We start from the raw sequence: 121,896 nt of genomic DNA, 5'->3' as shown, positions 1-121,896 counted from the left end.
TAAATAATTAGACCAATGTTGAACATGTACCTATTCTGAACACAGTCCCTTCCAGTTGCACCTTGCAAAGTTTAAAAGCCTGGCGAAGAATCCCCAGAGAAGCAGCTGTCTATCCCTGATCTCACCACACATAGAAGGATCTACAGTGCAAAGGAGGAACTTGTTGGGGGCCACAGAGCCTGAGCATGGCCAAGCCAGAAGCACGGGGCAATTCTGCTCAGTCTGCATGTTTCCATCAGCACAGACAGCACAGATATTCCAGTAATTTCAGAGAACAGAGGGCTCTCTGAGCTGCTGTGTACTCCCATGTGTTTCCCTGCTGTCAGTGATTATCCATGGAATTCCCAACAAGGACCTACAGTCACTCACAACATTTGCTGCAAAGTTTCTAAAGGGGCCTGAGGACAAGCTAGTTTTAGTCTCTTGTTTATTTGAACAAATTCATCGCTTGCCAGAAAAGTTCCCCTCCAAACCCCCACACTCTCCTGAGCCAGAAGGCAAGGCCCTTCCATCCCACACAGGCTGCTCTGTCCAGCCAGCTCGTTGGGAGGCGGTTCCTCCCTTCTCCCAGCTGCTAAAAGCAGCACTGAGCTTAGACAAGAGATTTCCCCCACCATCTGGGCTGGGGAACACCAGGGGGGCTGTCTAGAAGCCTGGCAAACCCAGCATCCTGCTCCTGGCAGGATCCACTTGCCTGTGGCGTATCAGAGGGATGCCACATCCCCTTCCACAGATGGATATTGCTGGCTGCACAAGGCCTGATACAGTACATGGATAAAAGTTTCTTTTCCATGCAGCCAACTGAGTTCCTGCTGTCCATTTGTGTCCCAAAACTCCCAGATACTGGTTTCAGATGGAGCCAAGGTCATGTGCTCAGAGTTGAATGAGCTCTGGAGATTCCACATGGACCAAAGAGAGCAAAGACCTGAATTCAAAGATGTTGCAGGATGTTGGAAAAGGCCCAGAACAAGGATCTGCTCAAAGGGTGGATGTTCAATATGGATCACAGAGGAGCTGTTCTGTCCTGAACTGTGGGATCACTGTTGTCACTCAGAGGCACTTCCAGGGCAGGATGGGGTAGTGTACTGGGTGGCCAGCCCTGTTCAGAGTCTGTGACAAGATCCAGCTCTCCTTCCACAGGGTAGTGTACGATAAGGCTGAGGTAGAAATCAAGGAGAGCATACAACACTGAGTCTTTTTCACTCTGCTCCAAAGCTGCTCTGGTGCTCTTTGGTCTTCATTGCTGCAGTTACCAGCAAAGAAATTAGTTAAATAGCAATGGAAAAAATGTAGCTCTGTGAAAAAACCCAAATGGTCATTTCATGGGTCTCAAGGAAACTCAAGAACTTTCCCTCTCATCTGCTCACCAGTTTAAAGGGGATCCTTTCACCCCCACAACTAAACTTTTCTAATTCAGAGGTTTAGCTACAAGAACAGCCTATTTTGGAGATTTAGGGATGTCTTGAGGTGCTGTAGTTGACATCCAAATGTCTCCAACTCACTGAGCAAACATATGCAGTATTTATGCAGTAATCCATAATTAGGGAGCACTGCTTTGCCCACACTCCGTATGAGAAGGCTGGCTGCTGTTACATGTATTCCAGGAATATTTACAGTTCCAAGCCTTGTTACATTGGGTGGGACCTTAACTGCTATCAGCACTTAACTGGGGATAAGCAACCAACAGATGGATCCAAAATCTGACCCCATAGGATCATGTGCCAGAGGTTTTGATGCTGCCAGTTCATTTCCAGTGACTTCCCAGTCAGTCTCAGTGGCTACGGCATCAAGGCTGCCAGGCCAGGACAGGCTCCAGGGCTGTCAGGTTGACCCAGCTGTTGAGAGTGAAGTCAAAGGTCAGCAGCAATGTCAGGGGAAAGGAAACCTTGTTAGGGGTTGAGGGAGGTAAAGTTGCTTTCTCAGGCATTATGAAATCAACAAAAAGAGGGATCCAGCCTGATCATGAGGAAAAAATGTCTCTGATCTCCCCTTCCCAAGTGCTATGACCCCACAGAGAGAGAGGGAGGGTGAGCAAAGCCAGAGCACAGCCTAGGCGCCCCATCGAGAGAACTGGGGGTTCCCAGACCAAGAGAGCAGCCCCAGGTTTGTTCACATATTTCAGGGATACCTGACTCTGCACTGGAAACCAGAGTACTTTGTTTTCAGGGTGGCCATTCAGAGCTTGTACTCTGCTGTGGCTGTTCTGCATGACAAACACAAAGCCTACAGTAAATGAAATTACATGTTGGGCTTGTTTTTAAAAGCATTAACATTTACGGAAAACTAGGAACTCATACCAGTTCAGGCTAAATCTGAACAACAGAGAAAATAAATCAGACTGGGCTTCGTCCACATACTTTTCTATGAAGAAAGATGTTTACAATACATACAACACTCCAGAATAAATCTGGGATAAACAAAGCTGAACAAATCTTCTCAGTCCTTCTTCCTGTGAAAAAAAAATATAAACCTTTTCAAGAGAGAAGCAGCCCACCATCTATTCACTCCATCTAGTTTTAACTCTTTGTGAGGATCAGTGCAGACATCGTGGAGGACAGACTGCTCCCCAGCTTGTGCATTACTTGGCTGCATGGATGTTTCTCGAAACTCCTTCCCTTTCTTTGCTAGGCAAAATAACACCTTTCTCCAAAGGCATCAGAACAGCTTACCTGTGTGCCAGCTCCAAATCCCTTCTTGTAGGCACCAAGCACCAGCAACTCCAGCAACTCCAGCAACTCCAGCAGGAAGCAAGAGAAGATGGAATCATTAGTTTGCACGAAGGGCTTAGCACTTTTAAAACCAGAACTTCTGTTCCCTGTGTCTGAATCCTTGTACTGCAGAGGTTTTATGAGAAGACCTTTTTAAGGTCCCCAGTGGCCACCAAAACATTACTCTGATATTTCAGGGCGGAATATCAGATACATCTGATATTCCACCCTGGATAATGACTGGTTCCTTTCCTAAATTAGCATACAGAGAGGTGCCATTTAAAGAATGAAAAGTCACACACTAATTTTTGAACTTGCAGGACTTGGAAAGTCATGCTCCTGAAATGTAGGGAACCTAGTATTTTCCAATTCCTACATCACCTTTTTTTTGCCTGCAAACCCAGAGCCAGCCTGGGAGATTGCTGGCCATGGCAGAGCTTTATACCCAACAAACACCAGCACTTTTACCCAGTGACCAAACACCAAAGACACAAACTGTCTCCTTTGACACAAACACCAAACCACACACATGTGCCTTGCAGCCAAGAATCACTTTGAGGACCTTGTGTCTCAAAGAGGAGCACAAAGGAGCTCATTTTGGTCTGGTTGAGCCTCCAGTCACACAAACTCCTATATTTCCTCTCCTTGTCACCTTCTCACTGTCTACACAACTGCTTTTCTGCAGCTGAAATATGGATTAGGGAACTGACCTGAAATAAAAATAACCTAACAGGATGAAAAATCAAAAAGAAAGAAAGGGGATTTTGTCCTGGTTTTCTTTTGGAATTGAGATAATTCCGAAAGCTAGGCCATTGCATAGCCACTCAAATGGTTCAACAAGATGAGAGAGAGGAACAGTGGTGGTGCAGAAGGGATCAGTCACAGAAAGGAGAATTTGACTGGCTTCTGGAACAATCAGCCATAGCAAGGAGAATATAGCTGGGTTCTGGAAAAATCAGCTGTAACAAGGAGAACGTGACTGGGGTTCTGGAAATGCACTGCTGCTGTAAAGAAATATTTGTGAAACCAAATCCTGCCCCAGTTTGGAGCTATCTGTTTTTCACTGGAGACTTGAGAGCCTGTCTACTGCTGACTGAGAGCCTGCCACACAGACAAATCCCACTTGGCTGTCCATTAGCAACAAAGAATCATTTTCCTGCAGGACCACAACATTCTTGGGTCGGTCTCTGATACTTTGAATAAAAACAACTCAAAAATCTCACTTTAATAGCTTGGTTGACAGAAGAAGAAAAACACAAACCTGTTATGCAACCTGTGCTATTAATAATATTTAAAAACCCAGGCTGAGAACTGGGTAAGGCCCACAGGAAGGTGAGAGATGAGCTCCAGGTCTTTGTGGTTCAGGAGAATTTCCTGTCTTGTGAGCGCGCATTTCCTCTGATCCAGGGAGGGAGGGATGGTGTCCAAGGCCATTCCTTTCACTCACCAGCCATGACATCAGCTGGAGCAAGGGGTGGGTGAGCAGTTTTAATGCTAATACATGGTGACTTGGAATTGAATGACTGGGAGAGATGAGGCAAGCTGGATTTGGGGCCTTGGAGATACAGAGATAAGTAGGATGTATTATTTCAGCTGCAGATAAGTAGCAGTGAGGATGTGCAGATTAACTCTGCTCCTTTCCTGAGGGAGCTGTTCCAGCAGGACCTGTCTGCACCCATCAGGGTCCATCCGTTGCATGAATGACCTGGGCTGACCATTCCCCACCTGCTTCTGGAGAGCCACAGCAGAGACTGCAGGGGTCACACATAACTGCTGGGAGTGGGGAAATCCTGTGGAATGGGCCAAGGCAAATGCCAGGATTCCAGTGCGGGGGGGGGAAATCCTGTGATCCTTCTGTTTTCATGGCCCAGGGAGAAACCACTCCCTATGATGTTCTTTTCACTAGCAGAAGGGCCTCTGGAAATCAGATGGCCACACGTGGATTTAGGAGGCTGGGCAATCAGGTTGGTAAATGTTTAGTGCAGGGTTTTTCAAAAGCAGATAAAGCATGTTCTTGTTGAAAATCCCACCTCCAGCAGTAACAAAAGCAAGGTACTGTGGCAATGTTCCTTAATTAGTGCATACACTTTGTGAGGTGGGATTCTTTTCTTAGCCTTCTTTTATGGCTGGGAAAGCCAAGGTGTGAACGAGGCAGCATTTACCAAGGCTCCATTGTGTGCTAGTGCCCAAACCAGAAACAGATCGTACTGCTTCTGACTCCCAGTTCCTGCTCTCATTACCGGAAAATTCCGCTCCTCAATGGCACAGCCAGCTGGTTCCAATAATAAATCCAACCTGTTGCAAAGATCAAGTCCATTTTTTCACTCCTTAGCCCAAAAAAAATTTAATTTTCAAAACACAGGTTTGGCTTTTCACTAGAAAAAGGATTTGTTTTTCATGATTCATCTGGTTTTTGATTTTTTTTTTTCTCTCTCTCTCTTTTTAAAAGCCAAACATTCAATCACTCTGTTCAATATAGGTTTCTTAGGCCAGGAGCGCTGCAACTATCGTTACCCTATAAATCTTCATTATTCTTCCTATAAATACACTTCTGTATTTTTCATTTTGTTATTTTTATGACTAAAAATGGCACCTTTAGTAAGCTTCAAAATGCTTTCCAGAATTAAGAACTCTGAATCAAATCCTGTAGTCCTGACTTCTGAGAAGAAACACTTTTTTAAAAAATTTGTAGTATTCCTTGGCTTATGTCCAAAGCAATAACATTTAACTATAGCTTTCCAACATGGCTTTAATTATGCCAGTCTGGTGGTAAAGATAATATTTTTTTACTTAGACACAGTCAGATTGTCATAATGGTATGTTACCTATTCCTATATGGGAATATGCTAAATCAGGAGAAAATCCCCATATTTTTAAACTGTGCCCACTCAAGTTATGTCAGAACAAAAGATTTGTGAACAAGCTTTAATGTTAACAGGTACTTCTAGCACATACAGTAATCACTGCTGGGCTAAAAATGAATTCAAATGCACACAAAAATTACATTTGTCCTTTTATAAAAGTAGCAGGATATTATTTCTAGCTTTTCTTTTTACATACTTGGTTTCTTAACCTGGAAATTCAGATTCTGTGGAGGTTGGAAGATTTTCAGGCAAGTAGAAAGTAACTGAAAAAAGGTTTATCACCAAGTTTATGAGTGTAAAGACTGATCTGTTGAAAGGAGAAGCAAATGTTAATTAGATCCTTAAATTATGTTTTTCATTCCTCTTTCAGCACAGATGAGTAAATAATTTTGCAGAGAAAGGATGCTTTTGTTGAAGAATCACACCAGACTCCCATTAAATCCCATCTTGTCCAAGAATCAGTAACTCACTATAACTAGGAGAACGGGGGGTTAAAATTCCTGAATCCATCTGGGATGGCTCTTTTATCTCTGCTCTCCTCTTGAACTTCATCCCATCAGATGGGGTTGGACACAATTTTTCAGTACAACAACAGGCAACAAGGGAGGTAGGAACATTAAACTAGGTGCTTTCATGGGTGTTTTTGTAGTGTTTCCTCAGGTCCAGAGCCCTGTGCTGAGCAGGCAGGGGTAATCCTAAAAGCAACACCACTCCATGGAAAACCCAGGAGCTTTGGGGCTTCCAAACAATCAAAACCAGTCAGGGAGATCAAAGTTCTTCCCCATGGGCCAGCTTCAGCATTGGTGGCCCCATTTATAACCCTGCCACACAAAAGAAGCAAATTATTAATTTTTCTGGGTGCCTTTGATATGGACACTTATTCTCTTCCATCAAAGCCAAAGAATACCTGGAAAACCACTTCAGAGGATTTGAAATTATCTCAATATATCTTCATTGCAAAGAACACTGCAATAGGAGAAAACAGGTTGAAATTTAAAAATCAGAAATCCCACACAAACCTTTGTTAAAAAGCCCAAGCCTCTGAAAACTTGTTGAGCTTTTAGCCTGAAAAAAGAGGGTAATTCTGCCCTCCATTCAGTTTTTCAGCATTCACTAAGACAACAGCGAGATCAAGAAAAATTGTCCCACTGTATTTCTCTCCCAAAGCCTGATGGAAACCTTGCGAGCAGAAATAAGTAAACTACAATTTGCTTCTGGAACCTCCAGCCAAAGAGTTCAGACAGCAAGGCTTCACCCCTTTAAACTTCAGAGAAAAGTTTTCAAGATTCCCACCCTGATTTCCTGATCCATGTTTGTTGGAATCAAAGAAGCGATGTAAATGTTAGACTGATTTCTCTGGGGTTTTTTTTCAGTGACAAACCACCTCTAAGAAAGCAGCTCTTGGTGAACTGGACTGTTGGCAATCAAGAAAATATTCAAGTGTCTCTCTGTTGACTGAAGTAATCCATTCAGCTGGCCTCTTTGGAGCAGAACATTCCCCCACGGGCCCCCAATATGGGTACTGCTCCATCAAATCCAGAGAATTTCAGGGATTTATTGCATTTTCTCTGCCCAGATAATCTTAGATCAGCCTTACAGACTTTATATACCCTGCAGTGTGCAAAACCCACAGGTATTCCATCCTGGAAGAGGCGTGGGTATCATCTCCCCTCCCTTCCTCATTCCTTAGGACTGATTGGGGTTTTTTAAATATAAGGGTTAAATCCTTAGAAAATTCCCTTGAGATAATCTATCCAGTAATTGTAACTGTGATGGTCTCATTCACAGAAGTGGTCAATTTGGGAATTTATTCTGGTTTATTCTGTGTAGTCAGTTCCAGTGTTATATTGTAAATGTGAAATCCCCTGAGTCCATGGGAGATTTGCAGATGGCACTGGACATTACTTCAAGCCAGATCCTTGTGCACAGTTATACCATTCCCACCCATTCAAATTCCCTGCTTCCCAATGCCACTGAGTCTCATCCCAAGCCCAGAGAAGCAATCTTTCCTCCCTCAAAGACATGATACAGTTTCCACATGTATTACCTATTCCAGTTTTCCCATGTATTACATGGACACCATTTGCAGGGGGTCTGCTATGATAAAAAAAAACCACAAAGACCCCCATGTGAAGCCTCCTGTCTAATAAGGGAAAACCTAGAAAAGCTTTCTTGAAATGTGTTTTGCTAGAAGTTCAGCACCTCCCCATCCTTTCTACAGCAGTGAGAGAACAGATTCAGCCTCTTACCTTTCACCACTGGAAGACTGTCCTTAGCAAATCCTACCCTTAATCTTTGATTTCTAGATTAAATAAATCTGGTTTAAAAGCTTCATCCATAGCACCAGTTTTAGACCTCTGGTTGTTCTTTTGGGTCTCCTTTGTTCTCCAGTGTGTCTTTCTCTCTGTCAGTGCACCAAAGACTCCCAGAGTGGCACAATTAATCACCCTGTGCCTCACATGACTTTCCTGCTAATATATGCTAGAATAAAAAGGTGTGGTTTTTTGTGTTGTTTTGGTTTTTTTGTTTTGTTTTGTTTTGTTTTGTGGTTTTGGTTTTTTGTTTTTTTTTTTTTTTACAAAGACCCAACTGTTAAATTGTGATCCCCTAAAAACTCCACATCAATCTCGGCTGTGTTACCACTGAGCAAATTCCCATTCCTACAAATCCACTCTGGTTTTCCTTGCTTGTCCAGGAGAACCTGATCTACCTGTTCCAGACTTACAGGAAGAAATGAACCAAAAATATATATTAATTCAACTGCACAAGCTTCTGGAGAGAAAAAAAGAGATGAGGGATAGTTCTCTGAGGAGCTTCTTTCTTGGCACATCTCCAGCCCCGTCTGGGCAAGGATAGATGTGTAACTGCTCCAGAAATTCAGCCCTGAGTCCCTCTAGTGTAATTTTTCTGATCAGTGACCATTTGTGGGGTCGTGAAAGACTTTCCAGCCATCTCCACTTGATGCTGTGTTTCCAGCTCACTTTTAAGGCTGCAGATAGAGCCAAATGTCACGTAACTGGTACCAGACCATCACATGCTTCTGCTCTGCCACCCCATGCTCAGCTTTGCTATGGCCTCATGACATGGGTGCCACACTCTACACAAGCCCAGATTTTAACTTACAGAGTGCAAAATACACACAGTCAGTGAAGAAAAAACTGAACACTCCACACACTGCTTGGAGCTTGGTTAAACTGGAACACAGAGAAAGTGCTTTTAACTGCATTTTACAGAAGGGATTAAGAGAAAAGAGGCCTGATTTAGCTCCTTAACTCCAGGTATTTTTTGATGTGCTTCAATTAGATGTCTAAAGTGAAGAGCAGCCCTTCTCCACAAATCCTGCACTGCTACACACTTACATGCACAGACACATGCACACAGGTGCCTACCTGAGTGTAGAGGGTGCAGCAGAGACTTGTGCCAGCTCCTGCAGTGAAAACTGATTGCCTGGTACTGCCATCTTCCATCTATGCTGTTTTCAGCACAGATGCCCTGATGAATCCACTGTCTCAGCCTCCAGCTCTCCCTCTTTCTCTGCCAGCCTTGCACTGTGCCCTTCCCTGTGCTGGCTCCATTCAAACAAGTCCCTTGCATAACTTTCTGTGTTTCCTGTTGCCTTAGAATCAATTTGAACAGACTGGGGCTTGTTTTCAGCAACATCAGAACTGTTGTACTGGGCCACTAGCTGAACACTTTGGGATGTTCACTGGTGGGCTGGAAAAGCTCATTTATGTACTTTATCTTAAAACATCATTATCATAAGATCCCACAGCTGACTGCATATGGACTACAAACATTCCAACAGATATCCCAAGAGCTACTCACAATCAAATATCCGACCCAGGATTAAATTTGTTCCATGGGATCCTTATGGAGTATGTAAACAAACGAGTCCTGCCAGTTAGTAACTTATTCCTGTGAACACCCAGAACACTCTTATTTGACCAACTGTTCTGGATTGCAAGGCAGGATGTATTCTATTACCATCTGTATGGCAGTTGTCTAGGTGTTAAGTGGGCAATTTCCCCTTATCTCTCTCCCTGAGAGATCACAATCACTCCTCCCTCAGCAGGGGGCATCCCGTGATAAGAGGCTATTGAATGTCACTGCATGGCTGATAAGAACTGTAACATCCCATTGTGAGATGCTCCGCCCAGAGGGAGGAGCCGAGCATTGCTATCCAGATATAATCAGGAGATTCTGACACACCAGCACAGCTTCTCCACTGGATTCACCAGAGGAACAGCAGCTGCTTCTACTTCCACGGATCTGCGGAGGAAGAATCACCCTTCTTCTACAGGGCCCCCTGCTCCAACAGAACCACACCTGGCACCTCAGGAGGACTGCAGCCACTTTTCCAACTGGACTGCTGCCAACACCCTGACCAACAGGGTGTCAGGTTGAGTTCTGACTCTGTCATTTTAGTGTACTGCATTGTTTTTATTTTATCATTTTATGTTTTTTCCCCCCTTCCCTATTAAAGGACTGTTATTTCCTGCTCCTGTATTTTTTTTTTTTTTTTGTTGCCTGAGAGCCCCTTAATTTAAAATTCATAGCAATTTGGAGGGGTGGGGAGGGTTTGCATTCTCCATTTCAGGGGAAGCTCCTGCCTTCTTTAGCAGGCACCTGTCTTATCCAAACCGAGACACCAACTGACCTCTCCATAAATTCTCTGAGGGTGAATTCCCTGTATTATCACGGAAGAAAACACAAAACAGCCCTCTTTTTGACTCTACTCCTGGTGAATTACATCCACAATCTGAGATGGTCCTTGCTGAATCCTGGTGAGACACAGCAGACTATGATTTCATCCCTGTGGAGGATAGATGTGGTCTCCAAAGAATTCCCGCTGAGGAGTGAGTAAGGACATCCCTCAGTGAAGATATGAAGAGGATAAAAACTACAGAGGAATGGGGATTGACTGATGGTGTGAGAATAGGAATGCAAAGCCAGCAACGGGAGCACATTTGCTCCTAGACAGGAAAACTGACAGCCCTGGGAATAAATTCCTCTGGCCCCACTTACTCATGGATGTGCTCAGCTACTCCCCACACTGAACTCCTTGTGTTGTTGCTCACAGTCATCCCACTCAGGAGCCACTGAAGCTGGAAATACATTCCTTTAAAGCAAAAAGAATGGACTGTCCTTGTCCTTCGATCTTGACTTTGCAGGGGATCTCACAAAACCCACAGACAAATATGAGCATAGGACTTCACAAAAATGACTGTACTTTTTCTTAAATAGAATCCAAGACAGAACATCAAATTTCTCCCACTGCACCTTGATTATATACAAGAGACTGGGTCCAGATAAGAAAGCTAGCAGGCACAAACACATCAGCGAGCTTTTACTAGAACATCTTTCAAAAATACTACTGACAGCTAGAAATCAGTCAGAAATTATTTTTGCTTGCTGTGAGATCATGACAGGAACAGCGAATCATCAATAAATAAATAAACAAATGAGAACCCTAACCCTACAATAAATTGTTATTCTACAGTGAGAAAGACCCAGATCTCTACATCACTTTAAGCAGCATTATCTTCATGTCTTGGTTTGGATAAGACAGGTGCCTGCTAAAGAAGGCAGGAGCTTCCCCTGAAATGGAGAATGCAAACCCTCCCCACCCCTCCAAATTGCTATGAATTTTAAATTAAGGGGCTCTCAGGCAACAAAAAAAAAAAAAATACAGGAGCAGGAAATAACAGTCCTTTAATAGGGAAGGGGGGAAAAACATAAAATGATAAAATAAAAACAATGCAGTACACTAAAATGACAGAGTCAGAACTCAACCTGACACCCTGTTGGTCAGGGTGTTGGCAGCAGTCCAGTTGGAAAAGTGGCTGCAGTCCTCCTGAGGTGCCAGGTGTGGTTCTGTTGGAGCAGGGGGCCCTGTAGAAGAAGGGTGATTCTTCCTCCGCAGATCCGTGGAAGTAGAAGCAGCTGCTGTTCCTCTGGTGAATCCAGTGGAGAAGCTGTGCTGGTGTGTCAGAATCTCCTGATTATATCTGGATAGCAATGCTCGGCTCCTCCCTCTGGGCGGAGCATCTCACAATGGGATATTACAGTTCTTATCAGCCATGCAGTGACATTCAATAGCCTCTTATCACGGGATGCCCCCTGCTGAGGGAGGAGTGATTGTGATCTCTCAGGGAGAGAGATAAGGGGAAATTGCCCACTTAACACCTAGACAACTGCCATACAGATGGTAATAGAATACATCCTGCCTTGCAATCCAGAACACTTCATCATGAAAAAATGGATTTGATCAAATTTTAAGACATACCATCTCATGCAATAATGGAAAACAGATTTCATGGCATATTTTCTTCTGGGTTACTTCAATTACTCTCAGAATCTCAGAAGCTATTCCAAACTCAAAGTTTTGCTTTATGTTTTGCTTTGGTTTGGTTTATTTTATTTATTATTTCAATTATCCCTGGCCAAAATAATCCCTGATCTCAGTCCACTGCATACAGTTGCCTAAGAAAAAGGACTGACTTCCACCTGCAAGACCAACAAAGGGAAGGTTCTAACACAGTAACATCCAGTACTGAAGGCACAAAACCCATTCAAGTCAGTTTCAAGATCAAGCTAAAACCAGCAAATTCAAATTAAAATCTCCCAGGCCAGATTCTCAAGATCAAAACCATTAATTTTAAAAGTTGAAAGCAGTCAGGGCCTCCTCCCATGAGGTACTGAGTGACCCTTAACACCAGTCAAAGTTACCAAGAATTGAAAGAGGTATGAAGCCTCCAGGACTGGGGCCTCCAACAGGATACAGCTCCCAGAGATCAGTTAAATGTGGGCTCAGGGATCACTCCTCTAGTGGATTCCAGTAAACACTAGTTGGAATTTACTCAGCAGTTTTCAGGACCAGGTTCCTAGATCCAGAAATACCTGCTGTCCTAGCAAAGAGAACAAGGGACACATATGCTTTGGCTGCTAACTGCTGACACTCACACTCAGGACAGAGGAAGACCCACATCTTCCTTTCATAGCCTCTTTGCCATTTCATAAATTTTTAAAGGGGAATAAACACTTTTTCACATAATAACATGCTCCTGGCACTGTTTTTACTCTGTCACAAGGTTAAGTGCATAAACAGCAGTCACTTCAGATATAACACTGAATTTAAACTTGTCTTCTCCTGGTCCAACACAATCACATCCTTCTGCATTTTCATTGCCCAATATCCACGTCTTGGATTATCCTAGGAAAAGCAAGTTTCATGTTACTCAGCTGGAAGGAAAAAGCCAGAAAAGGATTATTAAAGACACTGAACTCACTTCATTAAATGACAAAGAACTACTGGCTTTTTAAAGTAATAACAGAGAATGAGGGACAGCTTTGTGGGCTCTGCAGAGCAGAGCTCCAAGTTAACCAGTGGATAAATTGCCATGTTGGGAACATAAAACCATTCTGGAAGCCGACATCTGAAAGGCAGACATAGCAGGGGCTTCAAAGGGGGTGAATTTGCAAGAGACCAGGTTGCCAGTGACACCAAGGCACAAAAAGTGCAACTTGACAACCCAAGGTCTTTGTTCAGCTGAGTTATCAACTGTGGGTCTTGCTGCCTTTCTGATTTCATGATAGATTTTAGACTTTAGGGAGGAACTTGGAGAAAAATGATCTGAGGGTGCTCTAAGGACTCAGAAGTCAGAAAACACATAAACTGTTCATCTCATGTCTTGCACGCCCCAAGACTTGATATTCTAGAGCAGCCAATACTGGCCATGTTTCAGCATGATGAGAGATGCAGATCCTGCTCAGAATGAGGACAAAGGATTCTCACTGTCTCCTGCAGGAATGTCGGAAGGATCAAATGTGCCCTGCTCTGTCTGCAGGGAAAAGCAGAGCAAGGAATTCTCCGCTCCCCTCCCGGTGGGTTTCTGCCCTTAGTCATGGAAGAGGGATGTTGTGGGGCAAGATTTGAGTGAACGCTAACACATCACTTCGGAAGGAGTTCTAGAATTGGTTCCATCACACGAAGCTGCCCAATGCCAATACCAGAAAACCTCCACCCGACACCGGCGGGCTCTTGCTGCCCTCTCCCGGGATACGACCGGCGGAGGCACCGCCCGGTTCGCCCGGAGCCCGAGCCACCGCGGCAAAAATAGCGCGGAGGCTTTGAAGTGTCCCTGTCGCCAGGAGCTGGATTTACGGCGTGCAGCAGCGCCTGCCCAACCACAGCCAGGGATTCAGCCCATGGGTGGTATTCCCTAACAGAGCAAAGGGCTTACCCGTGACGGAGGATGCCGAAATTCCAACCGGCTCTCGGGATGCCGAAAATACCAACCACTTCTCAGGCTCACTCGTCTCTGCTCTGTCGGTATGAGGGGGTTCATCTTCTCCAGGAATCGCCACCCTCGCTGTCGAAGGCCTGCGGAAGTAAACAAGAGAAGAGGATCACACCGTACCCAATCCAACCCCGCGTCTCGGGCTGATGATCCCAAGGATGGATCTTCTATCTGTATGAAGAGGCAGTTTGGCTGGGATTAGAAGCTTCTGATGCAGCTGCTGCCCCATTGAGTGGAGGGGAGCCATGATGTCTCATGAACCTTTTTTTTTTTTTTTTGTCTACAACAAAAAAAAACCCACAAGTTTTTGGCCTTTCAGCATTGTCAAAAACTGTCCAACTTTGTAAACCCTGTGCCATCTCTGACAGCAGTGGTGCCTTGAAGAGATGACCAAAGTGCTTGTCACAGGATGGAGCTGTGTCAGGGGAGCGTTAGGTTGGATAGCAGAAAAAGGTTCTTCCCCCAGATGGTGCTGGGACACTGAGCAGGCTCCCCAGGCAATGGTCATAACTGCAAGGCTGCCAGAGCTCCAGGAGCGTTTGGACAATGCTCTCAGGCACAGGGTAGAATTGTTCGAATGTCCTGTGCAGGGCTAAGTGTTGATCTCGATGATCCCGATGTGTCCCTCCCAATGCAGCATATTCTATGACATTTTTCGTGATATCTGAATCTCCTGTCTCAGCTTAAGGCCATTTCCTCTTGCCCTCTCACTGCAGGCATTGTAGAAGAGACCGCTCCCCACCTCACTCCAGTCTCCCCTCAGGCAGCTGCAGTTGCCCCAAAGGCTCCCTAGGTTGCCTCAAACCCCCCCTACCCCCGGCTCCCTCCCGCGGCTGTCGCTCCTCCTGCCGCCAGGGGGCGATGCGGCGGCAGGGGCGCCGCTCTCTCCGCCCGCCGGGGCCGCGGAGGAGGCGGCGGGGCCAGCCCGGGCGGCGGCGGGAGGGACCGGGGGAGGGACCGAGGGAGCGGGTCACCGGGGGTGGGACGGAAGGAGGGGCGGCGGCGGGGCCGGGCCGGGCCGGGCCGGGCCGAGCCGGGCCGGGCCGGGCCGGGAAGTGGAACGTGCGGCCCCGCTGAAGCCGCTGCGGGGCCTCCGGGAACAGCATGGCCGCCAGCCTGTGGATGGGGGACGTGAGTGTCCGGCCGGGACCGCGCGGCTTTGTGCGGGGGGCGGCGGGGTTACGGGAGCACGCGGCCGGGCCGGGGGGGCGCGGGAGGCACTGACCGGCTGATACCGTCACTGACCTGCACCCGCACAATGACTGACACTCTCCCACCGACCGACTGACACCCTCTCATTGACGGACACTCTCGCATTCACTGACGCTCTCACACCAATGGATGTCGTCACTCTGGCACCGTCACACTGACTGTCTGACACCATTACAGCAACTGACAGCCTTACTCTGACTGACTAACACTCTCACTCTAACACCCACACAACAACCGACAGACTGATATCCTCACAGTTCTGACACCCTCACTCTGACACCTCACACCAGCTGACCCCTCTCCCTGACCGACTGACCCCTTCACACCACTGACACAACCTCACAGCCCCTCACACATTCAGACACACCTGAACTCCCCAAGTGACCCTCACGTCATACACTCCTGTGCATGCTGACATGCTCACACAGGCTGGCGCACACACTCACACATAAACCCCAGCTTGACAGGCACATTTGTGAGCAGTTACACACACACACCCCAGAGTAACCCTCATTGCCTGACTGCAGCCAGGTCACAGTGAGACTTACATCGGTGTCCCTGGTGGTCAGACACATACATGGGCACCAAAAAGTCTCACACTTCCATACTCTTAAGAGGCAGTTACTCCCATACTCACAGCGTGTACACTTGCATGCTTCGAGGATTTGTCTGCTGTTTTACCTGCTCAGCTGCTATAGGCACTTACATGCTTACACTGTGCAAGGCATTTACACACAGACATGGCTTTGCTGCTAATTGTGCTCACTCTTGTAGGCACATTTGTATGCACCTTTCCAAGATTATCCCTCACAACCTGCCCCTTACATGCACACCCATGGGTGCACTTACACCCTCATAGGGATTTTGACTCTCCTACATGCATGCCCATCTTTCTTCAGCCCCTTTCTTGCAGCTCACACCAGCACAGTCCTGCTTGCATGTAGTGTTCCTCATCTCTCACATGTGTGTGTACACACAGCTCAACACATCTCTGAGAATCCCACTGGGTACTTCTCTCCCACTCGCACACTCAGCACACCCAGTTTGCCACGGTATCAGGGTGTCATCCTCTACCTGCCTCTGCTCATGCATGGAGACTCTGTGGAGTCTGTTCTCCCTTTTCCCCAAAGAGAGGGTTGTCTGCCACCTCTCTATGATAAAGCCCATCTTGTTTTTCATCACTACTCTCACAAGCAGGCTGTGGCTCTTTGAGCCATACATATCCAAGCAACTGGTTGTGTTTACAAATACAGCTTTCCTGTACACACGCACACCCAGGATCACTCATGGCACATCTGTGCAGAGTGGTGCTGCCTCTGCTCCTGCAACAAGTCAGTTCTGCTTCACACTCACCTCCATAGGGCATTTGCTGCCTTTGACATGTGCAAGTGCAGTATGGTCACCTTCTTTCACATACTGCACAATCTGTCACACACACAAGTGGTGGAGCCACCTGGTACCTGACAGATATGCAAATACTTGAGGGCTGTAGGTTACCGTGAGCCACCTGTCTTACACAGGTAAATACATGGAGCTATATATATTATATACATATATTTTTCAGCTCCATGTTACTTGTCACACACACTGCCCCCCATTCTAATTTTGGTTAGTTCCCTCCTCAAGTTTCTGTTATACACAGAGGTGCCCTGTTCACTCAGGCTCTTTGTAGTATATTTGATCCAAATTCCCACACCATTTCCTACTTGTCAGTACCTTACACCATGCAGACACTTGCTCTCCAGCATGTTTACATGCACTCTTACCTGCACAGTGCTGTCCTTCCCTGTGACATGAACAGGGTCAGTGCTCCCATGGGCAGGACAAAGCATAGAGCTGCTGTGGGATGTGATTCCAGGGCTTCCCCTGAGTGTTGCCCTGGTATAACAGGGGTTGTGCGAGGCAGACACAGCTCTGCAGACCCCTACCGCAGCTCCACAGGGCAGTGTCACCTGCCATATGCCACCCGGGGTTGTGCCACACTGTCTATCCACAGTGCTGGCCCAGCCTTCGCTTGTACCTGGAGAAGTAGCCTGCCACCTTCTCCCCTGCTCCCTGTAGCAAATGCTCAGTTTGTTGCTGTATGTTTTTGAGTGGCTTTTGTCCTTCTGTGAAGCTCCCTTGTTCTCTGAAATTCATACTGTCTCTTGGGTTCCACTTTGCAGACTGTTGAGCCTGGTTCATGCATGCCTGCTGGTTTTGAGTGGCATCGACCCTCTTAAATGAGTCTTCTTTTTGAAGTGTAAGGGTAAAATCCTTCTCAATAATGTTTTAATGCTTAGAGGGACATTGACACATATATTCTCTTTTTTGTAGATGCCCTAATCTAACTTTCTTTCTTCTTTTGCTTTTCTAGCTGGAGCCCTATATGGATGAAAACTTTGTTTCAAGAGCATTTGCCACAATGGGAGAGCTTGTACTGAGTGTAAAAATCATTCGAAACAGGTTGACAGGGTAACTGTTTCTGTTTGTTCTCCAAGTGCATTTGGACTGAAGCCTCGCTGTGGTCTTTCCATATCAGAGTGAATTTTCCCTTTGAGTTTCTCACCATTGCTGCCACCAATATGTGAATATTGATGGGAGCAATGGAGAGGGCACTGCTGGCTCTTCAGCCTCCCCTCAACAAACACAGTTTGGCCCGCATTCTGCAGTGCTCTGGCACTCAGTCAGAGCAGTGTATGTATCATTCCATCCCTCTGAGAATTACACCTCCCCAGGCTACTCTGTAGTGCAGCTATGTGATGCTGCCAGAGGTGGGAAGTCGGACTTAGAGCAATAAAAGAACCGTTAGAGTGCATTTGAAATAAAATGAATGATTTATGCAGAATAAAGTAGTTTCATTCTTATTCATTATTCTTTCAAGCGTTGTAATTTCAGTTTTCAGTAGTTTAAACTTGGGCAGGCAAATTGATGGTCAATGAAAGTAGGAAGTAAACTGTAAGCTAAACCGTTTTCTATGTGCTTATGTTGACCTGACTTATGGTAAGTAGGGGCTATCCAGCTTCTTCTTCCAGCTTGAGATCCAGCTTCTCTTTGGTAGCTAATATTTATACAGAAAGTAGCTCTTCTGTTTACTGCAACTATAGCAAATTTCTTACCAGTTATCTAAAATACAGCTTTCTTCATCAAATGTGTTTTAAGTTTATAACTTTTGTCTCTTCTCTTCTGTGTTGTATGTTCAGAATTCCCGCAGGCTATTGCTTTGTAGAATTTGCAGATCTAGCTACTGCAGAGAAATGCTTACACAAAATCAATGGAAAACCACTTCCTGGTGCTACACCGGTAAGTAAATGGGATCAGCCAGTTGAGAACCAAAACTTGGAAGGGACAGATAGTGTAGAATGTGTATTTTTAATGATTACAGATAATTCAATTGTTAGCAAACTGGGATTCATCTTTGCTCTAGAATTGAAGTTATGACTATAAAACTGCTAATGTTCTTGCTCAGAAAATTGTTGAGAAAAACCACCAATTTCTTTGTGACTGTCTGGATAAAATTCAGGTGTAGAAGTGTTGTGGGGTGTGATGATTTTTGTAACCATTGCTGCTGTTACCAAAGTTAGACTAATCAGAAACCTGAGAAGAACAAGGAAGAAATTAGACTGAGTATAGTGTATGTCTGCCACAATTCTTCCATGTCTCTCCTTTTGTATAATCATGGAGTCACAAAGTGTTTTGGGTTGGAAGGGACATTAAAGCTTATCACGTTTCATCCCCTGTCATGGGTAGGGACACCTTCCACTAGACCAAGTTGCTCTAAACCCCATCCAACCAGGCTTTGAACACTTTGGGGGATGAGGCAACCTGAGAATTTAGCTGTGTGTGTAGTGTAGATGATGAACTTGCAGGTTTACACTGTCTTTTGAGTAACGTTGATTGGCAAGAGAAACATGACTTTTAATCTTGCATTGTTCTTGGCCCTTAGCAAACAGAAGTTACTCAAACCTCTTTACAGTGGAGAACAAGACAGAGTATTGAATAATTGCAGTGCATAACTAACATGTCTTCTACATAAAAGCTGGGTAGTTAGGGAGAAGAGGAGGAATAGGCAGAGAGGCTAATTTTAGGACGTTGACTCAAATATGTGGTAGATTAAAATATGACGGCTGACACAGCTGTCTGTTGTACCCACAGGAGTTGGCTGCAGTAAGCTGGGGTGACTGATCCATAAAGCAGCTCTAGAATCACCTCACTTATGGTGTGATATACAAAATAAATGGATTCCTATTTCAGAGTAGTTAATACCCGGAGTAGGAGACTGGGAAGTTCAGATTGAGCTATTTAATCAACATTCCTGAGAGGGTGACGTGCCCTGTTAAAAGAAGTCGATGAGAGGCCTGGAGATATCTGTTTCACATGTTTGCTCATGATTAAGGCAAGCTGATCTTCCTGGATGCCTTCTATAGTCACTGGAGAGACAAAGAGAGCAAGGAGTAAGATAATAATGGAAGTTTAATTTTGGGAATACCCATCTTTATTCACAGTTTTGTTCAGAACACAGTGTTGTGTGGAGGGATGATTTGCATAACACATGGAGAGAACTACAGATGTCAGGCAGAGATCCAAAGCAGCTCAAATCAATCCACTCAGCAGGCAACTGCCCAGCTCATCCTTTGCATTTAGAGAATTTTGTTTACAGAAAACTTGAGTGTGGCTCATGCTTTTATTTATTTTTAAATACTGAATCAGTCAAAGGAATAACAGAGAGCCATGATGCTGGTGGTGTTTCTCTTTTCCAATTGGTGTTCCCAGTTCCCATCTGAGTGGAAGTACGCTCAGGTGTCTTGTTGATTTTATACCCAGAATATTGCAGTGAAGAGCAAGATCCTCCCCCCAAAAAGATCTAAGTGCTTCAAAGTGGAATCTAAATTTTGTGTTAGCTTGTAAATAATCCACAGAAAGTTGTTTAGTACTGTGCTCCAGAGAATGCAAGCGTGCAAGGAACACAATTATAGCCTAGAGTTAAGCCTGTGTTCTATTTCCCAATACGTATTTACCTGTTTTTAAGGGAAGGAAATCCATCATACAAGGGCTCTTCACTGTACTGAACAAGTACCCTGATCTCTAGGGCATTTCTGATTGTGATCCGAAATCCTGATTTTAGGATCTGAAATCCTGATCCTGAGATTAGCCCCTGATCTCTAAGAGCTGATTCAAAGATCTTGGTCTCCTTAGATCTTGGTCTAAACTTAGATGTAAGTTGGGTAAAAGTTGCTAAAAGTCTGGTAGGTGGGGGACAGAGAGTTCCAGATGTGCCAGAGGGCACAAATCTGGGCTGCTGGGAAAATTGTTTCAAAAATAAATTCAGATGCAAAATTTAAAGAGGGCTTCAATGTCCAGTGTAGTTCTTTCAGAAACCTTTAATTTTGAATCTTACTAAATGTCCAGAGCCAAGTATTTTGCCACACTTCCAGACTCAGGTTGATTCCATTTTCTAGTGTGTTGGATTCTGGTCTGCCAGTGTTTGTGTTAAATCACAAAAGTCCAGTAATGGTACTGTCATTTCATTTTAAGACCTTAAAATTGGAAGAAATTTAACATTTGCTATTACTACCTCTGTTTACATTTTTATTTTCATTATTATATGTGTACTGATGCTAAATAAAAATGTTCTTGTTACCTTAACTGGCTGACATGAAGGCACTGAACATGTGTCAGCATTAAGTTCTATGAAATAAGCTTATTGTATTTTTCCCTAATTGCTTGAATTCACATGACAACATTTGAATGTATGGATTCATTTTTGCCTTGTTTCAGGCGAAGCGATTTAAATTGAATTATGCAACATATGGCAAACAGCCTGATAACAGGTAACTGCTCAATATTTAAACATTAAGTTTTCCTGCTTAATGTCTCTCTATTAATTGCCTTGCAAAAAGTATTCAAAATATGTAAACCCAAAGTTCATTACTGCCGGTCTTTAGTAGAAGAAGAGAGCTTAGACTGCCAGTTTTGTGTTTTCCCCTGTGTGTGGCACAGCAAATTTATCCAGTGTCCTTTAAGGTATTTAAACTTTGTAGCATCAAAGTATGAAATATATATGTTATAATTTAAGATCTATGTATTATAATTTAATTTCTATGTATTGCAAATAGCATATCTATAAATGAGATATTTTTTCTTGCCGTTTTAGAAATCAGAAATTTCCTGTGAATAAAAAGCATGGAAATAATCTTTAAATAAAAAGCAGTATTAATTTGGTTGGTTGTGCTGCTTCAATTAACTTGAAAAAGCAGTGTCAATCAAAATTTTAGTTAAGCAGCTTAACTAGTGGCACTTTAAATTCTCCATTAAATGGTCTTTTAGTATCACCCTTCTCTGAGTTCAAATATTTAGGCTAAATGGTAACTGTCACTACTGCACTACTCACTCAGCATGTCCCTTTTTTATTTTCTTTTTTTTTTTTTTTTTTTTTGTATGATTGTATTTAAGATGTTTTCTTTTGATTTCTTTAGTCCAGAGTATTCCCTTTTTGTGGGAGACCTGACTCCTGACGTGGATGATGGGATGCTATATGAATTTTTTGTTAAAGTTTATCCGTCATGTAGAGGTGGAAAAGTTGTTTTGGACCAGGCAGGAGTATCCAAGTAAGTTGTCTTTTATTCACTTTTTTTTTTTACTTCATATGTGGCAACAGGAAAAATAGAATACAGCAAGGGGAAAAAAAATTCTTTTGGCTTAGATTTTAGTAATCTTAAAACATAATGGGTTTGGCCATTTAGTCTGCAGTTTGCTTGAGTTTTGATAGTCACCATGGGTATTGTCACTCCTCTGTCAGTGTGAGGCCCTTTGTGTGTTATTGCACTTCTTAAAATGCTGAAAAATATCTTAAGTAATCTTAAGTAACACTCTCTTCCTAGACTATTGGGTGGAATTGTGCTTTACAAACGTTAGGCTATTGAGTGTATATTCCTGTGAGAGCTGTATGGGTTTTCTTTCAAATAGGGTAGGGCACACAAAGCTATGATTCACTGTTAGGTTCTCAGTCGCTGCCTTGTATGTCTTTCCTGAAAATATCTTGCTAAAAACAGGTATCAAAAGGTTGGATTTCTTAATGTAATTAAAACATTTTCTAAATAGCATCAAAATAAGCTGTATTTTCCAGAGAAGGAGCAGTTGGTGAGCATCCTTGTTTTCAAAGCAGAGCATGGCTTCAGTAAAGCAAAATTTTGTGATATAACACCTCTGAGAATGTTGGAATAAGATATAGGCTATGGCTATAAGTCCCTCCACCTTCTCATACGTGGTTTCTTAGTCTTAGACAGGTTGGTTTGAAAGAATCTCTGGAGGTCTCTGGTCCAGCTCCTAACAGGACTGCAGCCAGCGCTAGATCGTATCATCCATGGATTGTGTAGCTTGGAAAACCTCCCAGGATGGAGTTAATTCAATCTAGCTGGGCAGTGTCTTCCAGAGCTGCACTCAGCCCCAGTCATGAAGTTCCTCTTCATGTGCATCTTGAACCTCCTGCAGAGCTGCTCAGTCTCTCTGGCTGTTGGGTCCTCATGCTGTCATTGCCACCTCCCCTGGGTGGTGGCAAACCCTCCACTGCTGGGTTTGGCTCTGTGTGCCTTCTGCTCCTCCTCAGTGTAAACCCCAGAGTTCCTATTGTGCTGCACCTGCTTCAGTCTCTGTCTATAGAACAGGTGTTGGTGCTGCAGGTTGGGCTATTAGTTGGGTTTTGGGAACTATGCATAGGTGCAGACCTCAAGGAAAGGTAGCTGCTGGGTAGCGTCCCAAGATGTGGTAGCTTGGGAAGTGGGGGAGGAGCAGGGACTTGGAGTCCTGTTTCTGGGAAGAGCAAAGTTGTCTCCCCTGGCAGTGCCTGAGTGTTGTTGCCAGGGGCTTTGTTGGGACTTGTGCAATTGCTCAAAGCTGAGGCATCTGCAGGTGTCAGTGTGATGTGAGAGAGGAGCTTAGGGCTTGTGGACATGCCCAGTGAAGCCCTGGCCCTTCCGGGCCCTTCCGGCCAGGGCTGGTGTATCAGGAAGGCCTCCTCCCAGCACCTCTTGTCCAGACAGGAGAGGAGCTTGGAGCATGGTGCTGTGGTGCTGTGCCTACTTCTCTGCTTTCTGCTGAGGGTACAGGTGCTGGGGCTTTTCCAGACTTCAGGCGCAGGACAGAAGGTCTCCAGGGAGGTCCTGGCCAGGAAGAAATTATTTCTTTCCTCACCAGTGGTTTAGCCATTGGTGTGGAAAAGCTAAATGTATGGAAGAGTTGGAAGAATCAGTGTCTGGAAGCCTTGGAAGAATCACTGTCTCCCTTGCAGCACCCAGCATCTATTCCTGTACACTGCATCCATCTCTATCTGCCTCTATTTTGGAACTGCCAGTCTTCCCAGTTTCTCTTACACACTCCTGGTCCCATCTGAAAAGCTGGAGGAGTCTTTTGGCAGGTTAGAAACTTAGTTGGGTTTGTGTGTGAACACCTTAAACGGATTTAGAAGTTGACTTGCCCTGGATTAATTTGCCATAGTCCTTTGGCAGAGGGCAAGTTAAATGAACATGGGTCGGTGTAGAGTTTTGCTTGTGTTTAATAATCTAGTTTATATGTAGATAAGTCTAAGCTTTGATCTGGTCTTTTTGTGAGGAGGATCCATCCATACTTGTGTATATATATATATATATATATATCTTGTGTGTGGAGCTTGTTGTGCAAGGTACTGCATTTTCTGGGGCGTGAACTGCTCTGAAATAGCTGCCAGTGGGGACCTCCCATGAGTAGTAGGTGATGCTGCTTTCAAAATAGGACATAACCTGGTGTTTAGCAGTTCCCACAGAATAGATAATGTACTGTAAATTTACACCCTTGGTTACGGCTTGTTCTTTTCCCCAGGTAGACAAGCCCTTCCCTCCCAAACTTCTTCCTTTGCTTAGATGGATTCCTCTTACCCTCCCACATCTGTCTTTGATCTTTCTGCTGCATTAGGCAGCCCATCCCATGATGGGATCCTGGCACTGCCCTCTTGGATGCTGTTGCATTGCTTCTGACCCACTACAGCATCAAAATCCCACACAAAGGACTGTTGGGGTTGGAGGGAGTTGGAGTTTTCTGTCTGGCTGATGTGCAATGCTGCCACATCAGAGTATAGGCTTGTTGCAGAGTCCAGGGGTTCTGGATTGATGTAACAGTCTTTTCCAGACAGGTCTTAAAAGCTCTTGGAGATCTATATCACACCCGAGATAGATCAGCCACCTCAGATGGCATAAAATTAGCAGGATGGCTTCTGTGGCAGTGTTGGAAACAGAAAAGTTTTAATAAAAGGCAAAATAACAAAGCTCTTTACAGAGAAAATCCAAACCAGGTGCAAGAGGCTCTTGCTCCTGGTAAAACACCCCACAAAAGCGATTAGTTCCTTTGTTGTCTTCTTTTTCTAGTGAATTGCTTAGGCGGGACTTTTTGGCTTCTGTCCAATTGGCTATCCTTGAGTTTGAGGTGAAGTCCCCCAGGTCCTATGAGGTGTATTTTTACCTAATTGAGAATTGGGCTTTTTTCTTTTTCAAGGAGACAAAGGATAATTTTGTCACTCTGTCAACACGGGACACATTCCTACACTGGATGGGCTGTCCCCGTTCCAGCTGTGCTTTTGAGATTATCAGTATCCTCACAGCAGAGATTTGGGGCTTCACCATGTGTCAGTTTACACATTTCACCATGGCTTGTGTCAGCTTACTTCCAGTTCCCCAGAATCCACTGGCACAAGAACTACTTTACATTGACAAGCCCTTGAAAGTACTGCCAGAGCTTGGACGTGTGGCTTCAGGAATTCTGGAAAAGCAACTGGAAGGCAGAATAATTTCATCTTTCCAAAGAGCAGGGACAACGACCCTAATGAACCTTTTTGTTCACTGTGTTTCCCAAACCAAATCAGACTTCACTGTAACTAATTTTAATAATGTGGCATTTCTCTTTGGGGCTGGTTTTATGTGAGTTTTTCTGTGTCTCTGCAGAGGTTACGGATTTGTGAAATTCACGGATGAACTGGAACAGAAGAGAGCACTGACAGAGTGTCAGGGAGCTGTGGGGTTGGGGTCTAAACCTGTACGCTTGAGTGTGGCTATACCAAAAGCGTGAGTAGAAAAACAGCTGGGCATTTATATGAAAAATCACAACTGATTTTAAATGCCTTTTAGTGCTTTGGATACATGTCCTGGGTGTCTCCATCACAAAATGAAAGAATACCCATGAATATGGGGAGTATCAGAATGCCCAGGGGTTCAAAGCAATTATAACATTAGCTCAAGACTAAGCAGTTTATACTGTTTTGAATTGTATATATTATTAAATCCATACACATCTGCACACACTGTAGTTAAATATGATTGTTTTTAAAATGTATGTTGCTTTGCATTAAATTGAAATAGTTTAAATCTTCTTAATGATGTCTGGATAGCAAAGCTCAGCTACCTTGCTAATTCTATTATGATGTCTACTACATATAAGAATTTTGGGGCAGGGATTAACTTTTTTTTCTGTGTTTGTTCAGAACCTGATACAATGAGATCCTGGTCTGACTTGGGGCTCGTAGCACTAGGGTAATACAAATCATAGTAATTGCTCCCTATTTGAATAATATTTAGATTTTCAGTGACCTCATAAGGCTTGGGGGGGAAAAGGAAGAGAAAAGCAGAAAAAATGGGTGCATTGTGGTGAGAAGATTGATGTTTCCTTCTTCCTGCTTCTCACTAATTTCATATGTGTGACATATTTTCATTTCCAAACAATATTTGTCATCTCATTATTTCAAATCTTGATAGTTAGGTGGAGTGGTGTTCCTTGGGAATGCTGCCACTTCATAAAGTGACAAGGAATAGGAATTTTAGTCAGTTCTCGGTGTATTTAAGTTTTTTTTTTTGATAACTAGTAGTTTGTCTTTCATGAACTTTCTCAAGTCTGTGCATTGAAGATCACCCAGTTCATAGAGAAAGGGGACGAGTCCTTACTTAGGTTTTTGTATGACAGTGGCAGAAGGGAAAGTTTTTTCCATTCTTACAAAAGAAAACTTTTTTCCATGCTTTTTCCAGGTTTTTTCCAGGCTTTAAGTCTATAACTCTTCATGTAAATCAGGACTCAGTACTTTCTCTCAGAAAGCTGCAGATCACTTAACTTCATCCTCTTTACCAGACAGAAGAAGGGACTCCAGTATCTGGATTGTGGTTCAGGATTGTTCTAAACTGAAGCTCATAGTCCTGAACTCTTCCCTTCCCAAAGCCAGGAAGTGATATCCAATTAGCTCATAAAGAGTGAAAGTCATGTTTATTAATGAAGAGGAATATGAATACAGGAAAGGGTATTACATTTAAACCACTTCTTTATGCAAATAATAAATATTGCTGCAGTAAATAGTGAATATATTTTAAAGATTGAAATTTGCATGTTAGACTAAGCCTTGTCTGTTTACCACATTGTATCTTAAGCTATTTCACTGCTTTTTTCATACTTGTTCTGCACTATTTTATTGTAATTTTAAAAAATGGTTTATTGCTATTATATTGCTATTTTATCCTGCTTTATTTTTTCAAGTAATCGTGTGAAACCAATGGAGTACAATCAGATGTACAACTATAATTACAACCAGTATTATCAACAGTATCACAACTACTACGCTCAGTGGGGGTACGACCAGAACACGGGCAGTTACAGCTACAGCTACCCCCAGTATGGCTACACGCAGAGCACCATGCAGGTAGGGCAGCACAGAAACACCACAGAGCTTGAAAGGTGGGATGGGAACATCTCATCTTCAGCTCTGAGAATCACAGAATGTCCTGAGCTGGAAAGGACCCACAGGAATCATTGAGTCCAGCTCCTGGCCCTGCCCGGGACACCCCAACAATCCCACCCTGTGCCTGAGAGCATTGTTCAAATGCTCCCAGAGCTGAGGCAGCCTTGGGACCATGACCATTCCCTGGAGAGTCTGTTCAATGCCCAAGCTCCTTCTGGGGGAAGAATCTTTTCCGGATATCCAGCCTGACCTCCCCTGACACAGCTTCAGCCATTCCCTCAGGTCCATGGTCATGGAGAGCAGAAATTGGAGCTGTCCCTCAGGAGGAGCTGCAGACCCTAATGAGCTCTGTCCTCAGTCTGCTCTGCTCCAAACTGAACACACCAAGAGATCTTAGTATATGCCTCATAATAATGAAGTCTTAATATTGCTACTATTTAGTGTTTAGCCCCTGGTGTGTCCTGTTGCCTTATGGAGAGTATATTGCTGAGGTAAAAAAAAAGTCTGGAGGACACAAAGGGTGTCTCAGTACAGTTGTAATCATAGAAGAGTACAGGTACAGGCAGTGCTCAGAGTGCCTTTGGGATCCTTCATAAACTTTGTTATAAAGGATAGAACACATCAGAACAGTCACCCCACTTCAACCCTGGGATTTCAAAAACTGCTTCTGATAGAAGTTTAGTGTAGGATCTTGCCCATGGAGTGCTAGGAATGGAATACAGGCTTATGTGTGAAGAATTCTGTTGTAATAGCTCTAGTAGAAAAGTCAGTCTCTGACAGTACTAATCAACAAGCGATGCTTACAAAAGAAAAGATAATTATCCACTGTCCTAAGGGCTTTGTTTTTCCTTGTAGACATATGAAGAAGTTGGTGAGGATGCATTGGAAGGTATGTTTCTCAATTTGAAGTTGTCTGTATGTTCTGCACTGCTTGGAGATAGACTTTCTCATATTGGCCCTAATTTCAATTTATAATATACCTATATCTTCAAGTAAATCTGAGAAAATTTGTGGGTCACTATCGCCTAGAACAGTTGCATCCTGGTTTTACTGTTGCTCGTCCTGTTCTGAACCTGGTGAGGACTGAAACTGTTTGACTTTCCCAGCACTGAGATTTTAATCTTCTGTAGTACTGAAATTGTTATCCTTTTTTACTAGGGTTTCTTTTCTGATATGCTACCAAGAAAAAAGTAGATATTCTAGTTTTCTATAAAATCCTGACATTTAGAGCCCAGAATACTTCATTGTGCTTTTAGTTTACAAGTAAAAGGGAGTAATATTAGTCACACTGATAAAATATTTCAAGCAGTTGTTGCTTGAAATGAGTCACTTAACCAGATTGGGGGTTTAGATACCTGTACAAGTAGCTTTTATTTATTGATGCAAGAAACTATCATTTCATGCCAGCCATTCCAGATTTCTGTCTTGAGTGCAATATGCACTATGCAGTTACTCTATTCTTAAAAAAACCAAAATATTAAAAATTACATAGTAACAGATCTTCAGGATCCACAGGTATGCGTGATGATGTGTGTGGAAGCTGTTAAAAGCATTCTAGGAGAGCTTTCCTTTTGCTGAACCAAACATACCAGGACTAGAATTGGGATATCTTGGGATATTTCTTTTCCTGGTTGATTAAATGAAAGATTCCTACCTTTGTAGGAAACTGAATTAATGTATTGTCACTGTATCATTCCTTTTCCTTAAATCTCTTCTCCTGTAATGTGTTACAACATAATGTAGCTGAAACCAAACATAGAGTCCTGAAATGGTTTGAGTGGGAAGGAACTTTTAAAGCCATCTTTATCCACCCACTGCCATGGCCTGCGACACCTTTCACTTGACCAGGTCACTCCAAGCCCTGTCCAACCTGGCCTTGGACACTTAAAGAAATGGGTCAACCACAGCTTCCCTGGGCAACCTGTGCCAGGGCCTCACCTCCCTCACAGAGAAGTTACATGTTTACAAACATTTTGTTCCTGATGTGTTTTAGAGTCTTTCCAATCATTCAGCTTTGTACTGAGAGTCATTCACTGACCTTTGTGATTGTGCTACTCTGATAACCTGAGCTTTGGGTTGCTGGTGTTGTCAGGTGAACTTTACACCCTACAGGGGTTTGGGGAGTCCATTACTGTGCATTCGGAGCAGCAGGATTGGACCTGCACGCTTGTTGTCCAGCTCCAAAATGCTTTCCGAACATTTGTTCCACATGTCAAATAGGGCTATGCTCACCATGATGCTGTGGTGCCACTGACACTCCCTTCATTCCTAACCGTGACTCCAGCTTTGAACTGCTGGAGGCTTTGTCATATGAGCTCTGATGACTGCTTGCAGCAGCACAGGATGCTTCCTTCCTTCCTTCCATCCATCCATCCATCCATCCATCCATCCATCCATCCATCCATCCATCCATCCATCCATCATTTGTGACCTCACAGTGGAGGGAGCAGAAGGGAATGTGTGCCCTGCCTCTGTTTCTGCCCTTTCCATCAGGGCAAGCCCCTTCTGGCAATGCAGGTGGCTACACTGGGCTGTGAGGTGCAGGTGTGTGTTCCCTCCACTGGCTGTCCTGTGGGGCAATCACTGTTGTCAAAAGGGACATGTTTGGATGTAGTTATTCCTTATCTCATTGCAGAGAAATTGAGTAGGACTGATCGGGTCAGTTTATGATTGGGCAAGTGCTGGGAATGTTTGGTGACTGACAGAATCACAGAATACTTGGGGTTGGAAGGACCTCTGGAGATCATCCAGTCCAATTCCCTACTAATGCAGGCATACCTAGAGTATGAGACACAGGAACACATCCAGGTGGGTTTGGAAAGTCTCAAGAGGGAGACTCCACACACTCCTGGGAAGCTGTTCCAGTGCTCTGCCACCCTCCATGAAAGGAATTTCTTCTTCATGTTGAAATGGTTGCTCCTTGTCCTGTCACTGGGCACCACTGAACAGAGTCTGGCACTATCCTCTGACACCTGCCCTGGAGATATTGAGACTCCTCCCATGTTTGTTTTAATATACCAACTTGTTTACAGGGTGGTTTTTATTCTGAACACCTTTGATGTGTGACATATTTGTCTGTCTTTCCATCCATAGATCCCACACCTCAGTTAGATGTCTGTGAAGCAAACAAGCAGTTTATGGAACAGAGTGAAGAGCTCTATGATGCCTTGATGGACTGTCATTGGCAGCCTTTGGACACTGTCTCATCAGAGATCCCAGCCATGTTATAGCCTCATTGCTGAGGTGTGGTGTCTGTGAGACATCCTCCCAGTGCGCTCCAGACTGTTGCAGTGCCCCTGGATCCTGCAGTTGTGGAGGAGTGGCCCTTTCCCCACCGAGGTCAGGTACTCGGAATACAGGAGGACTGTGGCCTTTCCTGTAGAGAACAAGTATTGTAGGAGAATCACGGTAACCTTTAGTCATGGTGAAAATTAGAACTGCGACAGTTTTATTCCTTTTGTCTTGAAATGAACTCTTAATACTTACTGGGAATTGTAATTTATAAACTTTCAACAAGATGGCACAGGAGAGAGACTCTACTCCATCATACAATAAAAAAGTTGGTCTTTTAAGTAAAATTGCCCTTTGCAATTTGGTTCCTGCCCATCTTTCTGCTTTGCTTGCCCATTCAACTGTCTTAAGTCATTTGACCCAACACTCATGAATGTGTTATTTCAAAAAAGGATCATTGTTAGATACCACTAAAATGTCTCAAAATCTTTCCAGTGACTGGGTAAGGTTGCTGTAACTTGAGCATGGGATAAAAGCTTATGATATGGTTAGCTTAAGCTGTGATCTTGAGCTTGCAAGTTTGATATTCTTAAGCAATCAACCCAAAGAGCACTTTGGAGAGCAAAGGCAGAAAGGAGTGTTATAAAGCTTTTACCTGGTGGTATCTTGCACACCTGGCCTGCTTCTCCACCTGTATATGAGGAAATGATTCCCCATGAACCAGCAGTTTAAAACACTTTTTCCAGCAACCATATTTAAATGTTATTTTGTGTATCGTGCCTTTTTTTTTTTTTTTTGTGGACACACCTTGGTGGTCTCGTTGAGATTACGAGATTTTGTAGTGTCTTCCACTGTCCAGTCAGAGTGAAACTGAAGATGTTACAGCAAAAACGGGTCAGAGCAATTGCCTTGTTATATTGTGCAGCAAATGGTTGTTAACCTGGAAAGCAGTTTTCTGCTGGATGTTGTATAAGCTGGAGGGACAAGCAATATATTTAAGCTGATATGTTGCATTAGAGGTGAAAGTGAAAATAATAGCACTTATATACATGTTATAAGCCCATTTTCAGGCTTTTGTGCCTTAAACTCTTGAAGAAATAGGAACAGAGAAACTACCTGTAATAAATGTCTATCCAAGGAATAGTTTGGTAACTGAAACTGCTACTGCAGAGCATTTTGTTGCCTCCCTGCCCATGTTGATGCAGAGATTTACCATAAAATTTAAATACTTTGATAAAGTTACTTCTACTACACCGTTGTTTGTGTCCATAATTATGACCTATTTGTCAGTCTGTGGTCTTTTTTATCAACTGGAAGTGGGATGTGAGGGGAATGGTGATGTGACTGGAGTTAGGTTATTCCTAATGAGTGACTAGAGGAACTAGAGGACTGCTGGATTCCTGCCTTCTCACCTGCTGTGAATTTTCCTCTTGCTGTGCCCCTGACTGTGCTGCTGTCTCACCTTCAGCTGCTCTGAATGTAAGGAATGTTTCCTGTGTATGCCAGGAGTTTTGGAAGGAGAAGAAGTGGAAGAGAGCAGAGACTTATCCTCTGATGTGGTCACTCAGCTCAAGACACCTCTCTTCTTGGGAAGTTCAGCAGAGTGGCATTGCAGAAATTATGTAAAGAAGGGCATTTAAAACACTTCCTAGATCATTCTGTTACTGTGCTGCCCTGTGTGCCTGCCCTTCTCCTATTTTGGAGTTGTCTTTTCCTACCCCCCATGAAATTTGGCTTTTACAATGTGGCCATCCCATTTTCCTCCAGGAGGTGAAGCCACATTTATTTATCGATATAAATTTATTCTGCTGTTCTCATCTGCCCAGCATTGCTGTCTGTGGAGTATTCCCTAATGCCTGGATAAACTATATCTAAACAAGTCTGTCTCTAGAGGATAGAGGAGCAGTTTGTCAGGGATCAGACAGCAACCCTGTGGGAAAATCCTTCTGCTCTCTGCTTTTGTTTTGTGGTGGAAAGAAAAATGGTAAATATTAATCCAGCCCATACTAACCCCTAATTCCTGGGAGAGCTGGACATATACAGACCCTTGTGTGGAATAATTTGGGAGTGCAGAAGCCAGCAGAGATGACCTGCTGACTCCTGTTTACTGGTGCTGCAGAGCTTAAAATAGCTTTTGTTTCAGGAGAGAGGTTGATGCAAGGCTCTGGGCCTCATTCCCTGGAAGTATGAGCCAGGCTTTTGGGGTTGTTCGGGAGAATCTCAGCCAAGGTTGCTTGGAGCTATTAAACCTCTGCATTGTTTGGGTTTGTTTTGGTTTTTTTTTTAACATCACTTACTCATCTTAATGTTTGTTTTCAGCTCCCGGCCATTATTGCTTTGTCTTATATAGTCTTATAGATAAGGAGAGACTTATATATGGAGCTACAAAACAGCCACCTCCTGGGATTGTAAGGTTTGCCAGTTAAATAGAGTGTGGGATTTTGTTTTTGCTGGATGGCTACAGGAAAAGCCCAGATTAATTACCATTTAGTGTCACACAGGATGACAGACAAGGACTCCATGTATAAAGGTAAATTCTGCTTTTATCTCTATGTGCTAAAAGCAAGAAGTCCAAGGCAGATGATATCACAGCTCCTGAAAATTGCATCCATATCGGCAACAGAGATCAAGAAGCACTCTGCCCTTCAGCAGGCAGGGTTTATAGCAATTCCAAAAACAATTCAAATATTCTTATTGTGTTCCTTGATGAAAATAAGATCATCCAATTTAGATGAAAGTGTAGGGACTCCAATTCTCATTTGAGTTACACAGACTAGGAATGTTCAGCAGAGCTGGAGGAACATGGGTGTTTTAGGGCACAGAGGAGCGATTTCCAAAGGCTGAGCTCTGAGGCTGCAGGGAGGGCTCTTGCCATTAGTCTGTGTTTAATTAAAAGCTTGACCCACCTCCAAAGGGATGAGGAGTCTGGAAGCATTTCTTTAGCAAATGATAAGAGGGCTGAAAGGGGCTGACAGTGATTTTTTCTTTTCCATGTGAGTCTGACTAGAGAAAATTCCTGTTACTTGGATCAGTTTCTGGAGACAGGTTCGTATCCCACATACTGAGACATACACAACACCCTTAGGAATTTCTCTAAATCTTTTTTGAGGAACAGAAATAAATATTTGACTCTAATCTTCCTGTACTGGCTATCTCATTACTGCTTGTTGATCTTCAGTTTTTGCTAAACAAGATCTGAGAGAAATTTTTACATTCCTGCCTTGCTATCTCTTGGTGATCTTATAAAGCTTACTGGATACAACCATTTCTGGATTTAACTTGGGATTTGCTTAACCATCAAACTAATTCAGTGGCAGGATGGGGTGTGAATTTGAAATGCAGTAACAGGAACTGATAGAGCTGCTTCAGGAAATGTCACTGACAGAGCTCACTTTCCTTTTTTCCTGGTTAGAGCATTTTTTCAGAAAATATCTCAATTTTTTTTCTTCCTTAGGAGTTATTCCAAGTCAAAAGTTTTTTTTCCAAGCGCAGCCAGTTTTTTAAGTAGGTGTTTGGGGTCCTGCTCAGCACACACTCATTTTTCCCAGTCACATGGTGGGATTCTTGGGGTGTTCTGTGCAGTTCTGTTGGATTTGATGATCCATGTGAGTCCCTTCCAAATCAGGATGTCGCATGATTCTATCATTCAAAGATCATGCTGACTCTGCTGTAAAATTTCCAGGGAAAAAGTAATGGTGGATGACAAAGTTGGTAGAGATTGAGAGCTGACCATGGCCAAGATATGCCTCAGCCCCTTGATGTGTCCCCGGGAGCCATAGGCACAACAATCCACCTGGATCACTAACACACACCTGCTTTTCCTTACTGAGAGTTTTCACCTCTCTGTGCATTGTCTGCTCGCATCTGTCAGGTGCTGGGAACTGCAGCATCTTCCAGCATGTGCTCTCTGTCCTGTGCTGTGGAAGAGGCTGGTGTCATCAGGGCTTTGCTGACCATGGACGTGCAGTGGGATTTTTCTCTGCCCCTCTTGGATCTCCATCCATCTTGTCACAGCAGGCTGAGGTCTGCTGGGCATCCAGTACTTTTCATTGTTGCTCTTTGGAGGTTCTCCCAGTTCACCATTTGGAAGAGTCTCTTCCTAAGCAGTCTTTGCCAAGGTTTGAATTTCTGGGGAAGGTTGATGTTTTTCCTACAGTAATCTCCCAGGCTTTACTCTGCCCTAGGATTTGACATGATTTTTGGGCTCACGTTATATCAGTGGCTGTGCCAAGGAAACTCCAGGGATTGCCTTGTGACTTGGCAGAGCAGCTGTGAGATCTATGTAGGAGAAGAATGGGAGCAGCTTGTGGCTTGTCCCTGACAGTTTTGGCAAGGGCTGCCTTGGGGAGGGTTTGGCCACACAAAGTTTGGAGCTTGTTCCCAGACTTGGCCTTTGTCCTGATTTGAGAGGAAGTGAGTTTTTTGGGATGCTGTGGTCAAACTAATAGGTGCTCAGATTTGAATATTGGCACCTGATGTGGCCACTGAGGGCATGGATACTCCTCTGAGAACACAGCAGGGTTAAAAGCTGAGAACTGCCAGGGGGAAGCTCTCTTGGGTTCCGGTCTGTGAAAGAGGTCAGACATTGCCCGGGCTGGGCAGGGGAGGGCATGGCCGGGTGAGCTAGGGCCTTGGACCAAGAAGGGAGGTGAAGGCTCCTGCAGGATAGAAGGGTGGAGAAGGTGCCCGGCTGTGTGGGAGTTCTGGACAGGCAGAGCCTGAGATTTTAACCCTTTTCTTGGATGATAGAAACCTTACAAGTGCTGATCCTCCCAGAGCTGAATGAGGAGAGAGAGATGGAATAGCAGAAAATGGGCAAGTGTGATTCAAGTTTGTGCAAGTCAAAGATGTCTGAGAGAAGTTGAGAAGAATACTAGGTGGGAGGAGATGATGGAGTGGCCTTCGGCTGGACTTTTCTTGTATAGCCATGGACAGAACCATTTTTCCTGTGACACAGAGACTGCATTTAGGGGGAGGCAATGGCTTGGAGCCAAGAGAGTGCAGTGATGTGATGTGAAGAACTGACATGAACAGAGAGAACGGGTGAGGAGAGTGGTTGGTGCCCTCGATCTTCAGTAGAGAAGAAGATCTCTGTTCTTGAGACCCCTCGGCCCCAGGGGGTGAAATCTGGGGGGGACAGGTGTCCTGAAAATGAGAGACTGTGCTCTTTTTAGAACTGAGCAAAGCACCCTAGAAAAGAAAACCCTAGAAGCAGCTCTGGTCCATGTGCAGTGGTGAGAGCACTGGACATGGAAGGAAGATGTCACGATGGCAAATGTTCTCTGGGCGGTGCCACGTGTGACATGAAAACACAAGAGGTTTCAACTGTGTTTCCAGGGGAAGCCTATGGTACAAGAGAGACTCCTCTCTCCTTGATGAACTGAGAATTGATTATCTGAAGGGTAGTGATGAACTGAGAATTGGTGATCTGAAGAGTGGTAACTGAATTGAGAACCCAAGGTTTTGTTCTACTGTGATGTATTGGAAATTTAGTGGGGGGAGGAGGAATGTTAGAAAGTTTTCATTCTGAGTTTTGTGTGTGTTTCTTTTTACATATAGTTGTAGGTTAATAAAGTTTCTTTCCTTTTATTCCTAAGTTGGAGCCTGCTTTGCTCTATTTCTGATCACATCTCACAGGAGACTCCAGAGAGAATGTATTTTCATAGGGGCACTGGCATTGCCAGTGTCAAACCATGACAACCTTAAATGACTGAGGGTTTATTTTGTTGCTGATTTGCCATGTTTGATAGAATTACCAGCTCAAAAGGTCATACTGAACACTGGGAATTTTTTCATCTGTTCATTTGCTCAGAACAGATTGAAACATGACCATCCTTTTTGCCCTTTCTCCAGGACTTGGGCAGGAAGCACTCTCAGGCATTTCCAGCTGATTTCCCACTATGGCTGTGCCTTCAGCGTCAGCACCAGCAGCTGTTCCAACACTTCCTTCCGGCCCATTGACAGGTGCTGCCATTTTAGATACTTTCCACGAATTATGAATCATGAACCAGGAGCCTTACAGAGGTATTGTGCTGGCAAACAGACTTCTGTTTCCAAGAACCTTTCCTTCTATTCCCCGAGGGTGGAGTGTTCCCCCCACCCCATTCCAAAAGGGAGGAAGGAGAAGGGGAAATGCAGCTGCTGTTTTCAGCTTTTCAAAGAGTAACCCCTGGTGTGGACCTTGCATGGAGAAGGAGAGAGAAATTGTACTGCTACCACCCGAACTGGAGAGTCATTTAGGTGGGGTGGGGGTGTGCAGCTGCTCCCAGTGCTAGTGGGGGTTGTGAATCATGGGATCATGAAATAGTTTGGGTTGGGAGAGGACTGAAAGCTCATCTCATTCCACCCGCTGCCATGGGCAGGATCACCTGCCACTAGAGCAGATTGTTCGGGAGTCTCGTTTATCCTTTGGGATGGGGTGGAGTGGGAGGCCGGAAGGGGGAAAGGCAGGAACGATGGTTGGGACAGTAGGCAGCGCGACCTACAACTCCCAGAAGCCTCTGCGGGAGAGCCTGGCATCAGCAGCCAATCGGAACCCGCGCTGCCCCGGTATAAAAGATGGCCGCGGGGGCATTTCCGCCTTTTTCAGCCATGGCGGCCAGCCGGGGAGGTCTCGCGGCGGCCATCGGGGACTATCCACCGCCATCCGTCGTCTCTGGGGCTCTCCCGCCGCTCGGCTCCGCCGCATCGGCGCCCTGTGGGCATCGCGTCCGGTGGCTGCGCTTCAGCGCGCTTCGAAGGCTGCGAAGGGTAGCGCGGCCATGCCCCCGCCTTCCTCCTCAGGCCGGGGCCGGCCCCGGGTGAGTGAGAGACCTCCGAGGCTGAGCTAATGCCCTGTCCCGGGACAGGCGGCCGCGGGTGGAAGAGCCGCCCGGCCCTATCGAAGCTGCGTCTGTCGGTGCTGTGGTAGATGCGGTCAAAAAGGAGCCAAGAGCAAAGGGATTTTCCTCGACGGTCGCCGCTCAGTTAAAGCCTTCGTAACTGTCCGGCAACACTTCGGGAAAGTACATGGCCCGCCATGGGCCGGCGGGGGTTTACCAGTGCTGGAGGGAGGCGGCTACCGCAAATCCCTGCCCCTGGGGTCCAAACTGATGCCCGGCGTGGGGGGAGGGGAAGGAGTGTATCCCGTCTTACTGTAGTTTTATTTTAACTTACTTTCCTTGCAATTTAATTAAAGCCCAAGACTCTCTTCTTCCCCAGCAGCATCCTGGCGCAGAAAGTGATCCCGGGACAGCTAGTGACAGCCTCAGCTTCGGGCAAGTGAGATGGGTGATCCTGGTTCTGGAGTCCTCTTTTGAGAGGTTGAGAATTGGTTGGTTTTGTTGCCTCCCTGGACCATAGCAGGAACCATCAGCGTTTCCTGCCGCTCTGCTATTGGACAATGCCAGCATGTGCTGTTCCGAGGCTGTGCATCCTCCGCAGGGCTTGTCCTTGGGGCTGGTCCTTAGTACTTAGTGCTTGCTCCATGCAGACGATGTATGAGTGGGTTTAGGGCAATTCCTCTCTCTGCTGCCCACTAGAGGCAGAACTGCGTGTCAGCCCTGATCCCAGTGCTAGTCAGTCTGTCACAGACTTTACGGGATAAACTCTGTTAACCTGCATGTTAATCCAAGAGCTGTGGCTCCATGCAGTAGCTGCAGGTCTCCAACAGCATGCCAGAGCAATGGGAAGGTCTTTGACTGCTGGGCCTCTTCTGCCTGTGACTGTCACTCACCCCTCCAATACATTTTTGGGAATTGGGCTGTTCCTTGTTTGGGGTTCCAGGGTGGAATGAGTCAAAGGTGTGTCCACAAAAGTCTGCAGCCCACTGCTGATGTTGGGGGTATGTTGTGATGTCTTCCAGGGGTCCTGGGTGTTCCGGAGCTCACCCATCTGATGGCTAAACCCAGGTGAGAGGGTAGTACCCTTGTTGGACCTCCACAGCCCATCCCTCCAAATCCCTTTCCCATCAGATCTGAATACCGATCTTGTGGTCGAAAAAGGAGGAAGAGTAACATTCATGCTGGTCGTGGGCTCTCTGCAGGTGTGTCCTGTGCTGAGAGGGGCCACTAGGAAGACAGGCTGCACTGGCCTCACTATTTTGAGAATTCTGGTTAGGAAGGAAACTCCTGGTCTGGAGAAGGGATAAACATGGGGCACAGGGGGCAGATGTGCCATGAGGGTTGGGGCGGGGGCGGGGACTGGAAATTGTCGGGAATATCTGAGCCGTGGATTTACAGTGACCCATTGGCTTCAGGCACTAAACTCTGGCTCTGTTTTTTCAGCAATAACTCTGTGGAAAAATATTAAAACCTGTGAGCCCTGTCCAAGGGCTTCAGCTTGCTTCCTGTAGGACCTTTTGGGAAAGCTGCAGTGTGGATCATGTGAGTGTCCTCTGGGGAACTTCTGCTGTTGGCATGGGCAGTAAGTGTAAACTAGATACTGGGAAGAAATTCTTGGCTGTGAGGGTGAGGAGGCCCTGGTTTCCCAGAGAAGCTGTGGCTGCCCCATTCCTGAAGATTCCAGGGCCAGGTTGGATGTGGCTTAGGCCATCCTGGTCTGGTGGACAGTATCCCTGCCCGTGGCAGGGTGTGGAATGGGGTGAGCTTTTAAAGTGCCTTCTAACCCAAACCATTCTGGGATTGTGTGATCTGGAGTGGGGTGTGGAGGACAGGGGACAGCTCAAGCTGACTGTGCTGGAAGTGGCCGGTTTTTCACCTGAACTGTGCAGGTGGGAATGATTGACCTTGTTTCAGAGGCTTTTCATTGGGCCAGAGTTGTGCTCTGTGGTGCAGGGTGTGAGTGAGATCAGTGGCAGTGCAGCCTGGTCCATGATGATTCCTGAGTCTGGAGACTGTTGGATGAGTCCTGCGGATATGGGGCTGAGGCCAGGCGTGAACTACCCAAAACCACAGGGCAGGGAGGGGACATCCACGAGTTCTGGAATGTGGATGGAATCTGACACAGTGCTGAGCCTGACTGCTCATCACTCAACTGGATTTATATTATCCCTATTTTCCGGTCTAAGCAGAGGGTGAACCATCCCTGAGGGACTTGGTGCTGAAGTGCCAGACTGTTCTTTCCCAGCCCTCTCCTCCAGAAGTGGGAGCTCTGCAGAGCCAGATCCTTCCTCCTTCCTGAGCTATGAGCTCCACCAAGTGGGATCAGCCATTCCTGGGCTCCACTCACCTGCAGTGGAGAGAGATAGAACTGGTTTGGCTCCAGATACTGCTGAAGCTCTGGTTCAGATGCTCCAGGTGTAAGAACAGTCTGTTCCATGGAGTTTTCTCAGGAGGGGGTCTGGATATTAAATACTTGATTAGAGCAGAGAGCCAGTAATGCCAGGGTGGTGGGTTTGATCCCTGTACGGGCCATTCACTAGGGAGCTGGACTCAGTGATCCATGTGGGTCCCTTCCAGCTTGGAATATTCTGTGTGTGATACGAGTTTGAATAAATGCAATTACTTACAATCTTTGTGGTGTCTCCTGTGTTTGAGTTGCATTGGGATGGGGTGAGGGTGGGCTGGCTCTGAGCCATGGAGCCTGAGGATCCCCTTCCAGTGGAGTTCACCAGTGCTCAGAGGCAAGTTCCTGTGCTTGCTGTAGCATCCGCCAGTGGGATGTCCCCCACAGCCCTCGCAGGGTCCCTGGAATGCAGAAATAAACACTGTGGGCCTACATGGAGGGGGTAGAGCATCTCCTGGCAACCTGAGGATGTTCCAGCACCCTCAGCTGGAGCCTTGGTGATTCTGGTTGCCTGTTTTCTCACCAAGGAGAAAAATGGGTTGTAAAGAGCCACAGCCTCATGAGTTGGAGCCACTCATTTCTGTCCCTGGGTGGCTGGGCTGTGGCAAAGTCCCTGAACCTGAGGTAAATTTTTGTCCTGGAATACTGGGCTGGTGCCTCTTGACTCCTCCAGTCTCCTACCTGACGGTCTTGAGAGCCCCTTCCCTGTGGAGCATCTCCCAGGATCTTGGCTCCGGGGGACACCAGTGAGTGCACTCAGTGCCTGGCTGTCCCTGTTGTCAGGAAAGCCAGGCAGTGGAGACATGAGAGACTGCCAGTAGAGGTGGACATCCAGAGCTGGCATATGGCAAAACTAAACAACATCCTGGCCACGGCAAATGGAGACTAAATGCCAATGTGATTAGAACTGAAGCTGTGCTGCTGCTAAAGTTTGAGATGCTGGGCTGTTGCTAGGGGTTGTGTGTTGGTGTTTGATGCTTGGGAAACAGGTAAATGGATAAAAATTGTTTTAAAAACAAGGGAATTAAAAAGGCAAGTAAATAAATGCAGTGGTTTTCCTAAGTGGTTAAAAGAACTATGCAGCAGCTCCAAAGCCTTTTTTGTATGTACGCCTGGGAAAAGGAATTAAAATTCTTTCCTCAGTGTTTCCTAAGGATGAGGACAGAGCTGGCACCTGCTCCCTCCCTGGGACAGTTTGTTTGTCTGTCTGGGTGACTGCAGGGCCAGAGCCGTCCTTGTCCCCAGGTGGGGTGGCGACAAGGGTGGAGACCTGTCCTGCTGCTGCTAGCACAGCAGGAACGTGGTGGCTCGGGATCTAGTCAGCTCAGCCATGGAGACAGTGACAGATTCTCCCCAGGATCCTGACCCGAAGCGACACTTCCAGTTCTGTGTCATTGTGCTGGGAGATGCAGCCATGGGCAAGTCCTCACTGCTGCACTGCTTCACTGATGGGCCAGGTGGGGGTCCTGGTGGGGCAGCCACACCAGGCCCCACTGTTGGCGTCAAGTTCTACAGCCAGATTATCCTGATGCCACCTGCCGGCAAGGCCAAGCTGCAGCTCTGGGACACAGCTGGCCAGAAGCGGTTCAGGTGAGGTGGGTATGTGGACCCCAGCACCCTACTGACTCATCTTCCCACTCTGGGGTGTTTGTAAATCCCCAGCTGGGTGTGCAGGGACAGATAGCAATGGCTCACTGGGATGGTGATACTTTGGGGCCAGTGACGCCTTGCGCTGAGCTTGCAGTGACACTGGAGCTGTTCAGGGGAGCAGCCAAGGGAGCAGGGCCAGGTACTCGTTGCCGTGTGCTGGTGGGCTGGGGCTGGGTGGTTTCTTTCCTGATTGCATCAGGCTGGAGCCAGGAGCACCTGGGAGTGTGAGAGAGGCTCAAATGGGGAATGAAGGGCTGAAGACCAAAGGGCTGATTGCTGTGGCTGGAGCTGGGCTCCCAGGCCCTCCCCATCCCTGGGTATTTTTTGGGGACCCCAGGGTTGGCTTTGGTGGTGCCCTATTTGTAAATGCCCAAGACAGGTCTCCCTTTCCCACTTCTGAGGTCTGACCTGTCACTCAAAAAATCTCCCAAGCCCCATCCTAGGGTTGTTGGTGTCAGAGCTTCCCAGTATCCTTTGAAAACCTGCTGGGTATGCCCAGATCCATCGCCAGGTCCTTCTACCAGAGTGCGGCGGGGGTGCTGCTGGTGTTTGATCTCACCAACTGGGCATCTTTTGAACACGTTCCTGAGTGGTATCACGAGGCTGAGGGGGACCGGCTGCCTGCCTTTGTCCTAGTGGGACACAAGTGTGACCTGGTGGGTGAACGAGCCATGTCAGCAGAGGAAGCTGGACACCTCGCCGCCACTCTGGGCATGGCCTTCGTGGAGACCTCGGTCCTCAGCAACCTCAATGTGGAGTTGGCCTTCCAGGCACTGGCTGGAGGTATCCAGCAGGCACTAGGCCAGGGGATCCTTGCTCCACACCAGGCATGTGACGGCATCAGGCTCATCCCCAACCAGAGTAACCGCCAGCCTCTGGCAGGGAGGGAGCCCTGGGAGCACGGCCAGTGCTGATGGGAATAGGGGGACGTGGGACCCCCTGTTGTGGTGATGCTTCTCTCTCCACCCAGCATCTGCAGCCCTTGGGTGATTATGGAGGTTAGGTTTCCCACCTGGGCTTGGGTTTATTTCAAACCTTAATTTGGGGGCTCTGAAAAAAATAGTACTCTGCTGTAGGAGTGTTTTTAATAAACCTAAGGCTTTTCCACACTAAATAAAAGCTGTGTCAAGCACTGCATCCCAGGCAGGGGCACAACACTCAATCCATGGCATGGGGGATCGTCTGCTTTGGGGGGCATCACTGGTGGGGCAACAGGTCCCCTTGTCTGGGACACTTTTCAGGGTGTCCTGTCCATGGGAAAATGGGAGCAGGCACCCCTGAGTGCTTCCTGCTGGATGGAGCCAAAATAAAGGGACAAAGGTGCTCCAAAGGGGCCACGCAGCACCAATGGTACTGGGAACGCCTCCTGGGTGGAGAAGCTCCCTGCCTGCCTGAACATGCTCCTGGCGTGGGGGTGGCAGGTCCTGGCAGGCAGCAGAGGCACCGATGGAGCCACGGTGGCAGTACCAGTTCCGGGTAATCATGCTGGGGGACTCGACAGTGGGGAAATCCTCACTGTTGCAGCGCTACACCGAAGGTGTCTTCCTGGACACTGTCAACCAGACGGTGGGGGTGGACTTCTACGTCCAATTCGTGGAGCTGGAGCCAGGACTGCAAGTGAAGCTGCAGTTCTGGGACACAGCTGGTCAGGAGAGGTTCAGGTGGGTCCAGGGGGTCGGGAGGGGTGGTGGAGATGGGTATCTCCCTCCAGATTTGGGGTGGGGTGTTGTGATTCCAAGTCCAAGAAGGTTGTTGATGTGGCTGTGTTCCTCTTGTCCGTTTGGGTGAGGACCCACCATGTCAAAAGCCAAGGGAAAGGAGCCCTTGGGACTGCCTTGTAAGCCCTTGCTCCAGCTCTAAACGGGGTACAGTACTCCCCCAAGAACCCCCCTGCCGCACCAGCTGCAGAGGGGCTGGCGAACTGCTGGGAACCCACTGAGGGCTGGGCAAAACATCTTCCTCAGCTGCTAGGAGCCTCACACCTCACTGTGGGGCTGTCTCCACCAGCCAGGCAGCTCCTGGGAACAGGAAAGTTTGGGAGATGTGGCTGCAGGGGATGAGAGAGTGGCAGATCTGGATTTGCAGGAATAGGAAAGTTCCAGGACTGTTGCAGCAGAGATGGGAAAGTACTGGGGACATGGCAGCAGGGACAGAAGAATTCCAGGACCATGACAGCAGGGATGGTGGAGCCCTGGGGACATGGCTGCAGACACAGGTGCACTTGGGGGCTGTGGCTGCAAAAGACAGATGAGCTTTGGTGGCTGAGCAGAGACAGAGCTGCCCCTGGACCTCTTATTGACACAGCAAAAGGCTGATTCTCACTCCTCTCATGGTGCTTTGAATGCAAGGTGGGTACTGCTTGCAGGAGCAGGTCCTAGCCAGGGCCACTCTGTAGGCAGCGAACATGCTGCCCAAGGTGACACAGGAAACCCCAGGGGCCACTCACTCCCCTGCTCATGGTGTTCCCACCCCAGGTCCGTGACTCGCTCCTACTACCGCAACTCGGCCGGGGGGATGCTGCTTTTCGACATCACCAACCGCACGTCCTTTGAGAGCATCCGGCAATGGCACCAGGAGGTGACTGACACGATCCAGCCCTTCCGCATGGTCTTCCTGCTGGTGGGGCACAAGAGTGACCTGGCTGAGCAGCGCCAGGTGGGCCAGAGAGAGGCAGAGAAGTTGGCAGCCTTGCTGGGTGTCCAGTATGTGGAGACCTCAGCCAAAGATGCTTCCAATGTGGTCCAGGCCTTCCAGATGCTGACAGTGGCCATTTATCAAGCACTGCAGACGGGGCAGTTGGTGGCCACTGAGGCATGGGACGGGGTGAAGAGCAGCATCCCACTGCCAGTGCTGCCCAAGGCTCAGGCACTAGAGAAGGAGGAGAAGTGGAAGAGAAGTGGAAGATGCTCATGCTAGAGCTGAGGACACGGGCAAGGCAGGGACATGCTGGGCTCAGGAGGGGAAGTGGATATGGAGCAGCCAGGCACAGGCAGGCGTGGCATGGGAAGCACTTTGGAAGGATAAAGTCCCCAGGTGGAACCCCACAGGCCTGCAGAGGTCAATGTCACCCCTTCTCCTATTCTCTCTTGTACTGACTGAGATCCCTTACCATAAAGCCCTAAATCTTTAAGTCTTTCCAAATAGAATTAAAAGTGACAAATTTATTGTGGAACTCAGATGATGTATCTGCCACTCCAGCTGAGTACATGCCTAGTTGAGTCCAAAGCAAAAATAACCACATACCATTCTGAGGAAATGCCCACTTTCCCTTTCAGATTAATCTTCATACAATGTAATTTGAAAAAAACCCTTCTCTACAAGGCTGAAGAAAGGAACTCCCCAGGCTCCTCATCCCACAGTGACATGAGGAGTCCTAGATGGTCATGGAATCACTTCATCCACCCTGGTTTCCCCTGCAGGGACCAGGAGCCTCCAGAGAGCTGGACAAGGAGGATGAGCCCAGCTCTGCCTAGGGCTGCAGGAGCCTTCATGAGCTTTTCTGTCATGCAGGGGGTTGCAGTGCTGCCAACTCCTGCATCCCCACAACAGCCCCCGCAGCTTCCCTGAGGTCTGAGCAGAGCAGCGGGAACAGTCAGGGGCATGTGGCCTTTTCAATGTCCAGGCACAAACAGAATCAGGGGGGCCCTGACTTCCTGCTTTGTCACAACATCCTCCTCCCAACAGTCCAAATATCCCAGCAATGGGTTGGAGGTGAGGAGGGAAGTGACCTGGCCATCCTGACTGGCAGGTGAGGGACTAGCCAAATTCTTGTGGTCTAGAAGGGTCTGGAGGGAAAGAAACCTCTGAAAGAGCAGCTGAGGGCACTTGGTTTGTTCACCCTGGAGGAAACAGGGGAGACTCACCAGCATGTGCAGCTCTTCCCAAGTGACACCTCCAATCTCTGTTCCCTGTGACCAGAGACAGGACCTGAAGGAACAGCTGAAGCTGCGTCAGGGGAGGGATAGATTGCGTATTAGGAAACAGTTCTTCCCTCAGAGGGTGCTCAGGCAATGACCAGGCTCCCCCGGGAATAGGCACAGCCCCAAGGCTTAGCACAGTTTCAGAGAGCGTTGGACAGGGCTCTCAAGCATAGGGTAGGATTGGTGGGGTGTCCTGGGCAGGCCAGGAGCTGGACTCAATAATCCTTGGGGATCTTTTCCAGCTCAGGATATTCCACGATTCTGCTCCCTGTAAACTCTCAGGAGATCTCCCATAGAACAGCACCACTCACAGAGATGAGGTGACAGGGACCCTCCCCCTGCCATCCCTGTGCAATGCTGCCTGAAGAGCACAAGCCTCTACCAGCAGCTTAGAATAATTTCTTTATTCATGTAAAACAAATGCAAGTATTTATATAAACACTGACATTACAAAGTACTGGAGAAGGTAGGGGCAGGAAGGAGGAAACAAAAACCTCTACAGATGCTTCTAATACTGTCCCACACACGATCAAATGCTCTGTCCCTTGGATAATCACTTGTACAATAAACCACTTTCAAGTCACAAATAAAAGTCTGTTTGAGATATGTCACACTCCGAGGAGGAACGAGAAGAGGGCATAGAATGTTTTGGCAGGTCTCCTCATCAAGTCAAGATATTGCTGCACCATTAATAAAAAATAGATGCTTCTCTGTAAAGCATTAAAAAAATATCCCACAGGTGACATCATGGAGGCTTCAGTGGAGCGGCAGGTATCCCAAACTGCAGTGGTGTCTCTGGCTCTGTCCAGGGGCTATTTCTTGGTAGTTTTGCGGATCAGTGCCATTCTCTGCAACAAGAGAGGGAAAACCATGGGAAGCTGAGCAGCTCAGAGCAGGTAACTGCACAACCACCCACAGCAGAAACAAGGCATCCCAGGTGCTCCCAGGACGCTGTCTGACTTGCTTCCACACAGGTCTTTCAGGTCTGTTTGAATTGTAATGGGGTTCCAGGCTGAAGAGAAGGAAGTATCTGTGCTTCTCCAGCTGGCAACCTGGGGCAGTGGAATCAAAGCCCATCTCAAGGTCCCCCTCTCTGCCCAGTCAGAGCTGCAGCATCTCTCATGAATGCACTGCAGGGCAGCTCCTTCTAGGCTCCGACCACGGCTTAAAAACCAATGCAGTTTAAAAGCAAAATTAAGGGTGTTTTCAGTCCCTTTGCACAGAGATGGAGTTGCCAGGGGCAGCCAAGAAGCGCCTGTGTGCAGCTCCCAGTTGGTTTTAACTCTCCCAAGCTCCTCAGCACCAGGAGCTACTGCTTCTCTTTGGGAAAAGCCAACATAGCTGAGGAGACACAGCAACCTCAGCCTGCTAAACACACAGGTCAGGAGGCTCTGAAAGTCATTTCCAGTCTGAACAATTTGAAAGAGGCCACAAATTCACAGTGCCAGGCGGTTATGACCACCATCCTCATATCAGCCTTCCATGTAGTTCTTGGTGTTGTGAGGGCTCCTTACCTGTTTGTGAGCTTCTGTAGTGCAGGCTTTTTTGTAGGGCCTGATTTCTTCAGAACCAAAGCCCGGGATCCACATGTTCCACTGGCGCTCTGGAATTCACAGAATGGTTTCAGTTGGAAGAGACATTAAAGCTCATCCAGTTCCAACCCCTTGCCACGGGCAGGGATGCATTATCTACTCACAGGCTTCCACCACAGCACAGCAACTGTGCCCTGACTCCAGGAGGAGCTGAGAGCAGGGGGTAGAAGGGAAAAAAACAGGTAAGAGTCACTCACCAAGGTGCAACTGGACATCTTTGACTTCCAGAGTGTTGGACTTGCGGTGCCGTGCGAGCTGGCAGGCAGCTGTCACCACACTCTCAATGAAGTCATCGGCGATCTGCAGCAGCATCTGTGGTGGAACAAGGGCAACAAGCAGTCTGGTCACCACTGAGCAGTTGAAATTACGTGGGAAGATGAAAACAAGCCCTCAGAAGTTGGTATTGAGAATTACAGAATGTCCTGAATTGGGAGGGATCTTCAAGGATCATCCAGGCCAGCTCCTGGCCCTGTACAGGTTACCCCAGCAATCCCCATCCTGTGCCTGAGAGCACTGTCTAAACGCTCTTTGAGTCTGGCTGCCTGGGGAGCCTAGACAGTGCCCAGCACCCTCTGGGGGAAGAACCTTTCCCTGATCTCCAGCCTGACCCTGTTCCAGCCATTCCCTGGCTGCTGTCCCTGCCACAGGGAGCAGAGGTCAGAGGTGTATCTTGGGAGGAGCTGCAGCCCCCACTGAGCTCTACCCTCAATCTCCTCTGCACCAGCTGAACACACCAAGTGCCCTCAGCCGCTCCTCTTGTGGTCCCTCCTGATTCTTCCCCATCTTCAGAGCCTCCCTTGGGAGCCCTCTAATAGCTTTAGATCTTTCTTATATTGTGGTGTCCAAAATTCCACTCAAAGGAGTGGATTTCATAGGAGTTTGCTGCAATTGCTGTTTTAAAAGCCTTTTTGGGACTGGGATGCAGAAAACCAGGGATGGCTGAAGGCTGCATGGGAAAACAAGTGTTACATGAACCAAATGCTCCCTCCTTGGACAAAGGGCCACTGATCTGTGACAAATTACAAATTAACTCTTTCTGCAGTCCCCTCCACGGGTTGGAACCTACTTCTTCCACATCTTCATCCAGCTGCTCGTTTGGATCCACCTCACGCACCAGGTCTTGTAATTTCTTCTTGGTTAAAACCTGAGCGTGTGGGAGGAGAGGAAGGATTTACTGCCCTGCTCCAGCAAAGAAGCTGCCCGTGGAGCACAGCCACAACCACAACCACCCCCTCCCCCATGCCCCCAGGGCCAAGTTACACTGTTGACACAGTCTATCAGCTCAGGAATGGCAGAGATAAGAAATATCACGTGTTAAGGAGTCATTTTCAAGCACCAGTGGTTGCTCTGGACAGCAACTGGAGTGCAGCAGCCAGAATAAATGTTTCCGGCATGAAAATGTGGCTGACAAGGAGTGGAAAGGCAAAACTACAATTGCTAAGATGCAGACAGCAAGTGCAATCAGCGTATCAGTGACTAAAGTTGTGCCCAGGGCATGAGGGAAGCATTTCCATCGCTCTAGCACTTATCAGCTTTAGTGCTTCACATGGAAAACAGAGTTGTGGGAGTGCTGGGTTATTCCAGGGCAGTCAGACGTGGCAGGAGCAGAAACCACATTGGGCTGAACAACAAGATGCCGAGTCTTAAAAGATAAGGATGGTAGTTGTCAGCCTGGTCGGGTCAACCAGACATATGGGAAATTCCCACCCTTCCTCATTCCTTCATTGCTGTGGCTGTTTTATGCTGGGGTTTAGTGTACTTCCTAAGAGTCTGGGTGCCAGCAAAGCCATCAGGGAGCAATGCCAGGACATTCCCTGGGCAGCAGTTTGTTTTATGCGCCAGGCTGGGTTGGAAGGGACCTTAAAGCTCATCCCATTCCACCCACTGCCATGGGCAGGGAGGGACATCTTCCACTATCCCAGGCTGCTCCAAGCCTCATGCAACCTGGCCTTGGACACTCTCAGGGATGGGGCAGCCACAGCTTCTCTGGGCACCTGCACCTCACCACCCACTTCTCCCCATATTTTTCCCATCTAAACCCCACTTAAAAATAACTTCCCCTGTCACACTCCAATATACACTTTCCTAACACTGGAAAAAGCTCCACACTTACAGCATCCAAACCCCATCCAGCCAGGAAGCACCTGGGAGAGAGGAACTCTGTGAAGAAGTTTTGTTCACTCAGTAACTGAGTAAATTTAATAAACATTATATTTCTGCTAGTGATTTAAAGAAGGCGAACGAAGCCACAGGCAAATCTGTGATACATGTGATGCCCGAGCAGCATCCCTGTTGTCCCAAACTTGGGATGGAATTACCTGGTTGCTTTCAGGACTGAGCCGCCCTCCTCCACTGGGTGTTCCTGGCATCTTTGCCACAGTGGTGCTGTTGGCCATGGAGCTCTGGGGGGGGGTGCTGGCTGGTTCCGGCTTGATCGAGGAGAAGTTGGAGAGGTTGATCAAGGTAGAAGGGCCAAACTGGTTCATAATCTGTTGGGCTTTAGCTTTTAGATCACAAAGCTTGTCCAGGTCCTGCTTCTTCTTGGGGTTGTGGGATCCAAACCAATCAACTGGAAAGGGAGAGAAAAGTTATGGTTAGCAAACAGAAGGAAATCAGCAGGGTGAACAGGTCTTTGTGCAAAGAAAACTGCAGTGTTCTGACAGGGCCTGCAGTTTATAGATCAGGAATCTCTGCTCACAGCATGAAGGGAGAAGTGATGCTTAGTAGCAGAGAAAACCTTCCCTGGTGTACAGAATTCAAGTTTTCCAGCATCAGAGTGGCTGTATGCTGGTGACAGCACTAACCCACCCACCCATTCATCCCTTGAGCTGAACCCCTCCACATCCAAGCCCACACAGCCTTCCTGAACCCATTTCCCACAAAGAACAGACCACTCAGAGCAGATTTAATTGCAGGACATGGCTTGCTCCTGCTGCAGCAGCATGGAATCCCTCATCACCACAATCCAGAGCCTCAGAGAGAAAGGTGACCCAGCCCCCCTGGGGTCTTGCTTTTAACAGCATCATGCTCACAGCCTGGCCTGCAGTGACTCCTCCATGTGGGACTGACAACATTGGTTCATACTGGGTTCTGAGAACACAATCTGGTGCTCAGAGGGGGAGGAACATGTGGGTGCCCACACTGGACAACTGACAGCCACAGGAAATGGAGTGGGATTTACAGAGCTCCCAATGGTGAACTACAAGTGGATTGTGTGGTTACACAGATCCTCCAGGTGCTGAAGTTACTCAGGTTGTTGGTCATGGGGTGTACACTGACTGGCACCTCCTCTGTTTCTGCTCTAAGCCTCAGGCTCAATGAAGTTTTACTCTGTCTTCAGTGCTCCATGACAGGAAATTCATCCAAACCCTGCACCTTCCACTACCACAATCACCATGGGCAGCACTGACGGATCTGTCACAGGAAGGAGAGTTTAAGGAACAGTTTTATGGCAAAGCCTCTCATGGTGGGGCCAGAGATGGCTGAGAAGCTACAGCTGAACTCACAAGAAGAGTTTGTTTAACCAGCTTTAGGGACATTCACACACAGCGTCTGCTCCCTAATCTACAAATAGATATTTCCCTTCATCAAAGCAAGCCTAGTTAGTTTAGATTAATTAATATCAAAAAGCCACACAAGAAAGTACATGAGAGAATTCAGAAGCTTTAGTACTTCACTCCAATGCACACTCACGCACCTGCAGACATGGAGCGCTCTGAGGGGAATTTATGTCCCTGACAGCTTTCTGCAGTGCCCTTGGCACATTTCCAGCTCAATTTTAATTGAATTAACAATGGAAAATCATTTCGCTCACACCCTAAACCCCTCAGCTGGCACTTCTGGCTGAGAAGTCCAGCACAAGATTGAGAGGGACCTTCAGTCTTGGCTTTAGCTGGGGTTGATCTCAGGCTGTTCACCCCATGCCTCACTTCACAGATCCACAAAGCAGGAAGTCCTACCCACTATGCAGGGAAGGAAGCACCGAAATCCTCGAACACAAAGCCCCAGTATCCTTGGGCAGAAGCATTTTAGCAGCTTAAAGTAATTTTGTTGCTTTATTCACAGATCTTACTACACCCTTCCCATGCCACTAAGATCCCTGAACACAAAACTAATGGGAGGAGCAGATTCACAGGATAAATCCCACATAACAGTCTCATTTACTTAGGGCTATCTGAGTGTCTAAATCTTTAATTACATCAGCAACTGCTGTGAGCCCAGTGAGCGGAGAAACCATAGCCCGCATCCGTCCCAGAATGTCACCAGTCAGCATTACCTACTCTGGCATCCTCCTCTTCCACATAACTCTCATTCCTACAGAAACACCAGATATTTTTTGTATCACCAATTCTATGTAAGATGGTTAGAGGAAACAGTTTCACAAATTGTCCTCACTACAGTGCCACAGATTGCATTGTCAGAAAGGATCACACAGTCACTGCTGCAGAGAACACATCCCACAGGATTCTGAAGAAAAACATGGTCAAAATCCATTTTTCTGCCAGGAAACAGAGCATCCTGGGACCTGCTGATGTGCAGGTAAGCCCATATCCTCACAGCAGCAGTTCCCTCCAGGGCAAGAGGAGGTTTGGGTGCTGCGATCAGCACCACAAATTGTTCAGTTCTGCGACAGCACAGCATTAGAGTCATAACTAAAATCCATGTTAATGACAAACAGCACATTTACTGGAGTGCTCAGGGGGCTCCCACTTCTATTAGTCATAGTGAATTTTACCAAATATCTAAATACAATCATAGACTCTCAGAACGGTTTAGGTGGGAAGAAACTTTAACATCATCTCATTCCATCCCCTGCCATGGGCAGGGACACTTTCCATAGTCCAAAGTGGCTACAAGCCCCGTCAAACCTGGCTTTGGGCATTTCCAGGGATGAAGCAGCCACAGTCCCCCTGGGCAACCTGCCAGGGCCCCACCACCCTCACAGGGAGGAATTCCTTCTAGTATCCCATATATCCCTGCCCTCTGGCAGTGGGAAGCCATTCTCCTTGTCCTTTCCCTCCAGGTCCTTGTCCAAAGTTTCTCTTCAGCTCCACTGTAGCCCCTTCAGGCGCTGGAAGGCGCTCTAAGAATCTCCCTGGGGCCTTCTCTTCTCCAGGCTGAACTTCCCCAGCTTAAAGCGCTCACCCCACGGAGACAGTCGGGATGGGAACGAATCCCCCTCCCAGTGCAGAACGTCCCCGCCAGGAGTCGCGGGGCAGAGCGAAGGTCACCGACCGCCACCGGGACCGACTCGGCGTTCACTCTTGTGCTCCCTCCCGGATTTGCAACAGTCGATGTGGAATCCCCAGGTGGTCCGCGCAGCCCCCTTGAGCCCCCCGTACCTCCCCATGACCCGCGGACAGTCCGAAGCCCCGACGCCACCGCCGCCCGCCGACACTCGGCAGCGCTTCCGCTTCCGGCCGTCGCCGCCGCCAATGGGGAGCGAGTCCCCTGCGCGAGCGCGCATCACCGCCAATCAGGAGCGAGTTCGCCTGCGCGCGCGTGCGCGCCATAGCGCTCCCACCAAAAGCGCTCCTCCTCCCCGCCGCCTCAGGAAAGAAGTGTGCCCAGCATGCCCCGCGCGATTTGCATAACCCTGGCCGGCTAAAAAGCGGGGAAAAGGGCGCTTTTTTGAGGGAAAACCACAGAAATGGCAATAACAAATGAGTTGAGCATGGAAGAAAGAACAGACATACCGAGCATTATGTTTAGTACATGCGGCGTCTGTCGCCCTGTCCTGGCGGGCACACCGGCGCTTTCCCGTTCTGGGTGGGGGTGATGAACTGATTCAAAAAGGGCTTCTGTCGTGCGTGGCACGGGGGGGGCTGTGCGCTACCCCCGCGGAATCGACATCAAGAGATTTCGGAAGCACAATTTTTGTGAGAAGGGGATGCTGGTAACCGTCTGTTCCGGCACCCCGGAATCAGTGAATAGCAGAGAAGGGGTTGCGGGCACCTCCTATAACTGTAAGGGGTTTCTGGTGCTCTGGCGTACTGTGTCGTCTTTCTGCGTGGGTGGAGGCTATGATACTACGGACGGCGGGAAAGGTGGGACAAGGACTGTAACACTCTGGCCCGGGTGCATTGGTTGCATCCCCGGCCAGCAGGCGGTGCAGGGCACTCCACTCCATATCTGTCTTTCTATATATAAAGCATGTATTTACATACGATAACTTTAAAAAAGCCCACTGCGGGTGCGGAGAAGGTCCTCCTTTACACGCCTTACCCCCTGCCCAATACCGTGCTGCTGTACTCCCCTCCTCACAAAGCTTCATGGTACACGTGCGCAACGGGACAGTGCCTAGGCCACCCACGGGACCCCTCAGAACAGGGGCTGCCAGTCCCCTCCACCGCAGCTGGCAGCTCCCCGGGCCGCAGGGCAGGGGTCTGGTACTGCACCAGGGAGCACCTGGCAGGTCCTGTTATGATGCAAGTGCTGCGGTGCATCCCGGCGGGCTCCGGCTCACTGAATGGCATGGCGTACTCAGGCTCTGGTGGCAGTGGCTCCGCGTACTCATTGTGCTTCCCTGGGACGTCGTAGTGGTTGAGGACCAGTGGTAGAGTGTAGCCCTCTTCCAAGAGTGGCTTAAAGGTGGAGGGACCTGTCTGGCTGCTGGGGTTCACCTGCACCAGGTCTGGCTCCGTGTACTCTGAAACAGGGAGGCTGCCATGTCAGGAGGGTGGGTGGTGGTGCTGCAGCAGAGGTGGGTGAGGTGGGTTGAAAAACTGAGCATGTTTGGACTTTCAGGGATAGAAAAACTGCCAAAATCCACCACACACAGGGCACCCACCCTTGGAGACCCCACATTCCTTTGCCTCACCACAGAGAGGGGTTCCTGCTGTCCCCAGCCACCCTCCAGTGCCAACAGCTGTAATTGAGGTGGACTACTACTACTAAATAATGTGTGGTGCTATTACAATAAATGATAATAACTAATTATAATAATTAAATGTTCATGTCTAATTTATCAGGGCCTTCTTGCTGCACAGGTCCATGATGCAGGAGGGGCCAGACCAGAATGGGGAAGGAGGTACGATTGGGAAGATTCGGCTCCAGCTCTGGGCTGAGGGACCAGTTCCTGCCCTGATGTCCCTGTTACCTGGCAAATGGGTCCAGCTGAGGCCCCCTGGTGTGGGGGCCATGGGGAAGGAGGCCAGGATGGGGGCTGGCAGGCTCTGCAGGGAGCAGACCTGGCTCGACTCCAGCTTGGGGTACCCTGGGCAGGGAGAGAAAACCCTCAATTGTCACAGACTGTCACCTGGACATGCAGATGCCCCTGGGTAACGGAACAAGTCCAAGCTTGGCAGCAGCATCAGTTAAACCAGCCCCCATGACACACAGACCCCTGATTTTGGGGAGGAGCTGTGGACCCTTTTACCTTTTGTGATCCCGCAGTTCAGCTCCACTGCTGACTTCCTGCCAAGGGGAGATGCAAGATGGGGAAAGAGATCCCAGCTACCCTGTGCCCACCACCACCTATCTCCTCACACCCACTGCCTTAGGGGTTGCACCCCTTGGGACCTGGTGAGCAGCTAGATGAAGCTGCTGGAATTTGGGGAGGTGATGCTGTGTCCCCCAGGGTAAAGCAGGGGACGAGGCAGGACCAACCTCTTCCTGTAGCAGAGGAAAGCCAGGAGCAGGAGGCAGGAGCAGAGAAGCACAAAGCTGCCAATAAGCAGCATCACCAGCAGTGTGGAGCCTAGGGAGGGAGGGCAGTGTCAGTGCCCTGGGCCCCCATCCCATCCCTTTGCACCCATGAATGCCAGAAGCCCACCTGGGGCGACTAGAGGAGGAAAATGTGTACCTGCGGGGGGATGAAGCCCCAGTGTCACCTTGAACACCAAAAGACAATGCTGCACCCCAAGGACAGCCCCCCCATGGAACCCACCTGCCTTTTCTGGGTCCAGGGTGATGCCAGGGATGGGGGTGCGGCTGGCTGGCTGGCTGGTGGCTTCAAGCACCTCCTTGGGGACACTGGGCACTACAGGACAGAGCAGGGACTGTGACTGTGGAACCACCACAGGGTGCACAGGGAGGTGAAGGTCCTAGAAGGATGTTTCAGATATGGGGGTGTGAGCTCCTGTGGAGGGTCTCACCATAGGGACGGGGTATGCGGACTCGTGCCAGCTGGCAGCCCATCAGAGCCACCTTCAGGGCAACGCGCTGGTGCCAGCTCTGCGGTGTAACACGGATGTAGCGGGCGATGATGGGGGGGATAAAGGCGTTAGAGACCTCCCCCTGGCTGTCAGCATTTCCTTCAAACACCTACCGGAGAGGGTGAAGAGGCACCAGTGGCTAAATATCCCCTAGCAGGGGGTCTCAGCGCAGGGATATTCTCCTCATGCCCACCTTGTCCTCCTGACCACTGCTGCCTCTGTAGGGTCTCCAATTCTTCCCGTCGCGGCTAGAGGAGACATGGTAGGACATCACGTAGTAGTTGTGCTGCTCGGAGGAGCCCTTTGTGATGATGCCTGTGAATGCAGGAGGGAGTTCCCTGCTGTCAGTTATGGGTTGCGGGGCTGGGGAAGGGCTGCCCTCTACCCCACTGCCCTCTTCTTCCAGCTGGAATAGCCCCTGTCTCTGAGATACTCAAGACCCAGCTGGGAAAGGACTAGGAGGGCAGGACACGTCACCAGGCAGAGGGGGATCCTTCTGACCCTGGGAGGGGATTTGGGTGACAGATTCCAGTGTGGGATGCTCTGGTCTGCCCCCACGAACTGATAACCTCCAGCCCCGGCTGCTAGCCCTGCATTCCTCCTTCCTCCAGCCTCTGGCCGGACAATGTTCCCATTTTCCTCGCTGTGGTCACCAGCTGCTGGCACGCAAAGCCCCTGCTTTTGGCAGGCTCAGGCCGCACAAAAGATGCTCACTGGCACCAGATGCAAGAGCATAATATTAACTTGTTCATCCCAGAAATGGCTGCAGATGAGGGGGGCAAAGGAACAAAAGGAGGACAGGAGCAGCCAGGGGGCTGGTGTGCTCTGCATCTCTGTGCACCAGTAAACCATGGCACAATGAACTATAGTGTATCCTGGGAGGTGCAACTGCCCTGGGCAGTTTTGTGGGGATCAGGGAAGCTGGCACAGCAGGAGGACAGTGATCAGGGTACATGGGGACACAGGCAGCTATTGTCCCCCTCTGATGGCCAACTCTCACCTGTGACATTCCTTCGGGTGCCCAGGTCCAGCTCCAGCCAGGCAGTCTTGGCACTTGGTTCGGCCGCCCAGGAGTGGCCAGTGGTGCTAAGTGCTGCCCGTTCAGCCACCCAGGCTCGGTCCTGGCCCAGCACGTCCACCTCGTGCCACCAGGATGAGGCATTGAAGGTGACCACCTCCAGCACATCATCACAGTCTGGGAACAGGAGACCGCACACTGGGAACCTGGAAACCCCAGCTAGGCACAGGGGGAGTGGCAGCAAGTCTGACAGCAAAAATCCTGCCTTAATTTCAAGGGAAATGGGAAAAAAAAATACCTTTGTGGAATACAAGTCGCTTCTCGGAGAGAGATCCCCTGTGTGGAAGAAAGCAGGGAGAGCATCAAACAGGGTACAAACCCTAGGGTCTCTGAAACTGAGGGGTGGCAGTTTCCCAGTGTCAGTGTGGGTAGGTCCCGCAGCTCCATGTGGGGTGCAGCCCCAGCCATTCCTCACCCACCTTTTGGAGCGGAGCCCGTTGGCAAAGGCCGACTCATAGAGTGTGATCCCCTTCTCTCGGGACAGGGTGACCTGCCCGCCTAGCTCATCCGCAATCACCCCGGCATGCACAGCTGCCTTGCACAGCACCGATGTCTGCAGGGAGTGGGGAATAAGGGCAGCCCCCCACGGCAGGCCTGAGCACCCCGTGAGGCACCCCAAGGCCACACAAATCACCTCTGGGTTACTGAGGGTGACAAGCAGTGGCCACACATGCTGTGGGGACCATCCCTGGCAGGTGCACCATGGTGCCCACACTTACATCCCGGTAGCCCTGGCTCGGGTTGCCCCAGATGTCCCCATGGATGTCCTTGCAGCCCGCAGGGCAGTACACACTGAAATGCATGGAAAGGGGTGGGTCAGAGCTCCCTCCCATCCAAACCCCCTCTTCATAACCGCTCTGCTCCCCATCCCACCAGAGCTGTACGTCAGGAGAGGGATGGGGATGAAACCAGGACTGATGGGGACCCCTGCAGCAGGGGACACCAAAATGGGACCATTCCCCACCTCGACCACTCACCTGATGTGCTCCTGGGTGTAGTGGGTGCCTCGAACCAGGCAGGAGACCAGGTCTGCAAAGCAGGGACACCCCAGGATGAGGGACCCCCACCTGCCCCACAGCACACACCCACTTCTGCCTCAGGGCACTCCATTCCCCTTCCCAACTGAATCCTGCTCCTCATTTGGGTTCTGCTCTTCACGCCCCCATGTCTGGAGGGGCAGGGAAGGATGGCCCCTTGGTCCCTGCAGCCATTGCCCCATGGTCCCTTGGCCCCTGCAGCCACTGGCCCCACGGCACAATCTATGCTGCCTGTGGCTCTGCCTGATATTGGGGTGCCACCTGACTTGGGGGTTCAGGGTTCTCAAAGGGGTCCCAGCTGGCTGTACGGCCTGCAGGTCTCCCATGTTTGCCCCCAGCCAGGGAGAACATGAAGTTCGGGAGCTCAGGGCAACAGAAGCTCATCCTGGGGTCAGCAAGGAGCTTCCTTCATGTCCCTGCATGAGCCAGGACACATCCCAGGGGTGTCTCTGCATCCCATACCTGGGTGCTGCGAGGTGGCATAGGACACAAGGAGGCCTCGTCCCGAGCGGTGGCTGGTGCTGTTGAACAGGACGGTCACAGTGCTGGAGTTTGTCACCAGGAGTGAGGCAGAAGGGAAGGAGTTCCTGCAGTAGGGCCCTGCCAGCAGGGATGGCACCAAGGAGAGGATTTGGGGTCCCTGGGAACATGCTTCGACACCTAGACTTCACCTCCCCCAGCTTGGCCCTCACCAGGCCCAGGGGGGCTCAGGCATTTGAGCTGTGCTCAGGGTGGTCCCAGAGTTGTTCCACATCCAGAGTGGCTCACCCTCATCAGAGTGCTGAAGGGTGGTCCCATGAAGCATGGACCCATGCCAGGCTGGTCCCATCTTGAAGACAGTTTCATGTTTTGGGATAGCCCTGCACCCAGGGTGGTCCCAGGCCAGGGCAACATCATGACAAGATGGTCCCATACCCAGGCTGGTCCCAGCCCCAGGTTGGCTCCATTGCCCTCATTGGGCACCTGCCACCACATCCCCCACTGCAGGGATTGGTACACATGGCATCGCCCCATGGGACCCCAAAATGGGAGCTGTGTCCTTGTCTCCTCCACAAGCCCCCTTTCAGAGGTGCTGCTGAAGCTGCCTTCTAAACTGTGCCCTCTCCCCATTTAATCCACATTAATTTGCAATTCTATCAAATGATTAAAACTTCAGCTATCTCCCTGATTAAAACTTCAGCTTAGCGGGCAGGCAGATTCCTTAGGGACATCTCTGGTTCCAGCTGGGGACAGAATGTGGCCCCTATCCCTGGACTGCCATCACCCCCCTGTCCCTCACATCACTCTGCTCTGTATCATGCCTATCACTTGGGCCTCTTGACACCCAGAGGGGTTTTGAGCAAATGCCATCATTGTCCTGGGGACAGGGAACTGTCCCCCTGTGTTCCCCTGGGGCTGCTGGTGACACCTCCCCCTGTGCATCAGTTTCTCTACCCTGATCCATACCCTCATCCTGCCTGGGTCATATTGAACCAGGAGGTCGATCCCAGGGGACATGGGACACATGTGCGTGCAGAGATCTCACATATGTGACAGAACTGAGATCTGCGCAATATGCAGATGAGATGCAGCTGACCCCCATGCAGATTTGCCTTCCACTGGTTGCCAGATGGCAGCGCTGTCCTGGGTTACTGGTGCCACCTCTGTATGGATCTTGGTGGTACCCTGGGAGCTGAGGACCCCTCAGCTGAGCCCCAGAGGCTTCCACCCCCATGGAGACCCTGCCACATCCCAGCAGAATCAGGCCAGGGGCCAGACACCAGCTCTGAGTCAGGGAAGGAGCCCACAGCCTCTGCCTGCTCCAGCTGCTTCCCAGAAAACATCTAGAACTTCTCAAGGACCAGTGTCAGCCACGGGAGAAGGACTGGAACCCAAGCTCTGTGTCATGCTGGCATGGCTCTGGTGGTACCCAAAAGGTCTGTAGGTGCCTGGCCACCTACCCCAGCCCCCCAAGAGCATCATCTGGGAGTCCCCCCCCCACTCTTTCCCACATCGCTGTATCTCAGCATGGGGCCAGGACGTCTCTTAGCTTTGGGGACAATTATGTCCCTGAAGCCACAGCAGAGGGGATGGGGACCATGGACCTTGAGTGCTCTCACCCCTTTGTGGACCAGCCCAGAAAGGGTGAAAGCCCTGAAGAACAGGGAAAACTCCCAGTCCCATGAATCCAAGCCAGCTCCTTTCCATCCTGAATTTCCCATTGCATCTCCTGTGTAGCCCCTACCCCTCTCCAGGGCTGCTCCTCCATCTTACCCCATCACTTGATGCTTCCCCCCACCCCCAAGATGTTTTCCTCAGCATTCGTCATGTTCCCAGTGCTGCCAAATCCCTCCAAGACCATTAAATCTGTCTGGGAAAATCCTGGAAGTGTTCGGGCAGCGGCTGGACCAACATATTAATTATTCAGTGGCTACATCTGGTCCCAGCTGGGCAGTTTCCCCCCAAGCTTCGGAATCATCATCTCTTTGGGTACCCACCCCCTAAAATATCCCCATTCACAAACATTACTCTCCTTCTATATCCTCCTCCTTGGATATCGACCCTCATCTTTGGGTATCCCCACCCCCACTATCTGGGTATCCCCTTCCCTGGATATTTCTCTTCTTTGGATAATCCACCTGTCAGATACCAGATACCCCTCATCCTCTGATAGTCCCCTCTTTAAATACCCCCTCCTTGAATACACCCCTCCTTGGATACTGCCCCACTTGGTTACCTCCGTCCTTAGGTATTCTCCCTCCTCATGATGAAATCAGCTAAACCCCCAGATTTTCCTGATATTCTCCCTATCCACAACAGTGTATCACCCTTACCTCAGTTCCCCCAGGACCCCCTTACCGTAGGCAGTGCCGGTCTGGGGATCAGTGAGCAGCAAGGAGCTGTGGGCACAGTGCTCTGAGGGCTCCAGATCCACATCCCCGAATGCCAGGAGTAGGGAGGTGCCTGGGGGGGCTTGGAGCCGCCAGCAACACATGGTGTGGTTGGGATATGTGCCCGGGTAGTTCTTGGAGCTCAGGGTGCCACTGTGGGGTGTCAGCAGCGTGTGGCCACAGCCGTTTCCTGCAGACACACCAGGGATAGTGCTCAGACAGGCTGTTCCCTGCCTCAGTTTCCCCCCTTGGTGAGGCCCCTAGAACAACCCCTGGGCACCTGCAGACGTTTTCCTCATCCAAAGCATCATTTTCTGGGGGCTTTTCTGGATGCTCCTGGCACTGGGAATTGTCCACAGGCGGATCCAGAGATGAAGCTGTCACAGCTTCCCCCACACCACCCAGCATGACCCTCTATCTCCAGCTCCTCTACATCCTCCAGTCCAGGAGAACTTCAATTTGGGGGGGATATAAAAGGATTCAAGGAGAGAATATCCCCACTCCATGGGGCTATACAGCACTGAGCAGCCCCCAAGACCCCCTGACTGCAGCCTTGACCTTGAAGATAACCTTGGGCAGCTGCATCCCTATTGCATCCTTCCCAGGGTGATGCCGGACTCACCACAAAAGGGGCTTTTCTCTGGGCTCACTGCCTCTGGGCATGAGGGAATATCCTGGAAATAAGCTGAAAGCACCAAGCATTGAGACCTGGCCATAATTTCTTGGCAAAACTGGGCTGCAGGGAAAGGGGGAAAGCACCACTTAGCCCCACTATGTGGGCCAGGCGTTTGTAGGGGTCCACTGCTCAACACCTCCTCCTCACATCCCCCAAAAGCTGTTGCTCCTGCCAAGCATCATCCTGGCACAGCCAGAAAGAAAAGGGATGGTGGGCATAGAATTGCCCAGCCTTGGCTCCCCTCGCTGTCGCTGGGAGACAACACAAAGCGCCAGCAAGGGAAAATCCTACAGGAATAAAAAACAGGGGACTGGAGGAAAAGATGCCAGCCCCGGCACTGAGACCCCTCCTCCCCAGCCTGTGGGAAGGGCTTGCATCCAAACTGGGGGGAGGTTTATCCTGTGGGACTGGGAAAAATCACCAACTTTCCCCCTTTCTGGGCAGTGTCCACTGACAAAACAGAGCTGGGAAGGATCAGGCCCTCCAAGAGTGGGGGCCGGGGGGGGGCAGGGGGGACCCTAGGGCTGCCAGGACAATAGCTCCCAGAAAGGATGCTCTGCTGGGGGAGAGAAATTTGGGGTATTTGGGAGGAGTTTCTAGCAGAGAAACTGGGATCTGCATGGAAAACCCTCTATGGCCAGGACAGCTGGACATGTGAGCCCAGCTGGGGGGTCTTGGATGGATCCCCCCAGCTCTATATCCCTACTGGGAGTGCAGAGTGTGGGGACACATTCCGAGAAAAACCCATCCAAGGAAAGGAAGTCTTTGTTAAAAACATCCTGAGTGTGACCAGCACGTGTTGAGAGGGAATGCCAGAGATAAACTGAGAGCTGCAGGCACTCCTGGGAATTTGGCTCCAAAGATGATACCGAGGGGCCAGGAATAGCCAAGACAGACCCAGGGGGGACTTGCCCCCAGCCACAAAAACTTTACTCCTCTCCCAAAAAATGTGAAAACTGGATTTCCGGTGGGCGAGAGTGAACTCAGACTGGCCCCGCTGGGATCATTCCTGCCAGGGATTTGTTTGTTTTCTCACAGGATGCAAGAAAGACACAACAGGGCGATGCTCCGACAAAAGCCCGGCACATTCCTGCCTCTGTCATGCTGCTGGCCCCGGGAAAGCTCCCCCGCGTCCAGTGGGTTGGGGATCCGGTGGAAACCCTTTGCGTGATGTGCCCCAAACCACACTTTTTGACCGGGAACGTACTGGGATTCAGCCTCCAGTGATCCCAGCCTGTCCCCGCGCCTCAGTTTCCCCTCGGGGATAATGCTTTGGATGACCCGTCGCTGTTTCCTTGGATGAGATGGGGACGAGTGTCACCGGGAAACATGAACTTTGGGATCACGTTTGGGTGAACATTTCCTCGGGGTCGTCCTGGACCCCACGGCCACAAATCCACCCGGGAGCGGCATTCCCGGGATGGAGGTCACTGCCCGGCTCTGCATGTAAACTCCAGCGATCCTGTTAACTCGTGTATTAGGGGTTCCCCGGGAAAGCCTTGCAGGCGGGATGGAGCCGAACGCGGGACTCTCGGGACCCCCGGCGTAGTCGCCACCGAGGCAGGGACTGAGAGAGCTGGGGGGGCTGCGGGGAAAATGGGCGGGTGCAGGACCAGCGTGATGCGGGGATGGTGGGGGCAGGGACAGAGCTCGTCCCGTCCGGTACAGGAGCAGAGGGATACTGGGGACCCCGTCCCGGACCAGTACCAGGACAGACGGACGGCGGGGACCCCGTCCAGTCGGGTACCGGGACAGAGGGATGGCAGAGATCCCGTTCAGAAAAGGAACAGGGGCAGGCGCACCACGACGGCCCTGTGCCGGTGTGGTCTGCTCTGGTCACAGGGGTGAACTGTTCCCGGGAGCCCATCCGGATTCGACCCCGGTACAGACACAGCGAAGAGCCCGTTCCGGACCGTGTCGGGGCAGAGGCGACCCCTTCCTACTCCCCATACCGCACCAAGTTCCGGTCCCATCCCGGCGAGCGAACCAGAAGCTCCGGCGGTACCGGTGGGAGTGGGGCTCCCGGTGTCGCGTCCCGGTGTGGGATGTCCCGCCGCCGGTGCTCCGCAATCAACACTCACCGTCCTGTGCGCTGGCCGAGCGCAGCCCCAGAGAGCCGAGCAGGAGGCAGTGGCGGACCAGCGCCAGCGCCCCCGGGGCCGCCCCGCCGCCCGCGCGCATCCTCCTCCCTCCACTGCCACACCGGCCCCGCCACGGCTCCGCAGACGCCGTCGCCCCGGCCACGCCCTTCTCCGCCCTGCCACGCCCATTGGCTGTCGCCGCCCGACACCGCGTCACCATTGGTCGGCCTCGTTGTCAGTCGACCGGCACGCACGGCAGGGGCAGTGGGGGATTCGGCGGGCCGGCCGTGGGATGTCCCGGTGGTCCCACTGGGGCTAGCTTGGGGCGGGGCGGGAGATGCCCGGTACCGCGTTCCACGACTCGCTGCTGTGAGCAGTGGGGAGCGAACCTCGCCGTGACACTCCCGCCGGCAACTCGTGGCTTGGGCTGGCGGGTGGCGCCGCGAAGGCGATACTGCCGGCGGCCACCAGGGAGCAGCAAAACGCCGCCTGCTTCACCGGTCGGCCCCTTTAAGGCAGGCGGCGGCCGGAAGTGCTGGCGGCCGAGGCCGCGGCGGGCATTGCGCATGCGTTGCTGCTGCCCGGCCCGCCTCCCCCCTCCCCATCCCCCCGTTCCCCCGTCCCACAGCCCCCGGTTTCGGCCGCTCGCCGACGGTAAGGCCCAGCCGGCGCCGCGCTACGGGGGCCGGGAGGGGCCATGCGGCGCGAAGGGGCGGGGCGGGAGGGGGCCTGGCCCTGCCGAGAGGGGAGGGAGGGGTCGCCGCCGTACGTGCGGCCGCCGCTGCCGCGAGGGCGGGCGTCGCGCGCGCGCCGCTCGGTGTGGGGGAGGGGGGGGGGCAGCGGGGGGTAGCCAGCGCCGTGGGGAGGGGGGCCAAGACCACGCCCCCTCCCCCGGGCAGACCACGCCCCTTCGCCGCCGTGAGCGCCGCGGGGTGGTCCCGTGGGTCCTGTGTCACGTGACCTCTCGACCCCCGGCGCGGGGGAGGCGGCGACCCCTGAGCCGCCACCCGGAGACCCCGCGGTGTCCGGGAGGTTCCCTTGTATAGCTCCCACCTTCTCACTTAAGGCCTCGGCGTGATCGCCGCCGCGATTTGTCCCTGTACTATTGACCCCCCCGCGTCAGATATCCTGTCAAAGCTCTGCCGTCTCTCGAGGGGTCCCGGGTGGCTCTGTCTGTCCCCCGGAGCGGGATGAGGTGCGGGAAACTGCTGGAATCCCACGCCTGGAGCCGGGTGAGCGTGTGGCCCCTGTGTCGGCGGCTCCCCCGGTTTATCCTTGTGTATCCCAAGCAGGGGATACCGAAACCCCGGTCACTCGCCATGAGATCCTGACCTGAAATCTCTGAGATTTACATGAGATACTGAGACGAAATTGTTCCCTATGAGAGTGTGAGGCCCGGGCATAGGTTGCCCAGAGAAGCTGGCTGCCCCTGGATCCCTGGAAGTGTCCAAGGCCAGGCTGGATGGGGCTTGGACCAACCTGGTTGAGTGGAAGGTGTCCCTGCCCGTGGCAGGAGGTGGGACAAGATGAGCTTTCAGGTTCCTTCTTACCTGAACCATTCCACAATTCTGAGACTGGCTTTCCCAGCAGCTTGTAGACCGTAGGCTTGCAGGGATGACCTCCAGCCACACTGTAACCAAACCACTTCTGTGCCTTGTGCACTACCATAGGCACATCCCCTGGGAATGCAGCTTCTCCGGGACCCCCTGTCAGGTCCTCCTGTGTTAGCACCATACCTTGACACCAGCTTCCACTGGGAAGGCATGTTCCTGATAGTGAGGGATCAGAGCATGCCGGGGTGGACCAGAGTGTTCCAGGGGTGGCTGAAGGCACTGCTGTCCAGGGCCAGTGGGAGAAGCAATGTGTTGAAAACACACTCTTGCCAAAACCCACCAATGTGGGTCTGTTCCTTAGTGCCGAGTTGGGGGTTCGGAGCTGGAGAGATATGCTGGCTCGGGAAGTTATGAGTGGGATGGCACTGGGGGGAATCTGCCTCTGGGATCTGTTCCTAGCTCTCATGATCCACAGGGAGGAGAAAACCTTGCCAGGTTCATGTGAGAGATGGCGAATGCCGAGGTGAGCGTCCCTGTGGGTGATGTGGTGGTTGTACCAAGTGACGGGAATGAAGGGGAGAATCCGGAGGATACCAAAACCCAAGTGATCTTACAGCTCCAGCCGGTGCAGCAAGGGTGAGTAGGATGATACTACCTGGGAGGTGCGAGGTGGGATGGGGGGGAACCCTGTGGGTTTTTATGGTGTGGGTACAGAGTGTCACTGTGTTTTCCAGGTCTGCGTCAGTTTTGTGCCACGAAGGGGAGAGAGAAAATACAACAGATTAAATCTTTTGTGTGTATGGTTGTCATGGGGCCTCCGAGGGCTGAAATTGTCCTGCGAGGCTGTGTTGGTGCAGTGCTCCCAGATTGTGGAAGCAGTGCTGTCCCAGTCTCTCTCTTCCTTCTCCAATCCCCGTGTTGATTTTTGCCACACTGCAGCTGCTGGATGCGGTGATCTGTGTGTTCAGACCTTCACGTGCCCCTGTGCCAGCTCTCTCCTAAAATAATCCTCTTCTAAAATAAAGTGGGGCTGGGATGTGGAGGGAATTTAGTAGCTCCGTGGCAGCTGCTGCAGAGAGTGGCTTCATCTTCACTCTGGATCAGTCAGGATGGAAAAAAAAATGGCTCAAGTTTGATAATATTTGCAGGGGCAAGATGGCTGTGGGCCTGACAGTGGCTTCCCTTTGTGGTCATCTGTGTTGCAGTGTCACACAGGGCTGGAAGGGAAATCCTAGGACACTGGGCTCTGCTTCCTGTTGTCGAAGGTGACCAAAAGCAGAGGAAAATGCACAGGGAAGCCTGCAGAGCTGCCTCAGTGGTGCTGGCAGAGTGGAGGGTGGGATGACAGCACTGGGAATGCCTCTGCGTCTGTCAGCCCTTTGGATTACTAGTGTTTTGTTTTATTAGCGTTCGCCACAAAATTCCAGGTGATTGCAACTACATCAGACAAAATTAATGTCCCTTGAGGACAGGCAAAAAGAAATTTACTGATTTTTTTTTAACCCTGTTCTGTGAATCCTATTTATATAGTTTGTTTATGGATCCTGTTTCACCACAGGATTTACCAAGAGGGCTCCGAGGCCAGCGCTGCTGTGGTGGCCGTGGAAACCCACACCATCCACAAGCTGGAAGAAGGGATTGGTGAGTTCCCACTTGGTGTGGATGAATCCCCTCCTGTGCAGGGCCGGTTTTCTCCAGTTCGCTGGGCTTCTTTCTGGCTCTGCCCCTGCAGATGCTGATTCCCAGGCATGGATGTGGGTAAAGGGGCTGGGCTTACTCTGGAATAAGAGTCTGCTGTTACTGCTTGGTCTCAAAGTCCTGGAAGTGAGATCCTGGCTCTCCTTCAGTGAATGGTAAGGGCTCCCATGGGGTCCAGGGGAGCCGGGATGTCACCCTAGTCCTGGTGTGCAGACACTGGCAGCAGGAATGATAGTGATGAGGATGTGGTGGCTGAAGCATCAGGCTCTGTTTGTGGGGTCTTTGCTGAACCAGCTGCCTGATGATTTGGACTGGATGTTCATAAAAACTGAGCAGGTTGGCTCCAACTGCTCTCTCTTATCCTGAGCAGTGTGTGGAAAAAGGCTCCTGTCACCAGATACTGTCAGTAGATCTTAACTAGAGTTCTGCTTCCTGTGTTGGTTTGGGTCTTTTGGCAGGATTAGCAGAAACTCTGCACATGAAAAGAATATATTATCAGTAAATATCTGACATCGTTGCTAATCGTTACCATTTTGTTGCTACTAAGATTGTTCTCGTTGACACCTCCCCCCTTACAGATGTGTTGGATTTCTGATTTCATGTTTCCTTATAGATGAGCTTCATTTGGAGCATTGTTATACCAAAAAGCAGATGCCAGTTGCTGTTAGAGTTAATCTGAACTGACTCTGAGAAGATGGAGAGGACTGATCCTGAACTGGGATCTGCCATTTTTTTTGGTTTCCCAAGTGCAGGTTTCATAACCTATGAGCTTTCAGCTCCCGCCTTGTGGGATTGGAGCCTCTTGGGTGGAAAGTTTCATTTTGAGCCATTCCTCCCTCAGACCCCAGCACCCTCGAAACGAGTGAGGAAATCGAGATCGCCTATCCCATCACCTGTGGGGAGAGCAAAGCCATCCTCCTCTGGAAGAAGTTTGTCTGTCCAGGAATTAATGTTAAGTGTGTGAAGGTAAAGGAGAAACTCACGGTGGATTGCTTTCTGCTCTTCATGTGTGCTGGTTGGGCTCCACAGGAATTCCTTAGTTTTTGTGTTTCATCCTGAGTCCTTGGATTGCTGGTGCCAAAGTTGTTTTTTGATGGGGAGAAGCATGGAAAGAGTGGATTAAGGAGGGAAGGATATCACCCACTTCATATTTCAGTGGTATTTGCCCTTGAAGAAGGACTGAAGGCAGGCGGGAGATATGTGTTGAGATCTGGGAGAGCTTTGCCTCGGTGTCCTGGTATTCCACTTCTGTCACTTCCTTGGCGAGCAGGTTGCATTGAGAAGGGAAATCTTGATGTTACCTTTTCCCACCTGAGAGCATGGCAGTTTGACAGCCAAGCCCCTTGTGCTCCTGCCCCTCAGCAGGAACTACTCAAGTCACTGGAGCAGGGCAGAATGGATGCTCAGGGGAAGACCTGTGTCAGCTGGATGCTGCTGGGCCATTGGATGTAACAGAAACCTCCTGTAATGATCTCCAAAATGACCCTACATGTTCATAGGAGATTATTTGGTTCATATAAACCCTTCAGGGTTGTTTTTGGTTAGGGCTGTGAATGCCTATGGTTGGCAGGTCATCCCTACAGACATGCTTCCTGGAGCTCTGAGCCCAGGGGATCAAAGCTGGGAGGGATCTGAGAAGCAGTTCCTCTCTCTGGGTGGAAGTGGGGGCTCAGATGAGCTGTATTGGATGTCCCAGCCCTCCCAAGTGATATTACCCTGTTTGCTGAGCCTTTGCTTGTCTTGTTGCCAGTTCAATGACCAACTGATTAGCCCAAAGCACTTTGTTCACCTGGCTGGGAAGTCTACCCTGAAGGACTGGAAGAGAGCCATTCGCCTTGGAGGAATCATGCTAAGGTATTTGACCCCTGTCCAGCTTCAGGGCTCCACCCCTGCAGCTGCAGGACCCCCAGCAGGCATTTTGTCTGCCTTGCAGTCGCCAGGAGGCCTCTTGGTGGCCCACAGTACCTGGCCAGCAGCTTGCAGAGATCCTGGCCCATGATGTGAGGGTCAGGATCCCTCACCCTGGACAGAAGTGGCATTGTCTGGGGAACCTGGGGTGGAACAGGACTAAAACTGTGTGTGTGAAGCTGGGGGTCTCTTCTGTTTGCCATTTGAAAGCCTTCAGGAGATTTTTTGGGTGCAAAGTGGCCCTGGGATCTCCCTTTCTCTTTCCTTCCCATGACCGTAGCATTCCCAGGTGGAATACTCCCTTTTGTCTCTAGGCTGAGATTTGAACTGAGCCTGATTTTATCCCCACTCCCTGCACAGGAAGATGATGGATTCAGGGCAGATTGACTTCTACCAACACGACAAAGTTTGCACCAACACCTGTCGAAGCACCAAGTTTGATCTCCTGATTAGCAGTGCCAGAGCACCAGTGCCAGGGCAGCAGAGCGTGGTACAGACTCCAGCCTCAGCTGATGGTAGGAAACCAGTTACCAATGCCATGGGAACTTCCCTCTGATGCTCCTCTCCCTCTTACATACACTTTACGCCTTCTTCCTGGGCACATCAGGGCAGTCCCACCAGGAGATCGCTCTGGTTTATGGGAAGGAAAATGCTTCTTATATCTGTTTGGAGAAGTCTTGGCAGCATCTGTCAGGGGGCTCTGTTCTGTGGGACTGGAAAGGTTGGAAAACAGCTGGCATCAAGAAGCTGCTTTCCAGAGAGGCAGCCTTCATAGCCAGGAGAAGGATTGAGAGCCTTGCAGGGATCTTTGTTCTGGGATCATCACAGGAGCAAACATTTGTAAGAGCTTGCATAGCATTTTCCGATATATTTCCCATTTGTGAGTCTGTTATAAAGGCATGAGTTGGTCTCAGGGGGGAGTTTAGAAATGCTGTCCTCATTCAGAACATCCATGAACAGGATGTGGTGGTTGGACATGATTTGATTGTCATTCCAGCTACAAGTTCTCAGTGATCCTGTGCTCCAGAGCAGATACTGATCTCTTTGCTGAGGTTAAGGGAGAAGACTATTCCCAGCTGTACCCCATTGTTAAGCTGGGTGGGTTACATTTCTCTGAACCCCTGGGTGGGTGACATGGCAGAGTTGTCCATAGGCTAAGGAGAATCTTTTGGAAAGCACCATAGCCAACTTACAGTGGCTGCACATTACTAAGTCCCAAATTTGATCCAGAAACTTAGAATTGCGTCAGATCCATTTCCCTTTTATAAACCAGCTGTGACCCCAGCTCCATTTCATGAGGGATTAGGGGTTCAGAGCTTCCTGTGGATGATGCGACGGGAGAAGGGTGGCTGGGCTGAGCCTTATTTGTTCCTTTCTTTATTCTGATCTCTTTCTGCTCCCTTGAGCCAGGACTCCACTGTGCAAGGCACATGGTTTTCCCTCCAGAAGCTCCAGAGCTTTTCACAGCCACAGTTCCAATGGGAAGCAGCAATATTTGCTTTTTACTGGTTTGGTTGAAAGAAGCCAAGCACAAACCTGACCCAAAGAGTGAAAGAGAGCCTGAGGAGGGCTGAGGGGTTGGGAAGTAAAGCAAGGATTCAGGCTGTCAGAGGGAGCTGATGGGGGCTTTCTGGCAGGGAGCATCACCCAGATTGCGCTGTCAGAGGAGAGTATGGAGGAGGGGATAGAGTGGAACTCGGCTCTGACAGCTGCTGTCACCATGGCCACTGAAGAAGGCATGAAAAAGGACACGGATGAGATTTCAGGTAAGCTTAGGCTGCTTGTTGGGTGCTTTCTTCCCCTCTCCTCCCCTGTTAGATTTTGGAAACCTAAATCTTGCAAATAAGTAAAGTTTGGGCAATGACAAAGCTGTCTCTCAGCCCCTTGGATCTCCAGCATTACCCAGGCATCCAGGCTTTCTGCCAATGAAGCTCCTCACCACTGCAGGACTTTGGCCCTGGCCTCATGGCTGATGGATAATCCCTCAGATCAGATGTTACTGGTTGCAGTGAGGGGCTTTTCTGTTTTATTCAAAGGATGTGAAAGACATCTGCCAGCCTGGAGCCAGGCTGGAACCAACAAAGAGCAGAGTCATGTTTGTTCCCTGTCAACTCTGTTTTGTGTCTCTCTGGCCTTCCATCCCCTTGTATCAGTATGGAAGCTTAGCTTGAATTTCCTCAAATGATGATTTTAAGCTTTGCATCTTGCAAAAATGTGAGACGTTGCCTTGGAAGTCATGGACTTGTTTAAAAACCTATTCCTGATTTGCTGCCTGAGTCTATTTTATCTGGTTTGGGGTTGGTTATTTTTTTCACATGTCCTGTCCACCCCAGTAGCCAAGCTACCTTGCAAAGGTAGTCATCTTGAAAAGATACATTTGCCTTAGAGGTTTAAGGTGGCCCCGTGGGAAAAATGCCAAATACTTGTATATGTTGACTTTTCCTCCTCTTTTGTGCCAGAGGACACGCTGATGTTCTGGAAAGGAATAGCTGATGTGGGGCTGATGGAAGAGGTGGTGTGCAACATCCAAAAGGAAATAGAAGAAGTCCTAAAAGGTGTGCAGCAGCGGTTGGGTCAGTCTCCCTTCCAGATGACAGGTAGGTTGTGAGGAAAAAGCCTCAAAAGGGCAGTTGCAGGCACAAAAACCCAAAAAAAACAGTGCTAAGGGTCCATTACACCATGTGAAGCTGGTGAGTCAGGATGGGGAGCGAATTCCCACTCATTAGCTGAGTTGTGGGAGCATAGTCTGTGTTCTCAGCCTGCCCAGCTGTGAAGTGCCTTTGCTTCAAAGCACAAGGATACACCATTCCCTCCTGTTCCCTGAGCAAAGTGACCTTGGCAGCTTGCTCAGACCATCAGATGACTGTCCACAGCTCCCAGCCCTGTTGGAAGCTTTCCCAGAGTCACTTGGACTGAAGTTAGTCCAACACTTCTCTGTGACACTGCAGGCCTAAACAGGTCCTGCACCCTCACTTCTTGTTCTGCTTTTACTGGTGCCAGAAAACCTGTTTTGGGGGCTGAACCCCAAAATGAGGGAAATTATCTGGGTTAAAAATAAATCCCCCTTCCCTTTTTAGGTTTATTTTAAAATTGTAACAGGCTCCCTAATCTGGTTTGGCACATGCCCCTGTGAGCACCTCTTGTTGATGCTCTTCCTGGGAGAACATACATGTAGCCACAAACTCCATTTTACCCAGGATATTTTTAAAAAAAATTTCTAATTTAACTTTGGGCTGGCGCATCTTTGTGTCTGATAGGTGTCAGGTTTTGGGAACTATGGGTGATTTAAGTCAGTGGATTATAACAGACATTTTGCACAGCTTTCAGTGGAGCTTGGCATGTTAATGACACTGTTAGCATGGGGGTGATGGTTTGTAGGTGGAGAGCTCGTTTGTATCTCTGTGACTGCAAATTACACTTTGATTTGCAGCAATTAGGAGCTGCTGGAGTGACACAGCTCTGTCAAATTTGCTTTATCATGTGAATGGGATGATTTAATCCTGGAATGTCAGAAGGATGAGGGAGTTGAGTTTCCTTTTTTTCAGCTAGCCCTTGTGAAAAAAACAGAGAGAGTTTTAAAAAGTAGTAGAAAATTCTTGGTGTAACAGGAGCATCTTTTGAGTGCCCAAGTCTTAACATCCCTGTGCCCTTTCCTTGGAGATGCTGCAGTCCTGAACAACGTCGCCCATACATTTGGCTTAATGGACACAGTCAAGAAGGTACTGGACAACAGGAAAAACCAGACAGAGCAAGGAGAGGAACAGTTTCTTTACACACTGGCAGGTAAAGGGCCTAACAGGAGTTCACATCCTGCTGCTACTCTTGGGAATGGACATGACTTTCCTTTTCCTCAATTAATTAGGGTTAGTGTTCAGTATAGGCTGCCCCAAAGCAAGTGCATCCCAATCCTTTTCTGTCCTACAGCTTGAATGAAATTTCCTCTCTCCCCTGTCTCATAGAGAGCAGTTGCTTGGGACGTTGGACAACTCAAAGTCTATGCCCTTTGCTGCAGTGGGGTTGCTGCAGGCCTCAGTCCAGTTCCCTCAGGACTAGGGACAGGAGCCACCAACTCAGTGCTGTGCCATGATCACCTGAGCTGTGGACAGTGTTATGCTGTACCCAAGCTAATAAGCCTCTCTGAGTATGGGGTGCTGAGCTTTTGCTTGTCTTGGCTATCAGGGCTGTCTTCTTGTCTTATAGTGCTATTGGGTGTCCTGCTTAGCTTTCTCTGAGCTGAAGCCACTGACTGACCCAGCCACTCTGGGATCCCCAGAGCTACTCACTGGATTTGTCTCCCTTCTCACCATGTACTGTAGGATCTGTTGTTATCTGAGATGTCCTAGTCCCCTACTGCCCTGGATAAATGAGGTCACTGTGCTACTTCTGGCTCCCAGTGATAAGTGTTGATGGGGATGTTTCATTGACCCTGGCATCCTGCTGGCTGTCCCCAGTGCTGGTGTTTGGCTCCTGGGGAGGTGACCCAGCCAAGCTTAGGAGGCAATTCCAACTGCCTAGACGGGGGGGGTTTATCCACTCTCCCTTGCAGGTGGGTTTAGCTTGTGGGGAGCAGAAATATCCATCTCCTTGTCAGTAGGAGTAGCCAGCACGTATGGAATGTTACCTGTGTCTTACCCAGGTGCTGGCAGCTGGAACATTGACCCGGTCTGTGTAGGTGGCAGGAGAACCTACCCTTTTCCTTCAGTGCCATTTGATCTCAAGGGAGAAGCCAAGATCAGGCTCGCTGGGTGGTTGGGTGACCTCCTGTCACAAACCTGGGAGTGGTAGTTGGTTCTAGAGCCCCAGGAGCTTACCCTGGCATGACATGTTGCTCAACCATTCCCTCTGCAGACCTGGAGCGGCAGCTGGAAGAACAGAAGAAACTTGCCAGGGACCAGAAGACCAAGTCTCAAACCATCCAGAACGTGGTGCTGATGCCCATGAGCACTCCCAAGCCTCCCAAGAGACCCCGTCTGCAGCGCCCAGCCTCTGCTACCATCCTCAGCCCCTCCACCCCGATCCAGCAGCCTCAGTTCACTGTCATCTCCCCCATCGCCATCGCACCCGTTGGACAACAGTTCTCTGTGGGCAACATCCCAGTGGCAACCCTCAGCCAAGGCTCCAGCCCGGTGACTGTTCATACCTTGCCGTCTGGCTCCCAGCTCTTCCGATATGCCACCGTGGTTTCATCCTCCAAGACCAGCTCCTCGGACACTGTCACCCTGCACCCGTCCTCCAGCCTGGCACTGCTGAGCTCCGCAGCCATGCAGGACACCGGGGCCCTGGCCAATGTGGCAACCATGGTCAATCCTGTGGAACTAGTGGCCATGGAGTCTGGCATCACTTCCACCATCCAAGCTGTGGAAGGCACCTCAGACGATGGGCAGACCATCATAGAGATTGACCCAGCGCCAGATCCTGAGGCAGACACAGACGAATCAGAGGGCAAAGCTGTGATCCTGGAGACAGAACTGAGGACTGAGGAGAAAGTGGTGGGAGATGTGGAAGACCATCAGCACCAGGTCCATAATGTGGAGATTGTGGTCTTGGAAGACTAGTGGGGAAGGCAAGCATCAGTTAGGGGAAGAGTTGGGAATTCGTTTTATTTCAGGCTTTTTTGTTAAGCATCTTTTCCAGCCACCCCATTTGTTACCATGGATATTTTCATTGTACTGTATATTTTTACATATATATATATGTAAAAAGTTTGCTTTTTTTTTTAAACAAAGCTGGAGAAACACACAAGACATGGATAAGGCTCTGTCTCCGTGGAGCACTGAACAATACCACCTGTGTCAGGGTCAAGGAGAGACTGGATCTCTGCTGGACAACCCAACCAGGTGGAACTAGCCATGCCTCGGTGCTTCTGCTCCAGGGCTGCCCTGGCCCAGAGACTTTATTTTAGAGACAAAAACACTTGAGTGTGGATGTGGCTGTGAGAAGGGGTGACGGATTTGGGGTGGAACAGGTACCTCATTTGTATTTTTATTTTCCCCAGGGAAAGGGAATTCCGTCGGACCCTTCACTGTCACCTCAAATGGGATTTTTTATTATTTTTCTTCCTTTGAGGAGGCCGACAGTACAATGAATTTACTGTCCATGTTCTCCTCCTCCACACAAATTGTTTTTATATCTCTGGTTTTTTGTATTTGTTTGCTCTCTCCCTTCCCTTGTCCAGATTTCCCAGCTGCAAAGCCCTGGGATCTTCTCTCAGGGTCCCTGTATCCCAATCCCTCCTCTTCCCATGGCACTTTTCCCCCATCCCTTTCCCTGCCTAGCAAGGCTCGGTGCTGCAAACGCCACTTGAAGACTCCGAGATCACTTCAGCCTTTTGTATAAGGCAAAAAATATCAACTCAAGCTCAAACCCAGATCCTCCCCCTTGGCTCCAGGGACCTTTAAGGGTGTACAAAGCATGTTGTGCTGTTGCTTTCTGGGAGAGACAAATTTCGGATCAGGACAGCTTCTGTTTACACTGTGTGCTGAGGCTGCTCCGTGCTTGTCGCTTCTTGTTTGGTGGTTTTATTTTTGTATTGTTTTTTCTTCTTTCTTCCTGTAATCTCTTGGCAGGGTTAGAACTGGCACATTGCTGAAATATGGTGCACCCTGCTGTTTTTCCACTTTACCTCTTTTTTTCCAGTGGTTGGAGATCCATTTGGGCTTTGCCACCCTGGGAAAATGGAGGGGGAAAGCAATGGGTGGCTTCAGAGGTGCAGAGGTTTGGGAGGCTGGGGGGGGTGGGAGCTGCTTGGCTGGAAATACTAAGCAAAGGAAACACACCTGGGGAGGGTGGGGGGAGGGCAGGAAGATATGTCGGGCTATTTTTTTGCATTAAAAGGAAAAATGGAGTCAAGCTCCAATGGATTTTTTCATTGGAGAGGTGAAAGGTGGTGCCTCCACTGCCTTGGGGACAGCAGGGGATGGGCAGGGATTCCTGAACCTCAATTTTTGAGTGGTGGTTGCTGCTGCTCTGATCTTGGCCTCTGGGAAGTGTTTCCTGGCTTGGGGTGGAGGTGGGAACAGCTGTGGGAGCCAGATCCCATGCTCAGCCTGGAGAAGAGAAGGTTCTGGGGAGATTATTGGAGCCCGTTCCAATGCCTAAAGCGGCTCCAAAAGGGCTGGAGGAGAACTTTGACAAAGGGCCTGGAGGGACAGGACAAAGAGGAATGGCTTCCCACTGCCAGAGGGCAGGGTTAGATGGAGTTATGGGAAAGAATTTTTCCCTGTGAGGGTGGGGAGGCTATGTCACAGGGTGCCCATAGAAGCTGTGGCTGCCCCTGGATCCCTGGCAGTGTCCAAGGCCAGGTTGGATGGGGCTTGGAGGAGCCTGGGCCGGTGGAAGGTGTCCCTGTCCATGGCAGGGAGTAGAACAAGATGAGCTTTCAAGTCTCTTCCAACCCGAACCAGTCTGGGATTCTGTGGTTTTGGATCAGGTGTACACCTCCTTCCACATCCAGCCAGCTTCCTCCATTCTCCTCTGGCTTCCTCAGGTCCTTGATTGAAGGGGAATGGGGACCTTTTGGGGACCCCCTTCCCTAATCCAGGCATACAGCAGATTCTGTCAGGTCCCTGCTGGAGCTGTTTGTGTCTCTTGGCCGGAAAGTGGGGTGACTCTGTGCTCCCTGATCGCTATACACCTACCCAGCACCCAGGTAGCCCCCTTGACCTGGGTGGGGGTCTGATGGGACTGCGATGTTCCCTGGGTTCTCTGCACCCTGGAGTGCTGGACTGGGGACGGGGGGAGCTAAAATGAAATGTCGCGGCGCGACCGGATGAGGTTGGGCTGAGCCCGCAGCCGGGCCCCGAATTTGCAATTTTTTGCCTTAAAAACTCGGCGAGCCCGCCTTGCCCTTTAAGAGGTCTCCCACTTCCAGTCGAATGGGGGCGCTGCTCCCACCGCTCCCGTCCTCCGCTCTCCCGGCATGCACTGCGCCCCCTACCCTACACGCCCCCCCCCCCCCCCCCCCCCCTCCCCTTCTCCTTATTTCCCGCCATTGTGCCTGGGCGCGCGCGGTGCCGCGTGACCGGGCGGGGGGAGCGCGAGGCGGCGGGCCCGGGCCATAGAGACGCGCGGCCGGGGGGGTGGGGTGGAGATGGTGGGATAGAGCGTCCCCCCGCCCTGCCGGCGGCCGCCCCGAGTCCGCCAGGGCCGCCCCGAGCCTGCCGGGCCCGGACAAAGCGCCGCTGCCTCCCGCCCCGCCCCGCCCCGCCTGCAGCCCCGCCGCGGAGCCATGTCGGCTAGCAGCCTCCTGGAGCAGGTAGGAGTCCCCTCGCCGATACCGGGATGGCCCTGCTGGGCGAGGCCGCGGCTCTGGGCCTAATGGATTGCGCCCCGGACCGGGCGGCGGCTGCGGCCTCACTCCTCTCGTCGCATGGCCGCGCTCCATTGTGATGCGGCCGGGTCGGGCCTGTCCCCGCAGGGCTCGACCCTGCTGGGTCGGATCTCTACCCTCTACGGGCCGGGTCTGTCCCTGCCGGGTCTTGGCTTCCCCCGCCGCGACGGGTCTGTTTACCCACCCCCGATCTGTCCTGTCCTCACTCGGCCGGGTCTGTTTACCCTTCCCAGCCCTGTCCTCCCGTCACTGGGCCGGGTCTGTATCCTCACCCGAGACGGGTCTGTTCCTCTGACTCACCGCTTTCCCTTTTTCTTTCCCCACGTCGCTGCTGTCGCGCCAGAGACCCAAGGGCCAAGGCAACAAAGGTGAGATCCCGGCAGGCCTGGTCGGGAGCGGGAGGATCCCTCTGCCGGGAGGGAAGTAAACCCTGCGACCAGGCCTGGCTGTTGGGCTGGGGATAGTTTGCAGGTGATGCCTGTGCGGTGGGAAAATGTCTGTGTGCCGTGGGCTGAGCGTGGTGTGTTAGAATTGGCAGAAGTTCATTATATTCTAGGGTTTGGCTTTAAATACTTTAGGCTCATAATAATGGGAGCTCATTGCATAGGTTTTTCTAACGTTACACATCTCTTCTCAGTGCAAAACGGCTCTGTGCACCAGAAAGATGGGTTGAATGATGATGACTTTGAGCCCTACCTGAGTCCCCAGGCCCGCCCGGTGAGTACCTATTGCAGGCAGGAGGACCAAGAGCAGCAAGGTTTCCTGCTGGAGGGAAGTTTGGCCTCCTTGTATGTTCCCCATCTCCACTGATTGCGTTTTGATGTTTGCCAGCTGCCTTAACTAATATTCTATCCTATGTCTGCATTTCTGCTGGTAGAAAGCATTGACTGCCCTTAGATTGTGGTGGGTCAGGTAGGAAGATTTTTAGCAAGTTTTTGAGAATTTCCTAGAGTTAGTGTCCAGCTTTTTTTTTTTTTCATTGTGATTGTCTCTTTCAGTTTTAGTCTTTTGCCTGTGTTGGTTTCTGGCTCTTTACACCAGAGAAATGTGCAGAGTTGGGTTGTGAAGTTGCTTCACAGCAGGCTACTGCACCTTTCAGAGGATCAGATCAACCTTCTTAACACCAAGTCAACTGATGATGCCTGTCAGGGGAATTTCTCTGTTTTTCACAAAAAAAACCCAAACCCAGAAGCCCACATGTGATACAAGTGTTGAGGCTTTCTGAGAACTTCGGTTACAAGTTGAGCCAGACAGTTTTGGAGCTTTGTGACCAGATCCTGGAAGTCAAACTTGCAGCTACTTTTCCTCTTCACTTTCTCTTAGAGTAACACCACTCTTAACTAGTGTTTGTTTGCTTTCTGTAATGAGCTGCAGGAGAGTGACACAGAACAGATGGAATTTGGCTGATTAGATGTACAAGTGAGTACATAGAAAAACATCTGTAATAGTACTGGAGCAGACAGGTTGTTCTCTTGCCTTCTCTTTCCAGTTGTGATCAGTAAAAATAAGCTGTTCTGGTTTCCCTTTGCTGTATTTTTGCATATTTTTATTTTTCAGTACATTATTTTTTTCATGTAAACGTGATGCATGGTTTATTGGAACACAGGGACAAGTTACTGTTTCAGTTAAATTTTCAGCAAGTATTTTCCTAGTTTGTGTTAAAGATCTGAGGGATAAGTATTCTTTGTCAGCTGTTCATAATCTTCAGAATTTATCCTGTCCATCAATACAACTAATTGCATTCAACCCCATGAAAAGTTACAAGCCTAAATTCAGCCTTCATAGAGTGAGAGAACGTTACTGCTTTCTCAAGTCTTGAATACAAGCAGTTGCTTTCCTAGTAGCTGTCGTTTAATGCTGGTTTTTCTTTCTCAGCTATCAGCATCCCTAATTCCCAGCTTCTTTCTGAATATGGATGTATTTTATACAAACCGCAGTTTTATTTAATTTTCCAAAGACAAAATGTTTACTATAATTTTGAAGCAACACAGTATTTTACTCTCTTTTACATGTTTTGATGAAGTGTTTCTGAATCTTTAATTTCTTTCAGTGTGTCTCAGGCTGGTAAAAATTCATTTTAAAAATAAAGAAGTGGTTGTGTGTGCCCCAGGAGGCAGAAACTGAGCCAAAGCAAGGTGAAACCACCAAGTTAACTTGGAGTGGAACCTTTGAGTGACTCTCAGTTCCTTGTTGTGCTGTGTAGAGTCCAAAACCTCCCAAGCTCAGTCTGGAGGGAGGCAAAAATACATAGGTATCCAGAGGTACACCTCTTTGGTGGAGATGGGAAAGGGAGTTAGAGAAACTGCTTTGAATAATTGAAGTAAATGCGTTTTGGAGTTGCTTCCTGAGCTCTCCACACACCCGTGAGGTAACCAAGTTGTAAAATTTCACTGCTCCTTTATTTTCCCCACCTTCTCTTTCAGGTATGACTGTTACTTTTCAGTTCCCATGAGGTTGCTGTGTATTTTAAAGCTCAGATACACAGTAAATTATTTTTTAACCCTTTAAAAACTGAAAGCTCAACAGCAAGGCTGACTAAGAACCTTGGTCTGAGTTGAAGAGGAACAGTGAATTTGAGGAAATAACTACGAAGAGTCTTAGTCATGGAGAGAATGAGAAGCAGGTGTTGTTTTATTTGCATGGTAGTCAGCAAGCATGTCAGTTGTGCGAGGGCAGAGGGAGCAGAGCGAGGTGCTGTGTTTGATAACAAAGCAGTGTTGGAGACATTCAGGTGGGGAAGAGCAGTGACTGTGTCCCAAATCTGCTCTGAGCTGCCTATGTTCAATTCTTGAACTGCTCTGCTCCCTTCTTACCACCTGTATGCAGGTGCTTAGTATTATACAGGTCATAGCTTAATACACCCTGTGTTAGATATGTCAAAATTGAACATAATTGACCTGTGGAAAAATATTTTGAGATGACAAGAAGAAAGAAATTTTTTTTTTTTTTTTTTTCTGACAGTGATGTGCTTTGAGTACTCCTGTGGAGAGAGGCTCTGCCTCAGGTTTAGGGATGGGCTAGGCATGTTCCTGTTTATTTAAAGCTGAGTTCAGGAGAGAAAATGTTACTCTTATCATTGAGGCAATAAACTTAAGAAGTGATTTTGCTGGCTCAAAATAGTAATAGGAAGTTAATATTTCATTTGTCTTACAAGTTAGTGTCTGTGTTGTTGCTTTTGGACATAGTGAGTCCTGGGTTTAGCAGGATTGAGTTCCTCAGTTAATAAAACCCTGGATGAGAGGGAGTTTTTTTTACTAATTTGCTTTTGGGAGACGTTTGTGAAATCAAAGGTTGAACAGAGCATCTCTGAGTTTTCAGGCAGTACCACAGAAATCTTGTCTCTGAACACATGGTGTTAAGTAATTCCTATTAATTTCTGTGAAGTTGGGGGTTGGTTAGCCCCTAACCTGTTGAGCTCCTGTAAGTAGAAGGTAGTGGCAAACCAGCTATTTCTGGAGGGTGCCAGAGCCATCTTGAGAGACTCCCTGGATTTCAGCGTGGCATAAAATCCTCAGGGAGCTGCGCTTGGCATGTGAATACGTGGTTCAACGAAAAATGGAGCAGAGCCTGCTGCAAGCCAAGGTTTTAGCTGGGAATTGAATGTACCTTTGATCTCGTCTGTACTGGGCTGGTGTGTTAGGGGCCGGGCGGCAAGAGGCTGCTGCTCACAGGTTCAAATTACTCAGGAAGATGCCCCTTAGCAAGACTGAAACCACTCCCAAGAGGGGACCTGGGTTTGAATGGGAAATGACGGATGTTTTTCATGTAAGCAAATCTTGGGGATGTCTGAGACTTCCCTAATTGTCAAATTACGCGTTTGTTTTTTGTAACCTAAAGGCTACTTGAATGTTAAAAAGGGAGATCAAGGCATGGAAGTGGGTGTTTTTTTTTTCCTCTCTGGATTTGAAACTTGCTTGTGCTGGTGCTGTCACTGTGCTGCAAAAGGCTCCTGTTGATTACTTCCATTTTCAGGTAATTTTCACTGTGTACCCACAGCACCGGAGGAGTTTGTGTTTTGAGGAATAGGCCTTAAATCCCTGTTTGTTTGCAATTGCTTGGAATATTGTGAAGTGTGGAACTTTAAATTGTAGGAATAAAGCTGTTTTCATGGCTAGTAAGTTTAAGGAAAGCAATCAGGGACACTTGTGATTTTCACTGTGTGTTTCCACTGGGTCCTTTTCTTTCTTATTCCCTTTCTCTCTGCATTCTTTCCCCAAATCCTCCCTGGAACCCCCTAATAAGGTTTAAGTATGTTACAGGAACAGGAAGAATCTTTGTTGGAAGTAGCTGCTAGCAGAAGATGATATTTGGATGCAAGATACTGCGTTTATAGCCTGAGCAGGAGCTCCGGGGATTCCCAGTGTCCAGTGTATGTCAGGAATACCACACACTCCCCTCTTGGCATGAGAACCTTTGTCTTTAACCTTTCTTAGCCTTTGTCTTTAACCTTTCTGACAATGGAACAGATTTTAGAGCCCTTCTAACAAAGGAGGTGTTCAAGGCTGGGCCTATTTATCTGCCCAGCCCTAAAGTAGGAAGGAGTAGGGCATGGGGAAGTCTAAGGTGCCTTTACTCCTAGTCCCTTAAAATTGGTTCAACTCCTCCTAACATTTCAGTGCTTATGTTTTTGTGGTTTTCTTTCAGAATAATGCATACACTGCAATGTCTGATTCCTACTTACCAAGCTACTTCAGTCCCTCCATTGGATTCTCCTACTCCTTAGGTGAAGCTGCCTGGTCCACGGGGGGAGACCCCCCCATGCCCTACCTGACCTCATATGGACAGCTGAGCAATGGGGAGCCTCACTTCCTTCCTGATGCCATGTTCGGGCAGCCAGGGGCCCTTGGCAGCACTCCATTCCTTGGGCAGCACGGCTTTAACTTCTTTCCAAGTGGGATTGACTTTTCAGCTTGGGGGAATAACAATTCTCAGGGACAATCCACTCAGAGCTCTGGCTACAGCAGCAATTATGCCTATGCTCCCAGCTCACTGGGAGGAGCCATGATTGATGGGCAGTCAGCCTTTGCCAATGAGACCCTCAACAAGGCTCCTGGCATGAACACTATTGACCAGGGCATGGCAGCCCTCAAGCTGGGCAGCACGGACATGGCGAGCAGTGGCCCGAAAGTCATTGGCTCAGCCGTGGGGAGCGGATCTATCACCAGTAATATTGTGACGTCGAACAGTTTGCCTCCGGCAACAATTGCACCACCAAAGCCGACCTCATGGGCTGACATTGCCAGCAAACCTGCCAAGCAGCAGCCCAAGCTGAAGGCCAAGAATGGCATTGCAGGGCCAAGTCTTCCGCCGCCTCCCATAAAACATAACATGGATATCGGAACTTGGGATAACAAAGGGCCAGTGGCAAAAGCCCCGTCACAGACCTTGGTCCAGAATCTTGCTCAGCAGCCACCACAGGTGTCTCCGCAGCCCCTGGGCCAACAGATCAGTAGTAGCCCACCAGTGACCCAGGCTCCGGGTGGGCAGCAGTCGCAGGCACTGCCACCACCAGCCCCACTGCCTGTGCCACCGGCACAGCCCACCCGCTGGGTCGCCCCTCGGAATCGCGGCAGTGGCTTCGGCCAGAATGGAGTGGATGGTAGCGGAGTGGGACAGGCTCAGGCCAGTTCTGGTTCTCTCTCTGAGCCACACCCAGTCTTGGAGAAGTTGAGATCTGTTAACAATTACAACCCCAAGGATTTTGACTGGAACCCAAAGCATGGGCGGGTTTTCATCATTAAGAGTTACTCTGAGGACGATATCCACCGTTCAATTAAATACAACATCTGGTGCAGTACGGAGCATGGCAACAAGAGACTGGATGCAGCCTATCGCTCAATGAATGGGAAGGGCCCCGTATACTTACTGTTCAGTGTCAACGGTAGTGGTCACTTCTGCGGTGTAGCAGAAATGAAATCTGCTGTGGACTATAACACCTGTGCAGGTGTGTGGTCCCAGGACAAATGGAAGGGACGTTTTGATGTCAGGTGGATTTTTGTGAAGGACGTTCCCAACAGCCAGCTGCGACACATCCGCCTAGAGAACAACGAGAATAAACCAGTGACCAACTCCAGGGACACTCAGGAGGTGCCTCTGGAAAAGGCTAAGCAGGTGTTGAAAATTATTGCCACCTACAAGCACACCACCTCCATCTTTGATGACTTCTCACACTATGAGAAACGCCAAGAGGAGGAGGAGAATGTTAAAAAGGTAACATGTTTGTGTGTTTTGTCTGAGTTCTGCAGGGCAAGAGGTGGTGGGCGCTGCCTTGCACTGGACAAACTCCGGGGTGTGGACTTGTGGGTATTAGCCTGACTTTTGGCTATCTGCCTCCTTATACCTGGAACCCACACCCAAATAATAGCCTGTCTTTGCGGGGAAGTATGTCCAGAGAAGCCGCCAAGGTGATTAGAGGGATTGAGCACCTCTCCTGTGAGGAAGGACTAAGAGAATTGGGGTTGTTCAGCCAGGAGGAGAGAAGGCTTTGGGGTGATCTAATTGTGACCTTCTAGTGCCTGATGGAAACCCACAGGAAAGATGAAATGAGACTATTTACAAGGGCCTGGAGAGACAGGACAAGGGGGAATGGCTTTAAATTGAGAGAATAGATTTTGATTGGATATTAGAAGAAAATTGTCCCCTGTGAGAGTGGTGAGGCCCTGGCACAGGTTGCCTAGAGAATCTGTGGCTGCCCCATCACTGGAAGTGTCCAAGGCCGGGTTTGTTGAGGTTTGGAGCTGCCTGGTCTAGCAGAAGGTGTCCCTGCCCATAAGTTAGAATTAGATGATCTTTAATATCTCTTCCAATCAAAACTGTTCCATGATTCTATGAAATAGGTGCCAGCACTTGGCAGAGCAGGGTGAGAAGCCTTGCCCAGGCCCTGCCTGCGATTGTGTGTTGGTTATGCTGAATCTCAGCCTTTACCAAATGCTGTGATGTAAACAAAATGTATTTCTGTGCTATTATCAGCTCCTGGATCAGAGCAGTTTGAAGCTGGAGACCAGCAAGGCATTTGGGAAGTTGTTAGAAACCAGAGCCGGGTCTTAGAATGGCTGCTAATCCAACCCCTGGCCACAGTGGGGTCAGCATGACAGATGTCTCCCTCCACTTGTAAAACCTCCAGGAACAGCAGTTCCTGTCCCTCCCCAGGCAATCTATCCCTCTCCTTAATTATCCTTCCTGTAAGGAGGCTTTGTCTAATGCCCAACCTAAATCTCCCTCACTGTGATTGAAGTCTGTGCCTGCTTGTCCTGTGGACATGGTCGCTGTGTTCCTCCTGGCTCTCTTTGGGGCCATAGTGGGCTGTCACCTGCATGGTGCTGCCAGCAGTGTGGTACATGAGCTGAGCTCCCAACTTGCCTTGCAGCTGCTCTCAAATCTTCCTGTCATCATCTACTCCTTAATGAAAATCCTGCTCCAAATTCAGGAACCAGTGGGCTTTGAATCTTTCTTGGGTTCAGCTGTAGTAAAGTCACCTGGGGCTGCCCTTCTCCTCAATGTGGGTCTGGCTTATGTTTGATCAAAATGATAATTGTAAAAATTAGCATTAGCACAGCTGGCTGGGAGTTTGCCAAGTTTCCCGATGATCTCTTTAGTTTGAACAATGGGAAATTTTTCCCCTAAGACTTGAAGAACAGAATCAGGAGCTGCAGCTCCTCACTGTGACAGTGAATGCAGTTTTAATTTTTTTATATATATATTTTACATGGAGCATCATATAAATTATAATAATTAAGCACAAATGTGGTTACTTGCAGTGCTTAGCGAAAGTCTATAAGGGAAGAATAATAAATGGCAAGGTGTGAAGGTGTAAACTGGTGTTTTGTGAAGACCTGATTGTTTTGTGTGATTTGACTTCCTAGAATTGTTTCACTTGTTGTCCAGCCTTTATCTTCCCTGTGAGGGTGGGGAGGCTCTGGCACAGGTTGGCCCAGAGAAGCTGTGGCTGCCCCATCTGCAGAAGTATTCAAGACCAGGTTGGATGGAGTTGCTTGGTCTAGTGGAAGGTGTGCCTGCCCACAGCAAGGGGTGGAGCAGGATCATCTGTAAGGTACTTTCCAACCTAAATCATTATGGTGTTCTGTGAAACCCTCCAGACCTGACTTCAGGTAGCAACAGTTAGTACTGTTAGAGAGTCAGACCTTGGCACAGTGGGAGAATTCAGGGGAAGGGGGAAAATGCTCCTTAAGGGCAGGTTAGGGATGGATGGATGGATGAAAAGAGTTAATACTAGATATGGGTAAGCAGAAGGAGAAGGAAAAGAGAGAAGGCTTTGGGAAAAGCAGACAGAATGATGGGCTATTCTGGAAGGCTGCTGTGTTTGCTGTGTAAAGTCTGAAAATCAGGAATATACTAGAAATGAGGCTTGGCAGTTTTCTTAAAGCTGTAAACTATCTTTATTAATCTTCTCAATTGCATTTTGAAGTCTCCTCCCCTTGCTTGCTTCTTGAGACGTGCTGGTGTGGAAAGTCGAAAGCAGCAGCGATAGTCTGAGTGCCAGCGCTGCCTTTCTGAGCCATATTCTAGTGGATGCAGCAGTAGTTGATTAGGAAAGCACTCTTTCTCTGCAAAGGAACTTAACCATAGGTCTTTGGAATTCACAGAGGAGAAGGGAGTTGCGTAAATGCAGTTGGTGTATGCTCTTTGCTATTTACTCATCCTGTGTTTCATGCTCGGGCCCCTGTGACATCCGGCATGGAGGAGGTGACTCTCTGGGCCTTGGTCATTCTTACAGCAGCAGTTTGACCTCCTCAATCATTCACTGACACAGCCTGGAATGTGGTTAAGGTTTCTGTAACTTCTCTTTCTTGGTTTCATTGAGGAACAGTTATTTTTGCTAAAGGAGGGTTTTCTTTTTTCTTGGAGTGATTCCCACCAAGGGACTAGAGGTGCCAAAATGCCCAAACCATGCTCTGTCTACTTGAAGCATCTCAAGTAATCACCTGAATTTAAAAAATATATGAGGAACCAGAACTGAAGCACTGGAAAGTTAAAATGCTGGTCCGGCAGTAGCTCCCTGCTTGCTTTTTGTGCAGGGGAAATCCCATTGCTCCCAGCTCTTTTATTTCTCCTAAAGTGTGAGATGTTGATGCTCTGCAGTTGTATTCTTTGAAGCTTAAAAGTTTCAAGGTTTGACTTGTTTCAAACTTATCCCAAGCTGCAGTTGTTTCACTCAGCTGCAGGTTGCCCAAATCTTTGTCTCATTTGCAGTTTGATTCCAGCTTGCTGCCTGAGCAGATGGATGATCACTTGTGAAGGTCTGGAAACTCTTGAATATTTTTATACTTCTCACTGTTAGTAATTTCTTCAGAATCCCCTAAATCAGGTCCAAGAAATTAAATGAAAAATGTATAGTGTTTATGCTGTTTCCGTTGTCCAGTGAAGGGAGACGGGTGGGTAGTTAGTTCAGTGTTGAAAACACTGAAATAATCCTCTTTCTTTTCCCATTGCCTGTGGCCCATCCTGTTCCTCTAAAGCTAATCCCCATTCCTTTTCCATGTGTTGCTTTGTTCTACTAATCCATTTTTTTAAAAGGTTTGAATATTCTCCTGACCTAAAATGGTGGAGCCAACTCACAGTGCAGACCTGCCCAGAGCAGTCTTGAAACCCAGAATAGCTGCTTTTATGGTAGAGCTTGTCACTGACTTCTTCCACATAAGAATTATTTTATCTTTGCTTCAAACAATCAAAACAGCAACACAATCCCTGCCCCATGGTCATGTGCTTGGATTTCTAGGAATGCTGAGTTGACCTTGTAGTAAAGGTCTCCCCTAATAATCTGCTTGGTGAGAAAGGTTGACAGCTTGTGTTTTGTGGAAATGCAATCAGTGGAAAACTCCAAGGGAAATTTATTTTCATTCTTTCTGCCTACCCAGGCTTGAGATATTTGGCTATTCACAGGTTCCAGGGATTTTAGGAAGGCTATCGTGAAAACCAGTGCTGTGTAGAGTGCTTAGTGGTCAGATTTCCAGCTGAGACACTGTCTGCTGGGACTCTGAGTATTGAGTCAAGCTGAGCTGTGCAGAACGGGGAGAGCTCTGCTGGGGTTTGTCATGATGAGGATCACCCTCAAAGCACAGAGGTCAAATTGGCCAGATTAGATCTGTTATTTCTGGAATTGTGCTGCTTTGTGCCTCAGCTGATGCTGTCTGCTGGTTAAAGGAGTATTAATACTGTCAAGTGTCACTGCCTCCTTGGAACATGTGATTTAAGGGAAAACTGGGGGTGTTGTATGAGCCTGTGTGAAATGGGCAGGCTATTTCACAGTTACTGGAATACATGAATGCTATCTGATGGATTTTGCAAAGCTCCTTTTTTCTTCTTCCCAATTTGTAATTTCAGAGGGGAGGAGAGAGAATAGTCCCTATAGGGTGGGCCAGCATGCTTTCCTTCAGCTGTTAGAGTTGTCCTGGAGAATGCTGCATTTGCTTTGGCTTTACCATGTTCCACTGGACAGGATTTCTGACTTGAAGATTCAATTCCTGGATATTCTATATCAAGGCAAAGCCAACTGTTCTCTGTGGCAGCAAGGGAACACTCCTTCCTCTCACACAGTTCCTTTCATTTGGTGATCCCAGGGCTATTTGCTGTTTTCTGCTCCAAATCGTGGCCATAGTGAAATTAATTGATTGATACACAGAGACAGAATTTCTGCTATGCTGCTCAGCAAGGCATATGGCTTCAGTTTATTTCCAGGCTGTTTAAATCCTATAGGTCTGTGTCCATGCTCATATATTTGCCCAGGAGTGGAGGAAACAAACCATCCTGCTTATTCCAGTGGCTTGGCACTGGCTGTTTGTAAGGAATATTTTGTGCTTACAATACTTTTAAGCCAGCCCTTAACAGCACTCACAGACGTTTGCTTGTGTTCTAGCTGTGTCTAAAGAAAGGAGAAAACTGGAGGGAAGACTTAGATCCGTCTGATGCTCTAATCTGTATTTTCTGCTGTGAGACAGGGAGGTATGTTTCCTCATCCCTAAAACAGGAGCAGCTGGGGCTGGGAGCCTTTTCACTGCAACTGAAGTGGAATCAACAGTGAAAGGGCGAACCACTTGCACTAGCCTTGTAGTCCTGTCTCTCACTACTAGTGTTGTGTTAGAAGTCTTTAAAATAATAATGTAATGTTAATATTATAAAATAATATTTAAAGTTGACTTTTTGATATTAGTTTAAGGGCCTGTTGAGATGCACTGTTTAAATTTTTTCAGTTGTTTTATCCCTGTCCATGGCAGAGGGTTGGAACTAGAAGATTTATATGGTCCTTTCCAACCCAGGCCATTCCAGGGCTCAAGGACTGGGATTGGTGTTGGGCCAGACAAAGTGCAGGCCATCTGCAATGGGGTTTCACATGTCTTAGAGGTATGGCCTCAACTAGGGGGAGTTTATTCTGCGCCCTGTTCTTGTGAACTTGTACCCAGCCTACTTCTTGCCTTCTCGGTGTGGGCAAAGCTTCATGTCCCCCCACTCCAGATTATCTTGCCTGCATGATTTTAGCTCTGAGCTGCAGAATACCCTGAACTAATTGTTCTTATAAGTATGTTAATTGAATTGATTAGGAACATATGAATGACTTCAAATTAATGTTTTAAAATTTAAAAAAACTTTTTTTTTTCCCTTCAGCAGATGAATTAAGATGGAAGAATGACCTTGAACTGAAGTAGGGTAGGTTCAGATTGGATATTAAGGAGAAATTAATTTCTGTAAGGGTGTTGAGGTCCTGGCAGGGGTTGCCCAGAGAAGCTGTGGCTGCCCCTTTATCCTTGGAAGTGTCCAAGGCCAGGCTGGACAGGGCTTGGAGCTGGCTGGTCTAGTGGAAGGTGTCCCTGTCCATGGCAGGGAGTGGAATGGTGTGGGCTTTCAGGTCCCTTCCAACCCAAACCAGCCTGTGATTCTGTGAAAAATGGTATGTGTATGGCTGGCAAATTCCCTAGAAACACTGTGGAGGTCTTGGAATGCAGAAGGGAGTGTGTAAGCTGTCAGCAGCAGGGGTTGCTTTGGTTTTCTTCCTCTGATTTTTTTCCTCCAAGAGTTCTGGATAACTTGCTGGCACCAAGGTTAAGAGCTACTTACACAGGTATGTGTTTCAGGTTATTTTATTAACATCTGCTTCCCCAGAAAAAGTTCTTATCTTCCAAGCAAGACTCTTTGCCATCTCTTTCATTCAGTGAAACCCCAGGGCATGGTCTGGTTCAGTTCTCTGGATTTTTCCCTAATGCAGAAGTACGGTGGGTCACAAGATGTTGCTTGAAAGCCGATTAAGATCCCAAGAAAACAGTTGAAGTGCATTGTTCTGTGAGCAGTCAATCAAGAACAGCTCCATGCACAGTGTTCCTTCCTTGTTCTTATTGAAACTGTAATTCTGCACCAGCTTTTTGTCTGAAAGAAACTGTTTTTTTCTTTTCAGGTCCATGAAGCTCCTTGTTTAGTGCTGTGTGGTCACTCTCACTACCATTAGTCCTCTCATTTTCCTGCGTGTTCTGGTTTGTACCTGGTAGTAATTGTGCTGTCTTACGGCTTTGTGAGTTAAAAATTAGTTCCTTAGTGGTACAAACCACTGGAGGCTTGGCAGCCAGAACAGTGCTAGCACCCTGCTCTACCACAGCAGTTCCTAGGAAAGTCCCTGTTAAACAAGGATGGTCATTACTCAAACTGATGGCTAGGATAGAAGTTGTTTGTAGCTCCTTCCAGTGACTAGTCCCCAGTAGGAGCCTTTTAAATTGACATGTAAGTCATATATCAGTGTATTTGAGCAGTTAATAATGAACCATTTGGGTTTTGTGCAAGAACTTGGAAATTTCTGGTTCTGTATAATTAGAATTTTTTTTTCTTAAAAGAACAATGCTGAGCTGCTTTTTTTGTGTGGTTAACTGCAGAGCTATTGTAATGTAATCCCAGTATAGAAGATTTTGATAAAATCTACCTTAAAAGGCTTGTATTTTGTTTCTAATCTTGGGGGGGAAAGGAAACCACACTCTTCAGTTTCCTTCTTTGTATTCTATGCACAGTGGGGAAGGGCTCTGCTCTCTCCATCTCAGTTCTGTTATTTGTGGTACCATCTGTAAAATACCTTCAGAGAATTTCCAAATTCCAAATCATCATTGCAAAATTAAGGAAATCGAGAAGTCTTGATCATCAGCCTTTTGGCTGTTGCAGCCTGATTCGGAGTTCAGCTGATTCCAGAGCCATGTTCTTGATACACTTAGAGGAGGAAGAAAAAAAAAAAAAGATGAAATACAAAACTCTGTTCCAGTGAATGTGGCTTTATGTTCCTTTTCAAGTGGCTGTAAAATGATGGGACATGCTATAGGGAGTGTTGGCTCTTCTCCTTAAGCTTGTGAATTCAGCTCTTTCTGGCTCACAGAAGCAGGCAAATAGATCTTCTCTTGTCCTCTCACAATACATAATATTCTCAGTACAGAATATTGTGGTGTGTCTTTTTCATAGCACCTTTTCTTAGCGGTGATAGCATGAAGTGTCTCTTCTGTCTTACTTGGGATGGTGGTGGTGTTCAAGCCTCAAATACCAGGAAAGCTGCCATCGGTCAGATCAAAGTCTGTGTAAGTGTGTCTCATGTGGCTGCAGGAGCTGCATGTCTGCTGGGCACAGAGGGAGACCTTGCTTGGGTATCTCTCCTGTTTCCTCTTAGAAAGTGCTGTGTCCATCTGGCAGTAACAGTTGAGAGCAAGCACCTGTGAGGACAGTACAGGCACATATTCATCTCTGAAGGTTTTCTTTCCCTTGAACAATATGTTGGCTTTGGAATTTACATTACCCCAAGGATGCATCTTTGTCTTTCTCAATTAATGATTTTGCTGTCCATGATCTCAGTTAACTCCTTGATCACCCACAGTATCTACAGTTCTTCAGCTAATTTGTGTTGTGTGGGGAAATGTGTCTTTTTGATTTGCTTTGAGTCTGCCTCATGATTCTCCCTTTTTCTTGTGTGAGAAAAGGTGGTGAGCAATTATTTCACTCTCTTCTGTGCCTACTCTGCCTTTCCAGTCATCTGTCTTCCAGGCCAGAGAGTTAAAGCACAGTGGCTCTGCAGATGGAAATGCTTCTGTCCCTTGCTCATCCCTATTTTTCTGTGATGGTTTTTCAGTTCTGCTTCATGCTTGTGGAGGTGGAGAGGAGCAAAGCTACGCTCTGCTCAGGATAAATCCTATCTGGGTTTGTATAACAGCACAGTGGTATGTTTTGTTCAGGGTGACATTTGCTTTTCTTCAGGTTAGTTAGTTTTCTGGAGTTACAGATCATGTTTCTGATGGTTAATGGTCAATTTGGAACCTGTAGCCTTGGAATTAGGGCAGGGGTTTTCTGCACACACATCGTTTAATTTTTCTCAACCAAGTAGGCCAAGTGTACCTGTAAAGTTCAGCAGCATTTTCTCACAAAGTTGTCCACTTAGTCAACTGCTATTTTTATTACTCTGAATAGCTTAATGTCATCAGTAAACTTGGTCAGTCCTCTTTCTAGATGTTTTGTGAATATGTGGAGCCACAAATTCTACTGAAGCTCTGTGGGTTTTCAGTCCTTGACATTACACCTGCATGGTGTGACAGAGGGCACTGCCAAGGCTTTAACTCTACAGCAGTGAAGATTTTGAAACATTAAAGTGGAATTCCTTCCTTTTCTGAAGAGTTTTGTGGTGCTTGTGGTGAGACTTCTTGCCTGAGCGATCACTTAAGGTAACCAAAGTAATGAATTACATTTCCCTTGTAGTGATGGGGAAGAATAAAAATCTCCTTGGTTGTTGAAGACCAGGAGAATTTTCTTTCTTCCTAATGACTGGAAAGGACGTGTGTTATTTTTCTTGTGCTCCAAAGTCAGCCAGTCCAGTTCCAGGCTGGGGGAACTGGAAGTTGTCCTTCCATGGAATGCCACTGGGAATCCTCCCAGCTTGCTCTGTCTCCTTTGTTCTAAATATTCGTGCATGTTCTCAGCTTTTCACCATTCTGTTTGCTGCCCTGTGGGACAAGGGTTCCTATGTGAGAGTAATTATAAATGTTTATATGGGAATTGGGCTGATTTATTCAGGCAATTAAATGTGATGTTTAAGCAAGAGGAGGTTTGTTCTTTGCAATTGATTGCATCAGTTTTAAAAGGTGCCTGGAAAGATTCTGGGGAATAGCAGTGGGCCTGAGGATATCCAATAGCTCGAACCACTTTGTGTAAACCCTCCTGTAGAAGAAAAGCCTTGGCTGTCTTCGTGCCCTTCTTGTCCTCAGGCTGGTTGCTCTGACATGGAAATTAGGTGTCAAAGGCCATGTCTCTTCTTGGCTCCTGCTTGCTCAGTGATATGAGTTTGCTCTGTTGAGAGTTCTGTGGCTATTTGGGTTTGCTGTTTTGGATTTTGATCTGTAGAACAAAAGGCCTGTCCTGCTATGACAAAGAATCACTTTTATTTACTTTATTTCCTGTCTTCCTTATTGGTGAGCCCCATTAAGTGAATGGGAAGTAGGATGAAGGTGTCAAGCTATAAGCAGATCACTACCCAATTTTTATCCCCGTTTTCTAGACGAGGATGTAGCTTTTTTTGGTAACCCTGATGGCTTTCTAATGCTGACAACAGGAAAAGTCATGTTTGGTTTGAAAGTACTGGGACTTGAGACTGCTTGTCGAGCATAATATGCAAGTGATACATCATCCATAATTTGTGCTGTCTTCCTTGAGCAAATCCTGCTGGGAGGGCCATGGGCTGCAGTAACTCATGATTTCTAAGGCAGTGATCTGAGATGTCTGCCTTGGAGATATGGGCACAAGGAAATCCCGCTGGGTTATTTGGCTGGGATTGCATCAAACAGCGAAGTGCAACATCACAGGCTGAGTGGGGCTGTTGAGCTTCTTGATCTGTGTGTGTGTATCCGTGTGTACCAAGGCCAGAGTTTGATTACAGGCTCTCCAGGGAATGGTCATGGGCCCCAAGGCTGCCAGAGCTCCAGAAGCATTTGGACAATGCTTTCTAACACGGGGTGGAATTGTTGTCGTGTCCTGTTCAGGGCCAGGAGCTGGACTTGATGATCCTTGTGGGTCCAACTCAGGATTTTCTGATTGAGTGTCTTAGCATTTTGGGGAATGATACTGGGAGTTCCATTGCTCCAATGAAGGAATTGCCTGCTGTTTCTTCTATAGGCAGGCACTGGGTGAGTGATGCCTTTTGCTTGGAGGACTTTCTCAGGCCAAATTGAGACTGTGTCTGGCCTGGCCTGCCCAAGGCAAGCCTGCAGCTCAGGCAGGTCCCAACAAACTAGGGTTTGTATGCTACACAGCTGGGAGCTATGCCCTGGCTTCTTCAGGTCCTCCTTGGGGAAATAGCCAGACTAAACCCATCTGTGTTGTGGCAATAAAATCCTTACCTTTGCTAGGGGTCTTGATGCTGAACCTTGGTTGTCAATCAAGGTAAAAGCCTCTGAACAGTTGGGCAGTGTTGTCTCTCACTGTCATTTTGTCAGGTGCAAGCACTTGATCCTTTTGTGGTTGGTTCCCTTGCAGTGTGAATATATAAGGTGATCTCATATATCTCAGTTGCTATTATCAGGACCTGGCTTGTGACATGGCTGCAGCCCCTGGGGACAGTAGTGACAGGACTGAAGTTGCTTTGAGTGGTATGATCAGCGAGAGCTCCTGTTTGCATACTTGCCCTGTGTGAGCTTTGTGTCAGCACAGGATTTGAGCCGTGGCACGTATCAGCCATTTCCATGACATGCTGCTCTTGCCCTTCCTGTTCCTGAGGAGTTTGATGGATGGGGATGAGTCTGAGCAGGTGTCTTTCTTGCTTCTTCCTGTATGGATCAGTAAGATATGACCCAAGTTTAGGGAAAGTGCAGCCAAAGGACATAAAACACTTCCTGATGGAATCCCTTTGCTCTCAAGGGATCGTATCCCAGAGCAACGCCCAGTCTGCGTGTGCAGATGCTGCTTTGTCTTCCGGGGCTGTTGCATAGCTGCGTGGGCTGTGACACTTAGACTGTTATATAGCCTGTCGATTTGGATGAGAATGAGCCAGGAAGGAGAAATGTTTGCAATGTGGTTGAGCCTTGCTATGCATTCTGGTAGATCTGACTGGTCGTTGAATGCTCACTGTAATGCTCCTAAGGACAAGATGTCTTGGATCCCGCTGCTCCACCCAGATGACATCTTACATGCAGTGCTGCATCCAGCTCTGGGGATTCCAGCACCAGAAGGATGCGGAGCTGCTGGAGAAAGTCCAGAGGAGGCCATAGAGATGCTCCGAGAGGTGGAGCCAGGCTGGGAGAGCTGTGGGTGTTCACTTGGGGAAGAGAAGGCTCCAGGGGGACCTTAGAGACCCTTCTAATGCCTAAAGAGGCTCCAAGACAGTTGAAGAGGGATTTTGGACAAGGAATGGAGGGACAAAAAACAGGGAATGGCTTGTCACTGCCAGAGGGGATATTGGGAAGGTATTGTTCCCTAGGAATGCGGTGAGGCCTCTGGCACAGGGTGCCCAGAGAAACTGTGGCTGCCCCATCCCCAGAATTGTTCAAGGCCGGGTTGGACAGGGCCTGGAAGAACTTGGTCTAGTGAAAAGTGTGCCTGCCCATGGCAAGATGAGATTTCAGCTCTCTTCTAACCCAAACCAGTTAGGTTCTGTGGTTTTGGATCAGGGATCCACCTCCTTTCATATCCAGCCACCTTTCCTCCATTCGCCTCTGGCTTGCTCCTTGAGGCAGGCTCTTGACTGAAGGGGAATGGGGACCTTTTGGGGACCCCCTTCCCCAATCCTGGTTTACAGCAGGTCTGAAGTGAAGATGTTCACTTTGGCCACCTCTCTAGCTTGGTGATATGCGGGACATCTGCTCTAGGCTCTGTTCTTACACATCAGTGTTTAAAGGGGGGGATTTTCCCTGGGGTTGCCTCCTTATTAGCTGCACGCAGGCCATCATCTTCTCAGCAGGAAGAGGTGATTGACTGGGGTCCAGCTGCTCAGCTAGCAGTGTGATGTGTGCAGCAGTAACCTTGGCCACTGTCCCAGCCGAGGACACTGGCTCTGGAGATGCACAGGGCATGATTGAACACGGCAGCCAGCTTATCCCATGTCTGCATTTGGGAAGTGGTTACATTAGCTCAGGCAGTTGCAGCTGCTTCCCAAAGGGATGTGTGACATTGCCATCTGTCCCTGTGTAACATAACATGCTAGCTGCTGAACCAGGAACAGGGCTTGGCACCTTCCTTTGGATTTGTGACTCTCCCTGTGGTCCTTCTTGTGCCCTGTTTGGCTCTGCTTCCCAATCTAGCAGTTGGATTTTGCTGTGCTGTTGTGGTGTTTTGGGAATGAAAGCACCTGCAAAAGACTTGGGCAGAATTACAGGAAAAGGGGAATTAAATTTACTTACTTGGGTAACTGTTTTTAATAAGAACATGTGCCTTTGTCTGATCCCTGTCCCAAGAAGACAGCAGAAGATCATGCTGGCCTTGCTCTGCATCCTACAGAGGAATGGGAAGTAAAGCATCCTTGGGTCTGTGGCTGAGAGGCTAAAGCCAGTGGTGGTGTTCTGAGCTGGAGGCCAGGCCTCCCTTTTTGGGAAGGTTTCTAAGGATAGATGGCTGCACATGCTGTTGTCCCAGGATTGAAGCTGTTTGAGGATGGGCTCTCCCTGGATTCAGCAGTGGAAAGGATGGGGTTTCCTGTAGCAGCCTGTGCTTGTGGCAGAGGTTGTGTGAGTTGCCAAGATGGGAAGGTGCCCCCCCCCAGCAGCAGGTTAGCATGGGACTGTGGGAAGCAGGCAGAGGACTCTGTTGCTGCCCTTATTTCAGGTGATACAACCCCAGGCAGAGAGGAACATGCAGGGAAACATCCTGAGCTGAACCAAAGTACTAGGTTCAGAGCCCTGACAGCATCTACTCTGAGTGAAGAGGGAAAACCTGCTGTACCTGTGGGTACCTGTTGCAGGTACAGCTTTGCTGTAGAAGTGGGATGGACTTGGCACCTTTTGGACTAGTTAGATGGTGATGGGCTCACTCTGCAGTAGCCGGAGCCCTGAAGTGCTTGTCATGCCTAGACTACAGGGACCTGCCTGTCTTCAAGGAAGAGGCAGAGCCAGGGAGAAGCATCAGCTCAGGGCCGTCTGGCTGCTGACAGGTTTCATTTTTGAGGTCGTGCCTTATGATCTGGGAATGACACTTCAAACACCTTATAACCCTTTGGGGAAGCCTGGACCTACTTTTGTGAGAGCTTCTTCATTAAACCCAAACAGAACTCAGAAGAGATGGGAACGGAGTGCTGAGAACAGCAAAGGGGGTGGCAGCCTTCGGTGTCTGGGGGTATTTGGTGCTCTACTGCCTCTTTGCTCTGGTGCAGGTGTTTGGACAGGGTGTTTCCACAGTGCTGGATGAAAACCCAGGGTGATAGCAATTAGTGGGAAATTCCTGTGAGGTTCTTGTTTTTCAAGTGAGATACTATCAAGTTGTGTCAGGGTTATGGTTTCTGCTGGGGCCTGGGACTATTTCAGTCCCTGCAGACCAAGGCTGATGTCAGTGTTCCCTGGGTTTGAGCTCCAGTCTACTTTGATGCCTACATGGGAGTTCAGGTGGAATTTTTTCATAGAATCATGGAATGGTTTGGGTTGGAAGAGACCTTAAAGACCATCTCATTCCAATGCAGATATACTTTCTGCTAGACCAGGCTGCTCCAAGCCCTGTCCAATCTGACCTTGGACACTTAAAAGGATGAGACAGCCACAGCTTATCTGGGCACCCTGTGCCAGGGCCTTACCACCCTCACAGGGAAGAATTTCTTCCCAAGATCTCACCTAGCCCTGCCCTCAGGCAGTGGGAAACCATTCCTCCTTGTCCTGTCCCTCCAGGCTCTTGTCCAGAGTCCCTCTCCAACTCTCTTGGAGCCCCATTAGGCACCAGAAAGGGCCTCAGGGGTCCCCCTGAGCACCCCCAACTTATCTCCAGAGCAGAGGGGCTCCAGTCCTCAGTGTTTCTGTGATCTCCTTCTGGAGTTCCTCCAGCAGCTCCACATCCTTCTGATGTTGGAATTCCCAGAGCTGGATGCAGCTCTGCAGGTGGTGAATCACCTGAGATGAGAAAAAAAGGAGAATAAGGAGCTGTTTGACCTCAGCAGTGTCTCATTTCTGCAATGACTGGATGCAGTAGCAGCACTTCTTTTGACAAGAAAAATGCTCTTTTCCTGGCTTTGCTGGCTATGGGACAGGCTTCATGGGAGAGCCATGTCTTGGAATGCTGATGTGTAACAGTGGTGAATAAAACTGCTCTCAGTTAATGTGTTATTTTTTTTGCAGGAACGCCAAGGCCGTGTCAAGTAGAAGGCCATTCCAGCACACATTGCAGCAGAGATTGCATCCCAGCTGTCTTTCAGAGAGAGAAAGGAGCAAGAGTATCCCAGAAAGAATTAGGACTTTTTTTTCTTAATTCCTTTGACTTCAAAAAGACTTTTACAAACTTCCAATTTAAAAAAAAAAAGTATTGGAATATCACAAGACATAGGACTAAAAAAACCAAAAATAGCTACAAAAAAAATCCCTTCTAGGTAGAGTAGAGGTAAAACCTGTCCCCTTACTTTTGGCTTTGGTTGTGATTTCAGAGCATACACTTCGTTTTTGTCTTTTTACTATGGTTTTTGGATTTTCAAGTCCATAAGTGGCATATGCCTTTTTTTTTTTTTGTCTAATTTTTAAATCACATTGTTCCTCCTCTTTCCACCCTGTTGGGCCTCCTTCCCTGGTTTTGATATTTGCACTTGGAACACTGAATTATAATATCCACCATGCAAAGTGGAGTAACTTTATATTTTTTTCTTTCCCCGGTCTGGAAGAGGAAGAATTCTATGAGGAAGTTGGGGTTTTGGCCTAAGAAGAATTGAACAGAAAATTGCCCAAGAGGTTATGTCTTAAAGGTGGTTTATTTTTCTCTGACCCTTTGTTACTCAAAAGTCAAGTACTAGGAGTCATAAGAAACGTTCTGTTCTTGTGCATTATATAGATTTAAAGATTAGGTCTGGATGAATTTGATTTTTGAAAGCTGAGAACAGTGGTAAAAACTTGTCTTGTTTACAGGAAAAGGAATTTTGGACAATAAAAAGCCCAAAACAAACAAACCAAGGAAGAAATATTGTAAAATGTGTAGTGACTATGTTTCAGTTTCTTGTTAAGCCAATGAGGACTGGGCGTTGCTTTTCTTTTCACCATTAATCACTTCTCATTAATAAATGTGAGATCCTGTTGAGCATTGCTGTTGTCTCCTGCTCCCTTCCCCTTGCTGTCAGCTCCTCAACTATTGGAAAAATAGCTGAAAAAAGGAGTGGAGAGGTGATTTCTCCTTGAGTTTGAAGTGGAGTGCTCTCACCTTGGCATCCCCAGCTCAATCCTGGGGCTGTTCCAAGCCCTTTGGGATTTTTGTGTCTCCATAGTGTCACTTGGCTCCAGATATGAGGGGCAGTGCCCACCTGGCCTTGCTCCCAGGATTCCTTCCCATGTCGGGGGTAAGTTGGGGATGATCCAAGTTCCTTCCAGGTGTGGGGAATGCAGACACCTCACAGCCCAAATCATCTTCCCTGGGAAAAACACATAATGAAGAAAATATTAAAAAACCTCCCCCTCCCTCTTCTCTCATCATGGATCCCGCTGCTCAGTTTTGGTGGCCTCTTCCTCTGTCAAGCAGCCTGTTGCTCCAGGAGCTGACCAGCTAACCAGTCTGACAAGCCCTGCTGTGGAACAATGCCAGGTGTCCTGGGAGCATGGCCAGTGTCAGGGCCCCCAAGTGCCGGCAGACTTGCTGAAGGAACTTGGTGAGTGAGTGATGGAATAAAACCGTACTGGCTGCCTTTCCCTCCCTTTGCGCTGGGGAAGGGGCTGTGAGGGAGCCCAGGGTAGGAGGTGATACAGAGATGTTAATTTGGGGGAGCCCAATGTCACTGGGAGAGTGAAGATGCACTGGAGGAGAAGGTAGACTATAAGAGCGGTTGGGTGGGGTCCTCCCAAAAAAGGGAGGTTAAAGCCCTTTTGGGGCTGTAAACCCCAAAATTGCCTGGAAGTTTAGGGGGTGTTTGTGCAAAAATGACAAAAAAACTAGCATTTCTTATTTTTTTATGTATATAAAAATAATGATTCTTGTTAAAATTGATTTCAAAAGACAACCTTGTATCTACTGTATTATATACAGGATCTTGGAGTATTAGAAATTCTAAATATAGATTTAAAGGGTTTAAAAATGCAAATACAACGTTTGTGTATGTAAATTAAAAAATAAAGGGCTTGAAAATCTAAGAAAATATCTCTATGAAGGCACTAGATATAGATTGTGCTATTCAGAATTCAATCTATATCTCAGTGTAAAACAGTCAGATCTTGTCTAAGGACTGAAATCGCTACTGTGACCTGGTGATAAGTACCAGTGATAAGTGCCAGTGTGAGTGGCTGCAAAGGGAGGCCATTTTCCCTGGGAAAAAGAAGTCATTTCCCCAGGGTCTGGGTATCAGAATAAAGGTGGCTTTTGGGGCTCTAAGGACTTGCAGGGTCCTAGTTGCTGGCAGCTTTAGTTTTGGCGAAATCCAGCAAAGTTAGCAAATTCTAGCTTGGCACCATATGGTCTGCCAGTGCAAGTGGCCGTAAATAAAGGCTGTTTTCCATGGGAATAAGAAGCCATTTCCCCAGGTTCTGGGTATCACATTAAAGGTGGCGTTTGGGACTCTAAGGACTTGCAGGATGCTAGTTCCTGGCAGATTTAGTTTTGGAGAAATCCAGCAAAGTTTGCCAATTTCTAGCTTGGTGCCGTCTGTCGGCCAGGCAGTTTAGTCACAAAGGGAGGCCATTTTCCATGAGAAAAGGAAGTAATTTCCTAAGGGTCTGGTTGTGAGATTAAAGGTGGAGTTTGGGTCTCTAAGGACTTGCAGGGTCCTAGTTGCTGGCAGCTTTAGTTTTGGAGAAATCCAGCCAAGTTTGGAAATTACTTGCTTGGCAGCACACAGTCTAAAAGTGCAAGTAGCCACAAATGGAGGCCATTTTCCATGGGAAACAGGAGGTAATTTCCCCAAGGTCTGGGTATCAGATTAAAGGTGGTTTTTGGGGTTCTAAGGTCTCACATGGTCCTAGTTGCAGGCGGCTTTAGTTTTGGAGAAATCCAGTAAAGTTTGTCAATTTCCAGCTTGCTGCCCTCTATTGGCCTGGGCGAGTGGCTGTAAACGTAGGCCATGTTTCCTGGGAAAAACAAGTAATTTCCTAAGTGTTGGGGTATCAGATTAAAGGTGGCCTTTGGGGCTCTAAGATCTTGCACCATTGCTAGTTGCTATCAGCTGTAGTTTTGGAGAAATCCAGCCAAGTTTGTAAATTACTTGCTTGGCAACACATGATCTGCCAGTGCGAGTGGCCTCAGAGGGAAGCCATTTTCCATGGTAAAACGTGTTATGGTGTGCTGTCATAGTTTGTCTCAGGTATCCTGATCCTTCCCAGGTGCCAGTCACCTCTCCTTTCCCCCACACTGAACCCTGCTGAGTGCTGTCAATCTTGGCATTCCAGAAGGGCGTCGAGTGATTACCAGAGTTCAAAAAATGCCTTGCATGCCTAGGGACCATTGGCCCACCCAGGTGTCCCTTTCACCTGAGACCTGCCTGCCCGGTACCTGGTTGGTGGGATCCCTACCCCTTCCCTCCCCTCTCCCTGGCATTAAAAGAGCCAGCAACCACGCAGTTCGGAAGGTTCTATTAGAGGTATTACAGGATTCAGTAGCTTGCGGGACGGAATAAAGCTCTGGATCAAAACCCTCTAGGAGAACCCGACCCCTTCACCTCACCTTAAAGCTTCTCCAACAGAGGTAAACCGGAGCTCCTGCATGTCTGGACATGTCTCTAGCACCCAGCTGCAACATCAAGCTTAGCCAGAGGTGTCTCTGAGGTGCAAACACCGCAGCTGATGCCTTTTGGTCAAGCAGCAGAGGCTAGTCAAGCCTGGACATGCCCCATCCAGCTATATTGGTAATTATTCCAATAAAGAAGGAGTCATTTTTGCAGGGTCTGGGTATCAGATTAAAGGTGGCCTTTGGGGCTCTAAGGACACACAGGATCCTAGTTGCTGTCAGCTTTCATTTTGGAGAAATCCAGCAAAGTTTGCCAGTTTCGAGCTTGGCATCACCCTATTGGCCAGGGTGAGTGGCTGCAAACGGGGGCCATTTCCAATGGGATAGGAAGCCATTTCTCCAGGGTCTGGGTATCAGATGAAAGGTGGCCTGTGGTTTCTAAGGATTTGCAGACTCGTAGTTGCTGGAAGCATTACTTTTGGAGAAATTCATTAAAGTTTACAAATTCCGGGCTTGTCATGACACCGTCAGCCAGGCTGAATGGCTGGAAACGGACGCCAATTTCCGAGGGAAAAAGAAGTCCTTTTGCCAGGGTTTGGGTATCGGATAAAAGGTGGCATTTGGGGCTCTAAGGACTTACAGGGTCCTCGTGGCTGGCAGCTTAAGTTTTGGGGAAAGCCAGCAAAGTTTCCCAATTTCTACCTTGGCACATTCTATTGGCCAGGCCAATTGGCTGCAAATGAAGAATGTTTTCTGTGGGTGAAAGAAGTCATTTCCCAGGGTCTAGGTATCATTTTAAAGTTGGCCTTTGGGGCTTTAACGACGTGCAGGGTCCTCGTTACAAGCAGTATTAGTTTTGGAGAAATCCAGCAATGTTTGCAAATTCCTTCTTGCCACCCTCTATCAGCCAGGCCAAGTAGCCGCAAATGGGGGCCGTTTTCCGAGAGAAAAAGAAGTAATTTCTCCATGGTTTGGTTATGAGAGTAAAGCTGGACTTTAGGGCTCTAACGATTTGCAGGGTCCTCATTGTTGGAAGCTTTAGTTTTGGAGAAATCCAGCAAAGTTGGCGAATTTCCTGGATGGTGGCCACCGTCGGCCAGGATGATTAGTCACAAACACAGGCCATTTTTTGATGGAAGATGCAGTCATTTCCCTAGGGTCTGGGTATCAGTTTAAAGCTGGCCTTTAAGGCCTTTAATACTGGCAGGGTCCTAGTTGCCGTCTGCATTCGTTTTGGAAAATCCAGCAATGTTTGTGAATTTTCTGTTAACCGTTCTTTGTTGGAAGACCGAGTAGCCAAAAACGGAAGAAATTTTCTGCGACAAAAAGAAGTAATTTCCGCCAAGGTCGGGATATCAGATTAAAGCTTGCCTTAGGAGCCCTGAGGACTTGTTAAGTTGTAGTATTGACGTGTCTCCTTTTGGAGAAATCCACTAAAAGTTACCCAATTTCAGCTTGTGGCCCACTGTCGGCCAGGCATAGTAGCTGAAAACAGAGGCCTTTTTCCAAGGAAAAAAGAAGTCATTTTCCCAGGGTCTGGGGAGAAGTTTAAAGCTGGCCTTTGGGGCTGTAAGTTCTCTAAGGTCCAGCTTGCTGGCAGCCTTCGTTTTGGAGAAATCCTGTAAAGTTTGCCAATTTCCAGGATGGCGCCCTCTGTCGGCCAGGCCGATTAGACACAGAGTCCATTTTTTGACGGAAGAAGCAGTCATTTCCCTAGGGCCTGGGTGTAAGTTGAAAGCCGGCCTTTTGAAGCATTAAATATTTGCCAGGTGCTAGTTGCTGTCAGCTTTCGTTTAGGAGAAATCCAGCAAAGTTTGCCAATTTTGTGTTTGGCGCCCTCTGTCGGCCATGCGGAGAAGGTGCAAAGAGAGGCCATTTTCTGGGGGAAAAAGAAGTCATTTCCCCAGAGTCTGGGTATCAGTTTGAAGATGGCCTTTGGGGCTTTAAGGACGTGCAGGGTCCTGGTTGCTGTCAGCTTTCGTTTATGGAGAAATCCATCAAAAAATTGCCAGTTTCCAGCTTGTCACCCACTGTTGGCCAGGTGTAGCAGCTGCCAATGGAGTCCACGTTCCGAGGGAAAAAGAAGTCATTTTCCCCGGGTCTGGGTATCAGATTAAAGCTGGTCTTTCGGGTGCTATGGACGTGCAGGGTTGTAGTACTGACTGGTCTCATTTTGGAGAAATCCACCAAAAATTGCCCAATTCCAGCTCGTGGCAAACTGTCGGCCAGGCATAGTAGCCGCAAATGGAGGCCATTTTCTGAGGGAAAAAGAAGTCAATTCCCCAGGGTCTGGGGAGAAGTTTAAAGCTGGCCTTTGGCTCTCTAAGTTCTTGCAGGGTTCTGCTTGCTGGCAGCCTTCGTTTTGGAGAAATCCAGTAAAGTTTTCCAGTGTCCTGCATGGCGCCGTCTGTCGGCCAGGCCGGTTAGCCACAAACAGAGGCCATTTTTTGATGGAAGAAGCAGTCATTTCCCTAGGGCCTGGGTGTAAGTTGAAAGCCGGCCTTTTGAAGCATTAAATATTTGCCAGGTGCTAGTTGCTGTCAGCTTTCGTTTAGGAGAAATCCAGCAAAGTTTGCCAATTTTCTGTTTGGCGCCCTCTGTCGGCCATGCGGAGAAGGTGCAAAGAGAGGCCATTTTCTGGGGGAAAAAGAAGTCATTTCCCCAGAGTCTGGGTGTTAGTTTAAAGCTGGCCTTTGGGGCTTTAAGGACGTGCAGGGTCCTGGTTGCTGTCAGCTTTCGTTTATGGAGAAATCCAGCAAAAATAGCAAATTTCTAGCTTGACACCCTGTTTTGGGCAAGGTCAGGGGCTGAGAACAGAGGCCATTTTCTGTGGGAAAAAGAAGTCATTTCCCCAGAGTCTGGGTGTCAGTTTAAAGCTGGCCTTTGCACGTCCTTAAAGAGGTGCAGGGTCCTGGTTGCTGACAGCTTTCGTTTATGGAGAAATCCATCAAAAACCTGCCAAATTTTAGCTTGACACCTTGTGTTGGCTGGGGTAAGTGGCTTAGAACTGAGGCCATTATCCGTGGGAAAAAGAAGTCATTTCAACAGAGTCTGGGTGTCACTTTAAAGCTGGCCTTTGGGGCTTTAAGGATATGCAGGGTCCTAGTTGCTGGCAGCTTTACTTTACGGAGAAATCCATCAAAAAATTGCCAGTTTCCAGCTTGTCACCCACTGTTGGCCAGGTGTAGCAGCTGCCAATGGAGTCCACGTTCCGAGGGAAAAAGAAGTCATTTTCCCCGGGTCTGGGTATCAGATTAAAGCTGGTCTTTCGGGCGCTATGGACGTGCAGGGTTGTAGTACTGACTGGTCTCATTTTGGAGAAATCCACCAAAAATTGCCCAATTCCAGCTCGTGGCAAACTGTCGGCCAGGCATAGTAGCCGCAAGTGGAGGCCATTTTCTGAGGGAAAAAGAAGTCAATTCCCCAGGGTCTGGGGAGAAGTTTAAAGCTGGCCTTTGGCTCTCTAAGTTCTTGCAGGGTTCTGCTTGCTGGCAGCCTTCGTTTTGGAGAAATCCAGTAAAGTTTTCCAGTGTCCTGCATGGCGCCGTCTGTCGGCCAGGCCGGTTAGCCACAAACAGAGGCCATTTTTTGATGGAAGAAGCAGTCATTTCCCTAGGGCCTGGGTGTAAGTTGAAAGCCGGCCTTTTGAAGCATTAAATATTTGCCAGGTGCTAGTTGCTGTCAGCTTTCGTTTAGGAGAAATCCAGCAAAGTTTGCCAATTTTCTGTTTGGCGCCCTCTGTTGGCCATGCGGAGAAGGTGCAAAGAGAGGCCATTTTCTGGGGGAAAAAGAAGTCATTTCCCCAGAGTCTGGGTGTTAGTTTAAAGCTGGCCTTTGGGGCTTTAAGGACGTGCAGGGTCCTGGTTGCTGTCAGCTTTCGTTTATGGAGAAATCCAGCAAAAATAGCAAATTTCTAGCTTGACACCCTGTTTTGGGCAAGGTCAGGGGCTGAGAACAGAGGCCATTTTCTGTGGGAAAAAGAAGTCATTTCCCCAGAGTCTGGGTGTCAGTTTAAAGCTGGCCTTTGCACGTCCTTAAAGAGGTGCAGGGTCCTGGTTGCTGACAGCTTTCGTTTATGGAGAAATCCATCAAAAACCTGCCAAATTTTAGCTTGACACCTTGTGTTGGCTGGGGTAAGTGGCTTAGAACAGAGGCCATTTTCTGTGGGAAAAAGAAGTCATTTCAACAGAGTCTGGGTGTCACTTTAAAGCTGGCCTTTGGGGCTTTAAGGATATGCAGGGTCCTAGTTGCTGGCAGCTTTACTTTATGGAGAAATCCATCAAAAAATTGCCAGTTTCCAGCTTGTCACCCACTGTTGGCCAGGTGTAGCAGCTGCCAATGGAGTCCACGTTCCGAGGGAAAAAAAAATCATTTTCCCTGGGTCTGGGTATCAGATTAAAGCTGGTCTTTCGGGCGCTATGGACGTGCAGGGTTGTAGTACTGACAGGTCTCATTTTGGAGAAATCCACCAAAAATTGCCCAATTCCAGCTCGTGGCAAACTGTCGGCCAGGCATAGTAGCCGCAAGTGGAGGCCATTTTCTGAGGGAAAAAGAAGTCAATTCCCCAGGGTCTGGGGAGAAGTTTAAAGCTGGCCTTTGGCTCTCTAAGTTCTTGCAGGGTTCTACTTGCTGGCAGCCTTCGTTTTGGAGAAATCCAGTAAAGTTTTCCAGTGTCCTGCATGGCGCCGTCTGTCGGCCAGGCCGGTTAGCCACAAACAGAGGCCATTTTTTGATGGAAGAAGCAGTCATTTCCCTAGGGCCTGGGTGTAAGTTGAAAGCCGGCCTTTTGAAGCATTAAATATTTGCCAGGTGCTAGTTGCTGTCAGCTTTCGTTTAGGAGAAATCCAGCAAAGTTTGCCAATTTTCTGTTTGGCGCTCTCTGTTGGCCATGCGGAGAAGGTGCAAAGAGAGGCCATTTTCTGGGGGAAAAAGAAGTCATTTCCCCAGAGTCTGGGTGTCAGTGTAAAGATGGATTTCGGGGCTTTAAGGATGTGCACGGTCCTGGTCGCTGACAGCTTTCGTTTATGGAGAAATCCAGCAAAGTTTGCCAGTTTCAAGGAGGGCGCCCTCTGTCAGCCAGGACGAGAAGTTGCAAAGAGAGGCCATTTTCTGGGGGAAAAAGACATCATTTCCCGAGGGTCTAGTTATCCGTTTAAACCTGGCCTTTGGAGCTTTAGGAATGTGAATGGTCCTGGTTGCTGTGAGCTTTCGTTTATGGAGAAATCCAGCAAAGTTGGCCAATTTCCAGAATCGCGCCCTCTGTCATCCCTGTGGAGAAGGTGCAAAGAGAGGCCCTTTTCTGGGGGAAAAAGACGTTATTTCCCCAGGGTCTGGGTATTAGTTTAAAGATGGCCGTTTCGGGCTTTAAGGACGTGCAGGGTCCTTGTTGCTGTCAACTTTCGTTTAGCAGAAATCCAGAAAAGTTGGCCAATATCCAGGATGGCGTCCTCTGTCGTCCATGCAAAGGAGGTTCAGACGGAGGCCATTTTCTGGGTAAAAAAGACTTCATTTTCCCAGTGTAGGGTATGAGTTTGAGTATGGACTTTAGGGGCAATAAATATTTTCCAGGTCCTAGTTGCTGTCAGTTTTCGTTTAGGAGAAATCCAGCAAATATGGCCAATCTTCAGTTTGGCGACTTGTGTCGGCCATGCGGAGAAGGTGCAAAAGGAGGCCATTTTCTGGGGGAAGAAGATGTCATTTCCCCAGGGTCTGGGTATCAGTTTATAGCTTGCCTTTTCGGGCATTAAATATTTGCCAGGTCTTAGTTGCTGTCAGCTTTCGTTTATGTAGAAATCCAGCAAAGCTGGCCGATTTTATGTTTGGCACACTTTGTCGTCCATGCGGAGAAGGTGCAAAGAGAGGCCATTTTCTGGGGGAAAAAGACGTCCTTTCCCCAGGGTCTGAGTATCAGTTTGAAGCTGGCCTTTGGGGCTTTAAGGACGTGCAGGGTCCTGGTTGCTGGCAGTTTTCATTTATGAAGAAATCCGGCAAAGTTTGACAATTTTCTGGACGCCGCTCTCTGTTGGCCATGGGGAGAAGGTGCAAACTGAGTCCATTTTCTGGGCTAAAAAGACATCCTTGCCCCAGGGTCTGGGTATCAGTTTGAAGATGGCCTTTGGGGCTTTAAGGACGTGCAGGGTCCGGGTTGCTGTCAGCTTTCATTTGGAAGAAATCCAGCCAAGTTGGCCAATTTTCTGCTTTGCGCCCTCTGTCGTCCATGTGGAGAAGGTGCAAAGAGAGGCCATTTTCTGGGGGAAAAAGACGTCATTTCTCCAGGGCATGGGGAGAAGTGTGAAGCTGGCCTTTGGGGCTTTAAGGATGTGCAGGGTCCTGGTTGCTGACAGCTTTCGTTTCAGGAGAAATCAGGCAAAGTTGGCATATTTTCTGTTTGGCGTCCTCTGTTGGCCCGGCGTAGTAGCCGCAAATGGAGGCCGTGTTCCGAGGGAAAAAGAAGTCATTTTCCCCGCTCCTGGGTATCAGATTAAAGCTGGCCTTTGGGGCCCTATGGACGTGCAGGGTTGAAATACTGGCAGGTCTCATTTTCGAGAAAACCACCAAAAATTGCCCAATTCCATCTTTTGGCCCACTGTCGGCCAGGCTTTGTAGCCGCAAACAGAGGCCTTTTTCTGGGGGAAAAAGATGTCATTTTCCCAGGGTCTGGGGAGAAGTTTGGAGCTGGCCTTTGTCTCTCGAAGTTCTTGCAGGGTTCTACTTGCTGGCAGCCTTCGTTTTGGGGGAATCTAGCAGAGTTAGCCAATTTTCAGACTGGTGCCCTCATTCAGCCAGGATGATTAGCCACAAAAAGAGTCCATTTTTTGATGGAAGAAGCAGTCATTTCCCCAGGGTCTGGGTATCAGTTTGAAGATGGCCTTTGCAGCTTTAAGGACGTGCAGGATCCTGTTTGCTGGCAGCTTTCGTTTGTGGAGAAATCCAGTAAAGTTTGCCAATTTCCAGGATGGCGCCCTATGTCAGCCAGGCCGATTAGCCCCAAACAGAATCCATTTTTTGATGGAAGAAGCAGTCATATGCCTACGGTCTGGGTATAAGTTACAAGCTGGCCTTTTGGGGCATTAAATATTTGCCAGGTCCTAGTTGCTGTCAGATTTTGTTTATGGAGAAATCCAGGAAAAAATTGCCCATTTATAGCTTGACACCCTGTGTTGGCCAAGGTCCGTGGCTGAGAACCGAGGCCATTTTCTGTGGGAAAAAGAAGTCATTTCCCCAGAGTCTGAGTGTCAGTTTAAAGCTGGCCTTTGGGGCTTTTAGGACGTGCAGGGTCCTGGTTGCTGACAGCTTTCGTTTATGGAGAAATCCATCAAAAACCTGCCAAATTTTAGCTTGACAGCTTGTGTTGGCTGGGGTAAGTGGCTGAGAACTGAGGCCATTATCCGTGGGAAAAAGAAGTCATCTCAACAGAGTCTGGGTGTCACTTTAAAGCTGGCCTTTGGGGCTTTAAGGATATGCAGGGTCCTAGTTGCTGGCAGCTTTACTTTACGGAGAAATCCATCAAAAAATTGCCAGTTTCCAGCTTGTCACCCACTGTTGGCCAGGTGTAGCAGCTGCCAATGGAGTCCACGTTCCGAGGGAAAAAAAAATCATTTTCCCCGGGTCTGGGTATCAGATTAAAGCTGGTCTTTCGGGCGCTATGGACGTGCAGGGTTGTAGTACTGACAGGTCTCATTTTGGAGAAATCCACCAAAAATTGCCCAATTCCAGCTCGTGGCAAACTGTCGGCCAGGCATAGTAGCCGCAAGTGGAGGCCATTTTCTGAGGGAAAAAGAAGTCAATTCCCCAGGGTCTGGGGAGAAGTTTAAAGCTGGCCTTTGGCTCTCTAAGTTCTTGCAGGGTTCTACTTGCTGGCAGCCTTCGTTTTGGAGAAATCCAGTAAAGTTTTCCAGTGTCCTGCATGGCGCCGTCTGTCGGCCAGGCCGGTTAGCCACAAACAGAGGCCATTTTTTGATGGAAGAAGCAGTCATTTCCCTAGGGCCTGGGTGTAAGTTGAAAGCCGGCCTTTTGAAGCATTAAATATTTGCCAGGTGCTAGTTGCTGTCAGCTTTCGTTTAGGAGAAATCCAGCAAAGTTTGCCAATTTTCTGTTTGGCGCTCTCTGTTGGCCATGCGGAGAAGGTGCAAAGAGAGGCCATTTTCTGGGGGAAAAAGAAGTCATTTCCCCAGAGTCTGGGTGTCAGTGTAAAGATGGATTTCGGGGCTTTAAGGATGTGCACGGTCCTGGTCGCTGACAGCTTTCGTTTATGGAGAAATCCAGCAAAGTTTGCCAGTTTCAAGGAGGGCGCCCTCTGTCGGCCAGGACGAGAAGGTGCAAAGAGAGGCCATTTTCTGGGGGAAAAAGACGTCATTTCCCGAGGGTCTAGTTATCCGTTTAAACCTGGCCTTTGGAGCTTTAGGAATGTGAATGGTCCTGGTTGCTGTGAGCTTTCGTTTATGGAGAAATCCAGCAAAGTTGGCCAATTTCCAGAATCGCGCCCTCTGTCATCCCTGTGGAGAAGGTGCAAAGAGAGGCCCTTTTCTGGGGGAAAAAGACGTTATTTCCCCAGGGTCTGGGTATTAGTTTAAAGATGGCCGTTTCGGGCTTTAAGGACGTGCAGGGTCCTTGTTGCTGTCAACTTTCGTTTAGCAGAAATCCAGAAAAGTTGGCCAATATCCAGGATGGCGTCCTCTGTCGTCCATGCAAAGAAGGTTCAGACGGAGGCCATTTTCTGGGTAAAAAAGACTTCATTTTCCCAGTGTAGGGTATGAGTTTGAGTATGGACTTTAGGGGCAATAAATATTTTCCAGGTCCTAGTTGCTGTCAGTTTTCGTTTAGGAGAAATCCAGCAAATATGGCCAATCTTCAGTTTGGCGACTTGTGTCGGCCATGCGGAGAAGGTGCAAAAGGAGGCCATTTTCTGGGGGAAGAAGATGTCATTTCCCCAGGGTCTGGGTATCAGTTTATAGCTTGCCTTTTCGGGCATTAAATATTTGCCAGGTCTTAGTTGCTGTCAGCTTTCGTTTATGTAGAAATCCAGCAAAGCTGGCCGATTTTATGTTTGGCACACTTTGTCGTCCATGCGGAGAAGGTGCAAAGAGAGGCCATTTTCTGGGGGAAAAAGACGTCCTTTCCCCAGGGTCTGAGTATCAGTTTGAAGCTGGCCTTTGGGGCTTTAAGGACGTGCAGGGTCCTGGTTGCTGGCAGTTTTCATTTATGAAGAAATCCGGCAAAGTTTGACAATTTTCTGGACGCCGCTCTCTGTTGGCCATGGGGAGAAGGTGCAAACTGAGTCCATTTTCTGGGCTAAAAAGACATCCTTGCCCCAGGGTCTGGGTATCAGTTTGAAGATGGCCTTTGGGGCTTTAAGGACGTGCAGGGTCCGGGTTGCTGTCAGCTTTCATTTGGAAGAAATCCAGCCAAGTTGGCCAATTTTCTGCTTTGCGCCCTCTGTCGTCCATGTGGAGAAGGTGCAAAGAGAGGCCATTTTCTGGGGGAAAAAGACGTCATTTCTCCAGGGCATGGGGAGAAGTGTGAAGCTGGCCTTTGGGGCTTTAAGGATGTGCAGGGTCCTGGTTGCTGACAGCTTTCGTTTCAGGAGAAATCAGGCAAAGTTGGCATATTTTCTGTTTGGCGTCCTCTGTTGGCCCGGCGTAGTAGCCGCAAATGGAGGCCGTGTTCCGAGGGAAAAAGAAGTCATTTTCCCCGCTCCTGGGTATCAGATTAAAGCTGGCCTTTGGGGCCCTATGGACGTGCAGGGTTGAAATACTGGCAGGTCTCATTTTCGAGAAAACCACCAAAAATTGCCCAATTCCATCTTTTGGCCCACTGTCGGCCAGGCTTTGTAGCCGCAAACAGAGGCCTTTTTCTGGGGGAAAAAGATGTCATTTTCCCAGGGTCTGGGGAGAAGTTTGGAGCTGGCCTTTGTCTCTCGAAGTTCTTGCAGGGTTCTACTTGCTGGCAGCCTTCGTTTTGGGGGAATCTAGCAGAGTTAGCCAATTTTCAGACTGGTGCCCTCATTCAGCCAGGATGATTAGCCACAAAAAGAGTCCATTTTTTGATGGAAGAAGCAGTCATTTCCCCAGGGTCTGGGTATCAGTTTGAAGATGGCCTTTGCAGCTTTAAGGACGTGCAGGATCCTGTTTGCTGGCAGCTTTCGTTTGTGGAGAAATCCAGTAAAGTTTGCCAATTTCCAGGATGGCGCCCTATGTCAGCCAGGCCGATTAGCCCCAAACAGAATCCATTTTTTGATGGAAGAAGCAGTCATATGCCTACGGTCTGGGTATAAGTTACAAGCTGGCCTTTTGGGGCATTAAATATTTGCCAGGTCGTAGTTGCTGTCAGATTTTGTTTATGGAGAAATCCAGGAAAAAATTGCCCATTTATAGCTTGACACCCTGTGTTGGCCAAGGTCCGTGGCTGAGAACCGAGGCCATTTTCTGTGGGAAAAAGAAGTCATTTCCCCAGAGTCTGGGTGTCAGTTTAAAGCTGGCCTTTAGGGCTTTAAGGACGTGCAGGGTCCTGGTTGCTGACAGCTTTCGTTTATGGAGAAATCCATCAAAAACCTGCCAAATTTTAGCTTGACAGCTTGTGTTGGCTGGGGTAAGTGGCTGAGAACTGAGGCCATTATCCGTGGGAAAAAGAAGTCATCTCAACAGAGTCTGGGTGTCACTTTAAAGCTGGCCTTTGGGGCTTTAAGGATATGCAGGGTCCTAGTTGCTGGCAGCTTTACTTTACGGAGAAATCCATCAAAAAATTGCCAGTTTCCAGCTTGTCACCCACTGTTGGCCAGGTGTAGCAGCTGCCAATGGAGTCCACGTTCCGAGGGAAAAAGAAGTCATTTTCCCCGGGTCTGGGTATCAGATTAAAGCTGGTCTTTCGGGCGCTATGGACGTGCAGGGTTGTAGTACTGACTGGTCTCATTTTGGAGAAATCCACCAAAAATTGCCCAATTCCAGCTCGTGGCAAACTGTCGGCCAGGCATAGTAGCCGCAAATGGAGGCCATTTTCTGAGGGAAAAAGAAGTCATTTCCCCAGGGTCTGGGGAGAAGTTTAAAGCTGGCCTTTGGCTCTCTAAGTTCTTGCAGGGTTCTACTTGCTGGCAGCCTTCGTTTTGGAGAAATCCAGTAAAGTTTTCCAGTGTCCTGCATGGCGCCGTCTGTCGGCCAGGCCGGTTAGCCACAAACAGAGGCCATTTTTTGATGGAAGAAGCAGTCATTTCCCTAGGGCCTGGGTGTAAGTTGAAAGCCGGCCTTTTGAAGCATTAAATATTTGCCAGGTGCTAGTTGCTGTCAGCTTTCGTTTAGGAGAAATCCAGCAAAGTTTGCCAATTTTCTGTTTGGCGCCCTCTGTCGGCCATGCGGAGAAGGTGCAAAGAGAGGCCATTTTCTGGGGGAAAAAGAAGTCATTTCCCCAGAGTCTGGGTGTTAGTTTAAAGCTGGCCTTTGGGGCTTTTAGGACGTGCAGGGTCCTGGTTGCTGTCAGCTTTCGTTTATGGAGAAATCCAGCAAAAATAGCAAATTTCTAGCTTGACACCCTGTTTTGGGCAAGGTCAGGGGCTGAGAACAGAGGCCATTTTCTGTGGGAAAAAGAAGTCATTTCCCCAGAGTCTGGGTGTCAGTGTAAAGATGGATTTCGGGGCTTTAAGGATGTGCACGGTCCTGGTCGCTGACAGCTTTCGTTTATGGAGAAATCCAGCAAAGTTTGCCAGTTTCAAGGAGGGCGCCCTCTGTCGGCCAGGACGAGAAGGTGCAAAGAGAGGCCATTTTCTGGGGGAAAAAGACGTCATTTCCCGAGGGTCTAGTTATCCGTTTAAACCTGGCCTTTGGAGCTTTAGGAATGTGAATGGTCCTGGTTGCTGTGAGCTTTCGTTTATGGAGAAATCCAGCAAAGTTGGCCAATTTCCAGAATCGCGCCCTCTGTCATCCCTGTGGAGAAGGTGCAAAGAGAGGCCCTTTTCTGGGGGAAAAAGACGTTATTTCCCCAGGGTCTGGGTATTAGTTTAAAGATGGCCGTTTCGGGCTTTAAGGACGTGCAGGGTCCTTGTTGCTGTCAACTTTCGTTTAGCAGAAATCCAGAAAAGTTGGCCAATATCCAGGATGGCGTCCTCTGTCGTCCATGCAAAGAAGGTTCAGACGGAGGCCATTTTCTGGGTAAAAAAGACTTCATTTTCCCAGTGTAGGGTATGAGTTTGAGTATGGACTTTAGGGGCAATAAATATTTTCCAGGTCCTAGTTGCTGTCAGTTTTCGTTTAGGAGAAATCCAGCAAATATGGCCAATCTTCAGTTTGGCGACTTGTGTCGGCCATGCGGAGAAGGTGCAAAAGGAGGCCATTTTCTGGGGGAAGAAGATGTCATTTCCCCAGGGTCTGGGTATCAGTTTATAGCTTGCCTTTTCGGGCATTAAATATTTGCCAGGTCTTAGTTGCTGTCAGCTTTCGTTTATGTAGAAATCCAGCAAAGCTGGCCGATTTTATGTTTGGCACACTTTGTCGTCCATGCGGAGAAGGTGCAAAGAGAGGCCATTTTCTGGGGGAAAAAGACGTCCTTTCCCCAGGGTCTGAGTATCAGTTTGAAGCTGGCCTTTGGGGCTTTAAGGACGTGCAGGGTCCTGGTTGCTGGCAGTTTTCATTTATGAAGAAATCCGGCAAAGTTTGACAATTTTCTGGACGCCGCTCTCTGTTGGCCATGGGGAGAAGGTGCAAACTGAGTCCATTTTCTGGGCTAAAAAGACATCCTTGCCCCAGGGTCTGGGTATCAGTTTGAAGATGGCCTTTGGGGCTTTAAGGACGTGCAGGGTCCGGGTTGCTGTCAGCTTTCATTTGGAAGAAATCCAGCCAAGTTGGCCAATTTTCTGCTTTGCGCCCTCTGTCGTCCATGTGGAGAAGGTGCAAAGAGAGGCCATTTTCTGGGGGAAAAAGACGTCATTTCTCCAGGGCATGGGGAGAAGTGTGAAGCTGGCCTTTGGGGCTTTAAGGATGTGCAGGGTCCTGGTTGCTGACAGCTTTCGTTTCAGGAGAAATCAGGCAAAGTTGGCATATTTTCTGTTTGGCGTCCTCTGTTGGCCCGGCGTAGTAGCCGCAAATGGAGGCCGTGTTCCGAGGGAAAAAGAAGTCATTTTCCCCGCTCCTGGGTATCAGATTAAAGCTGGCCTTTGGGGCCCTATGGACGTGCAGGGTTGAAATACTGGCAGGTCTCATTTTCGAGAAAACCACCAAAAATTGCCCAATTCCATCTTTTGGCCCACTGTCGGCCAGGCTTTGTAGCCGCAAACAGAGGCCTTTTTCTGGGGGAAAAAGATGTCATTTTCCCAGGGTCTGGGGAGAAGTTTGGAGCTGGCCTTTGTCTCTCGAAGTTCTTGCAGGGTTCTACTTGCTGGCAGCCTTCGTTTTGGGGGAATCTAGCAGAGTTAGCCAATTTTCAGACTGGTGCCCTCATTCAGCCAGGATGATTAGCCACAAAAAGAGTCCATTTTTTGATGGAAGAAGCAGTCATTTCCCCAGGGTCTGGGTATCAGTTTGAAGATGGCCTTTGCAGCTTTAAGGACGTGCAGGATCCTGTTTGCTGGCAGCTTTCGTTTGTGGAGAAATCCAGTAAAGTTTGCCAATTTCCAGGATGGCGCCCTATGTCAGCCAGGCCGATTAGCCCCAAACAGAATCCATTTTTTGATGGAAGAAGCAGTCATATGCCTACGGTCTGGGTATAAGTTACAAGCTGGCCTTTTGGGGCATTAAATATTTGCCAGGTCCTAGTTGCTGTCAGATTTTGTTTATGGAGAAATCCAGGAAAAAATTGCCCATTTATAGCTTGACACCCTGTGTTGGCCAAGGTCCGTGGCTGAGAACCGAGGCCATTTTCTGTGGGAAAAAGAAGTCATTTCCCCAGAGTCTGGGTGTCAGTTTAAAGCTGGCCTTTAGGGCTTTAAGGACGTGCAGGGTCCTGGTTGCTGACAGCTTTCGTTTATGGAGAAATCCATCAAAAACCTGCCAAATTTTAGCTTGACAGCTTGTGTTGGCTGGGGTAAGTGGCTGAGAACTGAGGCCATTATCCGTGGGAAAAAGAAGTCATCTCAACAGAGTCTGGGTGTCACTTTAAAGCTGGCCTTTGGGGCTTTAAGGATATGCAGGGTCCTAGTTGCTGGCAGCTTTACTTTACGGAGAAATCCATCAAAAAATTGCCAGTTTCCAGCTTGTCACCCACTGTTGGCCAGGTGTAGCAGCTGCCAATGGAGTCCACGTTCCGAGGGAAAAAGAAGTCATTTTCCCCGGGTCTGGGTATCAGATTAAAGCTGGTCTTTCGGGCGCTATGGACGTGCAGGGTTGTAGTACTGACTGGTCTCATTTTGGAGAAATCCACCAAAAATTGCCCAATTCCAGCTCGTGGCAAACTGTCGGCCAGGCATAGTAGCCGCAAATGGAGGCCATTTTCTGAGGGAAAAAGAAGTCATTTCCCCAGGGTCTGGGGAGAAGTTTAAAGCTGGCCTTTGGCTCTCTAAGTTCTTGCAGGGTTCTACTTGCTGGCAGCCTTCGTTTTGGAGAAATCCAGTAAAGTTTTCCAGTGTCCTGCATGGCGCCGTCTGTCGGCCAGGCCGGTTAGCCACAAACAGAGGCCATTTTTTGATGGAAGAAGCAGTCATTTCCCTAGGGCCTGGGTGTAAGTTGAAAGCCGGCCTTTTGAAGCATTAAATATTTGCCAGGTGCTAGTTGCTGTCAGCTTTCGTTTAGGAGAAATCCAGCAAAGTTTGCCAATTTTCTGTTTGGCGCCCTCTGTCGGCCATGCGGAGAAGGTGCAAAGAGAGGCCATTTTCTGGGGGAAAAAGAAGTCATTTCCCCAGAGTCTGGGTGTTAGTTTAAAGCTGGCCTTTGGGGCTTTTAGGACGTGCAGGGTCCTGGTTGCTGTCAGCTTTCGTTTATGGAGAAATCCAGCAAAAATAGCAAATTTCTAGCTTGACACCCTGTTTTGGGCAAGGTCAGGGGCTGAGAACAGAGGCCATTTTCTGTGGGAAAAAGAAGTCATTTCCCCAGAGTCTGGGTGTCAGTGTAAAGATGGATTTCGGGGCTTTAAGGATGTGCACGGTCCTGGTCGCTGACAGCTTTCGTTTATGGAGAAATCCAGCAAAGTTTGCCAGTTTCAAGGAGGGCGCCCTCTGTCGGCCAGGACGAGAAGGTGCAAAGAGAGGCCATTTTCTGGGGGAAAAAGACGTCATTTCCCGAGGGTCTAGTTATCCGTTTAAACCTGGCCTTTGGAGCTTTAGGAATGTGAATGGTCCTGGTTGCTGTGAGCTTTCGTTTATGGAGAAATCCAGCAAAGTTGGCCAATTTCCAGAATCGCGCCCTCTGTCATCCCTGTGGAGAAGGTGCAAAGAGAGGCCCTTTTCTGGGGGAAAAAGACGTTATTTCCCCAGGGTCTGGGTATTAGTTTAAAGATGGCCGTTTCGGGCTTTAAGGACGTGCAGGGTCCTTGTTGCTGTCAACTTTCGTTTAGCAGAAATCCAGAAAAGTTGGCCAATATCCAGGATGGCGTCCTCTGTCGTCCATGCAAAGAAGGTTCAGACGGAGGCCATTTTCTGGGTAAAAAAGACTTCATTTTCCCAGTGTAGGGTATGAGTTTGAGTATGGACTTTAGGGGCAATAAATATTTTCCAGGTCCTAGTTGCTGTCAGTTTTCGTTTAGGAGAAATCCAGCAAATATGGCCAATCTTCAGTTTGGCGACTTGTGTCGGCCATGCGGAGAAGGTGCAAAAGGAGGCCATTTTCTGGGGGAAGAAGATGTCATTTCCCCAGGGTCTGGGTATCAGTTTATAGCTTGCCTTTTCGGGCATTAAATATTTGCCAGGTCTTAGTTGCTGTCAGCTTTCGTTTATGTAGAAATCCAGCAAAGCTGGCCGATTTTATGTTTGGCACACTTTGTCGTCCATGCGGAGAAGGTGCAAAGAGAGGCCATTTTCTGGGGGAAAAAGACGTCCTTTCCCCAGGGTCTGAGTATCAGTTTGAAGCTGGCCTTTGGGGCTTTAAGGACGTGCAGGGTCCTGGTTGCTGGCAGTTTTCGTTTATGAAGAAATCCGGCAAAGTTTGACAATTTTCTGGACGCCGCTCTCTGTTGGCCATGGGGAGAAGGTGCAAACTGAGTCCATTTTCTGGGCTAAAAAGACATCCTTGCCCCAGGGTCTGGGTATCAGTTTGAAGATGGCCTTTGGGGCTTTAAGGACGTGCAGGGTCCGGGTTGCTGTCAGCTTTCATTTGGAAGAAATCCAGCCAAGTTGGCCAATTTTCTGCTTTGCGCCCTCTGTCGTCCATGTGGAGAAGGTGCAAAGAGAGGCCATTTTCTGGGGGAAAAAGACGTCATTTCTCCAGGGCATGGGGAGAAGTGTGAAGCTGGCCTTTGGGGCTTTAAGGATGTGCAGGGTCCTGGTTGCTGACAGCTTTCGTTTCAGGAGAAATCAGGCAAAGTTGGCATATTTTCTGTTTGGCGTCCTCTGTTGGCCCGGCGTAGTAGCCGCAAATGGAGGCCGTGTTCCGAGGGAAAAAGAAGTCATTTTCCCCGCTCCTGGGTATCAGATTAAAGCTGGCCTTTGGGGCCCTATGGACGTGCAGGGTTGAAATACTGGCAGGTCTCATTTTCGAGAAAACCACCAAAAATTGCCCAATTCCATCTTTTGGCCCACTGTCGGCCAGGCTTTGTAGCCGCAAACAGAGGCCTTTTTCTGGGGGAAAAAGATGTCATTTTCCCAGGGTCTGGGGAGAAGTTTGGAGCTGGCCTTTGTCTCTCGAAGTTCTTGCAGGGTTCTACTTGCTGGCAGCCTTCGTTTTGGGGGAATCTAGCAGAGTTAGCCAATTTTCAGACTGGTGCCCTCATTCAGCCAGGATGATTAGCCACAAAAAGAGTCCATTTTTTGATGGAAGAAGCAGTCATTTCCCCAGGGTCTGGGTATCAGTTTGAAGATGGCCTTTGCAGCTTTAAGGACGTGCAGGATCCTGTTTGCTGGCAGCTTTCGTTTGTGGAGAAATCCAGTAAAGTTTGCCAATTTCCAGGATGGCGCCCTATGTCAGCCAGGCCGATTAGCCCCAAACAGAATCCATTTTTTGATGGAAGAAGCAGTCATATGCCTACGGTCTGGGTATAAGTTACAAGCTGGCCTTTTGGGGCATTAAATATTTGCCAGGTCCTAGTTGCTGTCAGATTTTGTTTATGGAGAAATCCAGGAAAAAATTGCCCATTTATAGCTTGACACCCTGTGTTGGCCAAGGTCCGTGGCTGAGAACCGAGGCCATTTTCTGTGGGAAAAAGAAGTCATTTCCCCAGAGTCTGAGTGTCAGTTTAAAGCTGGCCTTTGGGGCTTTTAGGACGTGCAGGGTCCTGGTTGCTGACAGCTTTCGTTTATGGAGAAATCCATCAAAAACCTGCCAAATTTTAGCTTGACAGCTTGTGTTGGCTGGGGTAAGTGGCTGAGAACTGAGGCCATTATCCGTGGGAAAAAGAAGTCATCTCAACAGAGTCTGGGTGTCACTTTAAAGCTGGCCTTTGGGGCTTTAAGGATATGCAGGGTCCTAGTTGCTGGCAGCTTTACTTTACGGAGAAATCCATCAAAAAATTGCCAGTTTCCAGCTTGTCACCCACTGTTGGCCAGGTGTAGCAGCTGCCAATGGAGTCCACGTTCCGAGGGAAAAAGAAGTCATTTTCCCCGGGTCTGGGTATCAGATTAAAGCTGGTCTTTCGGGCGCTATGGACGTGCAGGGTTGTAGTACTGACTGGTCTCATTTTGGAGAAATCCACCAAAAATTGCCCAATTCCAGCTCGTGGCAAACTGTCGGCCAGGCATAGTAGCCGCAAATGGAGGCCATTTTCTGAGGGAAAAAGAAGTCATTTCCCCAGGGTCTGGGGAGAAGTTTAAAGCTGGCCTTTGGCTCTCTAAGTTCTTGCAGGGTTCTACTTGCTGGCAGCCTTCGTTTTGGAGAAATCCAGTAAAGTTTTCCAGTGTCCTGCATGGCGCCGTCTGTCGGCCAGGCCGGTTAGCCACAAACAGAGGCCATTTTTTGATGGAAGAAGCAGTCATTTCCCTAGGGCCTGGGTGTAAGTTGAAAGCCGGCCTTTTGAAGCATTAAATATTTGCCAGGTGCTAGTTGCTGTCAGCTTTCGTTTAGGAGAAATCCAGCAAAGTTTGCCAATTTTCTGTTTGGCGCCCTCTGTCGGCCATGCGGAGAAGGTGCAAAGAGAGGCCATTTTCTGGGGGAAAAAGAAGTCATTTCCCCAGAGTCTGGGTGTTAGTTTAAAGCTGGCCTTTGGGGCTTTTAGGACGTGCAGGGTCCTGGTTGCTGTCAGCTTTCGTTTATGGAGAAATCCAGCAAAAATAGCAAATTTCTAGCTTGACACCCTGTTTTGGGCAAGGTCAGGGGCTGAGAACAGAGGCCATTTTCTGTGGGAAAAAGAAGTCATTTCCCCAGAGTCTGGGTGTCAGTGTAAAGATGGATTTCGGGGCTTTAAGGATGTGCACGGTCCTGGTCGCTGACAGCTTTCGTTTATGGAGAAATCCAGCAAAGTTTGCCAGTTTCAAGGAGGGCGCCCTCTGTCGGCCAGGACGAGAAGGTGCAAAGAGAGGCCATTTTCTGGGGGAAAAAGACGTCATTTCCCGAGGGTCTAGTTATCCGTTTAAACCTGGCCTTTGGAGCTTTAGGAATGTGAATGGTCCTGGTTGCTGTGAGCTTTCGTTTATGGAGAAATCCAGCAAAGTTGGCCAATTTCCAGAATCGCGCCCTCTGTCATCCCTGTGGAGAAGGTGCAAAGAGAGGCCCTTTTCTGGGGGAAAAAGACGTTATTTCCCCAGGGTCTGGGTATTAGTTTAAAGATGGCCGTTTCGGGCTTTAAGGACGTGCAGGGTCCTTGTTGCTGTCAACTTTCGTTTAGCAGAAATCCAGAAAAGTTGGCCAATATCCAGGATGGCGTCCTCTGTCGTCCATGCAAAGAAGGTTCAGACGGAGGCCATTTTCTGGGTAAAAAAGACTTCATTTTCCCAGTGTAGGGTATGAGTTTGAGTATGGACTTTAGGGGCAATAAATATTTTCCAGGTCCTAGTTGCTGTCAGTTTTCGTTTAGGAGAAATCCAGCAAATATGGCCAATCTTCAGTTTGGCGACTTGTGTCGGCCATGCGGAGAAGGTGCAAAAGGAGGCCATTTTCTGGGGGAAGAAGATGTCATTTCCCCAGGGTCTGGGTATCAGTTTATAGCTTGCCTTTTCGGGCATTAAATATTTGCCAGGTCTTAGTTGCTGTCAGCTTTCGTTTATGTAGAAATCCAGCAAAGCTGGCCGATTTTATGTTTGGCACACTTTGTCGTCCATGCGGAGAAGGTGCAAAGAGAGGCCATTTTCTGGGGGAAAAAGACGTCCTTTCCCCAGGGTCTGAGTATCAGTTTGAAGCTGGCCTTTGGGGCTTTAAGGACGTGCAGGGTCCTGGTTGCTGGCAGTTTTCGTTTATGAAGAAATCCGGCAAAGTTTGACAATTTTCTGGACGCCGCTCTCTGTTGGCCATGGGGAGAAGGTGCAAACTGAGTCCATTTTCTGGGCTAAAAAGACATCCTTGCCCCAGGGTCTGGGTATCAGTTTGAAGATGGCCTTTGGGGCTTTAAGGACGTGCAGGGTCCGGGTTGCTGTCAGCTTTCATTTGGAAGAAATCCAGCCAAGTTGGCCAATTTTCTGCTTTGCGCCCTCTGTCGTCCATGTGGAGAAGGTGCAAAGAGAGGCCATTTTCTGGGGGAAAAAGACGTCATTTCTCCAGGGCATGGGGAGAAGTGTGAAGCTGGCCTTTGGGGCTTTAAGGATGTGCAGGGTCCTGGTTGCTGACAGCTTTCGTTTCAGGAGAAATCAGGCAAAGTTGGCATATTTTCTGTTTGGCGTCCTCTGTTGGCCCGGCGTAGTAGCCGCAAATGGAGGCCGTGTTCCGAGGGAAAAAGAAGTCATTTTCCCCGCTCCTGGGTATCAGATTAAAGCTGGCCTTTGGGGCCCTATGGACGTGCAGGGTTGAAATACTGGCAGGTCTCATTTTCGAGAAAACCACCAAAAATTGCCCAATTCCATCTTTTGGCCCACTGTCGGCCAGGCTTTGTAGCCGCAAACAGAGGCCTTTTTCTGGGGGAAAAAGATGTCATTTTCCCAGGGTCTGGGGAGAAGTTTGGAGCTGGCCTTTGTCTCTCGAAGTTCTTGCAGGGTTCTACTTGCTGGCAGCCTTCGTTTTGGGGGAATCTAGCAGAGTTAGCCAATTTTCAGACTGGTGCCCTCATTCAGCCAGGATGATTAGCCACAAAAAGAGTCCATTTTTTGATGGAAGAAGCAGTCATTTCCCCAGGGTCTGGGTATCAGTTTGAAGATGGCCTTTGCAGCTTTAAGGACGTGCAGGATCCTGTTTGCTGGCAGCTTTCGTTTGTGGAGAAATCCAGTAAAGTTTGCCAATTTCCAGGATGGCGCCCTATGTCAGCCAGGCCGATTAGCCCCAAACAGAATCCATTTTTTGATGGAAGAAGCAGTCATATGCCTACGGTCTGGGTATAAGTTACAAGCTGGCCTTTTGGGGCATTAAATATTTGCCAGGTCCTAGTTGCTGTCAGATTTTGTTTATGGAGAAATCCAGGAAAAAATTGCCCATTTATAGCTTGACACCCTGTGTTGGCCAAGGTCCGTGGCTGAGAACCGAGGCCATTTTCTGTGGGAAAAAGAAGTCATTTCCCCAGAGTCTGGGTGTCAGTTTAAAGCTGGCCTTTAGGGCTTTAAGGACGTGCAGGGTCCTGGTTGCTGACAGCTTTCGTTTATGGAGAAATCCATCAAAAACCTGCCAAATTTTAGCTTGACAGCTTGTGTTGGCTGGGGTAAGTGGCTGAGAACTGAGGCCATTATCCGTGGGAAAAAGAAGTCATCTCAACAGAGTCTGGGTGTCACTTTAAAGCTGGCCTTTGGGGCTTTAAGGATATGCAGGGTCCTAGTTGCTGGCAGCTTTACTTTACGGAGAAATCCATCAAAAAATTGCCAGTTTCCAGCTTGTCACCCACTGTTGGCCAGGTGTAGCAGCTGCCAATGGAGTCCACGTTCCGAGGGAAAAAGAAGTCATTTTCCCCGGGTCTGGGTATCAGATTAAAGCTGGTCTTTCGGGCGCTATGGACGTGCAGGGTTGTAGTACTGACTGGTCTCATTTTGGAGAAATCCACCAAAAATTGCCCAATTCCAGCTCGTGGCAAACTGTCGGCCAGGCATAGTAGCCGCAAATGGAGGCCATTTTCTGAGGGAAAAAGAAGTCATTTCCCCAGGGTCTGGGGAGAAGTTTAAAGCTGGCCTTTGGCTCTCTAAGTTCTTGCAGGGTTCTACTTGCTGGCAGCCTTCGTTTTGGAGAAATCCAGTAAAGTTTTCCAGTGTCCTGCATGGCGCCGTCTGTCGGCCAGGCCGGTTAGCCACAAACAGAGGCCATTTTTTGATGGAAGAAGCAGTCATTTCCCTAGGGCCTGGGTGTAAGTTGAAAGCCGGCCTTTTGAAGCATTAAATATTTGCCAGGTGCTAGTTGCTGTCAGCTTTCGTTTAGGAGAAATCCAGCAAAGTTTGCCAATTTTCTGTTTGGCGCCCTCTGTCGGCCATGCGGAGAAGGTGCAAAGAGAGGCCATTTTCTGGGGGAAAAAGAAGTCATTTCCCCAGAGTCTGGGTGTTAGTTTAAAGCTGGCCTTTGGGGCTTTTAGGACGTGCAGGGTCCTGGTTGCTGTCAGCTTTCGTTTATGGAGAAATCCAGCAAAAATAGCAAATTTCTAGCTTGACACCCTGTTTTGGGCAAGGTCAGGGGCTGAGAACAGAGGCCATTTTCTGTGGGAAAAAGAAGTCATTTCCCCAGAGTCTGGGTGTCAGTGTAAAGATGGATTTCGGGGCTTTAAGGATGTGCACGGTCCTGGTCGCTGACAGCTTTCGTTTATGGAGAAATCCAGCAAAGTTTGCCAGTTTCAAGGAGGGCGCCCTCTGTCGGCCAGGACGAGAAGGTGCAAAGAGAGGCCATTTTCTGGGGGAAAAAGACGTCATTTCCCGAGGGTCTAGTTATCCGTTTAAACCTGGCCTTTGGAGCTTTAGGAATGTGAATGGTCCTGGTTGCTGTGAGCTTTCGTTTATGGAGAAATCCAGCAAAGTTGGCCAATTTCCAGAATCGCGCCCTCTGTCATCCCTGTGGAGAAGGTGCAAAGAGAGGCCCTTTTCTGGGGGAAAAAGACGTTATTTCCCCAGGGTCTGGGTATTAGTTTAAAGATGGCCGTTTCGGGCTTTAAGGACGTGCAGGGTCCTTGTTGCTGTCAACTTTCGTTTAGCAGAAATCCAGA

General features: G+C 48.6%; 7 protein-coding genes, 2 long non-coding RNA genes and 5 other non-coding genes across 28 annotated transcripts; 10 read left to right on the top strand and 4 right to left on the bottom strand.

Moving 5' to 3' along the window:
* Positions 1 to 11,266: 11,266 nt before the first annotated feature.
* Positions 11,267 to 15,244, bottom strand: LOC132338915 (uncharacterized). The gene is made up of 3 exons (XR_009489563.1): positions 15,118 to 15,244; positions 13,816 to 13,955; positions 11,267 to 12,785 (listed from the first exon to the last, which is right to left on the bottom strand). It is a non-coding gene; the product is annotated as an uncharacterized LOC132338915 (long non-coding RNA).
* Positions 14,864 to 37,773, top strand: TRNAU1AP (tRNA selenocysteine 1 associated protein 1). 4 transcript variants are annotated; one of them, XR_009489561.1, is made up of 12 exons: positions 14,866 to 15,003; positions 17,250 to 17,326; positions 17,441 to 17,538; positions 18,267 to 18,366; positions 20,842 to 20,894; positions 21,540 to 21,671; positions 25,032 to 25,151; positions 26,605 to 26,767; positions 27,662 to 27,695; positions 29,900 to 30,150; positions 35,891 to 36,061; positions 37,238 to 37,773. XR_009489561.1 is itself a non-coding variant. In XM_059868866.1 (9 exons), exons 1-9 carry the CDS (start codon positions 14,977 to 14,979, stop codon positions 30,034 to 30,036), a joined length of 864 nt encoding a protein of 287 aa, XP_059724849.1. In that variant the 5' UTR covers positions 14,864 to 14,976; the 3' UTR covers positions 30,037 to 31,288. The 4 variants fall into 4 exon arrangements, 1 of the variants encoding a protein (XP_059724849.1); XR_009489562.1 differs by having other exon boundaries at positions 17,250 to 17,332; XR_009489560.1 differs by lacking the exon at positions 17,250 to 17,326 and having other exon boundaries at positions 14,864 to 15,003.
* On the top strand, positions 36,907 to 37,049 carry LOC132338938 (small nucleolar RNA SNORA16B/SNORA16A family). Its single transcript, XR_009489571.1, has one exon. It is a non-coding gene; the product is annotated as a small nucleolar RNA SNORA16B/SNORA16A family (small nucleolar RNA).
* Positions 37,634 to 37,764, top strand: LOC132338939 (small nucleolar RNA SNORA44). The gene has a single exon (XR_009489572.1). It is a non-coding gene; the product is annotated as a small nucleolar RNA SNORA44 (small nucleolar RNA).
* A 191-nt stretch (positions 37,774 to 37,964) lies between the features above and the next one.
* On the top strand, positions 37,965 to 38,081 carry LOC132338940 (small nucleolar RNA SNORA61). Its single transcript, XR_009489573.1, has one exon. It is a non-coding gene; the product is annotated as a small nucleolar RNA SNORA61 (small nucleolar RNA).
* Positions 38,082 to 38,839: 758 nt separating this feature from the next.
* Positions 38,840 to 38,910, top strand: LOC132338937 (small nucleolar RNA SNORD99). Its single transcript, XR_009489570.1, has one exon. It is a non-coding gene; the product is annotated as a small nucleolar RNA SNORD99 (small nucleolar RNA).
* Positions 38,911 to 40,592: 1,682 nt separating this feature from the next.
* LOC132338658 (ras-related protein Rab-42-like) lies at positions 40,593 to 41,826 on the top strand. The gene is made up of 2 exons (XM_059868396.1): positions 40,593 to 40,852; positions 41,412 to 41,826. Exons 1-2 carry the CDS (start codon positions 40,593 to 40,595, stop codon positions 41,824 to 41,826), a joined length of 675 nt encoding a protein of 224 aa, XP_059724379.1.
* Positions 41,827 to 42,310: 484 nt separating this feature from the next.
* LOC132338828 (ras-related protein Rab-39B-like) lies at positions 42,311 to 45,424 on the top strand. The gene is made up of 2 exons (XM_059868719.1): positions 42,311 to 42,573; positions 43,387 to 45,424. The coding sequence occupies exons 1-2, from the start codon at positions 42,359 to 42,361 to the stop codon at positions 43,826 to 43,828; spliced, it is 657 nt and encodes a 218-aa protein (XP_059724702.1). The 5' UTR covers positions 42,311 to 42,358; the 3' UTR covers positions 43,829 to 45,424.
* Positions 45,222 to 51,894, bottom strand: TAF12 (TATA-box binding protein associated factor 12). 3 transcript variants are annotated; one of them, XM_059868715.1, is made up of 6 exons: positions 51,767 to 51,894; positions 48,743 to 48,993; positions 47,491 to 47,568; positions 46,622 to 46,736; positions 46,347 to 46,435; positions 45,222 to 45,680 (listed from the first exon to the last, which is right to left on the bottom strand). In XM_059868715.1, the coding sequence occupies exons 2-6, from the start codon at positions 48,908 to 48,910 to the stop codon at positions 45,645 to 45,647; spliced, it is 486 nt and encodes a 161-aa protein (XP_059724698.1). In that variant the 5' UTR covers positions 48,911 to 48,993; positions 51,767 to 51,894; the 3' UTR covers positions 45,222 to 45,644. The 3 variants fall into 3 exon arrangements, with proteins under 3 accessions (XP_059724698.1, XP_059724699.1, XP_059724701.1); XM_059868716.1 differs by lacking the exon at positions 51,767 to 51,894 and adding an exon at positions 51,570 to 51,737; XM_059868718.1 differs by lacking the exon at positions 51,767 to 51,894 and adding an exon at positions 50,589 to 50,665.
* A 320-nt stretch (positions 51,895 to 52,214) lies between these two features.
* LOC132338935 (U11 spliceosomal RNA) lies at positions 52,215 to 52,344 on the top strand. Its single transcript, XR_009489568.1, has one exon. It is a non-coding gene; the product is annotated as a U11 spliceosomal RNA (small nuclear RNA).
* Positions 52,345 to 52,557: 213 nt separating this feature from the next.
* LOC132338823 (discoidin, CUB and LCCL domain-containing protein 1-like) lies at positions 52,558 to 62,817 on the bottom strand. Of its 7 annotated transcripts, none has more exons than XM_059868704.1 (15): positions 62,323 to 62,807; positions 59,534 to 59,755; positions 57,158 to 57,295; positions 56,636 to 56,687; positions 56,378 to 56,450; positions 56,078 to 56,211; positions 55,897 to 55,934; positions 55,581 to 55,775; positions 54,774 to 54,895; positions 54,521 to 54,689; positions 54,313 to 54,405; positions 54,033 to 54,123; positions 53,803 to 53,840; positions 53,524 to 53,640; positions 52,558 to 53,073 (listed from the first exon to the last, which is right to left on the bottom strand). In XM_059868704.1, exons 1-15 carry the CDS (start codon positions 62,540 to 62,542, stop codon positions 52,685 to 52,687), a joined length of 2,091 nt encoding a protein of 696 aa, XP_059724687.1. In that variant the 5' UTR covers positions 62,543 to 62,807; the 3' UTR covers positions 52,558 to 52,684. The 7 variants fall into 7 exon arrangements, with proteins under 7 accessions (XP_059724687.1, XP_059724689.1, XP_059724692.1 ...); XM_059868706.1 differs by lacking the exon at positions 62,323 to 62,807 and adding an exon at positions 60,188 to 62,312; XM_059868709.1 differs by lacking the exon at positions 56,078 to 56,211 and having other exon boundaries at positions 57,158 to 57,216; positions 62,323 to 62,817.
* A 94-nt stretch (positions 62,818 to 62,911) lies between these two features.
* On the top strand, positions 62,912 to 74,331 carry GMEB1 (glucocorticoid modulatory element binding protein 1). 2 transcript variants are annotated; one of them, XM_059868713.1, is made up of 10 exons: positions 62,912 to 62,976; positions 64,351 to 64,511; positions 65,434 to 65,516; positions 66,415 to 66,539; positions 67,324 to 67,427; positions 67,842 to 67,996; positions 69,119 to 69,247; positions 69,941 to 70,078; positions 71,142 to 71,264; positions 72,330 to 73,202. In XM_059868713.1, exons 2-10 carry the CDS (start codon positions 64,384 to 64,386, stop codon positions 73,034 to 73,036), a joined length of 1,692 nt encoding a protein of 563 aa, XP_059724696.1. In that variant the 5' UTR covers positions 62,912 to 62,976; positions 64,351 to 64,383; the 3' UTR covers positions 73,037 to 73,202. The 2 variants fall into 2 exon arrangements, with proteins under 2 accessions (XP_059724696.1, XP_059724697.1); XM_059868714.1 differs by lacking the exon at positions 62,912 to 62,976 and adding an exon at positions 63,219 to 63,554 and having other exon boundaries at positions 72,330 to 74,331.
* A 1,184-nt stretch (positions 74,332 to 75,515) lies between these two features.
* YTHDF2 (YTH N6-methyladenosine RNA binding protein F2) lies at positions 75,516 to 97,017 on the top strand. Of its 2 annotated transcripts, none has more exons than XM_059868711.1 (5): positions 75,516 to 75,735; positions 76,154 to 76,178; positions 76,448 to 76,527; positions 80,455 to 82,020; positions 96,075 to 97,017. In XM_059868711.1, the coding sequence occupies exons 1-5, from the start codon at positions 75,709 to 75,711 to the stop codon at positions 96,096 to 96,098; spliced, it is 1,722 nt and encodes a 573-aa protein (XP_059724694.1). In that variant the 5' UTR covers positions 75,516 to 75,708; the 3' UTR covers positions 96,099 to 97,017. The 2 variants fall into 2 exon arrangements, with proteins under 2 accessions (XP_059724694.1, XP_059724695.1); XM_059868712.1 differs by lacking the exon at positions 75,516 to 75,735 and adding an exon at positions 80,070 to 80,179.
* LOC132338829 (uncharacterized) lies at positions 87,428 to 99,678 on the bottom strand. 2 transcript variants are annotated; one of them, XR_009489542.1, is made up of 3 exons: positions 99,580 to 99,678; positions 97,138 to 97,345; positions 87,428 to 95,849 (listed from the first exon to the last, which is right to left on the bottom strand). It is a non-coding gene; the product is annotated as an uncharacterized LOC132338829 (long non-coding RNA). The 2 variants fall into 2 exon arrangements; XR_009489543.1 differs by lacking the exon at positions 87,428 to 95,849 and adding an exon at positions 96,418 to 97,080 and having other exon boundaries at positions 97,238 to 97,345.
* Between the last annotated feature and the right edge of the window lie 22,218 nt (positions 99,679 to 121,896).

Source organism: Haemorhous mexicanus, chromosome 27 (genome assembly GCF_027477595.1).
Source record: "Haemorhous mexicanus isolate bHaeMex1 chromosome 27, bHaeMex1.pri, whole genome shotgun sequence".
NCBI classification, from domain to species: Eukaryota; Metazoa; Chordata; class Aves; order Passeriformes; family Fringillidae; genus Haemorhous; species Haemorhous mexicanus.
This window is presented reverse-complemented; position numbering and strand designations above follow the sequence as displayed.

Bases quoted from the DNA above. Each gene is read 5' to 3' on its own strand.
- TRNAU1AP (XM_059868866.1), top strand. From the start codon at position 14,977: ATGGCCGCCAGCCTGTGGATGGGGGAC. The intron at 18,367-20,841 runs GTAAGTAAATGG...GCCTTGTTTCAG, and splicing joins CACTTCCTGGTGCTACACCG to GCGAAGCGATTTAAATTGAA. The intron at 20,895-21,539 runs GTAACTGCTCAA...TGATTTCTTTAG, and splicing joins GGCAAACAGCCTGATAACAG to TCCAGAGTATTCCCTTTTTG.
- GMEB1 (XM_059868714.1), top strand. From the start codon at position 64,384: ATGGCGAATGCCGAGGTGAGCGTCCCTGTGGGTGATGTGGTGGTTGTA. The intron at 67,997-69,118 runs GTAGGAAACCAG...GCTTTCTGGCAG, and splicing joins GACTCCAGCCTCAGCTGATG to GGAGCATCACCCAGATTGCG. The intron at 71,265-72,329 runs GTAAAGGGCCTA...TTCCCTCTGCAG, and splicing joins GTTTCTTTACACACTGGCAG to ACCTGGAGCGGCAGCTGGAA.
- TAF12 (XM_059868718.1), bottom strand. From the start codon at position 50,661: ATGGTTTCTCCGCTCACTGGGCTCACAGCAGTTGCTGATGTAATTAAA. The intron at 48,994-50,588 runs GTAAATGAGACT...CTCCCTTTCCAG, and splicing joins AGACACTCAGATAGCCCTAA to TTGATTGGTTTGGATCCCAC. The intron at 46,436-46,621 runs GTGAGTGACTCT...TGTGAATTCCAG, and splicing joins AGATGTCCAGTTGCACCTTG to AGCGCCAGTGGAACATGTGG.
- YTHDF2 (XM_059868711.1), top strand. From the start codon at position 75,709: ATGTCGGCTAGCAGCCTCCTGGAGCAG. The intron at 76,528-80,454 runs GTGAGTACCTAT...GTTTTCTTTCAG, and splicing joins TGAGTCCCCAGGCCCGCCCG to AATAATGCATACACTGCAAT. The intron at 82,021-96,074 runs GTAACATGTTTG...TTTTTTTTGCAG, and splicing joins AGGAGGAGAATGTTAAAAAG to GAACGCCAAGGCCGTGTCAA.
- LOC132338828 (XM_059868719.1), top strand. From the start codon at position 42,359: ATGGAGCCACGGTGGCAGTACCAGTTCCGGGTAATCATGCTGGGGGAC. The intron at 42,574-43,386 runs GTGGGTCCAGGG...TTCCCACCCCAG, and splicing joins GCTGGTCAGGAGAGGTTCAG to GTCCGTGACTCGCTCCTACT.
- LOC132338823 (XM_059868704.1), bottom strand. From the start codon at position 62,542: ATGGTGACGCGGTGTCGGGCGGCGACAGCCAATGGGCGTGGCAGGGCG. The intron at 56,212-56,377 runs GTAAGTGTGGGC...CACTCCCTGCAG, and splicing joins CGAGCCAGGGCTACCGGGAT to ACATCGGTGCTGTGCAAGGC. The intron at 54,896-55,580 runs GTGAGAGTTGGC...CTGCATTCACAG, and splicing joins CACCCGAAGGAATGTCACAG to GCATCATCACAAAGGGCTCC.
- LOC132338658 (XM_059868396.1), top strand. From the start codon at position 40,593: ATGGAGACAGTGACAGATTCTCCCCAGGATCCTGACCCGAAGCGACAC. The intron at 40,853-41,411 runs GTGAGGTGGGTA...GGGTATGCCCAG, and splicing joins GCTGGCCAGAAGCGGTTCAG to ATCCATCGCCAGGTCCTTCT.